General features: G+C 42.2%; 4 protein-coding genes and 1 non-coding gene across 18 annotated transcripts in view; 4 read left to right on the top strand and 1 right to left on the bottom strand.

Annotated features, from left to right (window-relative positions):
- LOC118394083 (splicing regulator ARVCF) overlaps positions 1–58,845 on the bottom strand; it is a 258,146-nt gene extending 199,301 nt beyond the window's left edge. For 5 of the 9 annotated variants that reach the window (XM_052461723.1, XM_052461727.1, XM_052461725.1 and 2 more), the window contains exon 1: positions 58,236–58,844. The gene's annotated coding sequence lies outside the window, so the exon portion shown is untranslated. Of the gene's footprint in view, positions 1–58,235 lie in introns of all 9 variants that reach the window. The other 4 variants (XM_052461724.1, XM_052461722.1, XM_052461728.1 and 1 more) reach the window with 2 other exon arrangements.
- A 4,111-nt stretch (positions 58,846–62,956) lies between these two features.
- On the top strand, positions 62,957–118,803 carry LOC118393377 (transport and Golgi organization 2 homolog). Of its 5 annotated transcripts, XM_052461720.1 has the most exons (10): positions 62,958–63,183; positions 66,624–66,684; positions 66,993–67,123; positions 77,672–77,760; positions 80,806–80,925; positions 82,821–82,938; positions 110,806–110,873; positions 111,084–111,234; positions 117,625–117,729; positions 118,311–118,803. In XM_052461720.1, the coding sequence occupies exons 3-10, from the start codon at positions 67,068–67,070 to the stop codon at positions 118,429–118,431; spliced, it is 828 nt and encodes a 275-aa protein (XP_052317680.1). In that variant the 5' UTR covers positions 62,958–63,183; positions 66,624–66,684; positions 66,993–67,067; the 3' UTR covers positions 118,432–118,803. The 5 variants fall into 5 exon arrangements, with proteins under 5 accessions (XP_035641898.1, XP_052317680.1, XP_035641896.1 ...); XM_035786005.2 differs by lacking the exon at positions 66,624–66,684 and having other exon boundaries at positions 62,957–63,208; XM_035786003.2 differs by lacking the exon at positions 66,624–66,684 and having other exon boundaries at positions 62,960–63,183.
- A 3,072-nt stretch (positions 118,804–121,875) lies between these two features.
- LOC118393376 (microprocessor complex subunit DGCR8-like) lies at positions 121,876–132,687 on the top strand. 2 transcript variants are annotated; one of them, XM_035786001.2, is made up of 14 exons: positions 121,876–122,058; positions 122,523–123,542; positions 125,709–125,877; positions 126,103–126,245; positions 126,475–126,826; positions 127,039–127,236; positions 127,388–127,489; positions 127,659–127,757; positions 127,871–127,974; positions 128,107–128,207; positions 128,302–128,408; positions 128,716–128,843; positions 129,035–129,148; positions 130,576–132,687. In XM_035786001.2, exons 2-14 carry the CDS (start codon positions 122,838–122,840, stop codon positions 130,657–130,659), a joined length of 2,406 nt encoding a protein of 801 aa, XP_035641894.1. In that variant the 5' UTR covers positions 121,876–122,058; positions 122,523–122,837; the 3' UTR covers positions 130,660–132,687. The 2 variants fall into 2 exon arrangements, with proteins under 2 accessions (XP_035641894.1, XP_035641895.1); XM_035786002.2 differs by having other exon boundaries at positions 121,878–122,058; positions 127,871–127,953.
- A 2,448-nt stretch (positions 132,688–135,135) lies between these two features.
- LOC118393375 (ran-specific GTPase-activating protein-like) lies at positions 135,136–141,195 on the top strand. The gene is made up of 6 exons (XM_035786000.2): positions 135,136–135,303; positions 137,905–138,041; positions 138,541–138,698; positions 138,928–139,056; positions 139,170–139,238; positions 139,788–141,195. Exons 1-6 carry the CDS (start codon positions 135,289–135,291, stop codon positions 139,904–139,906), a joined length of 627 nt encoding a protein of 208 aa, XP_035641893.1. The 5' UTR covers positions 135,136–135,288; the 3' UTR covers positions 139,907–141,195.
- LOC118394335 (small nucleolar RNA SNORA77) lies at positions 139,282–139,411 on the top strand. Its single transcript, XR_004827752.1, has one exon. It is a non-coding gene; the product is annotated as a small nucleolar RNA SNORA77 (small nucleolar RNA).
- Positions 141,196–144,179: the final 2,984 nt, after the last annotated feature.

Genomic DNA, 144,179 nt, shown 5'->3' with positions numbered 1-144,179 from the left:
CAAGCGATATTGGCCAAATGATCCAGTCACGTGTCCTTAACTGCCAATGACAAATAAATTATGTGTAGCATATTCAAAACTTTACAGTCTATTCTTTCAATGGTTCAGCTGTCAGAGATTTGAGTGTTAAATGCATCAGTGCATTGCATGCATATACAGCGCATTCGGAAAGTATACCATATTTTGATACGTTACAACCTCAATCTAAAATGTAATCAATAATTTTCTTCCTCAATCAATCAATTCATAATGACAAAGCAATAACATGTTAACATTTTTACAACTTCATTAAAAAAAACTGAAATATCACAGTTACATAAGTATTCAGACCCTCTCCTCAGTATTTAGTTACAGCACCTTTGGCAGCTATTACAGCCTCGAGTCTTCTTGGGTGACGCTACAAGCTTCGCACACTTGTATTTGGGGAGCTTCTCACATTCTTCTCTGCAGATCCTCCCAAGCTCTGTCAAGTTGGATGGGGAGCGTTGCAGCACAGCTATTTTCAGGTCTCTCCAGAGATTTTCAAATTGAGTTCAAGTCCGGGCTCTGGCTGGGCCCTCAAGGACATTGAGACTTGTCCCAAAGCCACTCCTGCGATGTCTTGGCTGTGTGCGTCAGGTCATTGTCTTGTTGGAAGGTGAACCTTCTCCCCAGTCTGATGTCCTGAGCGCTCTGGAGCAGGTTTTCATCAAGGATCTCTGTACTTTGCGCCGTTCATCTTTGTCTCGATCCTGACTAGTCTCCCAGTCCCTGCCGCTGACAAAACAACCCCAAAGCATGATGCTGTCACCACCATGTTTCACAGTAGGGATGGTGCCAGGTTGCCTCCAGACATGACGCTTGGCATTCAGGCCAAAGAGTTCAATCTTGGTTTCATCAGACCAGAGAATCTTGTTTCTCATGGTCTGAGAGAGTCTTTAGGTGCCTTTTGGCAAATTCCAAGTGGGCTGTCATGTGCCTTTTGCTGAGGAGTGGCTTCCGTCTTGCCACTTTATCATAAAGGCCTGATTGGTGGTGTGCTGCAGAGATGGGTGTCCTACTGGAAGGTTCTCCCATCTACACAGGGGAACTGTAGAGCTCTATCAGAGTGACCATCATGTTCTTGGTCACCTCCCTGAGCAAGGCCCTTCTACCCGATTTTTACATTTTGGCCGGGCGGCCAGCTCTAGGAAGAGTCTTCTTCCATTTAAGAATGGAGGCCACTGTTTTCTCGGTGACCTTCAATGCTGCAGACATTTTTTGGTACCGTTCCCCAGATCCGTGCCTTGACCCAATCCTGTCTCGGAGCTGTACCAACAATTCCTTTGACATCATGGCTTGGTTTTTGCTCTGACACGCAATTTCAACTGTGGGACCTTATGTAGACAAGTGTGTGCCTTTCCAAATCATGTCCAATCAACTGAATTTACCACTGATGGAATACAATCAAGTTGTAGAACAAATCAAGGATGATCAATGGAAACAGGATGCACCTGAGCTCAATTTTGAGTCTCATAGCAAAAGGGTCTTATTTACATAAGCATTAAGCTATTTCTGTTTTTGATTTTTAATAATAAATGTGCTTCATCATTATGGCGTAGGTATTGCGTGTAGATTTGAGGTTCATTTTTTAAATCCCTTTTAGAATAAGGCTGTAACGTAACAAAATGTGGAAAAAGTCAAGGGGTCTGAATACTTCCCAAAGTCACTGTAGGCCTGTACGATATTCATATTTAAATATAAAAAGGAAGAGAAGCTAAAGTCCAGCCCTAGAGAAAGAAGATAAGCAGATGCCATGTTCCCAACACGCATTTCGTAATCGTTGTCAGATAAGCTACTACTGCTTCACAGATAAGTGCACAGGAGGAGGCGAATTTGATACATTTTCAAAATGAATATTTTTTAGAACAAGATAATTATATTGTTAGATATGCCTTGACCCAATCCTCTGTTTTGGCATAAAACAAGTTCAACCGTCGGTGTCAGTTGGAGCGCTGGTGTGCACGGCCTTCATAAGCCTGCACTTGCTAAGCCTAATAATAGCCATACCACACCAAACAGTCAAAAGTTTCACTTAATTAATATCAAAAAGTCAGTCATTGTTTTCAGGTAGTCTACGAACAGGTTATTATATTTCGGCATTAAATTAAGTTTTGCATCACGCCTTCTTTGGTTTTTCCTTTTCATGGTTTGAGTGATAGTAGCCCTACCAGTAATTATACTGTGGCAAACAGTTGAAACTTAAATTTGGCCAATGAAAATGGCACAACAGAATGAAACGAAACACTTATTGTATATTTAAAGAACTGGTTTCAATCAAACGTTTTGAACAGGCTGACATTGAAGCAATAACCAACGAAAGCAAGTGCTTACCGTAGGCCTATCCAACAAATGACAGCAACAGGCTAATGCTACCAGGCCTACTTCAACCCCCAAAATGTAGAAAACAATGTCTTAACACAGTTCAAACTTAATTTAGCCAATTAAAATGTCTCAGCAATGGGAGGTGGGGGGGAGTATTTGCATATCTTAAATAGTCCAATAATGCTAAAACAAATACAAAATAAACTCAATTAAAGTTAGAAAATTGCATCAAACCTGAATAGCGAGTTGCACACATGCAGTCCATTTTACCACGGCTACGTTCTCATCTTTGTCCACTCCCATATTAAAACTTGTCCCCGAGGACATTCCCCTTGTTCGGCTTCTTTTCACCATACCCTGTCTCCTAACTTTAATTTAACTTCAGTGAAAAAGGCCTTCGCAATCAACAGTAACCTTCGCCAAGGCTCCTTTCACTCGCTCTCTCGTCAACAGCAGGCGCAAGTGAGGTGAGCAGCCCGAACCAGTTTCAGCTTGAAATAAACTATATGTTTTATTGAGTTGCAATTGGCTGACATAACAATAACAAGTTTGCGCAGTTCTCATCACCTCTCACACACATTAAATTAACAGAGGACTGGTCCAATCAGTTGGTAAATCAATTTTAATTGCACATACTAGAGACAATTATTAGACCCAACCCAGATCCGAGACAAAAGTCCTGCTTTGGTCCCGTGTCTGATCTCAGAATTTTAGGTGTGATGGATCCGTGAAGAACACTAGTAGGGGCTAAATATCCCCCTCATGTCTGAAGGAACACCAGTGTCAGCATGCCTTATGTGGCAAGCACCTCTTCATGTCAGTCTGTCTGGTTTGATAAAGAAACATGCCTGCAATCACATTAACAACCACAACAAGAGTACTCTTGGCCTGGGCACAGGCTACCAGCATTGAATATGGTCAATAATCATTATCAACATGCACAAGGCACCATCTTGACACTATGTGAGCAATGTTAGACCTAAGTGGGTTTATAGTTTAGGTTTCTTTGGCTATATTCATCTATACGGACATTTTACAGCTAAAGCATTTCAGCTAGTGCAAATCAATTAACACCAGTAAAGGAGTTTTAACGTGTAACTAGCTACATTCTTGGCATGTTACTTGCCCTGAGATATGGCTGGGGACCACAGCCGTGGCTCAGGGCCAGCATGTTGCTTATGTTCTCGCTGATGCATAACCAAACACAGCATACTATAACATAGCCTGATAAATAAAATAAAAAAGTAAAAAACAGTAGTGGCTCTTCGTTCTCGAACAACGATAAAACAGCTACAAAAGCAGTGGAAAACAAGAGATCAGTAACAAGCGTCGCGACCATAGCAGAATCAACATGGCTATTCTTACAAAACGGCCCTCAAAAGATCATCAAAACGCAAACATACCTTAGTATTATAGGCCATATCGTAAAAATGATTATAACCACAGAAGCCATGCAGCCACGCTACATTACTTCAGGCCAAATATACATTTGGTGTACTGTGTTTGACTTCTAAATATGTTTTGCTCTTTTCAAAATTCAATAACTAAAAGTAAACAGTGCAGAATAATAGCGAAGAGAAAACGATGAAATAAACATTTTAGATTAGGTTATTCAAAGTAGCCATCCTTTGCTTGGAATTCTCTTAACCAGCTTCACCTGGAATGCTTTTCCAACAGTCTTGAATGAGTTCTCACATAGGCTGAGCACATGTTGGCTGCTTTTCCATCACTCCTCGGTCCAACTCAGCCAAAACCATCTCAATTACGTTGAGGTCAGGGTGATTGTGGAGGCCAAGTCATCCGATGCTGCACTCCATCACTTTCCTTGGTCAAATAGCCCTTACACAGCCTGGAGGTGTGTTGGGTCATTGTCCTGTTGAAAAACAAATTATATTCCTACAAAGCGCAAACCAGATGGGTTGGTGTATCGCTGCAGAATGCTGTGGTAACCATGCTAGTGTAGTGTGCCTTGAATTCTAAATAAATCACTGACAATATCACCAGAAAAGCAACCCCACACCTCCTCCTCCATGCTTCACGGTGGGAACCCCACATGCGGAGATCATCCGTTCACATACAACGCGTTTCACAAAGACAAGGCAGTTGGAACCAAAAATCTCAATTTGGACTCGTCAGACCAAAGGACAGATTTCCACAGGTCTAATGTCCATTGCTCACGTTTCTTGGCCCAAGCAAGTCTCTTTTTATTGGTGTCCTTTAGTAGTGGGTTCTTTGCAGAAATTTGACCATGGCCTGATTCATGCAGTCTCCTCTACACAGTTTATGTTGAGTGTCTGTTACTTTAACTCTGAATCATTTATTTGGGCTGCAATTTCTGAGTCTTGTCACTGTAATGGACTTATCCTCTGCAGCAGAGGTAACTCTGGGTCTTCCTTTAATGTGGCGGTCCTCATGGGAGCCAGTTTCATCATAGCTTGATGGTTTTGAGACTGCACTTGAATAAAAACTTTCAAAAGTCCTTGAAATTTTCCGTATTGACCTACCTTCATGTCTTCAAGTAACGGACTGTCATTTCTCGTTGCTTTTTTAAGCTGTCCTTGCCATAATATGGACTCGGTCTTTTACCAAATATGGCTATCTTCTGTATCCCACCCCTACCTTGTCACAACACATTTGGTTGCCTCAAACACATTAAGGAAAGAAATTCCACAAATTTACTTAAGGCACACCTGTTCATTGAAATGCATTCCAGGTGACTACCTCATGAAGCTGGTTGAGAGAATTCCAAGAGTGTGCAAAGCTGTAATCAAGTCAAAGGGTGGAATCTCAAATATAAAATCTATGTTGATGTGTTTAACACTTTTTTTTGGTAACTACATGATTCCATGTGTGTTATTTCAAAGTTTTGATGTCTTCCCTATTAATATACAATGCAGAAAATAGTACAAATAAAGAAACCCTGAAATGAGTAGGTGTACCCAAACTTTTGACTGGTACTCCACACACACACACACACACACACAAAGACTGGGCGATTCAGATTTACTAGTCTTCCTGGAAAACATTGAGCCATTTCCTGGCCCCCTGGCCGAACTAACGGTCCATTTCAGACCATGAGCGAATGTGCATTCGTTGGACCTGAATTCCTTACAGTCTCCCAGCTAATAAAAATAATGAGTAAAATTATCAACTGAAAAAACATGTACGCAAACCCAGCGAAATAGCCACTGTCAAGTCACATTTCAAAGACAAAGTCATCGTTTCCCAGTGTGCCTCGGTGGAATTTCAAGATCCAAACGTCGGTACAAATGTCACACTTAACAATATGACAGCGTTTCAGTCTTCGTTTTTCTGAATGTCAGAATTGCAGCAGGCATCTTATGTGAAACCAACCCAGGACAGACAAAACCTGAAAGCTCAACCAAGTATAAACTCACAGTGTTATAAAAACCCTGGTTCACTGCATATTTCTGTAAGTAAACCAAGGCATTTGTTTACCCAACATGTGTTCTCCTGTTTTACACCCCCTTAGAAAACCCCATTAATTGCAGTAGTGAGCATGTCTGCCTGTCTGGTCTGCCTGGATGACTAGGAGCAACCCGAGGGCTGTGAGGCCATGGCCATGTAGTGATTGCTTTTTCGAGGTCCCCACTGCCATCTGGATGAGGTGGTGAGGAATTAAATCATTTGTCAGGCCCCAGTAGTGTCCAAAGAGCAGCAAGCAGGAGGAGTGGGATTCCGGCCTCGCTTTATCGGGGTTCTGCATACAGGAACAGGCGCTTGGGACGACCGAGGAGAGGATTGGACTGACAGGCAGGCAAGCTGACGGGATGATGGATGAGTCAGAGGCTGCATCTGAAATGGCACCCTATACAGTGCACTACTTTTGACCAAGTCCCATATCGCTCAGGTTAGAAGTAGTGCACTATATATAGGGACAAAGGTCCCATTTTGGACACAAAAGAGAGGCTACTCTGTTTTCACTTTCAACACAGGTATGCACCCCCATCTCCCACTCTGATCATTATACAAGGAAGAGGAATGGATGGAGAATCTGATGGCAGGGCTGCGTAGCCTATACCCAGCCCCACCCATCAAATAGTATGAATACTCCTTCAAATGCATCATGTTTGCCTCCTGAAAAACTAGCTTGAGATCATAACAGAGAAATCCCATGTATAAAACCCATGCAAAGGAAATAATTCACATCATGACATCCGTAGTACAGCGCGTGGAAAAAGCTACTAAGAGTAAGAGCGTGATCTGTCTGGGTGTTAAAACAGAGGCCAGCCAATACATTCCCCCATTATGCTTCTCCAGGTGCGCTGACAGGGGTGGTGTCAGGACTGCATGTTCTGCCTGTCTGTTGTAGCTAGCAACACAACAACAACGCTCCCCACCCAATCTCATCAATGTCCTGTTACCGTGACGACTGCCTCGGTCATGTCAGAAGAAGAGGGGGTAGTGGACTTTCCACATCAGAGGCAGGGCAGGAGAGGGACCAGGAGTGTACATTTTGAACGATTCACATAGAAGTAGCAAATCCTCCGTGAAGAATTAGGCAGAGAATAAAGCACCAGGAAAACCCCCTACACTTCAGCAGCAAGCAGTTTATCCAAATTAACGCTGGCTCTCCTAACTCCTCTACACCCAGGGCTCTAAATGAACAGCTCATTGGTAACACTAGTGCTCCCAACTTAAAGGTAGGCGCACGAGAAACAGCCTATATTAACTCATATGTAATACTTCCAATACATTTTTTCATCATAAAAATTTAAATGTTGATAGGTATTGCCTTTCAAATGAAATTGCCAAGTCATTTGTGGTATATTAGGTTTCTACATTGTGAAAAAAAAAAATATATATTATTGAAAATTGTACACCGTCTCTTTGAAAGCATAAGGTTTGTGGTGACCACATGCCAAGGGGCCAGGGATCTGGTCTAGAAGCACGGTCGACTACTCCTACAGTTTTGCGTCAGTACTGCAGTGTAACTGGAGAAGGGCCAGAAAGACCATTTCCATAGACAGTCATATTTGAAAATTCCTATTAAGACACTTTAGTCATCAACTGTGCACAAAACATCCATTGAAGGAAAATAACTGTCGCTGAGGTTGATACTTTTCCATCACTCCCAGCCAAAGAAACATTTTAGATTCATCTAATGTCTATGTTTTTGGATGAAGTGATGACCTCGTTGCCGCTCCCTTTACTCACAGTACATGCGACTTTGGTCTGTATAAACTAGATGCAACCCAGCGTATGCGAACAGGAGCAGATTAACTTTTTTTTTTTTAATATATTTTTTAAGTCAGACATTTTGGATGAAGTCTCTATTATTATACCCCAGTGCCACATGCCTTTTCCTTTCTTTCTGTTCCCCCAAATGTTTGGATATACTGGTATAGTTAACAGGTTGTTCGCTAGCTAGCCAGCCAATGAGGTTACATGACTGAACAAAGTGTAAATGAAATGGTTAACGCAAGAGTAGTTTTAGAACAGCCCACGACATGGTTTATGAATAAAAGGTGGTCCAGGCGATTTATTATAGGAAGATGAAAACATTGCGCTAGTAATATGGGTCAAATCTCTTGACCTGGTTAGTGGTGTAACCATGATGCTATCAAATCTGCACTCACTTGTTTCTCAAGGACAGGGTTCCCTAACAGGCAGCCCGCAGGTGATGTTAACTTCTTCGAGATAGGGGGCGCTCTTTTAATTTTTGGATAAAAAACTTTCCCGTTTCAAACAAGATATTTTGTCACGAGAAGATGCTCGACTATGCATGTAATTGACAGCTTTGGAAAGAAAAAAACTGACGTTTCCAAAACTGCAAAGATATTATCTGTGAGTGCCCCAGAACTAATGCTACAGGCGAAAACAAGATGACATTTCATACAGGAAATGCCCCAGATTCTGAAGGCGCTGTGTTCCAATGTCTCCTTATATGGCTGTGAATGCGCCAGGAATGAGCCTGCAGTTTCTGTCGTTTCCCCAAGGGGTCTGCAGCATTGTGACGTATTTGTAGGCATATCATTGGAAGATTGACCATAAGAGACTACATTTACCAGGTGTCCGCCCGGTGTCCTGCGTCGAAATGATTGCGTAATCTCCAGGTCCATGCGCGTTCCATTTCTTCAGAAGAGAAACCAAACTGCCACGAATGATTTATCATCGATAGATATGTGAAAAACACCTTGAGGATTGATTCTAAACAACGTTTGCCATGTTTCTGTCGATATTATGGAGTTAATTTGGAAAAAAAGTTTGCGTTGTAATGACTTAATTTTCAGGTTTTTTCTTACCCAAACGTGATGAACAAAACGGAGCGATTTGTCTATAAAAATAATATTTTTGGAAAAACTGAACATTTGCTATTTAACTGAGAGTCTCCTCATTGAAAACATCTGAAGTTCTTCAAAGATAAAATCATTTATTTGAATGCTTTTCTTGTTTTTGTGAAAATGTTGCATGCTGAATGCCAGGCTTAATGCTATGCTAGGCTATCAATACTCTTACACAAATGCTTGTTTAGCTATGGTTCAAAAGCATATTTTGTTAACAAAAGGCTAAGCTTGAGAGCTAATATATTTATTTCATTTCATTTGCGATTTTCATGAATAGTTCATGTTGCGTTATGGTAATGAGCTTGAGGCTATAAATAGGATCCCGGATACGGGATTGCTCGTCGCAACAGGTTAATAACTACAAACACCAGCAAATCAGCTCCAAGTGATTTTCATTTGGGAAATCTGTTCCAAAGTATTCCCACATACAGATGATACTCAGTGACCAATTTAGTTCAATCTTGTACCGGGTCGGGGCACGGAAACCGGGATTCGTCGGACCATGTGAAGTTTTTCCACTCCTCAATTGTCTAGTGTTGGTAATCACCTGCCCACAGGAGCTGCTTCTTGTTTTTAGGAGTGAAATCCGGTGTGCAATAGCCCATCCGTGACAATGACCGACGAGTTGTGCATTCCCAGATACTGTTCTGCACACCACTGTTGTACAGCGCCGTTACTTGCCTGTTTGTGGTGTCATGACGTTGGCCTGGGGGGGTAGGTTTATGACAGTCATAAAAACCTCTTTCCCCCTTTTTCCTCTCTCTACCCTACTGATGTTACATTTGCAAACCCCTTGGTTAAAATAGAGATTCTGGGATCATCAGAAGGCGGGGAGAAATGAACTATATTCTGGTAATCCGAACAATTGAACATATGCGGTGGTACTTAATGAATATGATGTCAGTTCGGTTGTCATCTGAGACATTCTCATCAATGATAAGATGACATAAACTCTACAGTGTAAAGTCTACACAGAGTTATTGGATTCACATGGAATTGTTGTTCAATTGAAATGTTTGCATATGAAATTATTTGTGATGGGATGAAATGTGATTTTAACTTCTAAAATGTGACATTTGGGTTTTCATAAGACAGGGCTCTGCTCAATCAGTGGCCCGCCCCTGTGAAGGGACATGGGCTACAAAACTTTTCAAACACACCCTCCTCTCCCTTCCTATATAAGCCCTTGACGACAATGTAACCTCCCGTTCTAAGGATGTGAGTACGACGGTCCGATGTCAGAATGGTTCAGATAATAACTACAGAACGAAGCCAACATCAGCGTGAGCTTTGGTTGTGAATGGTATGAACTTTGAACTCTTATTCACTACAGAAGTGATACCTCCTAGCCATTGAGTTAGCAACAGCAGATGCAAACGAGGGTTAGGAAGGAACAGACAGAGTATCCCGTCTACCACCCAACTATGTTCCTACAAAGTATCCAATTGACAACCAGAGACATTCTTCAAAGGACTCGGTTGGGTAACACTGCCTTCCATCTACCACCAACCTACCGAAGCGCAGCTTAGAGTAAATATTTATTCCATTTTCCAATTGGGCGGTAATTTAGAATGCATAAGATACTGTATTTACGATTGCACAGCTTCTTCCCTTTGTTCCTCTGTCTTCCCCCTCTTTCACTTTCACCCAGCCCCGTTTCTTGTGTAACAAGCTGTCATATCTGTTCCGCCCGCTAGGGACGTTTTCCTTTGATGTAATTTGTAATAAAGTTATGATTTAATTATGTGCATGTGTAATTCTGTGTGATTAGTTAGGTATTTAGTAAATAAATAATTAAACCCAATTTTGTATTGCTGATTTAACTTGTTAGCCAGGGTTCGTGCAGATATTCTGAAAGTTGTAAATTCTTGGTTATGTGACTGAAGTAAGATGACGATTAATATTGACTGCTATTGATGTAAAATATTACTAGGTCTTTAAGAGTTTATTCGGAAGATAACAGCTCAAAAATATTATTTCATGGTGTCCAACTCTCTAGTTAATTACATTTACCCGATTATCTCAATCAGGTGATATTATTAACGGAGAAAGTATTTTATAGAATAGCATGTCATATCACTTAATCCGGCATAGCCAAAGACACGACAGTGGCCTGCCTGTTAGCATGAGCGACTCTTGCCATTCCCCTTCAAACTCTAATGAACGAGCTGTTTTTGCCCACGGAAGTTTTTTTTATTTTTATAAAGGCACCATCCTCTGTAAACTCTAGACACTGTCATGCGTAAAAAGCCTAGGAGGCCGGATACTTGAGATAATGGAACTGGCGCGCTTGGCACCGGCGATCATACCACGCTCAAAGCAGCTTAGGTCACTCCTTTTGCCCATTCTAAGGTTCAAATGAAAAGTAACGGAATGCCTCGATGCCCGTCTGCCTGCTTTATATAGCAAGCCACAGCAATGTGACTCACTGTCTGCAGGAGCGAACCATTTTAGTGAACGGGGTAAACAAACTGGCCACAGTGTATATACACAAACGTAAGCAAGGTCTGAAATTGTTTTAGTCAAATATTATTATATATCTTTGTGCTTGGGAGGTTATTTTTGCAGTCCATTAATTATTTGTTTTTTACATTCCGTTCCCATGACCAGCTGCACAAGGTACTCTGAAACAACAGTACAACGAAGCCACAGCACTACAACAATTATCTGGAATATTTTTCTTAGTAGCACAGTGCACCCCCCCCCAACCATAAAATAAAAACTCCTGGTCTCACAAAATATTGTGTCGCACTTTAGAGCTTGCCTACACCTGTCCTCTTTGCCTGGCCTTGGAGAGAGAGGAGGGTGAGGGAAAGAGCGGGAGAAGGCCCTGCTGCCAAATGGATCACGAAGGTTCAGAAGGAAGGCAAATTATGTTCTTCGCTGGCTGTTTCAAAATTGAATGAGGAGGTTGGAGAAGAGTTCAAGCAGATTGAAACGTGCCCCCCGGGTCGGCAGAGTCAGCTCAAATGGCAGGAGTCATCGTACGTCTCAATCCATGGCAATATTTACATTTAAAAAGGATCAGACAAATAGCAAATACCGACCACATGAATAGAGTATCCCTTGCAAAGATATGCTACTAAGCTGTTCAAATAACCCCTTTGGAAAGATTCAAGGGATCCTATCAAGAACAGGACAGAATATTTTAAAAATTGACCTTAAACAACATAGAAAAATTAAACGGTAGCGCTTAAGGGTTGTAACCATTACACAGACCGGTGGAGAAACTTAATTCCATCTCAGCAGGACATTATTGTAAATGTGATCACTGTCTGCAGAAGCTCCTCTTAAGTAGATTACGTGTCTATGGCAACAGTCTAGGCAAAGGACGGAAGAGGGAGGGACAGAGGAAGAGGATAAGCCAGAGCAAGTGAGAGACAAGGTGGGTGCGAAAAGGTGAATTAGAACCAAGGGGGTGGGGGGCGGGTAAAGGGAGAGCGAGAAAATAGATCCACTGTGCTTTTTCCCCAGGTAGGCTAAGTTATGCCGAACTGCAGATATTTTACAGGTTCAGAGAACCCCATCTAGCATAATAAAAGATCAAAACATTTTCCATACGCACAAAAACCTTTTATCAAATTTTGTGAACAAATTTGTTTATATCCCTGTTTGTGAGCATTTCTTCTTTACCAAGGTAACCTGATAGGTGTGGCATATCAAGAAGCAGATTAAAACGCATGATCATTACACAGGTGCACCTTGTCCTGGAGACAATAAAAGGCCACCCTAAAATGTGCAGTTTTATCACACAATACAATGCCACAGATGTGTGAAGTTTTGAGGGAGCGTGTAAATGGCATGCTGACTGCAGAAATGTCCACCAGAGCCGTTTTCAGAAAACGTCATGTTCCTTTCTGTACTATAAGCGGCCTACAACATTGTTTTAGAAAAGTGTGCAGTACGTCCAACCGGCCTCACAGAGGTTTGCTGAATGTTGTGAACAGAGTGCCCCATGGTGGTGGTGGGGTTACGGTAAGGACAGGCATAAACTACAGACAATGAAACAATTGCATTTTATCCATGGCAATTTGAATGCACAGAGATAACAGTACCAGGGTACCAGAGCAGAATCTTTAACGTTTGAGTTGGAACAACAACTCTTATTTGACATTCCAGGGGATTCAACTGCCCTCATGTTTTTTTAACCTGAATGTGGGCCACTGCTGCTTGATGATACCTGTGCTTTTTGATTTAGATCTGTAATATTTTGATAGGTAATATCATTGTCGTGCCATTCATCCGCCGCAATCGCCTCGTGTTTTCGACATGATGACGCATGCACTAATGTCGCAAGGATCTGTACACAATTACTGGAAGCTGAAAATGTCTGTTCTTCCATGGCCTGCATATTCACCAGACATGTCACCCATAGAGCATGTTTGGGATGCTCTGGATTACGTGTATGATAGCGTTTTCCAGTTCCTGCCAATAACCAGCATCTGCGCACAGCCATTCAATAGGAGTGAGACAACATTCCACAAATCAACAGCCTGAACAACAATACGAAAGGAGAAGTGTTACGCTGCACGAGGCAAATGGTGGTCACACCAGATACTGACTGGTTTTCTGAGCCAAGCCCCAACCATTTAATGTATCTGAGCAACAGATGCATATCTGTATTCCCAATCATGGGAAGTCCATAGTTTAGGGCCAAATACATTTATTTCAATTGACTGATTTCCTTATATGAACTATAACACTAAGTCAAATCTGACATTTTTTGCAATTATGTTCAGTGTACATTAAGAGCTCCAGAGGAAGAGAACGATTACAGATCAGAATTTTATATAGAGCTTTCAATGAAAAGCTTAAATTTTCTGCCAGGGCTAGTATTGATTTGTAGCCTTTCGCTGGTAAACCATCCCAGCACAGGCAGAGAAAGGAGGGATGAGGACATTCATGTCCTCTAGGCTATTCTCCCCTCAAAAGCAAGAATGTCACAGATTACATCTATATAGTACAGCCTCGCCACACTAAAAGAGGCATGTAATTCTTTCACTTGTAAAAAAAATAAAAAATAAAAGACAATGTAAGTTGTTAAATAACTACCGGTACATGAAGCCTTATGTCAAATAAAAACTAAAGTCTGACTGAATAGGAAAGCATGATATGAAAAAAGAAGCAGTTTGTGTTATTTAAAAAGCGCAAAGACGGGGAGGCTAGGCTGCCAAGGTGAAAAGTCAGCCTGGAGATAAGGAGCTTAAAAACAGCTGAACAACCTAGGTGGCCAACGCACACATGCATGGACCTAAAAAATTTAAATAAAATAAAAAGAGCTCGACACTCCCTCACAGCCTGCCTGGTTTCATTACAATGCACATGAGGTTGCTGTCAAATAGCATTGTGAAAGGTCTAATCCCTCAGCGCTGCTTAACCACGGCCATAACGGCACATGCAGCTTCCAGAAGGTCCAGTTGACATGCACTGGGAGACGTGCATCAGGCTCTCCATTTGGGAGTAGAGGGTCTCAGTTCAGTATTTTTTTTTGGGGGATTTAGCCTCACTAACACCACCTGACCTCCAGCTGCTATTTGAACTACAGTAGATTTCAACTTTGCCGCAGCACAGCGAGCCTGTGTCGGTCGGTGTGTCGTGCCCTACAAAGCGCTGCAGTGTTGGGGAATGACCTGGATATTTCCAGGGCACACTGATGACCGCAGGGAGAATAGGTCAGTGGACAGACGATGTGGGGGAGAATCCAAATCAGTAGCCAGGAACTAGGGGTGTGCAGGCCTTGGTGACTGGGATGGGCCATTAGCCGTGGTGGGGACTTGTAATGGTGGGGAATGGGACAGTTGTGGGGACTGGTTCATTGGGTTAACTGGATTGGGCTGTTCAATGGCTCCCGGCTTATGGGAAGGTCATGGTACTCTCACACCGCACAGTGAGAAGAGAGCTGGACTTTGTGTAATCTAGTGGTCTAGAAGGGCAGTGGGGGTCACCCCGTTAAGGGAAGGGAAGCAAATGTAGAGGGCCGGTGTCCCTGAAAGAGATTGTGTCCATTGACATTTTTAATGTGAAAAAGACTATCAACAAGAAAATGGAAACAGACAAATACAGAGGAGAAATGTTGAAGTTTTGCTTGGCTTCTTGCATATTTATCAAATGACCTTATTCATACTTTGAGCGGGTTAACGGTTTGCAGACAATCTTTTCAATCAATTCTCTAAAAACGTAATGCCTTGCTGCAAACATATGAATATACTTACAGTAAATAAAGAGGGCCCCTATGGGCCCTGGTCAAAAGAAGTCAAATACAGAATAGTTTGCCATTTGGGACACACATGTTTCACTTCACTGTCACACAGGAGTCAGAGATGCACTGAACACAACTTCTCTACACTACAGGGATTTGGTTTCACGCCAACAGTGGTCGGAGTTACCCACTTGAAACAGAAACGGGCCCACTTGTCCTTTTCTCTCTAGCATAGCCTATATCCCATGTCTGGTTATAAGCATGAGCTCTACACTAGTATTGACAGGAAAAACAACATTGTTCCATGTGTTGGGACAGTTTTGTCCAGTGTTGCTCCTCTTCTCTATAATTAGCACTCTTTTCACTAACCCCATTAATCTCCCTCTTGGACGGGGGCCATGACAGAAAGAGACGCATACACCTTTTGTGGCCCAAAACACAAGTAGGTCAAACATGAAATTGGGAGAAAAGGTGTTCATCGCCATACTATTGTCTGTCTAACGGCTTTTCCCCTCTTACAGTGGGTGAACACACAACCACTCACAGTATCCCCCTGATTTAAGACTGACTCCATGTCACGTGTGGAGAGTGGGACTCAACTGTCCATCTCTCACACCATGGTGGTTCCACTTCCAGCTCTGTGGCCACTGGGGAAAATTAGGACTTCCAAAAGTAATGCAAATCAAATTAAGCCAAAATTTTAATTACACGCTTGCGTTCAGATACTGCGGTATTGTAATTTCTGAGCTCAGTCACTGTAAAATTCCCGTTCTGCACTTCTCTGGAAGATCCCCCTCAAGGACATTTCTCACTTTGCTGGCTGAATTTCCCACTTTCCTTCAGCCGGGTAAAAAAAATGTTTATCCAACTGTAGCAGGTGGCCTATCCACTTCGATCTTTCAATGCATCATAGTGATGTATTATACAGATGTTATACATTACTATGAGCTGTGTTATAATAATGCACTTTACATTCACCATAAGGCATTAAATGCACTTATAAGACTCTGTGTGTGTGGTGTGTGGTGTGTGTGTGTGTGTGTGTGTGTGTGTGTGTGTGTACGAGCCTCATAGAAGGTTACCAAGCCCGTGAATGGTACTCCACACAAATCATCTTCTTCATTGGGACCAAGTGACCTCAATCACAGAGTCCAGTAACATCCTTCTTCAGGAGCAGGATCCCTGGCTGCTCTGGCTCACATAGGTAATGGCCTGTGATAACTAATTGGCTGCCATTTAAATTCCCTTATGTCACGAGCGAGAGCCTTTAAAGGCATCTAAATAAAGAGTGTGTCTCAAATCGCATGCTATTCCCTTTACAGTGCACTACTTTTGACCAGGGCCCAAAGGGAATTTGGTGCCCTTTAGGGCTCACACAAAGTAGAGATGAGGATTGCCCATGAATAGTGAGCACAGACTATCAGGCTGGCTGGTATAAGAGAGGTTTATATAGCAAGATGTATCTACAGACCAGCCAGCCTCTGAAAAACATGGCTGGACTGGATCTATAATAGAATGTTACTACATACAGGGAGTGAGAATTCTCTGGCAGACAAGCGTAAATGATTATATTACTATCAACCTGATATAGAGCAACACACAAAGCAGCTGCCAGGATTATCGAGGAGGAGTCAGCAATGACTCGGATAAATAGACATGATTGTTATTGACCTCCATAAGGCAGCTGCCATAACAGCCAATTACTATTCAAATGGCTCCACATTATGAGTTGCACGCCCTCCACTCCCATAATGGCCTCTTGTCGGCACCACCACCCAGTATAGATTGATTCACCTGCGGTCTGATTTCAATAGTTAAAAGCGCATGTTGCACTTGCTGCCATGAGATCAAGCGCAAATAAACTACAATGCAAAAGTGACCTAGCTACTTAGCATAGACCTTTAAAAACAACTGTGTTACGGTAACCTGCCATTTTCATATGGAAAGAGTGGAAGAAAACTAAGGTAGGTCGATAACCAGGTAGTTTGTATTGTGTGTTGGCCAGGGAGAGCCATTTTAATTAGTCCCTTAGAGAGGAGCAGATGAAAGCAAGCTTACTGCCCCCTAATAAGCACTAATGTATTTTTGCACTTAGTGTAATGAAGGCTGAGAGCTGGGGCTCAGGCAAGGAGATGGAAGGCCACATCCCAAATGGCAGCCGATACCTTAGTGTACTACTTTTGACAAGGGCAGGTCTAAAGTAGTGCACTATATAGAGAATAGGGTGCCATTTGAGATGCATAAAACTCCCACTCACAGGACCAGGAGGATGCAGACGGATAAGAGGAGTCTTCGCTACCTCAGAGTAATTTACTACGGCACAGTCACATCAAACATAGTGTCACATAGGCTACAGGTCAATACACAAGCAAACACATAAACACACACCACCCCAGGTGGTCTACATCTGTCACTGCCCGTCTGAATATTCTCCAGTGAGGTAAGGAAAAAGCCAGCTCTGCCTCGATATCATCAGAGGCGACGTGGAAGGTCTTACATTCCTGACACAACAAAGACACTGGGACAGCATGGAGAACTTAGAAGGGAATAGAATGCGTTTTTGCATTTTCAATTATGCTAGAGAGTTACACTTGCCCAATTCTTTAAAAAGCAGATAGTCGTGGACAACGGACACTCTTTTGATAATGTAATATCCCAGCTGCATTATGTGAACACATGGTAAAGTAACCAATTATGCTGAAACATTAAGCCTCACTGAAACCTGTGATATTGCCCTGGCTGTTGGAGAAAGACCATCCCAAATACTGCAAACAAACCACTTGTGTGTAAGTGATGTTAGTTTCTCCGATGGTCACTGAGAATAATCCATCATCCATCCCAACTCTCCCTCTTCTTGTTGCCAAGGTTACATCAGCTAGCAGACCTGAGTCTTCTCCCTCTCGCACCTCATTTACCAATATAAGGCCCCCCCCCCAACTGGCCGTTACTCCATGCAGTGGCATTTTCAATAGGTTTGACTTAAAACAGCGCCGAGGAACATAAACAGATCAAAGCAAGGGATCAATGGAAAGTCAAATGTTGTACACAATCTACAAACAACGGAAGGAAGAAAATTTATTGCCAGAGGATATCATAAATATGCCTAAATGCATTAGTGTAACATGATATGGCCTTCATGGGTTGTCTCCATATTGCATTGTGTTGTGTACTCATTAGCATGCTTCTATAGTGTCCATTTGCATTAAACATGCATGAGGGTGTGGGCCTGCGGGGCTTGAGGTAAGTGTCGGAGGCAGAACATACTCGAGACAGAGAGAAAAGGGTGAGAAAGAAAAGCATGAAATTCAGAATATGAGGGAGAGACAGAGCGAGAGAGCTATGCCCTTAAAACGGTTCCCTGGGTTTCCCGGCTAAGACAAGGTCAAGCGCGGGATAATACACAGTCATTCCAGTTGGGAGTGCGGCACCTTCGACTCATCCAGGCAATAAATTACACTGGCCTAATGAGAACTGGCAATCTTTCCCAGGAGATGGGACATCAGGTCGGACCCATCTCGCAACCACGACTGCCTCACAGATTTCATTTTGGTTCAAGTTTGACTAAGTCTAGCAGGTACATCCATTCAAAGCTGCACTTTACTTCTACTCGTATGGGTAGGTTAAGATACAGTGCATTCTGCATATCACAAACGTACCATTCAGCCAATGCAGATCTTTAATATACATTTTAAAAACAGCACAGTTAGGGGCCCTAAGCGCTACGCTGTTGCTATACAATGAAAGGAAAAGGAGTCTTTCAAGCTCTTTGAAAAACAGCTTTCTACACGCTGCCTTTTAAAAACAGAACTAGAGGCACAGACTCTCAAATACAAAACCATTAGTGTTAGCAGCTAAGGAAAGCCACAGTATTATCTTCCTGAATGGACAACATTGATAAGCTCCCAGTCACCATGGAGCCCGCAGAGCAGATCACTGGCAACATGCAGTATAGATGTGTTGAGAGTCCTTTAAAAATGGCGCTACTCCTCCCAGTCTTCAGCAGCTGTTGATGGAAGGGTTCAAAATGCCAAGCACTGGGGTTAAAAACTCAGAGAACGGATGAGGATGGCAGGACGGATGGGGGAAGGTGCATAAAATCTTTCACCTCTATATGGAACATGGAATGGCCTGGCTGTAGATCTGAGTCTGTCCATGCAGAAACATGGTCTCCCTTGGTAGAGGCACTGCCTGTCTGACACAATTGGATTCCTTTCTGTCAACCATCCCCCTCCATCTCACAGCCTTTTCTAGCAAACAGCACAATTAAGAGTTAGACTTTTTCGCTCCATAGCTTTGCTCTGTATGCAAGGGAGCCGCTCAGATTCAGTATTTTCACATTTTGCTCTTAACAGCTGAATGCACAATGACTCCGAGCCTAGTGGGAGACATTAATGAAAGAGATACAGGAAGAGGATACGCCATTTGGAATCTCCATCAAATGATGCACTTGGATGTCTTTCAGTTGTGGGCCGCACAGGGGTGTATGATAATGGCATAATCTAATTATCAATCCCCTTCAGCATCCAAACTGTTGGTTTCTCCCAGATTAGCATAGCATGCAGCATAGCATGCAGCATGAGTGTGTAGGGGATACTGGTCAAGTTATTATTATAAATATATCTAAAGTATAATTAATGTTTGTTATCTATCGGGGTACCAGATCATTATTGGACAAAAACAATCTTAAGAAGACATCACTTATGAGTCATCTTAACAATAATAATTGATTCTCTGAAGGTATATATAATGAGCCTAATAACAGATACATGAATTCGTACTATTTTCTACAGTTTGTTTTGTAATCAGAGAAACACAGGTAAAATACAAATACAGCGCGACTCACTACTGTTGCAGTATTTTTTTAAATTGTTAGCCGAGAAAATGCTGTGTTATTACATACAGCCAGGAAGACCTGTTGGATATCAGAGCGTCGGTAACTCAACTGCACTAGGACCAGGAATAGGACTTTCCCGAAGCGGGTACCACCCAGGGAAATTCAACTGATTCCAGAAGCCTAACCAAAACACCAGCAAAGGAGAGGTACTCGGAGCGATCTTTTAGTCCGACTTCGGAGGCGCGCACACTACCCACCGCTTCCGATATACATTAAAAGCGCCACGGTAAATGGAATTCATTGCCCTTGACAATTAACCATTCTCTGTCGTGGGTGATGCTGGCATTTGCGACTTGACGAGCACAGGTACACACTAACGTTACCAAGTGGGCTATTGTTCAGATGTTGCCCTATTACACAGTAATAGAGTCACTGCTATTAGCTTCACGACATACTATGGAACGCTGTTTGGGTCTTTGCGTGTCAAAAAATATGTCAAATAGTTATATTATGGAATGTATGTTCTGAATTTGCACGTGCAAGCCAAGCTGTATAAAAAAGGTCTGCAAACAAGCAAACACCAGCCACGAACGATTGGTAGACAATACCGCGATGGAAACAAAGGATTATTTGTTCGACCGCAACTTCTGGGATAGCTAGCTAGATTTTGCTTAGCACCAATACAACCAGCCTGAAAACAATGAACAGTAGAAAACGCAGTCATTTTCACTATTCTTAAGAATGATTTAGGAATCCTTCTGAGTAAGTATTAGCTAGGAAGCCACTTGTTGTTAGCCTATTGAAAATGAACTTCAGTTCATGAAGATAAATAGCTTGGCAGCTACTTAACCCTGTTACCTAAAGCTAACGTTGTAAGCAGACAGCTAGCGTCATCTGGCTAGTGATGCCCGACCGGGTTGTGAAGCAACCCACAGTACGGAAAACGCACAATAGTGGAATTCGTGGTTTCCCTTCAAAATAAAAAACTACCTATTTGAAAGTGATGCAGAAGGATACAATTGGTGGAATCATGCCATATTTAGATTAGAACGTGAAGCAATGAAATGGGGTATCAGTCTACTCAGTGACACCCACAGCACAGTGAAGAGTTTACGCAAATATTAGCATTGTACCTCTAATCGCGGGACTGAGTGTATGAAATCACCTCCCCAGTCGGCCTATTGTGTGTATTGACATTCATTTGCACTGTACAGCCTTACCAAAGGATTGGGGATCAATGAAATGGAGGAACAGTCTACTCAAAACCCAAAATATGTTTTCCCCAAAGTCCTCAGTCATCAGACTCCAAAACATCCAGGCAGTATTGTTTATCCTCGGGAATCAAATAAAACTATTGGTCACATACTCATGGTCAGCAGATTTTAACGCGAGTGTAGCGAAATTCTTGTGCTTCTAGTTCCCGTCAATGCCGTAATATCTAAAAAATATTCTAATAAATTCACAACTACACAATACACACAAATGTAAAGGGATGACTAAGAATATGTACATATGAATATATGGATGAGCAATGGCCATGCGGCTTAGTCAAGATGCAGTAGATGGTATAGTACATACAGAAATGTAGAATATGTCAACATTAATGTGGCAATATTTAAAGTGACTAGTGATACATTTGATAAATATTGATTTAATAAAAAAGTATTAAAGTGTCCAGAGTTGAGTCTGTATGTTGGCAGCAGCCACTCAATGTTAGTGGTGGCTGTTTAACAGTCTGATGGCCTTGAGATAGAAGCTGTTTTCAGTCTCTCGGTCCCTGCTTTGATGCACTTGTACTGACCTCGCCTTTTGGATGATAGCAGGGTGAACAGGCAGTGGCTCGGGTGGTTGTTGTCCTTTTTTTGGCCATCTTTTAGGCCTTCCTGTGACATTGGGTGCTGTAGGTGTCCTGGAGGGCAGGTAGTTTGCCCCCAGTGATGAGTTGTGCAGACCTCACTGACCTCTAGAGGGCCATACGGTTGTGGGCGGAGCAGTTGCCGTAAAGCCCAACAGGATGCTCTTGATTGTGCATCTGTAAAAGTTGGTGAGTGTTTTTGGTGACAAACCAAATTTATTCAGCCACCTGAGGTTGAAGAGGTGCTGTTGCGCCTTCTTCACCATGCTGTCTGTGTGGGTGGACCAATTCAGTTTGTCCGTGATGTGTACGCCGAGGAACGTAAAACTTATAACCCTCTCCACTACTGTCATGCTGATGTGGATAGGGGGGTGCTCCCTCTGCTGTTTCCTGAAGTCCACGATCATCTCCTTTGTTTTGTTGACATTAAGGAAAAGAACCTCACTCACATCACAATGAGGGCCCTCACCACCTCCCTGTAGGCCATCTCGTTGTTGATTAGGCCTTCCACTGTAGTGTCTTCTGCAAACTTGAGGATTGAGTTGGAAGCCTGGGGGCGGCCCGTCAAAGTTCAGGACCCGGTTGCACAGGACGGGTTCGAGACCCAGGGTCTCGAGCTTAATGACGAGTTCAGAGGGTACTACGGTGTTAAATGTTGAGCTGTAGTCAAATAACATTCTTAATAGGCTAGATGGGATGCTACCGTCCCACCTGACCAACATCCAGTTTATGTGCAGGGCGCCAAATTCAAACCACAGAATTGTAAATATTTAACATACTTGAAAATACACATGCAATATGTCAAATTAAAGCTTGACTTCTTGTTAATCCAGCCAACGTGTCACATTTCAAAAAGGCTTTACGGCGAAAGCAAACCATGCGATTATCCGAGGACAGCACCCCATCAAACAAACAGACAATCATATTTCATCCCGCCAGGCGCGACACAAAACTCAGAAATAACAAAATAATTCATGCCTTACCTTTGAAGAGCTTCTTCTGTTGGCACTCCAATATGTCCCATAAACATCACAAATGGTGCTTTTGTTGGATTAATTCCGTCGTTATATATCCAAAATGTTCATTTATTTGGCACGTTTGATCCAGAAAAAACACTCGCACAACATGACTACAAAATATCTAAGAAGTTACCTTTAATCTTTGTCCAAACATTTCAAAATAACTTTCCTAATACAACTTTTGGTATTTAACGTAAATAAAGCCAGGATTTAAGACAGGATAAACTGCGTTCAATACCGGATGAAAACAAAGTGACCTCAAAAAACAATTCCTGGATGGTTTGTCCTCGGGGTTTCGCCTGCCAAATAAGTTATGTTATACTCAGACATCATTCAACCCGTTTTAGAAACTTCAGAGTTTTATCGATCCAAATCTACTAATAATATGCATATCCTAGCTTCTGGGCCCGAGTAGCAGGCAGTTTACTTTGGCCAAGCATTTCATCCGGACGTGAAAATACCACTCCCTAGCCTAGAGAGTATAAATAGTTATTCCTCTTGTCCAGATGGGATAGGGCAGTGTGATGGCATTGTCAGTGGACCTATTTGAGTGTAAAGCCAATTGGAGTGGGTATCAGGTAGGGTAAAGTTGAAATGATCCTTCACAAGTCTCTCAAAGCACTTCACGATGACAGAAGTGAGAGCTACAGGGCAATAGTCATTTAGTTCAGTTACCTTAGCTTTCTTTGGAACAGGAACAATGGGGCCATATTGAAGCATATGGGGACAGCAGACTGGGATAGGGGATTTTATGAATACCGTTGAAGTCGGAAGTTTACATACACCTTAGCCAAATACATTTAAACTCAGTTCTAAATATTCCTGACATTTAATCCAAGTAAAACTTACCTGTTTTAGGTCAGTTAGGATCAACACTTTATTTCAAGAATGTGAAATGTCAGAATAATAGTAGAGAGAATTATTTATTTCAGCTTTTATTACTTTCATCACATTCCCAATGGGTCAGAAGTTTACATACACTCTCAATTAGTATTTGGTAGCATTGCCTTTTGTTTAACTTGGGTCAAATGTTTTGGGTAGCCTTCCACAAGCTTCCCACAATAAGTTGGGTGAATTTTGGCTCATTCCTCCTGACAGAGCTGGTGTAACTAAGTCAGGTTTGTAGGCCTCATTGCTCGCACACGCTTTTTCAGTTCTGCCCACACATTTTCTATAGGATTGAGGTCAGGGCTTTGTGATGGCCACTCCAATACCTTGACTTTGTTGTCCTTAAGCCATTTTGTCACAACTTTGGAATTATGCTTGGGGTCATAGTCCATTTATTAGACAATTTGCGACCAAGCTTTAACTTCCTGACTGTTGTCTTGAGATGTTGCTTCAATATATCCACATCACTTTCCTACTCATGATGCCATCTATTTTGTGAAGTGCACCAGTCCCTCCTGCAGCAAAGCACCCTTACAACATGACGCTGCCACCCCCGTGCTTCACGGTTGGGATGGTGTTCTTCGGCTTGCAAGCCTCCCCCTTTGTCCTCCACACAACTATGGTCATTATGGCTATATTAGACCAGAGGACATTTCTCCAAAAAGTATGATCTTTGTCCCAATGTGGTGTTGCAAAATGTAGTCTGGCTTTTTTATGGCGGTTTTGGAGCAGTGGCTTCTTCCTTATGAGCGGCCTTTCAGGTTATATCGGACTTGTTTTACTGTGGATATAGATACTTTTGTACCCGTTTCCTCCAGCATCTTCACAAGGTCCTTTGCTGTTGTTCTGGGATTGATTTGCACTTCTCATACCAAAGTACGTTCATCTCTAGGAGAAAGAACACATCTCCTTCCTGAGCAGTATGATGGCTGCGTGGTCCCATGGTGTTTATACTTGCGTACTATTATTTGTACAGATGAACGTGGTACCTTTAGGCATTTGGAAATTGCTCCCAAGGATGAACCAGACTTGTGGAGGTCTACAATTTTTTTTCTGAGGTCCTGGCTGGTCTCTTGATTTTCCCATGATGTCAAGCAAAGAGGCACCGAGTTGGAAGGTAGGCCTTGAAATACATCAACAGGTAGGCTAATTGACATCATTTGAGTCAATTAGCCTTTCAGAAGCTTCTAACGCCATGACATTTTCTGGAATTTTCCAAGCTGTTTAAAGGCACAGTCAACTTAGTAATATAATAATAATAATAAATGCCATTTAGCAGACGCTTTTATCCAAAGCGACTTACAGTGTATGTAAACTTCTGACCCACTGGAATTGTGATAGATTATTTCACTTATAATTCACTGTCTAAACAATTGTTGAAAAAAATTACTTGTGTCATTCACAAAGATGTTCTAACCGACTTGCAAAAGCTATAGTTTGTCAACAAGAAATTAGTGGAGTGGTTGAAAAACTAGTTTTAAATTACTCCAACCTAAGTCTATGTAAACTTAAACTGTATGTCCTTCAACACACCAGCCAGCTGGTCTGCACATGCTCTGAGGACGCGGCTAGGGATGCCGTCTGGGCCGGCAGCCATGCGAGGGTTAACACGTTAAAATTATTTACTCATATCGGCCACGGAGAAAGAGAACCAACAGACTTTGGTAGAGGGCCACAGGCTTTGGTAGTGTCAGTGGCACTCTATTGTCCTCAAAGCAAGCAAAGAACTTGTTTAATTTGTCTGGGAGCAAGACGTCGATGTTCGCGATGGGGCTGGTTTTCTTTTCGTAATTGACTGTAGACCCTGCCACATACGTCTTGTGTTTGAGCTGTTGATTTGCAACTCTGTCGCTTGTTTGATTGCCTTGTGGAGGGAATAGCTACACCTCTGACTATAATCGAAGCAAATTCTCTTGGAAGAGAATGCGGTCGGCATTTGATTGTAAGGAATTCTAAGTCATGTGAACAAAAGGACTTGAATTCCTGTGTTATGATTAATGATTCATGGTGTAATCACAAGGCATTCACCCCCGCCCTTCTTACCAGAAAGTTGTTTGTTTCTGTTGGCGTGATGCATTAAGAAACTGGGTGGCTGTACCGACTCTGATAACGTATCCTGAGTGTCTCCATGAAACAGAGAATGTTCCAATCTCTGTCTCTCTGGAAGGCAACTCGTGCCCTAATTACATCTACCTTGTTATCTAGAGATTGGATATTGGTGAGTAATACGCTCGGAAGTGTATGATGTACTCGCCTTCTAAGTCTGACCAGTACCATGTTGTGTGTTCCTTCTGCCTCTCCTGCGGCGACTGCGTTATTTTGGGTCGGCCTCTGGGATATGATCCCATGTCCAGGGTGGAGGTACGAACAAAGGATCAGCATCGGGAAAGACATAATCCTGGACATAAATTTGTTAATTGACATCACTTTTATTTCCAATAGTTCTTCCCGGCTGTATGCAATAACACTTGAGATTTTCTGGTCTAACAAAGGAAGAAATAATACATTTGAAAAAACTAAATAACTGCATAGTTTTCTAAGGACCTGAAGCGAGGTGACCAATCTCCATCAGCACCATGTTGTGTGTTCACATTGAGTCGCGCAATAAGAGCTACAATGCTAATGCGCTCTGGGTGTCGCTGAGTAGACACACCATGTCATGGATTCACAATTCATAGGTAAGGCTGTACAGTGAAATAAGTATACCCCCAATGCAATTCTAAAGTTTAATACATGCAGTGTGATTTCAGATTTGTCAAATTAAAATCGTCCTTGGTTGATTTTATATGACATTCCAACCTCGTTTAGCATGATCTATTCAATTATGGCATAATTCTACTATTTGTATTAATTTGCATCACTTGTCAATTACAATTCATTTTGAAGGCTGACCGCAAAGTCCACTATTGTGGCTAATCCTTATTGTGGCTAGCTTCGCATAGATGGGTCCGACCACCAATAATCAAATAAGAACTGACTTGTAAATAAAGTTATTTTAGTTATTTTGACACCTAGATATTAGTTAGCTAACAATAGCAACTGAAAAATATGTTGTTTTGCTATGGTTTTTGGGGAAGGACCAACACTGTAGGTGTACGAGACAACTTAACCAGCATCATAAGCATACGCATCGATGAATCGTTGCGACATGAAATACGAATGATTGTATAATAACCACGTAAAGAAAGAATGAATGCGTAAAATTATTATGTGCTATGCAGTCATATTCAGGTCCTGATTGGTCAACAAACTTATTTAACACGTCAAACATGCAAACACCCAAAAATGGTGTTCCATAGAAACCAGGTTGAGAATGAAATGACAACAAATGAAAACAACGAAACAGCACTGCAAGTAAGTGAAAGAAATAGGTGTTGATGATGTTACACTGGTAATGGGGATATACGTAAATGCCAACAAAAATGAGTGTAACATTTATTTAACTTGGCAAGTCAGTTAAGAACAAAGTCTTATTTACAATGACGGCCTACCCCAGCCAAACCCAGACGACGCTGGGCAATTGTGCGCCTCCCTATGGGACTCCCAATCATGGCCGGTTGTGATACAGCCTGAATTCAAACCAGGGACTGTAGTGACACCTCTTGCACCGAGATGCAGTGCCTTATACCGCTGCGTGTGCGTGTGCGTGTGTGTGTGTACTATTTAACTGTACGAGAAAGCTTAAAACGAGCCAGGTAAAACGTTAAATAATCAGATATTGGTCAAAAATGTCATATTGGTGCATCACTAAATCGGAATCCATGCGTCAAGATTGTTTCGATCACGCGGACTGGGATATGTTTCGATCACGCGGACTGGGATATGTTCCCGGGTAGCTTCGGAGAATAATATTGACGTATACATAGACGGTGACCGAGGTCATGAAGTGATGAAACAGAAACCGTGTATAGATGGCCGCATTCGCACAAAACTGAGTGTGAATCACCGCATTTTATCATGGCAAGGTGACTGAGAACATGGCAGAATACAGTACTCCGTGGCCGACGCGAGAAAGACATTAAAGCGTGTTAACCTTCGCAACATCCCCAGCCGCGTCCTCTGCGCACGCTCTGACTAGCTGGCTGGAGTCTTTACGGACATATTCAATTTCTCCCTATCTCAATCTGCTGTCCCCACATGCTTCGAGGTGGCCATCATTTTTCCTGTACCTAAGAATGCAAAGGTAACTGAACAATAGTGCAATAGTCATCTTCTGTCATCCTGAAGTGCTTTTAGACTAGTCAAGGATTATTTCACCTTTCCTTACCGTCTCCCTAGACCCACTCCAATTTGCTTACAGCCCTAATAGGGCCACAAACAATGCAATCGCCATCACACTGCGCACTGCCCTAACCCAAGATATTCCTATGTAAGAATGCTGTTCATTGACTACAGCTCAGCATTCAACACCTTAGTACCCTCCAAGCTCCTCATTAAGCTTGAGGCCCTGGGTCTGAACCCTGCCCTGTGCAATTGGGTCCTGTACTTCGACGGGCCGCCCCCAGGTGGTGAGGGTTGGTAACATCTGCACCCCGCTGATGCTCAATACTGGGGCCCCATAAGGGTGCATTCTGAGCCCTCTCCTGTACTCCCTGTTCACCCACAACTGCGTGGCCACGCACACCTCCAACTCAATCATCAAGTTTGCAGATGGCACTACAGTGGTAGGCTTGATTACCAACAACAACGAGACTGCCAACAGGGAGGTGGTGAGGGCCCTCTGAGTGTGGTGACAGGAAAATAACCTCACAATCAATGTCAACAAAACAAAGGAGATGATCGTGGACTTCAGGAAACAGCCGAGGGAGCACCCCTCTATCCACATCGACGGGACAGTAGTGGAGAGGGTTGTAAGTTAAGTTCCTCAGCGTACACATCACGGAGAAACTGAATTGGTCCACCCACACAGACAGCATCGTGAAGAAGGCGCAGCAGCGCCTCTTCAACCTCAGAAGGCTGAAGAAATTTGTCTCGTCACCAAAAGCACACAAACTTCTACAGATGCACAATCGAGAGCATCCTGTCGGGCTGCATCACCGCCTGGTACGGCAACTGCTCCACCCACAACCGTAAGGCTCTCCAGAGAGTAGTGAGGTCTGCACAACGCATCACCGGGGGCAATCTACCTGACCTCCAGGACACCTACACCACCAAATGTCACAGGAAGGCCATAAAGATCATCAAGGACAACAACCACCCGAGACACTGCCTGTTCACACCGCTATCATCCAGAAGGCGAGGTCAGTACAGGTGCATCAAAGCAGGGACCGAGAGACTGAAAAACAGCTTCTATCTCAAGGCCATCAGACTGTTAAACAGCCCTCACTAATACTGAGTGGCTGCTGCCAACATACTGACTTAACTCCAGCCACTTTAACAAATGCAAAAATGTATAAAATGTATCACTAGCCACTTTAAACAATGCCACTTCATATAATGTTTACATACCCTACATTACTCATCTCATGTATATACTGTACTCTATAACATCTGCTGCATCTTGCCTAGGCCGTTCTGTACCATCACTCATTCATATATTTATATGTACATATTCTTCATTCCTTTACACATGTGTGTATAAGGTAGTTGTTGTGAAATTGTTAAGTTAGACTACTCATTGGTTATTACTGCATAGTCGGAACTCGAAGCACAAGCATTTCGCTACACTCGTATTAACATCTGCTAACCAGTTGTATGTGACAAATAACATTTGATTTGATCAGCTACACATTATGCCAATGCTTGGGAAAAAGGGCAAATAGCTTTGGTCAGATGACAGTGCAACCGCATTGACAGTGAATCGGCTTCACGTGAGAGCCAGAGATACACACTGCTGCCAGGTAGTCATGGGCTATGGAAGGCAGAACAGGGTGAGGAATGCTAGTGTTCGCCATCGACGATTGAGATCTAGACAGGCTCAGTGGGATGAAAGATGGTGATCCGGAATCCTTAGCTCAACTTCAAATGGAAAAAGGACAACTCGCAAGAGCAAGTCCTTGGGTGGTTCGTCCAGAAGTCTTCTGACAGACAAAACATTCACTGGAACTGAGGTGTGAAACCTACCGCAGTTCTTTAATTCCCTCCATCTCAGGGAAGTGTTTGAAATGTCCTGCCAAACCAGTCAACCCTGCTGATTAAATCCGGTAGGAAGGGGGAGAGAGTCATCCAAGCCTCCCCATAACCTCTCCTATGTTTGGCATGTTTGTGCCAATTGGAAAAATGTGAGATTTATTCTTCATGTACCGTACACTCAGAGAAACAGTCCAATAGTGAATGAAATGACGTTTGCAGTCTGTAGGCGTCAAACAGCGCTTGGTTAGGTAACACAAATATAAAATAATCACACCATACTTTACACTAATCCAACATTTTATGAGTCCTTCATGTTTGAGGTGCAATTAGAAAATGGTGCTTTAGAAAATATGAGTGAATGAGTAAGCCTATTTTCTTAGAAAAAGGCGTGCCACTTTATGTGGCCAAAAGGAAGTATCTGGGGCCGAGGTCCCTGCCATCCAGTACCTCTTCACTATGCGTTGTCAGAGTAGGAAAATAGTCTAACTCCAGCCCCTGAAGTCCTTGACTCGCTCTGCGACTGAACAGCACAGATAAACCAAGTCTGGAACCAACAGGAACAGCTTCTACCCTAAGACTACTAAAATAGTTAACCAAATAGCTACCCTGGACTAGCTGCATAGACCCTTTTTGCACCAACTCTGGACTCAACATGCGCTGCTGCTTCTGTTTATCATCTTTCCTGTTGCCATGTCACTTTACCCCTACTTGTACGTACATGTCTTCCCCAATTACCTTGTAGCCCTGCACATCAACTCGGCACTGGTACCCAGTGTATACATTTTGATTGATTTGCTCGGTCACCACTGTTGGAATGAGGTAATAGGGGTCGCATCACTTGTCGAGGAGTTAAATTCTTTTCTGATCCACTGCCTGCATATTAAACAGCATCAACAGGAAAACATCTGGGAGTTTAATAGCTGTGGGGAGAAATGTATGTTAGCGTACAAGGCTGGAAAAATGGCAAATGGGGAAGATTATTACATAACGGATGGGCAGTTTGATTAAATATAGTCCAAGGTCAAACAAGGAGGCATTCGTATGAAAACCCCAATTGTCACTTGATTTCACTCTGACTTTGCAAGGTTTTCAAAAAGGTAAGCAATGGAGATTCCAGTTAAGATTACTATTCCAAGATAGAGTAGATGAATTGAAAGCTAGTGGACAAACGTCAGATATATAATCTTTTCCTTTGAAAGAGTATGTTCTGAAAGATTCTTCTTCTTAAAAAAAAAAAAAAAAGTGGCTTTAAAATAACATTAACATTTTCTGAATCCCACAGCGCTTTTGAAATACTTCAGACAGCTGAAAACAAATATCTTCCATATACACTACATGGCCTAAAGTATGGGGACACCACTTCAAATTAGTGGATTCATCCATTTCCGCCACACCCATTGCTGACCGGAGTGTATATATAAACATTTTAAAAACGAGGACACAGCCATGCAATCTCCATAGAGAAACAATGGCAGTAGAATGGCCTTACTGAAGAGCTCAGTGACTTTCAACGTGGCACCGTCATAGGATGCTACTTTTCCAACAAGTCAGTTTGTCCATTTTCTGCCCTGTTGGAGCTGCCCCGGTCAACTGTAATTGCTGTTATTATGAAGTGGAAAGGTCTAGTACAAACAACGGTTAAGTTGCAAAGTGGTAGACCACACAAGCTCACAGAGCGGGACCACCAAGTGTTGAATGGCGTAGCTCGTAAAAATAGTCTGTCCTGCCACACTCCCTAATGAGTTCCAAACTATCTAAAACAATGTCAGCACAAGAGCTGTTGTTCGTTGCACCAACTTTGAGTCATCACGCTGCCGTTACTCTTGATTATCGTTCAATTTAGACCTAGTTATACAGTTGAAGTTGGAAGTTTACATAGGTCGGCGTCATTAAAACTAATTTTTCAACCACTCACAAATTTCTTGTTAACAAACTGTAGTTTTGACAAGTCGGTGAGGACATCTACTTCGTGCATGACACAAGTAATTTTCCCAACAATTGTTTCCAGGCAGATTATTTCACTGAATCATAATTTGTGGGTCAGAGTTTAAATACACTAAGTTGACTGTGCCTTTAAACAGCTTGGAAAATTCCAGAAAATGTCATGGCTTTAGAAGCTTCTGATAGGCTAATTGACTCAAATGATGTCAATTAGCCTACCTGTGGATGTATTTCAAGGCCTCCCTTCCAACTCAGTGCCTCTTTGCTTGACATCATGGGAAAATCAAGAGACCAGCCAGGACCTCAAAAAAAATTGTAGACCTCCACAAGTCTGGTTCATCCTTGGGAGCAAATTCCTTCGCCTGAAGGTACCACGTTCATCTGTACAAATAATAGTACGCAAGTATAAACACCATGGGACCACGCAGCAGTCATATCGCTCAGGAAGGAAATGCATTCTGTCTCATAGAGATGAACGTATTTTGGTGCGAGAAGTGCAAATCAATCCCAGAACAGCAGCAGCAAAGGCCCTTGTGAAGATGCTGGAGGAAACGGGTACGAAAGTATCTATATCCACAGTAAAACAAGTCCGATATAACCTTAAAGGCCGCTCATAAGGAAGAAGCCACTGCTCCAAAACCGCCATAAAAAAGCCAGACTACAGTTTGCAACTATACATGAGAACAAAGATCTTACTTATTGGAGAAATGTCCTCTGGTCTGATGAATCAAAAATAGAACTCTTTGGCCATAATGACCATCGTTATGTTTGGAGGAAAAAGGGGGAGGCTTGCAAGCCGAAGAACACCATCCCAACCGTGAAGCACGGGGGTGGCAGCATCATGTTGTGGGGGTGCTTTGCTGCAGGAGGGACTAGTGCACTTCACAAAATAGATGGCATCATGAGGTAGGAAAAGTATGTGGATGTTAAAGTTTGGTCGCAAATGAGTCTTCCAAATGGACAATGACCCCAAGCATAATTCAAAAGTTGTGGCAAAATGGCTTAAGGAGAACAAAGTCACGGTATTTGCGTGGCCATCACAAAGCCCTGACCTCAATCCTATAATGAATTTGTGGGCAGAACTGAAAAAGCATGTGCGAGCAAGATGGCCTACAAACCTGACTCAGTTACACCAGCTCTGTCAGGAGGAATGGGCCAAAATTCACCCAACTTATTGTGGGAAGCTTGTGGAAGGCTACCCAAAACGTTTGACCCAAGTTAAACAATTTAAAGGCAATGCTAACAAATACTAATTGAGTGTATGTAAACTTCTGACCCATTGGGAATGTGATGAAAGAAATAATATCTGAAATAAATCACTACTATTATTCAGACATTTTACTTTCTTAAAATAAAGTGGTGATCCTAACTGACCTAAGACAGGGAGGGAATTTTTACTAGGATTAAATACCAGGAATTGTGAAAAACTGAGTTTAAATGTATTTGGCTACGGTGTATGTAAACTTACGACTTCAACTAAAAATATCTACCAGACAATGTATTTAGCAAAGTTAGTTACTTGTGTATTTATTATTACTTTTAATATTTTGTGTTATTACTTCCTCTGCATTGTCGGGAAGGGCCGTAAGTATGCATTTCACTGTTCGTCTACAGTTTATGAAGCATGTGACAAATAAAAATTTGATAACACCAGACAGCCATTGGAAGTGTACCATGAGTTGACCAGTCAAATTGCCAGGGTTAGAGGTTCCAAGCCCATTCTATTCATTCTGATTTCTATGCCCATGACTTCACCTGAATGAATACACCAGAGGTAGAGAATGGTGCTGTTCTAGGTGCTCTACATAGCTGTCACACTACACGCAGCCGCCAACGAATGCATGGCAAGACGTGTCATTTATGTCATTCCACAAAATCACACTGCCATCATTTGGCTACCTAAAGTTCCTCACAAAATTAAGCTGTAAAGTCGTTAGCAAGCTCCTCCTTGCTTGGTTTTTCAACCGGGGTGATGTGGAGAGGAAGGTCTGGTGTGTCAACTTTGAAGTCTGGGGTCTTTGTATATGATCTGTTTATCTTCCCGCTTCTTGACAGCCTGTGGGACCTATCAGGTTCTAAAGGTGAATGTGTTCTGTTCAGACACTCTTCCCTACCCAGTCCGTAGCCTGTTTGGAGTACTCCACACGGCTTCTCTGATCTTCTGAAAGATGTAACAGAATAACAAAATGAAAAAACACAAACGAGTCCTAATTAGTCCTTCCTTGCATCCTACTTGAGAATTATTGGAGGTGATTTGAGTGGAGGTACATCGGGTTCCCTCTTTGGAAAGGGTGTGTAAAGGACACAAAAGAAGAGAAATAGAACAAAGATAAAAATCCAAGACGGTATGGTTCATTGTCTTATGTCTCTTCCACCACCCCTCCCTTTCCTCCATTCCCTCCTAGGCAGGTATAAAACAGAAAGTGATTGTTTTATACCAGCCAACATCACCAGAGTCAGTAATTAAAGGGCATGAGCTGATATTCTAAATGTTTTAATTTAAATAATGTAAAACGGTTGGGCTAGTTTGTTGTCATTACAACTCATGCACCAGCTCGTGACAGAGCCATGTATTTATCTATAGGTCTCTGGCTAGGGCTGTGTCCAACTCATGGACATCAACTAGGGCATGTAATTTTATGCAAATCGACAGCACAACAGAAAACTGATACCTAGAATAAAATATACTATTTGTTACCAGTAATGTTATAATTTTAAAAAGGGAATTGCGTCATGAAGCAGTCAGTAATGTTACCATTACAGTAGTAGCTAAGCTAAAACCACAAATTGGTTCGTTCAGGGAACGGCAAACAAATAACATTAGAAAATTAGTTCAGGGTGACTAGCGACAGGTTTTGGCAACGTCGTGAGCTAGCAACATACCTTGAATGGTTAGAGCTTTTCTGTCCATGGTGTGAAGACTGGGAACTGAACCCAGTTTCAACCATTCCCCCTTTGTAGTCAGTGGCCACAAAGTGATGACTTCAGGCGTCGTATATAGCCACCCTAAGCAGGATGTCAGATGGCCTGCAGCCATGCCTGACACAAAACTCCATCGCAGTCAGGAAAGGGGTGGAAATGTGTAGTGTATTAGTATCTGACCGGAACATATTTGCACCCGGGTATAGTGCACTTCATTTTGTTGAAGGTCACTCATCTACTCCTAACATTATTCGCCAAGACTTACTTTACTTGAGAGATTACTAAGCACTAGACACCAACTTTTGTTTACTTCCTTTAGTTCTGATTTTCAATAGTTAGATGCTCCCCTTTGTCCCGCCTCCAGTAATGATTCATTTTTAGGAACCAAGAAGAATAGTACCTGCCGGATCACAGACTATACGGTAGACCATGGTGCTAGCACAAAGTAGATCTGTTGTTTTTATTTCACATTAAACACATTTGGCAATTCAACGCAGAGACTCCAATCATTATTTATAGAATAATACAGTTTAATGCATTAGGTAATTCCTTATTTTATAATTTCAGCAACAGCTTGTGCCGAGACATCTAAGCTTACTTGCGACACTAGGTCTACCGCCGTTTATATTATCTACCAAGTGATATCTGAAATGGATGTGGCATCCACGGGGGAAGAGAAACATCTTTCAGACAGAAGTGCTGCCAGTAAAAAGGAGTATTTCATCTCAAAACACGAAAGTAAAATATCACAACTCAGCTGGTGCCGACATGAAAAGCAATGAAGTCCCATCATACAAATACGGCACGCTGGAAAACAGAAGTGCCTTCACATCCACTGCCTTTGCTCCTGTTGCACTGGGAGGATGTCACATTACATGGTTCAGAAAGTGATGGGTCGTGTTCAGGGCACACGGTTGTAAAAATAAAATAAAAAAGTCTGAAATTGAAAAGGACAATGAGCATTTCTTATTGGATAAGACCAAGCATTCCCCCTCCCCATTTCAGTCTTTTCTTTGGTCCCTAATTAACACAACCGTGGGGTGACATGAAGCTACACCCTTTATTGCTACACAGGCCCTTTATTGCTATTCGTTTCGAGTCTGTTGTCAAGCTAAACATGGCATGACATTGAGTGACAGCAAGTTTGCATGATAGCACAAACAGACTCACACTCAGGCTAGGTCTGGTGGAGCCAGACCAGCCAGTAAGGCATTATGTGGTTGGCAGAGGGACCAGGACCGTGCTGCTCCTACTCTGTGTGAGAAGCGAACCCTGGGAATGCAGATCCGCCACCAGCACCAAGCTGTGCGCACATATACACCCTTTAATGCACACACACACACACACACACACACCCCTTTTAATACACGCACAGTGAGACACGCGCACAGCCTTTAATAGAGCCCCATTACATTATTTCACAGAATGTCACGGGTCGCAATAATAAAAGCTTCGGGATTGGCTGGCACCCAGAAAAGGGAGGGGGCAGAAAATGGGCTTTGCTGCCACGCACGGCGGGATCAGTCGGTAACTATTCAATCCCTTTCAGCTAAACTCCTTCTTTGAGAACGTTTGGTGCATTTGTGTGAATATGTGTTTGCACATTCCTACACTGAGGCAGCGGCACGGCATTCGGTCTTGATTTATACAGGCTGTTAGTCCATTCATGGTGACACCACCGGCTTGTTGGCGAATCGGTGAGGGGGAAAAGATGGGGCTTGGTGGTGAAAGGAGAGGGACATGTCAGTCTTCAGTATCAGGAGAATTAGCAATCTGATGCTATTAAAACCACACAGTCACAGGGATCTAATGAACAGGCTACATAACAGAATGTTCTACAGACACGCGCTGTTTGGAATCCATACACATGGATATCACATCAATCCAGTGTGGAGTATATGTCCACACCATACCCATCTGTCATGGTCTTGTTACAGTGTGCCGGAGCGGTGAGGCGCCAAGAATGTCTTGCATGTTACCGCCACCCCGCCTCTTCCCTCATCAAGCGGAGCCCCTTTCCCAGAAGAGACGCCCCCCCACCTCTCCTTTCCCCTACTCTCTGAATGATGAAATCCATCCTAGCTCCCATGACACCAGTGCATCCCTGCCTCTCCCAGTCTCCTTTCTCTCCCTCCTGTCATCTCTCCGGGGTCCACAGTAGTGGAGGGCTCCCGCTGGGTTTGTGTGGCTGAGTGTTGGGGTTTTCATGGCTACACCCCCCCCTCCTGACCAAACCCCCTGCACAGGCTTGCACCACAATCAAACAGTTCTGATCAAGCCAGGGAAGGCTGTATTTATCTTCACAGGGGAGAGAGCAGCTTAATCTGCGAGACTGGAATTGCTCATTTACATTGGAGGAGTGGAAGAACAGGCACACTGCTTCAGATCAATGCTCATTATGATCTTATGATGTCACAGTAGCTGGCTGGGGTTCGATGGTTACATGTCTGCTCTATTCTGTGGGCACATTCAATATGCAGCCAACATTAAAAAAGGCAAGACATCACCTTGATTCATAAATAACTCCATATTATTTGTAGTTCAGTCAGTCATTATTTACCAAATGATACTTCATAGTTTTGACGCTCTCGAACACAGCCTGTGGCCCTGCTGCTGCTGCTGCAGGCAGCTCCGCTGATAAGGGGCTGCCTGCCTCTGTGCACTCACTGGAGACCAGAGGCAGGGCTACTGCGAACCCAAACACCATACGCAGCAGAAATGGGAGCATGTACAAGCGAACCTTGCCGAAAGCCTGCTTGAGATTCCCCAATTTGCAGTGTGGATTCTGGAAACAGTGACGCGCAATAAGGTGTATTGTATGTTAAAAATATGAGGCCTGGACACAAATGTGGATGTGGGCATTGAATTGTACTTAGTTAAATACATATTCAAAATGAGCCACAATTTTTTTTACAAATATAACCCTGTCAATTTAGGCAAATTAATACATGTGAATTCCAGTGTTGACTCATCTCCAATTGCCCAATAACCTAATTCAGCACATATACTTTTAAACAGTGTGTGTGTGTAGTCTTCCCATGCCTGGCCTGTGTACGCTGGTGCAGAATATCTGGTTTCGTAGAAACGCACACGCTCCGACACTGCAGCACTGCAGTCTATGCTGCATAGCTCTGCAGCAACCAAATTGATTCCATCACAGACATAACATGGGGTGGCATGGAGAAGCGGATTGCCAGTCGAGTGCCAGATATCCAAACACATAAGGCAACAACTGAACAAATATATACTAGGACGCAAGAGACAACAAAAAAAACTAACAAAACAACTTTGGTTTAGATTATTATGATCGCCATTTAGCAGTCGTTTAACCACCAGCTACCCTTCCTTGGGTCCTCACAAAAACTTAAATATATGGGAGAACAGAACAGTTATAGAAAACATGAGAAAATAGATTAAAAATAAGATAAGAGCATCACATACTGCCAAGACACCAAGAGACAAGACTTCACACATGACCGTTAAATTACAGGGTTAGAACGATGATCGACTGATACAGGTTGCTGTTTTTTGAAAGAGGATGAAAAAAAGGGGGACAAGTCAAATGAAGAGCATATCCATGAGAGGACATCTCCCCATTAACCTAGTCACAGACAATGAGAACCACCTCCATTCCCTTTCCACTGGACAACATAATGTGCCATATTCCGGTAGTTGCTCTCCTTTCTCCTGGAGAAGTATTCTACAGCAAGCAGCTAATGCAGGCAGTCCAGACAGGAAAGGCAGCTTGCACCCTCCATCATTCAATCACAGCTGGTCAAGACCCCACAGTCTAACACCCCATAGAAACCGTCCCCAGTCCCAGCCTCCTTAGTAACCTCCACCAAACCCTCCCTCCCACACACAAAACCCTGCATTGATGAATCTGCTGGCATCCCTTCCTCTGTTCTTCCACATTCATGTTCTGACAGTGTCCCTTTATATTTCCTGCCAGCACTTAAGTAGAGGAAGAAAAAACATTTTCCTGCCTTTATTTGACTGGTCCTTTATGAGGCGATGCCGCCTGACCTCCACATTAAATCAGCTTTCACTTTACTGAAATGACACCAGAGCAAGGAGGTAGTGATGGCACAGGCACCGGCAACGTCGCAAATGGCACCCTCTCCCCTAAATAAAATGCACTATTCCCCCAATGGGACCTGTTCAAACAGGCACTATAAAGAGAATACGGTGCATAACTGGTGCAGAGCTACTGTATATGCTGAAATTAAAATACTTTTTTAAAACAATAAATACAAGCCATTTTCATGGGATCCAAATGGGTAGTTACAGTCTTGTCCCATCGCTGCAACTCCCGTACAGACTCAGGAGAGGCGAAGTTCGACAGCCATACGTCCTCCGAAACACAGCCCAACCAAGCCGCACTGCTTCTTGACACAACGCCCACCAATGGTGTCGGAGGAAACACCAGACACCTGGCGGCTGTGTCGGCATGCACTGCGCCCAGCCCGCCACAGGTGCGCAATGGGACAAGAACATCCTTGCAGGCCAAACCCTCCTCTAACCCGGACGACGCTGGGCCAATTTCGCACCACCCCTTTGGTCTCCCTGTCGCGGCCGGCAGCGAAAAATAGGTTTCTATATGCATTAACGAGAAGACCATTTTCCTGAGAGCAGAAAGGCACTCTGATGAATGAGTTGATAGTTGGCATACAATAGTGAGGAACGATCGCATAGTATCAAGAGCTACAACGCATCACTGCCGCTTTTCTTCACTATCGACCATTATACAGGTATAAGGTGATACACCTGGGGCGAACATCTTCTCTTTGCCCATAATAAAAGGTTCTCTTCCTTCTGCACATGCACAATGGAGGATGGAGTTTAGGAGATTCTTGGTCTCTAAACCTCATTATTCTCAAAGTCATTTTTGGAGTGCTAGGTTCCTGAAATGTATTCAAAACAGTCTTCTAAGCTCCTGCTAATCCCCAGTCATTCTGGCAGCACATTCAGGGGGGAGACTCGCACCACAATAAAGTCCTGAGCTTCCTTCCTGTGTATGCTAATTTTTAAAAAGTACCTTACAAAACCACCTCCCCTCCTGGTAATAGTATCAGTCCACTGTGAGCAAATCATAGAATAATTAGAAAAGAATAAAGGACGTTTGAGAGGGTGGTATATGCAGACGACCAACGATGACACAACAACAAAAATATTTGAGCTAGACCAGCTACACCCAGTTCTCTAAACAACAACAAAAAAAAAAAACTTTGGTAGCACTGGTGCTCCCCAATTTAAAAAGGTTAGGAGCACCACATGAAATTAAGGCGCACCAGAAAATATATTTTTTTAAACTGATTGAGATACAGCCTATATGAACTCAAGCTACTTTTGAAGCACATGTTGTGCCCTAGAAACTTCATCATTAAGCCCTGTGCAACTGGTTCCTGGACTTCCTGATGGGCCGACCCCAAGTGGCAAAGGTAGGCAACAACACCTCTGCCACACTGATCCTCAACACAGCAGCCCCACAGGGGTGGGTGCTCAGCTCCCTCCTGTTCACCCATGACTGAGTGGCCCTGCACATGTGCAACTAAATCAAGTTTGCTGATGACAACAGTGTCAGGCATGATGACCAACAATGACGAGACGGCCTCCAGGGAGGAGGTGAGAGGCCTGGCGGAGTGGTGCCAGGAAAACAACTTTCCACTAAACTCAAAAATGAAGGAGCGGATTACGGACTACAGGCAAAAGCAGAGGGAGCACGCCCCCATCCGCGGGGCCACAGTGGAGAGGATCAAAAGCTTGACAACTTCAAATGGTCCCTTCACACAGGCAGTGTAGTGAAGGCAAAACAGCCTTCACGACACCACAGGAAGCTGAAGAAATTAATCTTGGCACCCAAGACCCTCACAAACTTCGACAGATGCACCATTGAGAGCTTCATGTTGGGCTGCATCACCACCTGGTACAACGTTAGCAACCGCAGGGGGTGGTGAGGTCAGGCCAACACATCATTGGGGGCACACTGCCTATCCTCAAGGACATCTACATCACCCAATGTCCCAGAAAGTCCAAGAAGATCTCAGACCTCAGCCTCCCGAGCCACAGCCTGGTCACCATGCTAACATCTAAAAAGACAAAGAGAGTACAGGAGCATCACAGCTGGGACCAAGAGATTGATAAACAGCTTCCATCTCCATGCTATCAGCCATCACTAGCCGGCCCTCCACCCAGTACCCTGCCCTGAACTAGTCACTGTTACCAGCCGGCTACCACACAGTGCTCTACACTGCACCTTAAAGACTTCTTTGGTCTATGTACAGTGGGGAGAACAAGTATTTGATAACCTGCAAAATCGGCAGTGTTTCCTACTTACAAAGCATGTAGAGGTCTGTAATTTTGATCATAGGTAAACTGTGAGTAACAGAATCTAAAACAAAAATCCAGAAAATCACATTGTATGATTTTTAAGTAATTAATTTGCATTTTATTGCATGAAATAAGTATTTGATACATCAGAAAAGCAGAACTTAATATTTGGTCCAGAAACCTGTTTGCAATTACAGAGATCATACGTTTCCTGTAGTTCTTGACCTTCTCCAGATCCTTCAGGTTTCGGGGCTGTTGCTGGGCAATACGGACTTTCAGCACCCTCCAAATATTTTCTATTGGGTTCAGGTCTGGAGACTGGCTAGGCCACTCCAGGACCTTGAGATGCTTCTTACGAAGCCACTCCTTAGTTGCCTTAGCTGTGAGTTTCGGGTCGTCATGCTGGAAGACCCAGCGACCCTGTCCCCTTTGCAGAAAAGCATCCCCAAAGAATGATGTTTCCACTTCCATGCTACACGGTTGGGATGGTGTTCTTGGGGTTTTACTCATCCTTCTTCCTCCAAACACAGCGAGTGGAGTTTAGACCAAAAAGCTCTATTTTTGTCTCAGACCACATGACCTCCCATTCCTCCTCTGGATCATCCAGATGGTCATTGGCAAACTTCAGACGGGCCTGGACATGTGCTGGCTTGAGCAGGGGGACCTTGCGTGCGCTGCAGGATTTTAATCCATGACGGCGTAGTGTGTTACTAATGGTTTTCTTTGAGACTATGGTCCCAGCTCTCTTCAGGTCATTGACCAGGTCCTGCCATGTAGTTCTGGGCTGATCCCTCACCTGCCTCATGATCATTGATGCCCCACGAGGTGAGATATTGCATGGAGTCCCAGACCGAGGGTGATTGATCGTCATCTTGAACTTCTTCCATTTTCTAATAATTGCGCCAAAAGTTGTTGCCTTCTCACCAAGATGCTTGCCTATTGTCCTGTAGCCTATCCCAGCCTTGTGCAGGTCTACAATTTTATCCCCAATGTCCTTACACAGCTCTCTGGTCTTGGCCATTGAGGAGAGGTTGGAGGTCTGCTTGATTGAGTGTGTGGACAGGTGTCTTTTATACAGGTAACGAGTTCAAACAGGTGCAGTTAATACAGGTAATGAGTGGAGAACAGGATGGCTTCTTAAAGAAAAACTAACAGGTCTGTGAGAGCCGGAATTCTTACTGGTTGGTAGGTTATCAAATACTTGTCATGCAATAAAATGCAAATTAATTACTTAAAAAACATACAATGTGATTTTCTGGATTTTTGTTTAAGATTCCATCTCTCACAGTTGAAGTGTACGTATGATAAAAATTACAGACCTCTACATGCTTTGTAAGTAGGAAAACCTGCAAAACCGGCAGTGTATCAAATACTTGTTCTCCCCACTGTACATACGGTTATTGTACACTGGTAACTTTAATGTGTACGTGATCCCTCAATAATCTTAATGAAGTCTAAAGATGTTCTCATAATAAAGGTCTACACATTCCTCAACTCGGCAGACAACAGAGGTTTGAATATTGTTTTGTGAGTAAGAGTTAGAAAATTGACATTCAAACATAACGAGGATACATTTATTTTATTGTAAGTCAATGATTAACCCTGAGCAGTACTGTTGAAATGATGTAAAATGAAAATAAAACGCACACTTTAGAGATAATATTAGGGGGACCCAGCGAGTTAAAGAGTAGGTCCTTCACTGTCAATCCTCAGCTCAACAGCAAAGAGCAAAGCAGAGTGCAGCGCCGAGAACACATGCAGACACGTCAGGGCAACAAACTCAGCAACTAGTTCGTTGCTATAGCAGCACCATTTGCAGTTTTTGAAGCACAGTAATGTACAATAAGAAAGGATGCGACTGTCTCAGCAGCATGCCTTGAACACCTGAACAGCTCATTTGCATATACAACCACTTTTCTAAAGTGAAACAACTTCCCTTAAAAACACCACACATGAAACCGTTTCATACAAGTGATCAGTGTTGTGGTATGCTATACAATGTTAAGACTTGAGGTATGAAAGGCACGAACGAAATTGGCATTCGCTAACCATACAAGGACGCTGCGGAGCTAGGCATTAACGCTGGTTAGAAAAGGTTGATTGACATGAGAAAATACATAATATATTGTCAATAACCACTAACACCATTACCCATGGAGTTAATATAACCGAATAACTTATAAGGGCAATATAAACAGGTCACAGAAGTAGTATTGCTTACCTACAGTACCAGTCAAAAGTGCACACACCTACTCATTCAAGGGTTTCTTTATTTTTACTATTTTTGACATTGTAGAATAATAGTGAAAACATCAAAACTATGAACATATGGAATCATGCAGTTTCCAAAAAAAAGTGTTAAACAAATCTAAATGTATTTTATATTTGAGATTCAAAGTAGCCGCCTTGATGACAGCTTTGCATGCTTGTGTTATTCTCTTAAAATGCTTCATGAGGTAGTCACCTGGAATGTGTTTCAATTAACAGGTGTACCTTGTTAAAAGTTCATTTGTGAAATTTCAATCAGTTGTGTTGTGACAAGGTAGGGGGGTATACAGAAGATGGTCTTTTACCAAATAGGGCCAAGTCCATATTATAGCAAGAGCAGTTTAATTAAGCAAAGAGTAACGACTTTGAATGTTTCTTCGAGTGCAGTCGCAAAAACCATCAAGCGCTATGAATAAACTGGCTGTCATGAGGACCGCCACAGGAAAGGAAGACCCAGAGTAACTTCTGCAGCAGAGGACAAGTTCATTAGAGTAACCAAATTGCAGCCCAGATAAACACTTCAGAGTACAAGTAAGAGACACATCAACTGTTCAGAGGAAACTGCGTGAATGAGGTATTCATGGTCGAATTGATGCAAAGAATCCACAACTAAAGGACACCAATAAGAAGAAGTGACTTGCTTGGGCCAAAAAACAGACATTAGACCAGTGGAAATCTACCCTCTTGTCTGATGTGTCCAAATTTGAGATTTTTGGTTCCAACTGCCGTGTCTTTGTGAGACGCATAGTAGGTGAACGGATGATCTCCGCATGTGTGGTTCCCACCGTGAAGCATGGAGGTGGTGGTGTGTGTTTTGCTGCTGACACGGATATGTTTAGAATTCAAGGACACTTGACTAGCATGGCTACCACAGCATTCTGCAGCGATACGCCATCCCATCTGTCCAACAAGGCCGAAATCCCTGTCATTGGCAAGAGAAAGAGACAAGATAGAGGACACAGGGCGGGGTGCCTCGTAAGGATCAGCCGACGAAGAGTGGGGAATCTGCCTTTACCATCAATATTCATTGAAAACGTACAATCATTGGAAGAGGTACGATCATGAATATCCAACCAACAGGACATCAAAAACATTAAAATCTTACATTTCACCGAATCGTGGCTGAATGACATGGAAAAACATTAAGCTGGCGGGATATACACTGCACCGGTTAGAAGAGCACACTCCGGTAAGACTAGGTGGAGGCGGTCTGTGTATATTTGTAAACAAAAGCTTGTGCACAAAATCTACGGATGTCAACAGATTTTGGGGCGGCAGGGTAGCCTACTGGTTAGAGCGTTGGACTAGCAACCGAAAGGTTGCAAGTTCATATCCCCGAGCTGACAAGGTAGAAATCTGTCATTCTGCCCCTGAACAGGCAGTTCCTAGGCCGTCATTGAAAATAAGAATTTGTTCTTAACTGACTTGCCTGGTTAAAAAAAAATTCAAATTTTTAAATTTTGCTCGCTTGAAATAAAAGTAAGCTGCAGACCACACTATTTGCCAAGAGAGTTCACCTATTTTTTTCGTGGCTGTTTATTTACCACCACAGACAGATGCTGGCACTAAGACCACACTCAGTCAGCTGGATAAAGAAATAAGCAAACCGCTCACCCAGGAGCAGAGCTCCTAGTGGCCGGGGATTTTAATACAGGGAAACTTAAATCAGTTTTACCTCATTTCTATCAGCATGTTAAATGCGCAACAAGATGGATTTTTTTTTAGATCACCTATACTCCATACACAGAGACGCGAACAAAGCTCTCCCTCCATTTGGCAAATCTGACCATAATTCTATCCCCGATTCCTGCTTACAAGCAAAACGTAAAGCGGGAAGCACTCTTGACTAGATTAATAAAAAAAGTGGTCAGATGAAGCAGATGCTAAACACAACTGTTTTGCTTGCACAGACTGGAATAGGTTCCAGGATTCTTCTAAGGCATTGAGAAGTACACCACATTCACTGGCTTAATCAATAAGTGTCAAGGAAGTCATCCCCACAGTACGTACATACCCCAACCAGAAGTCATGGATTAATACAACACTAAGATCGAATCGTACTACACCGGCTCCGACATACCTCGGATATGGCATGGCTTGCAAATTATTACAGACTACAAAGGAAGGCACAGCCAAAAGCTGCCCAGTGACACGAGCCTATCAGACGAGCTAAATCACTTCTATGCTCGCTTTGAGGCAAGCAACACCAAAGCATGCATGAGAGCATCAGCTGTTCCGGATGACTGTCTGATCACACTCTCCATAGCCAAAGTGAGTAAGACCTTTAAACAGGTCAACATTCACAAGGGTGCAGGGCCAGACGTATTACCAGGATGTGTACGCCGAGCATGAGCTAACAAGTGTATTCACTGACATTTTCAACCTCTCCCTGTCCGAGTCAGTAATACCAACATGCTTTAAGCATGCCACCATAGTCCCTGTTCCCAAGAACACCTGCATAAATGACTACAGACCCGTACCACTCACGTCCGTAGCCATGAAGTGCTTTGAAAGGCTGGTCATAGCTCACATCAACACCATTATCCCAGAAACCCTAGACCCACTCCAAGTTGCATACCGCTCAAACAGATCAAGCAATCTCTATTGCACCCTGCCCTTTCCCACCTGGCCTGATCACCGACAAGATAACCTGGAGGGAGGTGCTCAGAGACTTGGCCAGGTGGTGCCAGAATAACAACCTATCCCTCAATGTGATCAAGACAAAGGAGATGATTGTGGACTTCAGGAAAAGGAGGACCTTACACGCCCCCATTCACATCGACGGGTCTGTCGTGGAGCAGGTTGAGTGCTTCAAGTTCCTTGGTGACCACATCACCAACAACCTAGAATGATCCAAACACACCCAGACAGTCGTGAAGGCATGGCATGACAAAACCGATTCCCCCTTAGAAGACTGAAAATATTTTGCATGGGTCCTCAGATCCTCAAAAGGTTCAACAGCTGCACCATCGAGAGCATCCTGACTGGTTCCATCACTGCCTGGTAAGGAAACTGCTCGGCCTCCGACCGCAAGGCACTACAGAGGGTAGTGTGCACAGCCCAGTACGTCACTGGAGCCAAGCTTCCTGCCATCCAGGACCTCTATACCAGGCGGTGTCAGAGGAAGTCCCTAACAATTGTCAAAGACCCCAGCCATAGACTGTTCTCAATGCTACTACATGGCATGCGGTACCAGAGCACGAAGTCTAGGACCAAAAGGCCTCTCAATAGATTTTACCCCCAAGCCATAAAACTGCTGAACAAGTAATCAGGTGTCCTGCCACCCCCGCTTTTACGCTGCCGCTACTCTCTGTGCATAGAGAAAGTCACTTTAACTATACCTACATGTACATATTACCTCAATTAGCCCGATAAACCGATGCACCCGCACATTGACTTTGTACCGGTACCACCTGTATATAGCCTCGCTACTGTAATTTTACTAGTTCTCTCTCTCTCGCCCCCCTTTCTTTACTTATCTAGTCTTTACCTAATACCTATTTTTTATTTAAAAATTGCACTGTTGGTTAGGGCTTGTAAGTAAGCATTTCTCTGTATTCGGCACACATGACAAATCAACTTTGATTTGAATTAATTTTAATTAATTAATTGACTTACAAAAGTGAAAAGCTGAAATGTCTCGAGTCGGTAAGTTTTCAACCCCTTTGTTATGGTAAGCCTAAATAAGTTGAGGAGTAAAAATGTGCTTAACAAGTCACACAATAAGTTGCATGGACTCTTGTGTGTAATAATAATGTTTAACATATTTGTGCCACACAATTATATTTATGCAAGGTCCCTCAATCGAGCAGTGAATTTCAGACAGATTCAACCATAAAGACCAGGGAGGTTTTCCAATGCCTCGCAAATAAGGGGAATAATAATGGCACCTTGGTAGATAAAAAATACATTTAAAAAAAAACACATTGAATTTCCCTTTGAGCATAGTAAAGTCATTAATTACACTTTGGGTGTATTGATACACCATCCAGTCACAAGAAAGATACAGGAATCCTTCTTCACTCAGTTGCCTGACAGGAAGGAAACCGCTCTGGGATTTCACCATGATCCCAATGGTGACTAAGACAGTTAGAGTTTAATGGCTGTGATAGGCGAAAACTGAGGATGACATTGTATACTAACCTAATTGACAGAGTAAAAAGAAGGAACCCTGTGCAGAATAGAACTATCCCTAAACATGCATCCTGTTTGCAACAAGGCACTAAAGTAATAGAACTATTCCTAAACATGCATCCTGTTTGCAACAAGGCACTAAAGTAATAAAACTATTTCTAAACATGCATCCTGTTTGCAACAAGGCACTAAAGTAATACGGCAAAGAAATTAGCTTTTTGTCCTGAACACTAAGTGTTTTGTTTTGGGGCAAATCCAATACAACACATTACAGAGTACCACTCCCCATATTTTCAAGCATAGTGGTGGCTGCATCATGTTATGGGTATGATTGTAATCATTTAGGACTACAGAATTTTACAGGATAAAAAAAAATACATTAGGCAAAATCCTATAGGAAAACATGGTTCAGTCTGCTTTCCAGCAGTCACTGGGAGATTAATTAACCTTTCAGCAGGACAAGAACCTAAAACCCAAGACCAAATCTACAAATCTGGATTTGCTTACCAAGACAACAGTGAATGTTCCTTAGCTGCCGAGTTACAGTTTTGACTTATGTTTGACAAATCTATGGCAAGACCTGAAAATGGTTGTCTAGCAATAAATCAACAACCAAACTACCCTCAAGTATCTGAAATGACATGATCAACTGATTTGATGAAAAGCATACCGTTACTTGCTGTACAACTGGTGGAGCTAAAAATGTGGAATAAATTGGAAATGTGTAGTTATGACTACGCTCTTCAAGAGGGGACGATAATAAAACCAAATAGTTAACATTTATTTAACAATCCCTTGAAAACGGCACGTAGTTGTCAATGGTTTTAGCGGAGCTAGGGGCCTCCTTGCCTCCCAGCAGCCACATGGAACTTTCTGAACCAGTGACATTTTATTAATAACGACCTATAGGAAGATGAAAACGTTGCGTCGGTAATACAGGTCAATTCTTTTGACCTGAGTTGGAAAGAAACGAGCCATTTTCACTGTAGGAACAGTGCAACCATGACAACATCAAATCTACACTCACATTCTTCTCTAGGGCACTTGTAAACAACGGTACAGCGAAGCCTCATCATGACAACAATTATCAGGGAGATTTATTTTGGGACTAGCAAAATAAACTCATGGTCACACAGAACATTACCGATTTAGAGCCCTGGCTACACCAGCAAGACTAGATGAGTGGTTTCTCTGGATAAGAGCGTCTGCTAAATGACTTAAATGTAAATGTAAATGTAAATGTTTCCCTGTTTTACATTGGAAGCATCTCCTGGGGGGTCTTTACCAGTGGATGGCCTTTAGGGTAGAGCAGGAATCAGAACCAGCGGGTCCACACAGACAGGCCAGATCTTTCCCACAGCCCCTCTGTCTACATGCACAGAGCAGAAAGAGATGGTAGAGCAGAACATTAAAGCATACTTATGTAGCTCTCCTTCGCTCTTTTCTACTTTCTTTTTTTACACCCTCAACCCAAATAAACAAATTAAAAAAATATATATTTTCTCCTCAAACTATTTAATAATTTCCCTATTTAATTTCACTCTTTCAAGCTCTGGTGAAACTGATAAAATAGGAGAGATGAAAGTGTAAAAGCCGCAACCAAATACCATTACAAAATGCAATCTTATGGACTGCTGCTATATTGATTACCTAAAAAGTTCCATTTGGAACTAAAAAGTTCCAACAACAATGCTACATTATGGTTCACTGTAGGGCACCATTGTAGTAGTCTAGAACTTGAACTGCCCATGTCAACCTACCTGCTCTCATGCAGGTGTGGACTTGGGCAGGAGACAGAGACATTGCAAATTCAGCTGCAGTGTGGTGTCTGGGCTGATGGACAGACACACCCGTGCCAGTGTTTACCCTCCCAGAATGGCCCTGCAGTGATTATAATTAAGCAGCTCTTATTCGCAGACATAATCAAAACAGGGCCCAGCAGGGTTAATCTTCCATACAGCAGGGACTAGGAGATGGTTCCCTGCTGATTTGATCTAGTGGTTTGGGCATTGTCTCAGGTGGCAACCAGACATAAAACACCACAGGAAACATTTGCATTTTAATTTTCCGTTGTAAAACATTTTGCTTCAGCGAGCCCTAAATGAATACAACACTAAGCACAGATGTTGACTGTGCTGCATGGTGGGGGACTAAAAGATGTGCTGCTGAGATTTTAATCCACTGACTAGCAGGTCATGGGGGATGGAATTAAGATCAATCCAGGCCACTGCCTGAAGTTGTCAGCTGCAGAGATCATCTTGGGTAAAGTCCTCAGGAAAAGGTGTTCGGGCACAGTGACTGACTGCACTAACACCGCTGATTGTTTCCTGGTTGTAGCCAGTGTCATCCTCAGATTGGGGTGGAGGGGATCAGCCAGGGAATTTAGTGTTTCCCCCCCCAAAAAAATGATTTGTTCCTTCTCTTGATGCAGAGGGATTTCGGTGTAATTGCTCTATGTTTATGCATAGTGTCCCTGAGTTGCACTGTGGGGTGGGTTGGAAGGGGGGCAAGGGAGGCAGATTAATGGTCAACATGTCAGTGGAACAGGCCCACTATTATTCTGTTACACATCACCACCTAAGATCCCTGCACTGAGGGGAATAATGAATAATGCCATGAAATCTTGTTTAAAAACAATTTATGGCACAGACGTCATCTTGTGTCTGACTGCGAAGAGATGACTGAAAGCAAGCCCTGGCATCGCATTTGAGTACATGCCATCACTATATCAGAGGGCTATGGAAATAAGAATAACACTGGACAAAATAAACAAAAAGTACACTTTATATGGTAGGAAAGAGCCAGCAATTCACTTTTAGGCTGAAGTTAATTTTCATTTCTGACATACTGATTTTAATCTGGTGTTTTTTTATTAACTGGAGGGAATTTGTCATATAAAACACCAAATTATTTTGAAAACATAAGACTACAACACAGTACTTCATTATTCCTTAGCTAGTAACCCCCATATTTCCTATCCTTCATAAACTTCTATATTTAACCCAAGACAGCTAACAATCTAAAAAGCCTTAACACAGTCCTGGGGCTATGCTGTGTGTGCTGGGGCTGGCCAGACAAAGACCTAGAGAGTTATTCCCTTTCGCAGGAGGGAGAGGAGACCAGTGCCAAGGGTTTATTGAAGGAGCATACCAAGCCAGTAGGACAGGGGGAAGAAGCACAGCTCTGCCCCCCCAGCCAAGCAGGTGTCAGCCAGGAGCATAAAGAGGCATTCACTCTGGACCTGGCCTCCCTCTCGCACTACACAGGCAGTCACATCACAGCCACCTTTGCCCACAGCACTGACGGAGTGTAATCTCCCCAGTAGGACACTGTACTTTGATCAATCAAACTACAGGGACAGCAGAATGTGGTGTTACTGTACTTTATTTATTCATCCAAAAGTGCATGCAAGTTGAGGCAATTTAATAAAATCGACATGATTTTGCTCCTAGGTCAGACATGTACAATATTATTGGAGTAGTTGACCAGCTAGATAGACACTGGCTCATAGTAATAGGTTGCTTTTCTTTGTATCATTTTCAAGGATGAACCTCTTTACGCGAGGTCCGCCTTATAACCGCCAAGGGATAAAGCACTTGCTTGATGCAGGATTCATTCCAAATCCAATCGTATTTGTAACATGCGCCAAATACAACAAGTGTAGGCCTTACCGTGAAATGCTTACTTACAAGCCCTAAACCAACAATGCAGTTCAAGAAATAGAGTTGAGAAAATGTTTACTAAAATTAAATATCAAGAAAGTAACATAACAAGGAGGCTATATACAGGGGTACCAGTACCGAGTCAATGTGCTGCACAAATCACTTCCATTACACATTCTATGAAGCCTCTCAAAAATAGTTGTTTGGCACTACCATTTTCCCAGGAATGGACTTAAGCAATAGCTACAGAAACATACAAAATGATAGAGTTAGATTCACGTCAGTGTAGGATTCATACAGGCTATTCAGCACAGTATCCACCACCAGACTTAACGCTATAGGAGAAAGTAAGCTAAATAAATGGAGTGATTATACAAAACAAAATGTAGCATAAGATGCAATGCTTGTGATCCTATAAGAACAACAGCTTACATTTGAACCCCACCGCAGAAGCGTCAGGTATCTTCCCAATTAAGTAGCATAGTTGTGTTTGGGGGGGTAACTTGAAAAGAACTAGGGCCCATCACTCACAGCCCACACTCTCCCAATGCATTGTGGAAAAGTGAGAAAAATAATCTGCTATATTTAAAGCCAAAACTAGTGTAAATAACATCCTGGTATTTAAACCATATTCAATTTTCTAAATATTGCATACTATTAAACATTCTATTTTCGCATACTGAGAATGCATCGTTGCGTTGTTTCCCGCTATTCATTACTAATTGATCAGCTGACCACAAGGGTGTGTTCTCAGCCCTCCACTGTACTCCCTGTTCACCCATGACTGCGTGGCCATGCATGCTTCCAACTCAATCATCAAGTTTGCAGACACTACTACAGTGACAGGCCTGATTACCAACAACGACGAGACGGCCTACATGGAGGAGGTGAGGGCCCTCTGAGTGTGGTGTCAGGGAAATAACCATCGCTCAATGTCAACAAAACAAAGGAGATGATCATGGACTACAGGAAACAGAGGGAGCACACTCGCCCATCTACGAGACAGTAGTGGAGAAGGTGTATTGTTCCTTGGCGTACACATTATGGACAAAATGAAATGGTCCACCCACACAGACAGCATGGTGAAGAAGGCGCAACAGCACCTCTTCAACCTCAGAAGGCTGAAGTCATTTGGCTTGTCATCTAAAACACACAAACTTTTACAGATGCACAATCGAGAGCATGCTGTTGGGCTGCATCAATGCCCGGTACGGCAACTGCACCGCAGGGCTCTCCAGAGGGTAGTGCAGTCTGCACAGCACATCACCGGGGGCAAACTACCTGCCCTCCAAGACACCTACAGCACCCAATGTCACAGGAAAGCCCAAAATACAGACACGACAACCACCCGAGCCACTGCCTTTTCACCCCGCTATCATCCAGAAGGCGAGGTCAGTACAGGTGCATTAAAGCTAGGACCGAGAGACTGAAAAACAGCTTCTATCTGAAGGCCATCAGACTGATAAGCAGCCATCACTAACAGAGTGGCTGCCTCCAATATACAGACTCAAATCTCTCGTAACTTTCATAAATGTAATAAATGGATTTAATAAAAAAGGTATCACTAGTCACTTTAAATAAATGCACTTTAATATTTAAATATCCTACATTACTCATCTCATATGGATATACTGCATTTTATACCATCTACTGCATCTTGCCTATGCCGCATGCCATCGCTCATCCATATATTTATATGTACATATTTTATTCATCCATTTATAAGGTGGTTATTGTGAATTTGTTAGATATTACTGCATAGTCGGAACTAGAAGAACAAGCATTTCAATACACTCACATATGCTACCCATGTGCGTGATCAATAAAATTGGATAACTCTGCCACCTTCCCCATTCAACATCCACTGTACTTCAACATAGCTGTCGCCAAGCAGGACACGCGTGGGATGAGATATCGTCGGGTCAGAAATGGCAGCTGAAACCTGACAGATGCCTTGACAGGAGTTTGGCATCGTTTTGTCAAATCTAGCAGACTTAGGATCCATGGTAGCCAAGTGTCCATGATATTGTCACTCACTGCTAGATTATATGGCAAACAACAAAAACAATCATTTTGCTGATGGGTCCTTTTGGATACATTGTTAAATGTAGCACATGCTTCTCTATTAAATAAATAGACGGCACTCGAATTGGAAAGCACTTGAGTAGAACCAATAACATCATCCATTGTTGGCTGCATACGGAGTGCTCTAATCCATGTGTAGCACTTGTGACAGACACATAAAAAAACTATTATTTCCATGCATTTGGAGTAGTGACAATGCACATACAGTGGGTCCGAAATGATTGACAGCCTTGATAAAGATGAGCAATAATGACTGTATAAAATAATTCAAATACTGAGCTACATTCAATGCAAAAACAAAACAAAAAAATTGTTTAATATAGTCAAAAGTTCAGTATTTGGTCCCATTTTCCTAGCACGCAATGACCACATCCAGCTTGTGACTCCAAACATGCTGGATGCATTTGCAGTTCTTCTCGGTTGCGTTTCCGATTAATTGCTTTGTTCCGGCATCCATTTGGTACCTCAAGTCATGAACAATTATTTTAAATATTCACAGAATAGATCAAAGTTCATTAGAGTTGCCGCCACATTCTTTTGTGGGGGTAGGAGAATTAACTAAACGTGAAAAAGTAGATTCTCAGCGCGGGCCTAATATTCTAAAGAGTTGATTTGGGTTGGGCCGGCCTGAGTTTATGCTTTGCGCAACATTGTAACCTGTTGGAGACCAAAGCGTGTGTGTGAGGAACGTGCCCGTATCTCTCACATAACTAGAATGAGATTCACTTTCTATGATCCCTCTCTGCTCTGATAGACATGAGCCTGCAACTCATCTCTCCAGTGTTGCACTTCATTTATTTCCTGATAGAATTATGGCCTCGCGAAGGGTTCTGAAGGAACAGAAGCACCCCTTACGAATTGAAATAAAGCACATTCTGAAAATATTTAGACCCCTTGACTTTTTCCACATTACAGGCTATTCTAAAATATATATATATATATATTTTAAATTACCCACCAATCAATTTACATAATGACAAAGCAAAAACAGGTTTAGACACTTTTGCAAAAGTATTTCAATTAAAAACATTTACATAAGTATTCATACGCTTTACTCAGTACTTTTTTGAAGCACCTTTGGCAGCAATTACACTTGAGTATATCACTACAAGCTTGGCACATCTGTATTTGGGGAGTTTCTCCCACTCTTCTCTGCAGATCCTGTCAAGCAGGATCCTGTCAACTAAGGTTGGATGGGGAGCGTCAATTGCATAGTTATTTTCAGGTCTCTCCAGAGATGTTCGATTGAGTTGAAGTCCAGGCTCTGGCTGGGTCACTCAAGGACATTGAGACTTGTCCCGAAGCCACCCGTGTCATCTTGGCTGTGAACTTCAGGTCGTTGTCCTGTTGGAAGGTAAACCTTTCTCCCAGTCTGAGGTCCTGAGCGCTCTGGATCTCCCTGTACTTTGCTCCGTTCATCTTTCCCTTGATCCTGACTAGTCTCCCAGTCCCTGCAGCTGAAAAACATCCCCACAGCATGATGCTGCCACCACTATGCTTCACCGTAGGGAGGCTTCCTCAATCTTGGTTTCATCAGACCAGAGAATCTTGTTTCTCATGGTCAGAGTCCTTTAGTTACAAGCGGGCTGTCATGTGCCTTTTACTGAGGAGTGGCTTCCGTCTGGCCACTCTACCATAAAGACCTGATTGGTGGAGTGCTGCAGAGATGGGCGTCCTTTTGGAAGGTTCTCCCATCTCCACAGAGGAACTGTAGAGCTCTGTCAGAGTGACCATCAGGTTCTTGGTCACCACCCTGACCAAGGTCCTTCTCCCACCGATTGCGCAGTTTACACAGGCGGCCAGCTCTAGGATGAGTCTCACTGGTTCAAAACTTCATCCATTTAAGAATGATGGACGGCACCATGTTCTTGGGGACCTTCAATGCTGCAGACATTTTTGGGTCCCTTTCCCCAGATCTGTGCCTCGACACAATCCTGTCTCGGAGCTCTACGGACAATTCCGTCGACCTCATGGCTTGGTTTTTGCTCTGACATTCATTGTCAACTGCGGGACCTTACATAGACAGGTGTGTGCCTTTCCAAATAATCTCAAATCAATTGAATTTACCACAGGTGGACTCCAATTAAGTTGTAGAACAATCAAGGATGATCAATGGAAACAAGATGCACATGAGCTCAATTTCAAGTCTCATAGCAAAGGGACTGAATACTAACGGAAATAAAGTATCTTATTTTTAATAAATGTGCTCACATTTCTAAAGGACTGTTTTTAATGGGGTATTGTGTGTAGATTGATGAGGAAATGTGTTATTTAATACATTTTAGAATAAGGGTGTAACATAAAATGTGGGAAAAGGTAAGGAGTCTGAATACTTTCCAAATGCACTATACATTTGCCAAACACCACGAGAAGGCTTATAATTTATCCACAAAGGATCAATAGCTTATTTTTAAAAATAGCCGAGTTGTGGATTGTAGCCCAATAACAAGCAATAGCCTACAGTCGGGAATGGGCAGCCAATCTGTCAATGAAAGAACAGCACTAAGACAAACATGCCTTTCACAATATTTCAAATACAATCGAGGGAAAACAGGTTGTAAAGCAAATGGCTCCTGCTGAAAATAGAACACTATACTGTAGGCTACCAAAATATTTGATAAACCTCAAATATTGTTTTGCAAAAGAGAGAGATAGGCTTTTGGCATGAGCTCATCAGCCATCACCAGCAAGTGAGCATCATTGGGTGAGTCAGTTAAACTGTAAAGCATTTTTTAGGACTATAATTTCATCATAATGTAGCCTTCAATATCTGTTTCCACACATAGGTCATTTTTATTTATCTCAGATTTTCAGTTTCTCAGTGTCAAAGTAGCCTGCCATTTTGATTATTTGTGCGGTATTAAAAAAGATTCAGCCAAAGTCTCAAGTCATGTCAAATTTAGTAAAATTGCATGAAACGCATTTATAAAAAGGCCACATTTTTTCCCGGAACCTAGGCTACAAAAAAAAAAAAAAAAAAAAGTGCCTCTACTTTACTATGACACTAGCAAATGAGATGCCATGTTAAAACACTGTTTGGGGGTATGATCTTAGGCCCTCTAGCATTCTCACTCATTATTCATGATTCAGAATGATCTGTAATCATGGCAGCATCCACGTTAACATAAGTGTTTAGGAAGATTCTATTCTTATTTACAATAAAAAATAAAATGACCACACATTATGTATCATTCATTACTATTGGGCACTAAATCTGAATCAACCAAAACAAACTGCAAATGCATCCACATTTTTTGTAGAGTCACAAGCTTAATGTAGTCATTGTGTGCTAAGAATATATGACAAAATACTAAACTTGCAAATGTTTCATTTATAAAAAATATTTAGGGGTATCAATCATTTGGAAGCCTTTTATCTTGTTAAAAGATAATCTATTTCTCTGAGCAATTGTATTCATATAAAACAATGTCCCCATTTGTTTTAGCATGTAATGTAGCTTAGTATTTTTTTTATTTTATTTTTTATATCATTATTGCTCATCTTTATTAAGGGTGTCAACTTCAGACTCCACTATATATAAAATCTATGAGAATATCCTACATTTTAATACTGAATAAAAAATGCCACTGGAGAGCGACAGCACGACCTTGTGATTGACTGCAAAAGCTATTTATACAACACTGCATGGCCAATAAATGTCTATTCCATCCAACTGAATCGCTTTTCTCTACAGCAGTAACATCAACAGAATTGAACACATCAAATGCCTCTACAGCGATACGCATGCATTTCATTATATTAGGCCTATCAGTGTTCATAAAGAGTGTTCAGGACTCAAGAGGAAAGCCACATAAGAGGGAATCAACCCCCTCACAAATAATTCGGGCAGCAACTCACAAGTGCCCCCTTTTCCATACTGGGTAATTACAAGAGAAGAAATTAGACTCCATGGCCACCCACTCAATAAGAAAAACGAAAGCAGAGGGAAATGATTGACAGTTCCAGCCACAGCAGCAAAAAAAATACATGAAAAAAAAAACACATTAATGTGTTACATCTTGGAAAAACTGAGATCCTAATGCATTTCAAAAATACCATGGCAGGTGTTCTGTGGCAAATATGACGCATCCTGCTGCTCATCTTTCATAAAGTCAATACCAACATCATGCCATAAAATATGTTATTGTTTAAAAAAAAGATTGATTGTGCCTATCAACTTTACATTATTATCCGTCTAATAAAGTCCAAGTTTTCCACCACATGTGTTACTATAAATAAAGTCACTCCACTGTATTTTGCATTGCCAAAGGTTAGCATGAAAACATTATTATTAAGAATTATTGCAAAGATGGTCCAGGTAACTGCCAAACTAAAGTTAACATGAGTAAATACGGGAAACAAAGTATATTGAAAGCAGGTGCTTCCACACAGGTGTGGTTCCTGAATTCATTAACATCCCACGCGTAGGGTCACCTTTAAAAATGCATAGTCGCCCATTATTTTGGCTACCATGGCTAAAGAGAGCTCAGTGATAATTTTTCACAAATTGGCCATTTGAGCTCTGATAAGTGTGTGATTAGTCAAAAGATCAATTAGTGGAAAAAGATCTGAATTCGCAGCGCGTGTAAACGCAGCCAAATGAGCATTGGGGATTTAAAGGTTGTGCGTCTGTCACCAGATCAGCACTTATGGGACATTCTGGAGCAGCGCCCGAGACACCATCAACAAAACAAATAATTACGCAATTTTGTCGTGGTATAATGGTGACCCATCCCGCCAATAGAGTTCCAAACACTAGTAGAATATATGCCAAGGCGCATTGAAGCTGTTCTGGCGACTCGTGGTGGCCCAACGCCCTATTAATTAAGACACTGTTTGCAGTTACCTGTAGGTAGTCTATTGTTGGTGCCACGGGCAGACTGAGGCACTTTTCCACAATAGATGACTTGTGTGTTCTTATATATGCAGAATCAGGAGGCAGTGAACTACATATCCTTTTGTGTAGGTTATATTCATTAAAAACACACGACATGGGTTTGCATGCTTTATGAAACGGAACAGTCATTCAAGGGGCAAAGCTGTGGCTAACGTTACTCTATCGCAATCTATAGATGTCGTTAGGCTACTCAAATCATTTGTTCATCGAATGCATTTGACATTAAATATACATTTTACTAGTCTACAATTGAGTGCCATCAAACAACACCAACTCCGTAAAATCCCCACCACACTGGCACACAAATCCTTCCATGACCATTGCAAAACGTTTGCGTAGTGTGTAGCCTACGACTACGTAGGAATAATAGATTGTTTGTTCGGCTGATAAAATGAAAATACTGCTATCAAATCGACGTTTTCTATTTAACCAAAAATCATTATAGCACATTGATACGCTACATTATAACGGCTCTTACCTTCTCTTCTTCCCTTCCCTTCCACTGGAGTTGAGAGATAACACGCAGGAGCAGGGTAAACTTAGCGATGCAATCACCAGATGGTTCCTCGTGTTGATGAAATCACCTGACACTTCTATTCTTCTTCTTCGTCTTTGAATTGCACCTCAAATAACGTCGACAACACTTAATATACATTTATAACCAATCCGAATAATGATTTCTTCTCTTTTCAATATTATTTGTAGCAAACGTCAGGGCTACAGTTATTCCCGTACGGTGCCCGAGAATAATACTGTGTAGTCAGTGATTTGTTATTTGCTCAATATCTGGAGGGTAAGAGGGAACAAATCAACGTAACCTGTAGTGAAATGTTTCCTTCCTTTAAAAAAAATCTGTCCATTATTTATTTAATAGGAATTAAGGCAAGTTAGTATATTGGTAAATAGCCTTTCCCCCTCTCCGTTTAACAGCCGAAACAAAAAATCAATGTGAAAAGTCGCAAACTTTCAATATCCTAGCGTAGAAAATGAGTTTCGACAACAAATAGTATACCCTACTTAAAAGAGAAAATGATTGCAATAATTGCCTGGCCAAACTGATCTTCCATCAAATAACAAACAGCGTCAGTACAACAAAACTATCAGAACAGACGTCGATTGAATCCCGCCCCTATCTTCGAGGAAATGTTTATTTTGATTGGGTGAACGTACTTAGTATCTCCAACGTGGTTGGTTTAAAATCCGTCTATCTTTGTAATGTCAGCGGTAAATTCAAATATGCGGCCATTTATACTAATCTTCCTACTTTGACCAAATTAACTCACATGAACATGATAAAATGTGTACGTATGAAGGTAGACCTTGGCTACCATAGACATTCGATGTTGTAGGCTATATTAAGTAAACACACCACATGGAACAAAGTAGAGTTCGCCAGAGGCTTGGATGGATGGTTTAGGCCTATGCTCAGCTCCTCATGGGGGATGGTCCTATGACAGCATGACAATAAATTGACCACCATAGTCCCTGTGCCCAAGAACACTAAGGTAACCTGCCTAGATGACTATAGACCAATAGCGCTCACATATGTAGCCATGAAGTGCTTTTAAAGGCTGGTCATGGCTCACATCAACACCGTCATCCCAGAAACCCTAGACCCACAACAATTTGCATATCGCTCTATCACATCCACAGATTATGCAATACCTATTGCACTCCACACTGCCCTTTCCCACCAGGACAAAAGGAACACCTACATGAGACTACTGTTCATTGACTATAGCTCAGCTTTCAACTCTATAGTACCCTTCAAGCTCATCACTAAGCGAAGGATCCTGCGACTGAACACCTCCCTCTGCCAATGGATCCTGGACCCCCAGGTGGTGAGGATAGGCAACAACACATCTGCCACGCCGACCCTCAACATGGGGGCCCATCAGGGGTGCGTTCTCAGTCCACTAATGTACTCGCTGCTCACCCACGACTGCGTGGCCGTGCACGACTCAAACCCCATTATTAAGTTTTGAGATGACACGACGGTGGTAGGCCAGATGACCAACGACGATGAGACAGCCTATAGGGAAGTAGTGAGAGGCCTGGCAGTGTGGTATCAGTACAACAACCTCTCCCGGAAAGCTGGCAAGACAAAGGAGTATATGGTGGACTACAGGAAACGGAGGGCCAAGCACACCCCAATTCACAGAGACTGGGTTGTATTAGAGCACATCAAGCTTCAAGTTCCTTTATGTCCACATCACTAAGGACCTATCACAGTCCAAACACACCAACACAGTCATGAAGAGGGCACAACAACACCTCTTCCCCCTCAGGAGGTTGAAAAGATTTTGGCATTGGCCCTCAGTTCCTTAAGTTCCACAGCTGCACCATTGAGAGCATCTTGACTGGCTGCATCACCGCTTGGTATGGCAACTGCTCGGCATTCAACCGCAAGGCGCTATAGAGGGTAGTGCGTGTGGCCCAGTACATCACTGGGGCCGAGCTTCCTGCCATCCAGGACCTCTATACCAGGCCGTGTCAGAAGAAGGCCCAAATAATTGTCACTTTTATCCCTACCCACATGTACATACTATATTACGTCAACTACCTCGTACCCCTGCACATCGACTCGGTACTGGTACTCCTTGTATATTTTATTTTTTTTGTGCAAATATTTGTCTTACTTTTTAACTTTGCACTGTTGGGAATGGGCTCGTAAGTATGCATTTCACTGTCAAGTCTTCACATGTTGTATTAGGCACATGTAACCAATAACAGTGATCTCAGTAAGTCCTACTCAGTAGATGACTCTGAAACATCCTACAGTAGGCCTAGGCCTAACAGTGTTTTCAATAATTCACAAAACTATGACAAAAACAATGACAATACTTTTAAAGGAGGGGGGTTTCAATGAACTGCTTGGCCCCCAAAGCCTCTCCAAACACATGGAACCTTCTCAGTAGCCTATAATCAGTCAACCATGCACCAAACATTTATTCTCATAAAGACTGCATGGTTTCCAACAGAGCACCTACTGACCATCTTGTGTATAAAGCTCTTATTTGCAAACGGGGCTTTGTTTTTTTTTTTCAATTTCCCAGTGGTTTTGAACGCACTGAAGTCGTAAGTCAGAAATTTCAGAGCTTTCAATGGCTTCTATGGTTGTGGCTAGATGGAGTACAGCTATGGACAGAAGTTACTTTACGTAGCAGGTTAGGAGAATTAGGTTAAGGTTAGGAAAAGGGTTAGAGTTAGCTCAAATTCTACAGTTGTCCCCGACGCAACTAGATCGTGCTGTACCCCATCTAGCTACAACTGTAGAAGCCATCAGTTCCTGGGAAACCATCATTATCACCACAGGTGTGCTTTTATACCAGAGACGAAGAGGAAGCGAGACATCCCACTTCCTCATTTTTTCTGTTTCATTGGACATTTACATCAGAGGAGACTGGTGGGGAGAGCTATTGGAGGACGGGCTCAATGTAATGGCTGGAATGGGATTGATGGAACAGTATCAAACAATTATTATGACATGTAAACAATCTTAATCTGCGTTCTAGTGTTATATTTGATCTGCACGTGTGCCAGCCTCCCTCTTACGCATGAGTTAAGTGAGTTTGGAAAAACTGAAAGCTTGCATCTTAGATATAGTTTTCACGTCCAAATTGTATATGTCCGTACTCAAATAGGCAGAGCAAAAATAACATGTGGTAGAACGTTTATTTTGTCTGGTGATTTTATGCATTTATTTAAGTCCCATCGGGTAGCCTGATTTCAGATGTGTCCATCTAAAACAGGATTTTTAGGGAAATTGATATTCTTGCAAATAATTTAAACGTTTAAATGAACTATTAAATTTGACTATCCACTCAAGTTTTCAAGATATGTAACTTTTGAAATACAGCATCATATGATGCAAAATACATCATATGGGGCTGATTTCTGTACTTTGAAAGTTACATATCTTAATTTGAGTGCTGACAAGCAACACATTTTGGGACTATGTCAACAATGGACTAATGAAACAAATGTCAAAATGCAGTTTTTGGGTGCAGTTTACCTTTACCTTTAAGTAAACAGGAACTGGCCATTGTTTTTCCAAATGTAAACAACTGCGTTAACTCTTCAGTTATCCATGATCTTTGTTTATACCTTTTTTTACATATTTCCCACTAATTGTGTCTCCATAGGAAACACTGACCAAAACGACCAAATTGTTGCTAGCCAGTCACACATGTATTGGCAAAAATGCTAATATCAACTAATTGAAATGGTCTATCAACTAATTGAAATGATACAACTGACATTAACTTTCCAAATAATGATATGAGAAATCTGGAAAATCTCCTGTCTTCTCAGGGTTATGCCACGTTCATATCTTGGCGGAGTGCTGAGGGAATGCAAAAACCATTGACTAATGCCGAAATGAATTGACAGGCAAAACCGCCGCCATGTTTGTTGCCATTTTCAGTGGTGCGTGACTTCAGATCGAGATCCAAGTTCAAAACACCTGGGTGGTCGGAACTCGGATGCTCGGCGCTCGGATTTCCGACTCCAGTGTGTTCAAACAACTAGGAATTTACGAGGTCAAATCATGACGTCAGTGAAATTCAGGTCGGAAAGTCGGGGCTCTCGAGGCCCGAGTTCCCGAATTGGATGACAATTCAAAACGATTATGCCCAATCGGAGCTCGTATTTTTCCGAGTTCCCAGTTGGTTTGAACGTGGCATTAGCGAGCTAACGTAACAATGACATCGCCAACAGGTTTGATCGGGGACTTCGATTTGAGAAGTTGTTTCTGCCTTTCTTCATACTGTACTACCAATTACTAGTTGGATGAGCGTTCAAGTGCATTTTCCAGTGTGTTCAAACAACTAGGAATTTACGAGGTCAAATCATGACGTCAGTGAAATTCAGGTCGGAAAGTCGGGGCTCTCGAGGCCCGAGTACCCGAATTGGATGACAATTCAAAACGATTATGCCCAATCGGAGCTCGTATTTTTCCGAGTTCCCAGTTGGTTTGAACGTGGCATTAGCGAGCTAACGTAACAATGACATCGCCAACAGGTTTGATCGGGGACTTCGATTTGAGAAGTTGTTTCTGCCTTTCTTCATACTTGTACTACCAATTACTAGTTGGATGAGCGTTCAAGTGCATTTACCCCATCGAATTTACACGTTTTTCCCGTCATATTTATAAGTTCCCGACATGACATGAATGCAACATTAGTATCGGCGAATCACAGTGTGTGTTGCTCGATGGTCGCCATTAGAGTGGATGCACCCGATTTACACCCGGGCCATTCTGGAACCATCCACGGTGCGAGCGGAGTTCTCATTCGTCCAGTGACATTGAACTGAAAGTTCCGGTCTAGCCTACTGACAAACTAAATCAACTGCACCCTAAACTGCGAATACGTTTTTTTTTATTAGCCAACCGAATGGATTGATCTTCAGAAGCAAGTGTAACAGTGAGTACGTTTTACTTTACTAAAAGTAGGTAACCAGGCAGATTAATTGTAATATATTCTTATTTTGTATTGTGTTGCATAACAGACCGGTAGCGAAGAGTTGTCACTTTCCTGTTTTGTTCTTGTTGTGACAGCTATCTAGAGCAAGCCTGCTGCTTTTAGCTAGCTGGCTAGTTTGCTAACTCGCTACAATCTGTGTTTGATCAAAGTTGTTGACTAAAGGTAACATTATAAGCAAGAGGCTATAATTGGCATTTTGTTGTCTTGGTTCTCAGATTGGACATTTTTGCTCAGTTATAGCTAGCTAGCGTCATTTCTAACTATTGTAACGTTAGTCAGCTAGCTTAACCAGAGATATTAGAGAAAGGATTGGTTTAACAAGCTAACCTTAATGTTGTTTGCAACTAGAAATAATAGGTTACTAGCTATGTGTTCTGCTTCTCTAGGCCACTTCATAATAAATAACTATTAGTTGACGCAGGTGTGTCGCTGTAGTGCTGAGTAGGCACAAAAGCCTGCACACACTTTAGTGGTCACCAGGTGCTGACCTCGTGTGTCAGTTGAGTTTTTTAAAGGATACGCTGATCAGAGTTTGACATTAACTTTTTGAGCTACTTGTAAAACATTTTTTTTTACTTTTCCAAAAAGCTCAAGTCACTTGTTGTTGTCCCCCCCCACCCAAAATGTTTATATGTGTATATATATGTAACTAAGCAAGCTGTTTCACATCCGTTACATACACATATATAACACACATATATATATATATATATATATGTTATATATATATATAATATGTATGTGTATATATATGTTATATATATATATATAATATGTATGTGTATATATATGTTATATATATATAATATGTATGTCTATATATGTTATATATATATATATATATAATATGTATGTATATGTGTGTATATATATATGTATATGTGTGTATATATATATGTATATGTGTATGTATATGTGTATGTGTATATATATATATATATATACGTATATATATATATATATATATACATATATGTATGTGTGTGTGTTATATATATGTGTATGTAACGGATATATATATATGTGTTGTATATGTTATATATGTGTATGTAACGGATGTGAAACGGCTAGCTTAGTTAGCGGTGGTGCGCGCTAAATAGCGTTTCAATCGGTGACGTCACTTTCTCTGAGACCTCGATGTAGTAGTTCCCCTTGCTCTGCAAAAGCAGCGGCTTTTGGGTAATGGGTAACGATGCTTCGTGGGTCACCCAGTCAACAGTCACCCACGATGCTTGTTGATGTGTGCAGAGGGTCCCTGGTTCACGCCCGGGTATGGGACGTTCTAAAGTTATACTGTTACATTGGTGCTGTTGACCCGGATCACTGGTTGCTGCGGAAAAGGAGGAGGTCAAAAGGGGGGTGAGTGTAACGGATGTGAAACGGCTAGCTTAGTTAGTGGTGGTGCGCGCTCTAGCGACTCCTGTGGCAGGCCGGGCACAGTGCATGCTGACACGGTCGCCAGGTGTATAGTGTTTCATCCTACACATTGGTGCGACTGGCTTCCAGTTTAAGTGTGCATTGTGTCAAGAAGAAGTGCGGCTTGGCTGGGTTGTGTTTCGGAGGACGCACGGCTCTCGACCTTCGCCTCTCCTTAGTCCGTACAAGAGTTGCAGTGATGGGACAAGACTGTAACTACCAATTGGATATCATGAAATAGGGAGAAAAGTAAATAAATAAGCTACGTGGTGAGTTGATTGATCAGACTACTTTGTATGTGTTTGTTGGCTAACTTGTACTTTACAAAGTTGTTGGAACGTTACACAAATTATACCCTTGGTAGCCTATAAAATATTGCAACATTACAATTAGCCTACAACCAAGTACGTTTTAGTGTCTTTAATAAATAATTCCCTCCCAGGGCTCGAAATTAAGGGCGTCCTGTCATCCCCGGGATTATGATAAATAAGTATATGGTTTAAAACGGACTCTAGGACAACAGATCCAAAATTCATACAATCACTGCACATATTAGATTTTTTTTTTTAAATCAATGAGGCTGATTCAATGTTTAGCTTATAATGTTGATCAAGTTTTATTTCTTCATGTTATAAGCTCAACAATGTGCACATGTCTGCAGGCTACCTGCGAATGTTTCCAAAATGCATTTAGTGGAAATCAACACTTCTCAAAAGCGCACTGCACACATAAGCTGTTTCATGTGACAGATTCAAATAGTTTTTAGAAATTTAGAAAGAGGGAGATCTGAGGATGCTGTAACTAACATGGGTTACTAGTATGATTAGGATTATGCCTTTGGCTGCTGGACAATAAAATGTTGTTTTGAAAACCAATAGAATATGAAGAAAATGCTTGTTTCAATGGCATATTAAGTGTTTATAAAACATTTCTATGGCCGTATTTTGGCTAGGCTTCTTCGAATCACAGTAAGACATGCTTCGTAAAACGTCCAGGTTTTAAACAAATACGTTTTACTGTTAAATAAATAGTTAAATGCTGACCATCTCCCCTCAAATTCAAGGTGGGTGATGTGCGGTGTGCAACAGGCACTGTTCTTCACACTCCGGTCTAGTGACCATGAACGAACCGTGCCTTGAGGATGTAGACAGAATCAAGCCTTCAGACTTTAATGTTAATTATCCCATTATATTTGTCGAACATGACTGGTGTTTAGCCTATATTTATGTCATTAAAAGTGTAAATACATTTTTATGGCACCTCCCACATGTCAGCACGGTTTGGACATGAGGCTTGTATGCATATCACCTACGCTTTAACACCTTTTTATTTATGTATGCCTACATGAAACAAATATTTAAATATTATTCCATTTTGGCCTCTGATGCAATTCTGATCGGAGTAATTGTTTGATATTGTGATTCATGTTTACTTTTTCAGGACAAGAGGACAAGTGTTAGGTCAAAGTCCATCGTTTCACATCATTTGATCAATCTAATCACTTCTCTATCAGATTACAATAAAGTGTGTGGACACAAATGAGGGCTAGTCAACAATATTGCTGTCCTGTATTGAATATTTCAGGATCAGCCTACCACTTGGATGAGGTTAGGAGCTTAGCATACAGTAGCTACAGAATTGTTAGCTTGTGTAAAAATACGGCAGCAATTTTTCAACTAACCTTTACGTAGCGAGAACATTACTTCCTCTCAACTTGGAAGTTACCAGTGTCTTCTCATCTCCCATCGCTAGTTGCAAGAGGAATGTAAGAATTTATAAAATGCACCATTAATTAAATGAAATACACATTTTTACTCCATGAGGTAATCCAACAATGTGTACGCCTCCATATTGTCTATTTCAGATCTTCTCGTATTGCTCAGGACAGGTTGGTGTTGGAGCAAAAATGTATTTAATTTATTAACCAAGCATTTTTTTTATTCTTCTGTTCCACCTGCAACTAGGGATGGTAGATGAAGACACCGGTAGCTTGTTGAGAGGAAGTAACTTTCTTGTTATGTGAAGGTTAGTTGAAAAAGTTCTGCCGAGGCTTTACACTAGCTAAGCTGTAACGGATGTGGAACATTCTCATATCACGTGACTTTTCTGTAGCTAGGGCTTGGCACAGCTGTGGCAGGTGAAATTGCTTCCTGCACAATCCTGTATGATATTTAGTTTCTCCTTTGTAAATTGAACCTATGCCATGCCATAGTGTAGAGTAGTCTTGTGAAGACGCTGACTGCTCTCACACTTAAGAAGTCAATTGCAGCAATTCCCCCTCGCCCCTTTTCCCACTTTACTGCTTTTCTCACTATACTATCATTTTCTTCCAGCTCTTGTCAACATGTCCAAGTTTTGAAATTGACCGTGCCCAGTGTAAGAGAGCGTCCCCCACCCCTAAGACCCACATGTGTATCATCTTCTTCAAGTTTGACCCTCGGCCTGCATCCAAAAATGCCTACAGGTAAGGCCTCTTCTCTTTGCCTCTGTACTATATTTAAGTAATAATGCCCGAGAAGCCGGTGTTTGGAGGATATATTGGCACTGGTGTTGTTAGGCCCAAAGCAAAGTTGAGGGTTTCAAACATTTTCAAATAATGATTGACAAATTTTCATAAACTTTATTTTGATGAATTTATTCATACTATTTCATCCTTCCACAAGATATGATCCTGAAACAAATCTAGGGTTGCTACCCAAGCCGGCTCGGCTTTCGTTCTATTGGTTCGGTTGCCAGAGACGCTTGCTAGCTAGCCAACTATGGCCAACTTAGTCACGTCAAACAGTGCAGACTGCAGACGAACAACAAAGTAGCTGCATTTGCATTTGTTTAAGCTGATTTCAAGTGACGTTTATTTGGATACATCCATAACATTAAGCTAATGAGGCACGATTTCGCCTGTCATAGAAAATGTGCACTCTCATTAGGACACTGTTGTTCAGAGAAGCTAGCCATTATTTCTTTACTTATTTTGTACATAATGTTGCCGCTACCGTCTCTTATGACCGAAAATAACGTCTAGACATCAGGACTGCTATTTCTCACCACAGACTAGCAGAATTATATATATTTTTCTTTCATGACTCTGACGAGCCCGAAGCAAAGGATATACTGCTTCCTCGGGAGCAGACCCCGATACCCGTGATCTGCGTGAAGAGGAGGCCATTCTGACTCCTGAGAATTCGCAGGCAATCAAATAATCCCGCACTTCCATCCATTCTGCTCGCAAACGTGCAGTCTTTGGAGAATAAAATTGACGAGTTCCACGGAAGATTAAGCTAACAACCAGACATTAAAAACTGTAACTTTTTATGCTTCACGGAGTCGTGGCTGAACGACAATATCAACATACAGCTGGCTGGTTATACGATGTACCGGCAGGATAGAACAGCGGCGTCAGGTATGACAAAGGGCGGCGGACTATGTATTTTTGTAAATGACAGCTGGTGCACGATATCGAAGGAAGTCTCGAGCTATTGCTCGCCAGAGGTAGAGTATCTCATGATAAGCTGTAGACCACACAACCTACCAAGAGAGTTTTCATCTGTATTCTTTGTAGCGGTTTACATACCACCACAGTCAGAGGCTGGCACTAACACAGCATTTAATGAGCTGTATTCCACCATAAGCAAACAAGAAAAGGCTCAATCAGAGGTGGCGTTCCTAGTAGCTGGGGACTTTAATGCAGGAAAACTTAAATCCGTTTACCAAAATTTTATCAGCATGTTAAATGTCGAACCAGAGGAAAAATAACTCTGGACCACCTATACTCCACACACAGAGACTCATGCAAAGCGCGCTCTCTCTCGCCCTCCATTTGGCAAATCTGACCATAATTCTATCCTGATTCCTGCTTAAAAGGAAAAATTAAAGCAGGAAGCACCAGTGGCTAGATCAATAAAAAAGTGGTCAGAGGAAGCAGATGCTAAGCTACAGGATTGTTTTGCTAGCACAGACTAGAATATGTTCCGGGATTCCTCCGATGGCATTGAGGAGTACACCACATCAGTCACTGGCCTCATCAATAAGTGCATCGATGATGACTTAGTCCCCACAGAGACTGTACGTACATACCACAACCAGAAGCCATGGATTACAAGCAGCACCCACACTGAGCTAAAGGCTAGAGCTGCCACTTTCAAGGAAGCTTATAAGAAATCCCGCTATGTCCTTTGACAAACCATCAAACAGGCAAAGCGTCAATACAGGACTAATATCGAATCGTACTACTACACCTTCTCTGACACTCGTCGGATGTGGCAGGGCTTGCAAACCATTAGACTACAAAAAGAAGCACAGCCCAGAGCTGCCTAGTGACATGAGCTTACCAGACGAGCTAAACTACTTCTATGCTGGCTTCGAGGCAAATGACACTGAGACATGCATGAGAGCACCAGCTGTTCCGGATGACTGTGTGATCACGCTCTCCGTAGCCAATGAGAGTAAGACCTTTAAACAGGTCAACATTCACAAGGCCACAGGGCCAGATTACCAGGACGTGTTCTGCGAGCATGTGCTGACCAACTTGGCAAGTGTCTTCACTGACATTTTCAACTTCTCCCTGTCCGATTCTGTAATACCAACATGCTTTAAGCAGGCCACCATAGTCCCTGTACCCAAGAACACTAAGGTAACCTGCCTAAACGACTACCGACCCATAGCACTCACATCTGTAAACAAGAAGTGCTTTGAAAGGCTGGTCAGGGCTCACATCAACACTATCATCCCAGAAACCCTAGACCCACTCCAATTTGCATACCGTCCCATACAGATCCACAGATTATGCAATCTCTATTGCACTCCACACTGCCCTTTCCCACCAGAACAAAAGGAACACCTACATGAGAATGCTGTTCGTTGACTACAGCTCAGCGTTCAACACCATAGTGCCCTCAAAGCTCACCAATAAGCTAAGATCCCCGGGACTAAACACCTCCCGCAACTGGATCCTGGACTTACTGACAGGCCGCCCCCAGGTGGTAAGGGTAGGTAACGACACATCCGCCACGCTGATCCTCAACACAGGGGACCCTCAGGGATGCGTGCTCAGTCCCCTCTTGAACTCCCTGTTCACTCATGACTACACTCATGACTGCATGGCCAAGCACGACTCAAACACCATAATTACATCTGCCGATGACACAACAGTGGTAGGCTGATCACCGACAACAACGAGACAGCCTATAGGGAGGAGGTCAGAGACCTGGCTATGTGGTGCCAAGACAACAACTTCTCTCTCAACGTGATGAAGACAAAAGAGATGATTGTGGACTACAGGACATAGAGAACCGAGCATGTGCCCATTCTCATCAACGGGGCTGTAGTGGAGCAAGTTGAGAGCAACAAACTATCATGGTCCAAGCACACCAAGGCAGTCATGAAGAGGGCACGACAAAACCTATTTCCCCCTCAGGAGACTGAAAATGTTCTTCAGCTGCATAATCAAGAGCATCCTGATGGGTTGCATCACTGCCTGGTATGGCAACTGCTCGGCCTCCGACCGCAAGGCACTACAGAGGTTAGTGCGTATGGCGCAGTACGTCACTGGGGCCAAGCTTCCTGCCATCCAGGACCTCTATACCAGGCGGTGTCAGAGGAAGGCACTAAAAATTGTCAAAGACTCCAGCCACCCGAGTCAGACTGTTCTCTCTAATACCGCACAGCAAGCGGTACCTGAGTGCCAAGTCTAGGTCCAAGAGGCTTGTAAAACAGTTTCTACCCCCAAGCCATAAGACTCCTGAACATCTAGTCAAATGGCTACCCAGACTATTTGCAGTGCCCCCCCCCACTCACTCCCTCTTTACACCACTGCTACCCTCTTTTGTCTTCTATGCATAGTCACTTTAATAACTACCTACATGTACATACTACCTCAACTAACCGGTTCCCCCGCACACTGACTCTGTATCGGTACCGCCCTGTAAAAAGTATCAATATTATTATTTTACTGCTGCTCTTTAATTACTTGTTACTTTTATCTCTTATTCTTGTCCATATATATTTTTTAAATGCATTGTTGGTTAGGGGCAAGAAAGTAAGCATTTCACTGTAAGGTGTTGTATTTGGCGAATGTGACTAATAAAATTGTATTTGTTTTTTGATTTGATTCCTTTCTCTCGTCCCCTACACATTCATTACTATGGGACAGTTTTGAATAATGAATTTGAATATTGAAACAATGTTGCAAATGTCAGAGACAGACCGTAAGGTTTATACAAATCTCCGCTGTTGAAAACTACTATGTTACTCTAAATTAAATGGGTGATAGTGTCTCTGCTTTTTATAGTGGAGATCAATTTTATAAATTGCCTGGATGGTCTGATGAGACAGTGGATTGCTCAGTCAGATGGAACAGAGATTTAGCTGGTGGTAACTTGTGGAATAGTTACCGGCTGAAATGCTCTTTTAACCAATCAGGATTAGGCCCACCCGTTTTATAAATGACCACACTTTTTCCATATTGCCTAGTATGTATCTGCTCTCATTTGACCTCATAACCTTAGGCCTATATTCAGACGGTGGTTTAAAAAGATTAACACCTCCAGATGTTGAGCTCAAATTGAATTTAAAAAAGGAATCGTAGTGTTGAGTTAGATGCAGGGGACATTCTTCCCATCTCTTGATACATTTTTTTTCTCCAATTATTATACCATGCTCCCTCGAAGATGCGTTAGGCTAGTGCTGAAGTGTAGCATCTCCAATCTGATGTAGCACCCAAAGCAGAGTAGCAATGATAAGAACCCTAGAGAATATGTGGTGCTGTCTCACTGGAGGTTTTCAAAGCTAGCCTGAATCCAAATTGAATTGCTCCGTTTCACTTCACAATTTCAATGAAACGGAACAATTCAGTTTGGATGCAGGCAAATTCAAAGCCTTCCATGTTGGTCTAAAGCTCTGCGGAACACCATCTAGGGCTACCATCGGCTAACCTTTACTACAGTCACTGCTGATTTATCTCAGTGAATGTCCTTGAAGGCCAATGGTAGAGGAGCAGTCAATGTAATTTAAAGCCCTGTTTATAATAATCCCTTGGGATCCGTGGAGCTCTCTACCTGGCCAGGGTCTATCTCTGCCTTTGCCTCTGGGAGATTGCCCTAGCCTAAGGAAATCACAGTGGCGGTGTGTTAACAATGACTCACTCGGGACCCACAGGATACGTGTAACTTATAGGCCTAGCATCCTTGTGGTTGAATTAGTGCATGTAGGTTATGTCAGTGAGGGGAATGGCAAAATAATGCAAGAATGCTAAATTCCTCTTGAGTGACTGGTTTTCTTCCATGCACCCAATGCCCCCAACATACCTGCCTGACAACTATGTTCGGTTTTGAATTCCTATTAGGTCTATGCATTGTGTCACCATCATGATTAGCACTTTCCCTTGCAATATGAGACTCGTCGATGGGAGGTATCTTGCTAATCTCAAACGTATACCCTTTTTTTTGTAAGTAAGGAATAATTTACATGAATAAATTGTGTAATCATTCTCTACAATCGCACTCTCTGTATGGCTGTACCCTGTTGGTTTTCTTGTTGTTTCTCTCCTAGTGATTCCCATAGGCTCAGATGGATAAACAGATGGATGCTCTGCTCTTTCCTGTGTAAAATCATTAGTGCTTGCTTTGTTTCGGGGACAGCGTCATAGACTCTTGGGGCACACGTATCACCGCAACCGGCTTTGCGTCATTAGCCTTTGATGCACAGAGGTTGACCCCGATCAGGTCAATTTGTTCTTAAAGAATCCACCTCCCTCTGAACAAGATTCATGGGAGACGCTGTCTGCCGTGAAGGCCGAGAAGAAAGAATACAATTATTACGTATGTCATTATAGTTCAGTGACTCATTTCTGTTCCGTACTCCGCAAATAAATGCCTCTCTCAGTGGAACTATTTAATCGCTTTGACCGGTGACCCTGTCATGGCAACTAATACGTCTCAGGTAGTTGGCTCTGACGAGGGACGTCATGGAATACAAACATGCGCAGTGCATGTTCTGTGTGTCTAATGAATGCATATCATTATCTGAGAACAGTGTATACCTGACTGGATATTGCTGTTATCTCAGGTTAGATACTGTTCCAACCAGGGCTCTAAAGTGTGGTCAATTGGGTCACATATGCGACAAAAATATTTTTCTGTGTGACTTGCAGTTATAATTTGTGAGCACCAGTGACAATATTTGTATTTATTTTTTAGAATAATTGTTGTAATGATAAGGCTGTGCTGTTGTTTCCTGAGCGCAGATTGATTAGTGTCATGCTTGCACCATTGCTACTGTTTATTTCTAGCACAAACCGTTCAAAAGATCTGACCAATATTAACCAGCGCATTGTTTTTGTCTTCCTGTTGAGGATTGGGTTGCCGCATTTTACATTCCTAAACCATGTCGTGGGCCGTTCTGAATCTTTTCGCGGGCCTTTAACCATTTTGTTTTACACTTTGTTCAGCCATGTATTTTTTTTACCTCATTAGCTAGTTGTCTTACACAAACGTTACGCTCTTGAAGAGACAGTGTACATTTTTCAATGTAATGCATGTTAGTAGGAAAATAGTGCTTTAACATAATGTCAAAACCTAATTAATATTCCACAAATGACTTTTTATTTTATTTCAATGACTGTTTTGTATCAACATTTTTGCTTTTTATAATTAACAAATGTATTTACAGGGTTCTATATTCATTTCTAGGGGACAATATGTGCTTCAGAAGTAGCGAGAATTCATATAGGCTACAGTGCCTTCAAGAAGTATTCATACCCCTTATTTTTTCATGTTACAGCCTAAATTCTAAATGGATTAAATTGTTGCTGGTTTCTCACCCATCTACACACAATACCACATACCGAAAAAGTGAAAACATTTTCCAGTCCCTGCCGCTGAATGTATCCCCATAGCATGGTGTTGCCACCACCATGCTTCACGGTCGGGATGGTGTTAGACAGGTGATGAGTTGTGCTTAATTTTCTTTAGACATAGCGCTTTGCATTCAGACCAAATAATCTGAAAATAATAACCTTATATTTTGTCTTTCACATACCTTTTGGCAAATTCCAAGCATGCTGTTGTGCATTTTTCTCAGGATTGGCTTCTGTCAGGCCACTATCCCAAAAGCCCAGATTGGTGTAGTGCTGTAGAGAGGAACTCTGTAGTTCTGTCAGATTGGTCATTGGGTTCTTGGTCACCTCCCTGACCAAAGTCCTTGCCTGGTTGATGAGTTTGTTCTGACAGCCAGCTCTAGGCAAAGTCTGGGTGGTTCCATATTTTTCCTAATGATGGAATAGTCCGTGTGCGCATTTAGATTTTCTGACATGATCAGGACACGCAGGCTGAAATATGAACCAACTATATTGGGGTACTGCAGTGCCAAGTCTAGGACCATAAGGTTTCTTAACAGCTTATACCCCAAGCCATAAAACTGCTGAACAGCTAACGAAATGGCTACCCGGACTATTTGCATTGTACCCCCACACACACACACACACTTTTGTTTTACGCTGCTGCTACTTGCTGTTTATTATCTATTATCACTTTACTCCTACCCACATGTACATATTTCCTCGACTAGTCTGTACCCCCGCATATTGACTTGGTACCGGTACCCCCTGTATATAGCCTAGTTATTTTATTGTTGCTTTTTTATTTAATGATTTAAAAAAATAAAATTAAAAAATTAAAAAAATTACTTTAGTTTATTTATTGAATCTTTTTTCTTTAAATCTTAATTTTCTTAACTGCATTGTTGGTTAAGGGCTTGTAAGTAAGCATTTCATGGTATTCGGAATTTGTTAATTTTGGAGTATTGGCTAGACCAGGGCACTGCCAGGGCTCAGTACCAAAGACAATCTTATATTTTTAGTTTTTCTGCCATGCATAATATGCAGTGGGCTATGTATTGAATAACGACACAATCCAACAAAAATGTATTCTGTTTGTTGGCGATGGGAGGGCTTAGGCTCAAATATAGGCCTATGCATGAGCGCTAATATGTTTCACGTGCAACATTTGAAATGCTTTGACTTAATCATCACCTTAGAAAGCGCTGTCCATTTCATTGTTTGGCTTTGAAACAACATCCAGTTTCAACCCATTGTTGAACTTCTTTCTTTAAATTGATCGTCACAGTGAGGTCAAAAAGTGTAGCCTAACTGTGAGTTTTAAAAGCATGATACTGTTTTCCTGATGTGATTTTCAATTGTATTTGTATTGATGTCAGTGGTTAGAGAGGAATTAATCGAGCCCTGAGTACCAGGCCATTAACAACCTGGTGGTGGTTAGGGTACTCCTAATACATGTCCTGAGGGTGTAAGAGATTATCGTGACTCAATGGTCATGTGGAATTTGACTGCATGCATGACTGCCCGAGGTATGAATACTTTCTGAGGGCTCTAATCGATAAAAGAAATCGACAAAGTTAAACACCAGTGCAATGCAATTTTAATTTAGAGCCCTGGTTACAACTGTAGGTTATATTATAGGCCAACACATGTTGTATAAATACATTGACCCTACATTGCCTCGTAGAGCCAGAACAAAACAAGTCAAGATCGACTAAGTTTCACAGGGAACTTAATGGTGTTCCCTGTGACATTCAATATAGGCTACTACTGCAAATCTCATCACTTAGGTCCCACTGCGAGCCCACCTCTCTCCCAACGCCACAGATCTACGACAGCTTCAGTTGCCTATTCGTATAGGGCAGCCAAACTGGGAGGAAAAACTCCACAATCGTGTGTGTGTGTGTGTGTGTGTGTGTGTGTGTGTGTGTGTGTGTGTGTGTGTGTGTGTGTGTGTGTGTGTGTGTGTGTGTGTGTGTGTGTGTGTGTGTGTGTGTGTGTGTGTGTGTGTGTGTGTGTGTGTTGGGCTGGCTGATGATTCATTGGACAGTAGCTGAACATTAATGTGATGTCACTAAGTCATGCACTGTTGCCTTGCTAAATAAGTGACAGTTGTGCAGTGCTAGTAAAAAGTCGCCAGAGATTAATGTCAAATGCAGCATTAGCTACAGCAGTGATAGTCTGTCAGTGTGATGAGTGGCACATTAAGGCCCATTTGTTATGGGATAACTACTGAAAATTGCAGTAGGTGGGGGTGGTGCTGGCAATGTGTAAGGCCTAGGTTTCACTTTCAGTTAAATGCTCATGTTTAACTTGTGAGCATCTTACCAATCTTTTTCATAGAGACTAGTCTAGCCTAGGGAACAGTTCCTGTTCACTGAGCTCCTTCCTCCAATGTGTGCTGTCTGACAGGTCTTCTTTTTTAAGACGACTATTTTCTTCTGATCCTATGGATCCTCATCAAAGGATGTCCTTCCCTTCCCCATATTCAATATCATGTTCTCTCTGTTGGAGACACTGTGGGGCGAGCAGCATAGCAGTGGGGATTAAAACGCCCGTTCTAACTGCTCAAATCACTGGCGTCGGCAAACAATTCAAGACTAATTCATTCTCATAATGAGCTAATGTCTATCCAGTCTGTGGAATGGAGAGATGGTCAACTGAGCTGAGTGTGTAAGAGAGCTGAGTTGGGGGAGAGGAGGGGTGGAGTATCATGTCATTCTTGCTCCTCTTTGTGTGAGAAATGTACATGGATAGTCTACAATCCTGGCTGATTGTGAGGAGGGGTTTCTTTACCCGAAGACTTGGCCTTATAACGTTAACGTCATTGTCCAAACGTTGGTCTGATTGAGCATTGAATTCTGTGGCCAGACTTGTCGTAATATTTAACGTTGTTGAAATGTTAGTCTGATTTAAGAGAACTACCATTGGAGCTGATTTGGCTTTAGAGGGCTGTCAGGAGAAAGCTGCAAATGTATTCTGTCTCCATCCGCTGCACTGGATCAATCTGATACTTGCACCTCCCCTGGCCTTTAGAAGCCTCAGCCTCTCTCTGACATGGCCCTTTTGGAACTCTGAAGGATGAGAAAATGTGTTTGTTTTTTTTGCCTGCTGTTGTATTATGGATTTGATGTGATGTTTGCAGTGGGGCGGGGTCTGGAAAAGCCCATCTCTTGTGATCTGTCTATGCACACTGTGCAGCAGTCCAAGCTGGGTGGAGAAAGTCTGCAGGGGTTGTAATGTTATTGCGTTAAGGTAATCAAGTTACATGGAGAGGCAGAGGTATGGATGTGAATACCAAATTAAACCCTATTTCCTATATAGTGCACTACTTTTGACCAGTAGCCATGGGCTCTGGTCGAAAGTAGTGCACTACATAGGGAATAGGGTGCCATTTGGGACACACACATGGTGTTGAATCGTGACAGCACATCAGCTTTCTCCTGCTGCTGCAGCTGATGGGGAACGGGGTACAGTGCCAAACCTTGCCGTGTCCTGAGGGGAGGAGTAGTGCACACACAGACAATTAGGGAACATGCAACCTCAGTCAGGAGCCCAGCTCAGTCAGGTCTGCAACAAGGCACTGCACAGCTCTTTATTTTCTGTCACACCTCAGGCGTCCGCATGCTTCCCAGCTGAAACAGTTCAGTATATATAGAGTTCCTGCCTATATTATGACACTGTCATTTTTTTTGGGGGGGGGGGGGTTTTCAGCTGTTCGGGGCCCCCCCTTTTAATTTTTTTCCCCCAAGCGACGGTCTTTTAAGGGAGTATGCGAGCACAGCCAAGTTCGGCTAGACGCCAGCCTAACTGAAGCATACTGACGCCTTGATTCACTCATTGGTGCAGAATGCAGCCTGGCAAATGAGCACAGGTTACTTCATCTTATTCCGTTTATAATGCACAACTTTGGACCAGAACGCTATGGGCCCTGGTAAAAAGTAGTGAGGTGTGTGTGTGTGTGTGTGTGTGTGTGTGTGTGTGTGTGTGTGTGTAGGGTGCGATTTGGGCCGCTGAAGACACTGCCAGGGCTCAGTCTCTTCGATTTAAAGAGATGCGACCCAAAACATAATAATATGTCAAGATGGATACCACCACTAGGTTATGGCGCTAAAGTACATTACCTTAAGCGGTTTACCATGGTCTCCCTCATAACTCCAGTCCTTTCTCTTTTTCCCTCAGGCTAATTTTGGCCGCGAACAGAGATGAGTTCTACAACAGGCCAACCAAAGCTGCAGACTTTTGGGCGAGCAACAGCGAAATCCTCAGTGGTAAGTATCTGCACTTGACGTTGAAGTGGCAGAACCACACTGTGGGGCGACAGAGAGAATTTAGTCTTTCTCTGAGAGCCTTTTATTTCACCACAACCCATTTCATTTCAACTCGGTTAGAATGCATTCATGAGCCAGATATTGGTTTCCATGTCAAGAGACAAATAAAATGTGATTTGATCTCCTAGGTCTAAACATTCTCTCCCAGACTCATGGATAGAAAGTTTGGAGTGTAGCATAAGGTAACCAGTCCATCCAGTATGCAAAATAATACAGTCTACACTTAACGGTGATTCATATAATTTGTTTAATTTTGGAGTATTGGCTAGACCAATTATGTACCAAAGACAATCTTATATTTTTGGTTTTTCTGCCATGCATAATATGCAGTGGGCTATGTATTGTATAACGGCACAATGTAAAAAAAAAAAAAAAAGTATTCTGTTTTTTGGGGGTGGGAGGACTTAGGCTCATATATAGGCCTATGTATGAGTGCTAATATGCTTATGGGTGTTTCACGTGCAGCATTTTAAATGCTTTGACTTAATCATCACCTTAGAAAGCGCTGTCCATTTCATTGTTTGGCTTTGAAACAACATCCAGTTTCAACCCATTGTTGAACTTCTTTCTTTAAATTGATCGTCACAGTGAGGTCAAAAAGTGTAGCCTAACTGTGAGTTTTAAAAGCATGATACTGTTTTGCTGATGTGATTTTCAATTGTATTTGTATTGATGTCAGAGTGGTTAGAGGAACAATAGAGCCCTGAGTACCAGGCCATTAACAACCTGGTGGTGGTTAGGGTACTACCAATACATGTCCAGAGGGCGTAAGAGATTACCGTGACTCAATGGTCATGTGGAATTTGACTGCGGTCATGACTGCCAATGTGACGGGAATACTTTTTGAGAGGAATTTAATGCACTGATTGTCCCAGTCATTCAATTTTTTTCATTATTAAAAGCATAGAGCATTGACTGAGAAAAACAAAATGCATCTCTGAGTATTCAGGCTGTTTAAAAAGTGAACCGGGTGTAAGGCTAAGAAGTGGGATTACAATAAGCGTCCTGTCATAGAGCATTTCTTCTCCTCTGTTTCTGAGTGATTCCTTTCATTTCCTCTCCCTCCCCCAGCAGACTAGGAAGTTGTTTTGTTCAACACAACAGCCTTTTTATAGTATTTCTGAGTCAACTATTTATACAATTGTTTTCCTGTTACACAGGCTTGAGTAGCAGCCATTCAACTGACGGCTGATTCTATGTGGTGTGGCAGAAATGAATGAGTGTGGCCAGTGAGGCTCTTATCTGGTGTGTGGGTGGAGGGATGGTGGTTGGCCTCTGGTTGAAGGTGATGGATCATGTTGATGTGTGGACTCACTCAAACAAACATCAACAAGTCAATCTCGGCCTGATCTTACAGCTAAACAATGTGTTGATGTTTTATTGCCCATTTATTCATCTATGCCTCACGGGGAGAGCAGAGCTGAGGACTTTTGAAACCTTTTTCAAGGACAGCACACGCATAGTAGCACTGACTGTCTTCATGTTTGTCGGCTCTACCATCATCCTGGGAGAGTAAGCTCTGGGATTCCAGCAGCTCCATCTCTACCGGTCCCTATTGGGTTCAGGCCTTGGCTGGGTTTCTCTGCAGCAAAGTACCTCTCCTCTGTTCCCTGGCTGTCTCAGTGTGCCTGTATTAATGAGGTGGAAGTGTAGACTTACCATCTTGCCTCTGCACATGCTTCCCGTAGTTACCCCCCTCATAGAAACACACACAGCCTATCTCGGTGTTTAAGTCACAGTTTAGGTCTAGATGAACCGCCTGTATCGCATGGCCCTTTGCCTCCAGAAGTTTATTCAAGTTTTCGTACAGTATAAGTATTAATAACTTGGTATTCATTCTTCAGTGGGTTCATTTCTTCCAAGTGCAAAATGGTAAGCGACTAGCAAGTCACACTGGTTGTAATAAAATGATCTATATATCTCTTAACGCTCCACTGCTAGTCGTATTCCCTATGAGTCGTGTAAGGGCATCGCTTCACTCCGCGTCCAGACAAACAGAATGTATGAGTAGAATTAATCTATTCAGCGTTTTCAGAGTTCCGTGCTCTACATGGTAATGAGGCTCCCATGATGATGAATGCAAGGCAGAGAGGCCTGTCTGTTTCTCAGAAAACCACTGCTCAGCCTTAACTGCATAAAGTACAGAATTGCCTCTTCCTTGAATGTTTTGGTTTTTATGCACTTCTTCAGGATTTTTTTCCTGTAACTCACAAAGGAGTAAAACTAGGCAGTCAGCGATGGCTTGGAGCAGGATGAAACATTTGTACTTTGTGCTTCTTCTAGAATTAATAGATTTATTATAAGCAAACTCTTGTTTTGAGTGACTGGCAGCATTATTTTCAGCAATACATGATTGCCATTGTTGATTCACAGTGGAGAAAAGAAAAAAAAAAAATATATATATATACACACACTAAACAAAAATATAAAGGCAACATGTAAAGTATTGGTCCCATATTTCATGCGCTGAAATAAAAGATCCCAGAAATGTTCCATTCGCACAAATCTTATTTCTCTCTATTTTTTTGCACACATTTGTTTACATCCCTGTTAGTGAGCATTTCTCCTTTGCCAAGGTAATCCATCCACCTGACAGGTGTGGCATATCAAGAAGCTGATTAAACCGCATGATTATTACACAGGTGCACCTTCTGTCTGTAATAAAAGCTCTTTTGAGAAACATTATTTTGATTGGCTGGCTTACCAGTGGGTGGGCCTATGCCCTGCCCAGTCATATGAAATCCATAGATTAGGGCCTAATAAATGTTTCAATTGACTGATTTCCTTATATGAATCGTAACTCAGTAAAACAGTTGAAATTATTGCATGTTGCGTTTTATTTTTGTTCAGTATAGCATCAATCTCACTGGTCCGTTAGGCCTATAACTGTTGTTCTATTTTCAGACAGAGGTGTTACAATGGGAATAAAATTCATGTATGTGTTTTGTGACGGACATGGAGTGTGATGTGATTGTGTGTTGTCAGGGCTGGACCTGGAGGAGGGGAAGGAAGGAGGATCATGGCTGGGGATTAACAAGAGGGGCAAGCTGGCCGCACTGACCAATTACCTGGAGGGAAGGCCCAATCCAGACGCACAAGGAAGAGGTGAGGACCAACTTGGAAGAGAATATACCCACTGAGCAGCCCGATATGTACATTTTTAAGAGGCAGTGTATTCAGAAAGTGTTAAGACCACTTCCCTTCTTCCCTATTTTGTTACCTTACTGCATTATTCTAAAATTAATACAATTTATTATTTTCCTCACCGATCTACACACAATACCTCATAACGACAAAGTATAAACATGTTTTTTGAAATTTTTGCAAATGTATTAAATAAACAGATACCTTATTTATATAAGTATTCAGACTCTTTGCTATGAGACTTTTAAATTGAGCTCCGCTGCATCCGGTTTCCATCGATCATCCTTGAGATGTTTTGCAACTTGATTGGAGTTCAGCTGTGGTAAATTAAATTGATTGGACATGATTTGGAAAGGCACACACCTGTCTATATAAGGTCCTGCAGTTGACAATGAATTTCAGAGCAAAAACCAAGCCATGTGGCCTAAGGAATTGTCTGTAGATTGTGTTGAGGGAAGGGTACCAAAAAATGTCCGCAGTATTGAAGGTCTCCAAGAACAGTGGCCTCCATCATTCTTAAATGGAAGAAGTTTGGAACCACCAAGACTCTTCCTAGAGCTGGCCGCCCGGGCAAACTGAGCAATCTGGGGAGGAGGGCCTTGGTCAGGGAGGTGATCCCGATGGTCACTCTGACAGAGCTCCAGAGTTCCTCTGTGGAGATGGGAGAACCTTCCAGAAGGGCAACCAGTTTCTGAATGTCCTTGAGTGGCCCAGCCAGAGCCTGGACTTGAACCCAATCAAACATATCTCTGGAGAGACCTGAAAATAGCTGTGCGGTGATGCTCCCCATCCAACCTGACAGAGCTCAAGAGGATCTACAGAGAAGAGTGGGAGAAACTCCCCAAATACAGGTGTGCTAAGCTTGTAGTGTCATACCCAAGAAGACTTGAGGCTGTAATCGCTGCCAAAGGTGCTTCAACAAAGTACTGAGTAAAGGGTCTGAATACTTATGTAAATGTGATATTTCATTTTTAAAATTTGTAATACATTTGAGAAAATATCTAAACCTGTTTTTGCTTAGTCATTATGGGGTATTGTGTGTAGATTGAAAGAAAAAAAGCAATTTAATTCGTTTTAGAATAAGACTAACGTGGAAAACTTCAAGGGGTCTGAATACTCTCTGAATGCACTGTAGTGTTAATATTTAATTCCTCAAAGCTTTGTTCCTAGGAAGCTGCAGCTAACATGGAGCTGGAATGGTCAAATGGATGGAAATGAACTGCTTTTTGAAGGATTCATTCACTAGCAATAGCACCACAATAATTGAATAGTAGTGTCAGCCAGCCTCCCTCGCCTCCTCTGTTTGCACGCTACAGTAGCTCTCCACTGTCGCTCTGTGTCAGAGCTGTCTACTGCCGATGCTCAGCCCCACAAGGGAAACACCTCCTTGTGTAATAGCAGTTTTCAAATTGTTTTATTTTCTTCAAGGCCACATTTGTCTTTTTCCTGACACACTTCATTGTTGTAGTGCAGATACCCCATCTTGGGTAGTAGTAGCCTGTCCTCCTAACAGCTAACTCACAGTGCTACGTAACATGGAAACGAAGGTCTTGGACTGAGTGACATATGTTACATATTTTATCTCAAATGTCCTCCACGTAACTGCATCACAATTTGCTCAATTTATTTTTATTTAACCAGGTTAGTCTTGTTTTCAAAAGAGACCTGGACAAATAAGCGGTGTTGTGTCGATCATATTGGATAGTATAACTAAATGTGTCTGTGGTTCCAAAACCAAATAGCCAGCTAACTGATGAATCTACTTCTGCTATGTCCAGGGGCCTGCCTAACTGCTCTGTAACCTCTCTGTGCATTTAGTGTGAATGTAAGAATAATGTTGGTTCCGTGTGTTGTAGGGTTCCTGGTGTCCAATTTCCTGGCAGATCAGAGCCAGGACAGCTACTCCTACCTGAAGAGGGTGTCATCTGAGGGACATCTCTACAATGGCTTCAACCTCCTCACCGCTGAGTTCAAGTGAGTCAAGGGATGTGGGCAGACGGATCAGGAGAGGTGGCCAGGGTTTGATGGAGCTCTGAGCAAAACAAAAGACCATGGGATGGGTTGATTTAATATTTTTGGTGAGGTTTGGACTTGCTACTCAATACACACCTTCTGCATTGTTTTTATCTTGTAAAGTGTGCTTGCTGAAAAAAAAGCACGACTTTATAAACTGTTCAGTTATTATTATTCCGCTGGTACCCTTAGCGCCAAAACCGTTAAACCATTGGTCAGTATGCTTGAAAAAAAAAACACTTTCTGATACTACTGATACTTTTCACACTACAACCATATTTGCATCAATCCCAATTAATTTCATTGGCCGTAGACTTGAATGGGAAAACTATGCAGTGAACTAGTCTTCAACTGTTTAAGCGAGAAACGCTATGCAAACTGTGGAACTCGAAGGCCAGTCTGGAATAGGTTGCTTGTATACAGCTTTTTGATACCATGTATACTTGTTGAACTATAACTGTCTTAAATGTGCATAAAAGCACCATAGGCTTGAATGGATTGGCAACTTCTCTTGAACCATGAAAGCTACAAACACCAAACCAACTTTGACATGAACAGACTGACACAACATAGATTGCTTGTCAAAAGATTGTTGATGGTATTTCCGGCAACGGCGACGCTCTAACATGACTCGTCTGCTTAGTGTCATCGAACTTTATACATTTGACACTTTTTAGGTATCTTGACGGTTTACCCGTTTGTTGAAAATGTAATACGTCTCTTTTATCGCCAAAACAAAAGATGCCCAAGCTTGAGCAGATGAGGCGTGGAAATGTGCCCCCCACCCCTTCGGCCTCGGAGGATGCTAGCTCGGGCGAAACACCATGATGATTCAGAATGGTGATGGACAAGGGTATAACAAAAATTGTAGAGACACTTTCTGAACGCATAATCAAAATGTATTTGCTGTTTAATCAACTCCATGAAGACCAGAAAGTCACAAAGAGACGACTGACAAAGCTGACAAAAAAGACCACGCTTCAATTCTGGACGTCCGCGAGTACGTGGATCAAAAGCACAAGAAGGTGGAAGACGGCATTTCGAAACTTGAGGAGAAATTAGATTCTCAAAAATGTCCAAAGGTGCTCAAATTTTAGGTTGCAAGGTTTCCCGAAGGCTGTGGAGGGAAGAAATGCCATCTCTTTTCTACAGGAATGGATTCCCAAAATCCTGGATCTACCCCCTTCTCTGCTGCCTGAGCAAAGGGAGAGCTCAAGAATGGAGGTGCTGTCATCAGGATGATGGTGATTTTTATTTTTATTTTTACTAATTGCCCCTTTTCCTATTTCATATTTGAGGGATGAGGGTCATCGTCTGGTAAAGGTTATTATTTATTCATCATAGCTTGATGTCGTTTTTCCTGGGGTGCTTGGGTGCGCTTTTGCTGCTACGCGACACAGGTTTCGGGGCACCTTGGAGAATGGCGATTGGTTGACATTTGAGTGTACTGGTAGGCGCGGCTGAGGGTGAACATGAACGCATCCTCCGTTTTTTTATTTTCAGAGACCTGCTCAAATGGGGCTAAATAGTCCTGTCTTTTTTTATTGCCGATGTTTGTCGCTTTGATTGACATTTTATTTTGTCTCAACTGACAATTTTCATGTTACGGGGATCCATGCGCTATACGTATCATTTAGATTGAACCTAATTTGGGTGATGCTATGCACAGCAGGTTTTAAAGACTAGCGTCGAATGGGTATGGGGTTTTTAACTTTCAGTTCGGGAGGAGGTTGCGTTGGTGGTTTAGAGTTTGCCAAAAGGCACCTAAAGGACTCTGACGTTGAGAAACAAGATTCTCTGGTCTGATGAAATCAATAATTAACTCTTTGGCCTGAATGCCAAGCGCCATGTCTTAAGGAAACCTGGCACCATCCCTATGGTGAGTCATGGTGGTGGCAGCAGCATCATGCTGTGGGGATTTTCTTTCAGCAGCAGGGACTGGGAGACTAGTCAGGATCGAGGGAAAGATGAATGGCGCAAAGTACAGAGATCCTTGAAGAAGACATGCTCCACAGCGCTCAGGACCTCAGCCTAAGGTGAAGGTTCACCTTCCAACAGGACAACGACCCTAAGCACACAGCCAAGACAACACAGGAGTGGTTTCGGGTAAGTCTCTGAATGTCCTTGAGTGGCCCAGCCTGAGTCCGAACTTGAACCTTATCGAACATCTCTGGAGAGAACTGAAAATAGCTGTGCGGAGATGCTCCCCCATCCAACATGACAGAGCTTAAGAGGATCTGCAGAGAAAAATGGGACAAACTCCCCAAATATAGGGGTGCCAAGCTTGTAGCGTCATACCCAAGAAGACTTGAGGCTGTAATCACTGCGAAAGGTGCTTCAATACAGTACTGAGTAAAGGGTCTGAATTCTTATGTAAATGTGTATTTCAGGTTTTTATTTTTAATACATTTGCAAAAATTACCAGTCTTTGCTTTTTCATTATGGAGTTGTGTGTGAGGGGGGGGGGGAAACAACAATCAATGTTAGAATAAGGCTGTCATGTAACAAAATGTGGAAAAAGTCAAGGGGTCTGAATACTTTCCTGAATGCACTGTATCAGGCTCAAGTAGATTCGTTGGAGAACAAATGTGAGATCTGGAAAATGAACAAAGTAACAGCTGACGACTCAACTCTACAAAAACTAGACTCAAAGCGATTGGAATATAACAACCTGGCAACCTATAAAGCAGAAAACACATTTAGGAGAACAAAACAAACCTACTATATGAACATAGTGATAAATAAGGAAAGTTGCTTGCTTGGCAGATAAGGCGAGAGGAAGCTAGTAGAGTTATTAGCTCTATTAAGATGTCCAATAACAGTTGTTCAGGGTCCTGAGGCAATTCATCTACTCTTTAGAGAGTTTAATGAAACGCTGTCCAAGTCTGAAAGGGATACCCTTGCCACAAAACAGAGTTTTTGAACAAACTCAATTGACAAGCTTTAACTGATGAGGATCGAAAGGGTTTTGGAGAAAGAGATTACAGCTGAAGAAATTAGCGAATCCATTTTCAACACCGCTGGGAGAAAATCACCAGGGTTAGACGGATTCCCTGTTGAAATCTATAGAACATTTTTATCCAAACAAATTCATGCTCTTTGCAATATATTTATTCATGCCATAGAGACAGATAAGCTCCCAGATACACTTGAACAAGCACTGACCGATATCTTTATTGAACACTGCATATAAAATTGTTGCTAAACTCATAGCTCTTAGACTAGATAAAGTTCTTCCTGACTTGGTTGAGAAGGACCAAACCGGCTTAGTAAGAAACCGCTCTTCTCCTGATTTTAATATCAGAAGATGATTTAACATGATGCATTATGTATAGAATGGCCAGGTATCTGTAGTGGTGGTTTAATAAGTTGTGGAAAAAGCTTTAGACCCCATAGAATGGAACTACTTGTTTAAAGTTTTAGAGGATGAATATTGGATCTAAATATCTCGGCCTGATTTGGATTACTGTACAAATGTACGGTATCTCAGATCCTGACTAATGGAAATGTATATGGGACCTTTTCAGGATATAAAATAAACCTATCAAATAGTATAATCATGCCTTTTAACCGAACTGCTATGCAGAACCTGATTTTTAGACCAGACGTTTTCTTGGAGATGCCAGAAAATGACACATCTGGGATTGCAAATTCCTTCTCAAATGAATAAGACCTATCAACTGAACTATATTCCACTTCTCAAAAAGGTTGGGAAAGAGTTGGATAGATGGCTGGATTTACCAATTGCTCTTATTGTGTAATTATTCTACATTTTTATAACCTTGGCCTTTCCTATTACCAATTTTCTTTTTTCTTCAAACAATTTAATAGTTGACCAACTGGCTCCAGGTCATCTACAAGTCCATGCTAGGTAAAGCTCCGCCTTATCTCAGTTCACTGGTCACGATGGCAACACCCACCCGTAGCACGCATTCCAGAAGGTGTATCTCACTGATCATCCCTAAAGCCAACACCTCATTTGGCCGCCCTTCCTTCCAGTTCTCTGCTGCCTTTGACTGGAACGAGTTGCAAAAATAGCTGAAGTTGGAGACTTATCCCTCACCAACTTCAAACATCTGCTATCTGAGCAGCTAACCGATCGCTGCAGCTGTACACAGTCTATCGGTAAATAGCCCACCCAATTTACCTACCTCATCCCCATACTGTTTATATTTATTTACTTTTCTGCTCTTTTGCACACCAGTATCTCTACCTGTACATAACCATCTGATCATTTATCACTCCAGTGTTAATCTGCAAAATTTTAATTATTCGCCTACCTCCTCATGCCGTTTGCACACAATGTATATAGACTTTCTTTTTTTTCTACTGTGTTATTGACTTGTTAATTGTTTACTCCATGTGTAACTCTGTTGTCTGTTCACACTGCTATGCTCTATCTTGGCCAGGTTGCAGTTGTAAATTAGAACCTGTTCTCAACTAGCCTACCTGGTTAAATAAAGCTGAAATAAAAATAAAAAATAAAAATAGGAATGTCTCTTCATTTCAGTCGAAAGGAAGACCTCCCAGAGTGAAACTCAAAACTTTTTATTTAATCTATAATCCGGAGGAGTGCTTACTCTGACTTCCAGTTGTTTCTGTTCAAGTCTGTGTGGGTATGGCAAGATACAACAAGTTCACCCTCTTGGAGACAGATAGAGGAAGTGGTGTCTTTCCCCTGTCTCATTGGCATCTATAACTTATATGAGCCCACCTAAAGCTTTGATGGGTCTCACAAATGACTTTAATTAAAAACACTAAATATATTGAAGTCTGTAAACAGAAGGGCGTATGTATATCTATATATACACTGCTCAAAAAAATAAAGGAACGCTTAAACAACACAATGTAACTCCAAGTCAATCGCACTTCTGTGAAATCAAACTGTCCACTTAGGACGTAACACTGATTGACAATAAATTTCACATGCTGTTGTGCAAATGGAATAGACAACAGTTGGAAATTATAGGCAATTAGCAAGACACCCCCAATAAAGGAGTGGTTCTGCAGGTGTTAACCACAGACCACTTCTCAGTTCCTATTCTTCCTGGCTGATGTTTTGGTCACTTTTGAATGCTGGCGGTGCTTTCACTCTAGTGGTAGCATGAGACGGAGTCCACAACCCACACAAGTGGCTCAGGTAGTGCAGCTCATCCAGGATGGAGCATCAATGCGAGCTGTGGCAAGAAGGTTTGCTGTGTCTGTCAGCGTAGTGTCCAGAGCATGGAGGTGCCACCAGGAGACAGGCCAGTACATCAGAAGACGTGGAGGAGGCCGTAGGAGGGCAACAACCCAGCAGCAGGACTGCTACCTCTGCCTTAGTGCAAGGAGGTGCAGGAGGAGCACTGCCAGAGCCCTGCAAAATGACCTCCAGCAGGCCACAAATGTGAATGTGTCTGCTCAAACGGTCAGAAATAAACTCCATGAGGGTGGTATGAGGGCCCGACGTCCACAGGTGGGGGATGTGCTTACAGCCCAGCACCGTGCAGGACGTTTGGCATTTGCCAGAGAACACCAAGATTGGCTAATTCGCCACTGGCGCCCTGTGCTCTTCACAGATGAAAGCATGTTCACACTGAGCACATGTGACAGAGTCTGGAGACGCCGTGGAGAAAGTTCTGCTGCCTGCAACATCCTCCAGCATGACCGGTTTGGCGGTGGGTCAGTCATGGTGTGGGGTGGCATTTCTTTGGGGGGCCGCACAGCCCTCCATGTGCTCGCCAGAGGTAGCCTGACTGCTATTAGGTACCGGGATGAGATCCTCAGACCCCTTGTGAGACCATATGCTGGTGCGGTTGGCCCTGTGTTCCTCCTAATGCAAGACAATGCTAGACCTCACGTGGCTGGAGTGTGTCAGCAGTTCCTGCAAGAGGAAGGCATTGATGCTATGGACTGGCCCGCCCGTTCCCCAGACCTGAATCCAATTGAGCACATCTGGGACATCATGTCTCGCTCCATCCACCAACGCCACGTTGCACCACAGACTGTCCATGAGTTGGCAGATGCTTTAGTCCAGGTCTGGAAGGAGATCCCTCAGGAGACCATCCGCCACCTCATCAGGAGCATGCCCAGGTGTTGTAGGGAGGTCATACAGGCACGTGGAGACCACGCACACTACTGAGCCTCATTTTGACTTGTTTTAAGGACATTACATCAAAGCGGGATCAGTATGTAGTGTGGTTTTCCACTTTAATTTTGAGTGTCACTCCAAATCCAGACCTCCATGGGTTGATAAATTTGATTTCATTGATAATTTTTGCGTGATTTTTGTTGTCCGCACATTCAACTATGTAAAGAAAAAAGTATTTAATAATATTTCATTCATTCAGATCTAGGATGTTATTTTAGTGTTCCCTTTGTTTTTGAGCAGTGTATATATAACAAACACCTTTCTATAATAATTATCCCCATCTTACACAAAGCCCTCATAGTATTACAATTTCTTGGTTAAACAAAGGAATAAAAACATTTGGTCATCTGTATAGAGAAGGTGAACTATTATCCTTCCAACAACTGGCATCTCACTTGTAGTTAGTGCATTCGCAAAGTATTGAGAACCCTTGACTTTTTTCAAGTTTTGTTACATTACAGCCTTACACTAAAATGGTTTAAATCGTTTTTTTTGCTAATTTACACAATACGCAATAATGATCGAGTAAAAGACAGGTTTGGACATTTTTTCACATTTTAAATAAACTGAAATCAATTTTACATAAGTCCTTCAGGCCCTTTTACGCAGTACTTTGTAGAAGCACCTTTGGCATGAAGCCTCATGTCTTCTTGGGTATGACACTACAGTCTTGGCACACCTGTGTTTGGGGAGTTTCTCCCATTCCTCTGCAGATCCTGTCTGTCAGGTTGGATGGGGAATTTCACTGCACAGCTATTTTCAGGTCTCTCCAGAGATGTTTGATCGGGTTCAAGTCCGGGCTCTGGCTTGTTCCCTCAACGACACTCAGACTTGTCCCGAAGCCACTCCTGCACTGTCTTGGCTGTGTGCTTCGGGTCATTGTCCTGTTGGAAGGTGAACCTTCGCTCCAGTCTGAGGTCCTGAGAGCTCTGGAGCAGGTTTTCATCAAGGATCTCTCTGTACTTTGCTCCTTTCAACTTTCCCTCGATCCTGACTAGTCTCCTAGTCCATGCCGCTGAAAAACATCCCCACAGCATGATGCTGCCACCACCATGCTTCACCATAGGGATGGTGCCATGTTTCCTCAATCTTGGTTTCATCAGACCAGAGAATCTTGTTTCTCATGGTCAGAGTCCTTTAGTTACAAGCGGGCTGTCATGTGCCTTTTACTGAGGAGTGGCTTCCGTCTGGCCTGATTGGTGGAGTGCTGCAGAGATGGTTGTCCTTCTGCAAGGTTCTCCCATCTCCACAGAGGAACTGTAGAGCTCTGTCAGAGTGACCATCGGGTTCAGGTTCACCTTCCTGACCAAGGCCCTTCTCCCCCAATTGCTCAGTTTGGTTGGGAGGCCAGCTCTAAGAAGAGCCTTGGTGGTTCCAAACTTCTTCCATTTAAGGATGATGGAGGCCACTGAGTTCTTGGACCTTCAATACTGCAGTAATTTGTTGGTATCCTTCCCCATAATCTGTGCCTCGACACAATCCGGCCTTACAGCTCTACGGATAATTCCTTCGACCTCATGGCTTGGTTTTTGCTCTGACATGCACTGTCAACTGTGGTACTAATATAGACAGATGTGTGCCTTTCCAAATCATGTCCAATCAATTGAATTTACCATAGCTGGACTTCAATCAAGTTGCAAAACAAACAAAAAAATATGAGTAAGAGTAAGAAATAAAAGTAACAAGTAGTTAAAGAGCAGCAGTAAAATAACAATCACGAGCCTATATACAGGGGGCACCGGTAAGTCAAGGTAATTGAGGAAATATGTGCATATGGGTAGAGTTATTAAAGTGACTATGCATAGATAATAACAGAGTAACAGCAGCGTAAAAGGGGGCGGGCACTGCAAATAGTCTGGGTAGACATATGATTAGATGTTCAGGAGTCTTTTGGCTTGGGGGAAGAAGCTGTTTAGCAGCGACCGCTTGCCGTGCGGTAGCAGAGAGAACAGTGACTCGGGTGGCTGGAGTCTTTGACAATTTTTAGGGCCTTCCTCTGACACCACCTGGTATTGAGGTCCTGGATGGCCGGAAGCTTGGCCCCAGTGAGGTACTGGGCCATACACACTACCCTCTGTAGTGCCTTGCGGTCAGAGGCTGAGCAATTGCCATACCAGGCAGTAATGCAACCAGTCAGGATGCTCTTGATGGTGCAGCTGTTGAACCTTTCTGAGGATCTGGGGACCCATGCCAAATCTTCTCAGTCTCCCCCATTCCCTTTTACAACTTCTATCATTACTTCTGCTGTTACTACCACTTCAACTTCTTTAATTACCATCTTCTAGTTTTTATAGAGTTCTGGCAGACAATGCTGTCTCAACTCTTTCATTTCCTAAGGTACATTCAAGACATGCCCACCAGGTTGCAAATCAACCCCTAGTCCAAGGCACATGTAGTTCTCAGAGGATTATCTACCAAGCCTTTAAGGTTTAGCTATTTCTATATTGCATATTCCTTTTCAGACCCCAGGGCTATGGGTCGATTTGACCTTGGGCATAAGTGTCTGTTACCATGTGTTCTCTCTGTTCCCATCTCTTGTTGGACTGGCTGATGATGAATCAGGGATGATGGTGCCTTCTCTCCAGGGTCCATCAGAGGCATGAGCTACAGCCACCTGTTCTCTCTCTTTCTCTCTGTCCCTGTCTCTCTCCAAACACAAAAGAAACCTTGAATTGAAGAAACCGTCATAAGAATTCTGAGAACACCTGTAAATTTTTTTTCTCCCTTTACCAGTCAGGCTTGTGAGGGCATGTCAAAAGCTCTACGAATGATTTGACAAAGGGAACCCAGACAATATATAATGTAGGGAACTTTTTTCCCCTCTTTCTGTTTTCTCTTACACTCTGCAGCAGACAGTGTCATTTAATTTGATGGCCTTGCGATGTGGACTGGAGAGCAAAAATTAAAGTGCATCCCTCTGAAACTAAGACCGCTGTCATGAAGGGGGCTCGATAGACATGCCATCGGCATGGCAACAGGGTTTCAGGTCTCATTTAGGAAGTCAGGCGGTTCATGAACAACTTTTCCCACTTCCTGCCAGGGGAAACAGGGTTTTCCCTGTGGATCGAGGGGTCCTGATCAATATATCCTGCTGATGTGGCCTAGAGCAGGAACGGCACAGTGTGTGAGCAGATCTCTTGTTTTAATCCTCCTCCTCTTCCGTTGTTTCCAGGTACTGTTCTTTCTCCCCACCTACAAGCTTCTCTCCCCTCTCTCTACATTGTGTGTATTATAGCAGGTAGAGATCTCCGTGGGTTGTGTTCTGTTGTGTGTTAACAGCAGAGCCTTTCAGGAATGCGAATGGCCTCATTAAGACCTGGAATTATGTACGTGTTGTATGGCTCCTGCTGCTGCCACCCCTGCGGCAAGAGACTTAACGAAAGGAGACCTCACTGCCACCAGAAATGTGTGTACACGTACACATACACACACATACATACACACACACACACCGTGAGATGTCAGCTGAGAGAGAGCAACAAGTAATATGTGTTTCTTTGATGTATGCTCTGGCCTGGCCAATCATCTGGTTCTGAAATCACTCCATCCCTCTCTGTCTGCCTGGACCCATGGGGCTCCATGTCGACTCACTACAAGATGTATGGATGCTGACAGATAGGACCCTGCGGTACGCAACGGCATAATAAAAACAGACATTGGATGGCAGCTGCTGTGACTGTAATGTATTTGGTTGTAGACCTTATTTTTTTATAAACAGGCTCATTATAGAGCTATTAGTTTTCCCTCTCTGCACAGTGAAACAACAGTCTTGCGTGTTCGTTAGAGATAACCCAGAGGAAATGCTGTCTGCGGCTGCTCTGTTTCCGAATCGATAATTACATCTTGTCTCGTGGATACAGAGGAGGCCCTATATTACAATTAGTGGATTTGTCATTCCATCCTTAACCAACGTGATGATTTATGATATGATGGTGATGTGGGACAAGATGTGCGGAGGCCATTTTAAACCTCTGTATTCCTTCCTGTTGTATAATGTACAGGCAACTGCCAAAATAAAACAAACACTTGAGCAAATGAGGGATACAAATAGTGACGTGGTAAAACAAATCAGTGAGGAAATTCTGACCATGTATAAAAATGCCCAGTGGCCCATTACTTCAGCCGCCATGGCAAGAAGAAGAGATCTGTGACTTTGAAAGAGGGGTCTCAAAGGAGCACAGGGGGTTTAAGTATTAATATCAAACAAATGAGGTAAATATGTCATTTTTATATCACACGCCCTATTAAGACACTTTATGTTGGTGTTTACTTTATTTTGTCCGTTACTGGATATTAGGGCTGTGATGGTCACAGACTTTTGGATTTTTGGATGACTGTAATTGGCCTGCCAAATGACCGTAGTCTCTGTAATAACTGTTTTAATGAATGTTTTTGAACATTTTCACCTTTTCTCCGCTCCTGACTGCATGTAGAACTTGCGTTCCCAGTCGAGTCAATGATGTCATAATGGCTGAACTGGTGGCCATTGTGAGCAAACCAGGAAATTTACCCATCAATATGGGTTGTGACTGCAGGGAGAAATGTTACGACTGGAAGCAGAGCTGCAAACTCTCACGCATTGGTCTTCAGAACACACGTCTTTGACAGTCTTCTCACGGCACGCCACTTTTAGCTCACGCATTGGTCTTCAGAACACACACATTTGACAGTCTTCTCACGGCACGCCTCTTTTAGCTCACGCATTGGTCTTTAGAACACACACATTTGACAGTCTTCTCACGGCACGCCTCTTTTAGCTCACGCATTGGTCTTTAGAACACACACATTTGACAGTCTTCTCACGGCACGCCACTTTTAGCTCACGCATTGGTCTTCAGAACACACACATTTAACAGTCTTCTCACGGCACGCCTCTTTTAGCTCACGCATTGGTCTTTAGAACACACACATTTGACAGTCTTCTCACGGCACGCCACTTTTAGCTCACGCATTGGTCTTTAGAACACACACATTTGACAGTCTTCTCACGGCACGCCTCTTTTAGCTCACGCATTGGTCTTCAGAACACACGCATTTGACAGTCTTCTCACGGCACGCCTCTTTTAGCTCACGCATTGGTCTTCAGAACACACACATTTGACACTCTTCTCATGGCACGCCTCTTTTAGCTCACGCATTGGTCTTTAGAACACACACATTTGACAGTCTTCTCACGGCACGCCACTTTTAGCTCACGCATTGGTCTTCAGAACACACACATTTAACAGTCTTCTCACGGCACGCCACTTTTAGCTCACGCATTGGTCTTTAGAACACACACATTTGACAGTCTTCTCACGGCACGCCTCTTTTAGCTCACGCATTGGTCTTCAGAACACACACATTTAACAGTCTTCTCACGGCACGCCTCTTTTAGCTCACGCATTGGTCTTCAGAACACACACATTTAAGTCTTCTCACGGCACGCCTCTTTTAGCTTTGGAAAGTAATACTTTTATTTGTCTAATTAGTCCACAATACCAGGCAGCCATTGTGAGTGTACCCATGAGTTTACCAGTCAAATTGCCAGGGTTAGGGGTTCCAAGCCCATTTTATTCATTGTTTGCTACTACACCTTGTAAGTTTCATCACGTTGTAAGACTCCATGGTATCGCAAAGGACTCAACCACGGAAATGCCACGGCCATCCCGTTTTCAGTCAGATGTTTGTCGTCGCCCCCTCCCCCCCCCCCAAAAAACTCATGATCTTCACCCATAACTGTCGGTTATACGGTAATTGTGTCGTTCCTACTGTGTACATCATTGAGGATGCAGTAATAGAAAAAGTGTATAATTTGTATGTTACTCATCCAACTAAATAGAACTCTAAATTTCTCGACTTCAAGTTTGGCATGATTTATCTTATGCCTTCCCTTAATTATGTTGCTTGTTAAACCAGTATTGCTTTTATTAATAATCCATAGCTCTTTTGATGGGTTTGAATACTTTCAATCCAGTTGACGAATTTGCATGCATACGTTTCCCCTCTGACTGAGCCTTGCCTTGGTCGGAGCTAATGATGTGCACTGAGTGTACAAAACAATAGGAACACCTGCTCTTTCCATGACATCGACTCACCGGGTGAAGCTGTGATCCCTTATTGATGTCACTTGTTAAATCCACTTCAATCCGTGTAGATTAAGTGGAAGACGGGTTCATTAATGTTTTTGAAGACTTGAGACATTTTTGACAATTGAGACATGGATTGTGTGTTTGTGCTATTCAGTGGGTGAATGGGCAAGACAAAATATTTTTGTGACTTTTGAATGGGGTATGGTAGTAGATGCCAGGCACACCGGTTTGACCATGTCAAGAGCTGCAAAGCTGCTGGGTATTTCATGCTCAACAGTTTCCAGTGTGTATCAAGAATGGTTCGCCACCCAAAGGACATCAGCCAACTGGACACAACTGTGGGAATTATTGAAGTCAACTTTGGCCAGCATTCCATGCAACGACAAATTGAGTCTGTTCTGAGGGCATAAGGGATGTAACTCAAATATTAGGAAGGTGTTCAAATCAATCATCTTTCAATTTTAATGCCCTTCAATTTTAATGCCCTCAATTTTATCAATGGCAGCCAAGCAGCACTCGGTGTTGTCATACACCAAGCTATCTTACTTTTCTTGTGCTTCTTTCGACTTTTGATCCAATCTTGTGTCCATATTTATTCATTCAAGTCTGTGTGGTGGTAGAAGATTCTGTTTAATCTGTCAACTGTCATCTCAAAAACATCCAGCCTCACTGAGCCTTCCTGATACCCAGCAGAACTTATATGTTTAAAGTATACATTCTCACCCACTTTTTAGAAAGTGGGCTGTTTGCGTGGTCTGCAAATGTGGTGTAGCTTTTGGCAGGCCCCCCCCTTTTTTTTTTTAAAGGGAAGCAGCAGTAGATCGGAGCAGCATTCCTCAACTGGTTTCCGTGGTGTATGGTTTATTTCATTTTGATAAGTAACAGTAATGCATATTCTCTTTGTCTCCCCCCAAAACCTGTATGCTTAACCCAGCTGCTACAACAACAACAACAATCACAACCAGAGACAGGCAGTTGTAGCAGTAGGCCTTTAGTCCCTGGGCTGACCTCTCTGTCTAGCTCAGTGGTTCCCAAACGTTTTATTGTCCCGTACCCCTTCAAACATTCAACCTCCAGCTGCGTACCCCCTCTAGCACCAGGGTTAGTGCACTCTCAAATGTTGTTTTTTTGCCATCATTGTAAGCCTGCCACACACACCCACTATACAATACATTTATTAAACATAAGAATGAGTGTTTTTGTCACAACCTGGCTCGTAGGAAGTGACAAAGAGCTCTTTATAGGACCAGAGCACAAATAATATCATATTTTTGCTCTTTATTTTACCATCTTACATATAAAACCTTATTTGTTTGTCAAAAATTGTGAATAACTCACCACAGGTTAATGAGAAGGGTGTGCTTGAAAGGATGCACATAACTCTGCAATGTTGGGTTATATTGGAGAGAGTCTCAGTCTTGAATAATTTTCCACACAGTCATTGCCTGTATTTAGTTTTCATACTAGAGAGGGCCAAGAATCCACTCTCACATAGGTACATGGTTGCAAAGGGCATCAGTGTCTTAACAGTGCAATTTGTCATGGAAGGATACTCTGAGCGCAGCCCAATCCAGAAATCTGGCAGTGGCTTCTGATTTAAATTAAATTTTCACAGAACCGCTTGTTACAATTTTGATGAGGCTCTCTTGTTCAGATATCAGTAAGTGGACTGGAGGCAGGGCATGAAAGGGATAACGAATCCAGTTGTTTGTGTCATCTGTTTCGGGAAAGTAATTGCGCACCCAGCTCACTCAGGTGCTTCGCTATATCACATTTGACATTGTCCGTAAGCTTGAGTTCATTGGCACACAAATCATACAATGATGGAAAGAGCTGTGGGTTGTCCTTGTTCATGCAGACAGAGAAGAGCTCCAACTACTTAATCATAGCCTCAATTTTGTCCCGTACATTGAATATAGTTGTGGAGATTCCCTGTAAACCTAGATTCAGATCATTCATGCGAGGAAAAAACAGCACAGTTGTGTGAGAAACTCGTCATCATGCAAGCGGTCAGACAAGTGAAAATTATGGGCAGTAAAGCTCGTCTCTCAATTAAAAATAACTTGTCAACCAGCGCACTCATGTATGTTGCAAACGCGTTACATGGTCGCTGCCTATATCATTGCATAGTGCAGAAAATACATGAGAGTTCAGGGGCCTTGTTTTAACAAGGTGAACCATTTTCACTGTAGTGTCCAAAACGTATTTCAAGCTGTCAGGCATTCCCTTGGCAGCAAGAGCCTCTCGGTGGATGCTGCAGTGTACCCAAGTGGCATCAAGAGCAACTGCCTACACGCGCGTTACAACTCCATTATGTCTCCCTGTCATGACTTTTGCGCCATCAGTACCGATACCAACACATCTTGACCACCAAAGTCCATTTGATGTCACAAAGCTGTCCAGTACTTTAAAAATATCCTCTCATGTTGTCCTAGTTTCCAGTGGTTTTCAGAAAAGGATATCTTCCTTAATAAACATAACGGACATATACCAGGAGCTGTGGCAGGCCTGCCACGTCTGTTGACTCATCCAGCTGTAACGCATAGAATTCACCGGCTTGTATGTGAAGCAGTAATTGTTTCAAAACATCTCCTGCCATGTCACTGATGCGTTGTGAAACAGTGTTGTTTGATGGAGGCATTGTCTGGTATAGTTTTCTTTTGGCCTTTTCCCCCAGCATTGTCCCAGCCAAATCCGCGGCAGCAGGAATAATTTTGTCCTCCACAATAGTATGGGGCTTGCCTGTCCTAGCCACTCGGTAGCTCACCATAAAATATGTTTCCAGCCCCTTCTTATTAATGGTGTCACGCCCTGGTCGAAGTATTTTTGTGTTTATCTTCATTTATTTGGTCAGGCCAGGGTGTGACATGTGGTTTTTGTATTGTGGTGTGTTTTGTCTTCGGGTTTTGGTATATTGTGGGATTGTAGCTTAGTGGGGTGTTCTAGGTTAGTCTATGGCTGTCTGAAGTGGTTCTCAATCAGAGGCAGGTGTTTATCGTTGTCTCTGATTGGGAACCATATTTAGGCAGCCATATTCTTTGTGTTGTGGGTGATTGTCCTGAGTGTCTTGATGTCCTTGTGCTGTGTTAGTTGACACAAGTATAGGCTGTTTTCGGTTTTCGATTCGTTTATTGTTTTGTAGTGTTTTTTTGTATTGATTCGTGTTACGTTTATTTGATTAAACATGGATCGCAATATACACGCTGCAGTTTGGTCCGACTCTCCTTCACCACACCTAGAAAACCGTTACAAATGGTATCTGTAGCTTTTATACGGGTCTTACTACTCAAAAGTAGTCTTTATTCTCGCTCAAAGTCCTGTGGCTTATTATTCAAATTATCATGTTTAGTTTCAAAATGTCTGCGCAAGAGTGAAGGTTTCCCTCGAGAGAGTAACGGTTAATGTGATTGGATGTTAATTATTTGACATTGTGGTGTTATTTCGCTTAACACTAGATGGATTAATTTTATTTTTGGCAGTGAAGCGATGCTACTCCAGGCGAGGGAAAAAAACTAACCCAAATGTATAGCCCCGTTGGAACATATAAATGTACTGTTTGAAAATGTGTCCGTGTACCCTAGTTTGGGAATACCTGGTCTAGAGCATTGAATGGCACTTCAGTGCCCATGAGTAAAGTCAGTAAAGTAGTAATAGTTAATTTTGCCTCTGAAAATGTTTGTTTGGGGTTATATTTGGAAATTGGCAGTATTCAAAGAAATCTGCTCTGCATCCGTTCACTGTTCACCTACTGCTGTCTAATTTACCAAGATGTAATTAAATTGAGAATGTTGACTTTTATACTTGCTATTTGAGTTGACCTGAGACATTTCCATTGTTTTAAAGACCCTGGCCCTTTCTGCTCAGCTGAAGTTGACAGGCTTTTCTTTGTTCACAGAGGAACTTTATGACGTGATGGTCAGATGTTGTTATGGGTGGTCTTTCTGTTGGGATTAGAGCTGCTGTCTAATAAGTCGTTTTAACTTTGTTGCTCAACTTGGGCATCTAGCTGATAGTGAAATGCAAAACTACATCAGAGAAATTGTTGTTTACCCTCAGACTTGAAACGATACCTCCCAATCCCACTGATGTTTCTCAATGTTCATCAGCCCAATATCAACAAACCTGAGGCCGCTCAGCACAGCAGCAAGGAGCAAAATAAGGCACTGCTTAAAAGCTTCAGGATAATAGACTGCATTTAATTTATAAACATCTACTATCCTGCTGCATATAGTGATTATCATTCTGGCAGCTAGATCTTCAAAGTGCTGTTTCTAAAGCTTCACAGAACTTTCTCTTCCTGTTGGTAGTTAACGCTGTCCATTGCTAGCAGCCAACTCCCCTGGCTCCTCATCTCAGCCCAAATCTTTGTCTGGGTTGGCACTGAGAGTAATCTACATAGCTCCATCTCTTCCCATCCCAATGAGCCCACAGCACCATCTGGCCACCTTTCTGCAGGGTTGCAGTTTTACATACAATTTAGGAGCGGGACATCAAACCAGAGTCAACTTAAGGCAGTGAAGCTGAAAATATTATACCCATGGAAGGAAGCTACAAGGCATTGACATGAACAAAAGCAAAAAAGATGGTGGTTTATGTCATTACTATAGTTACCAACAGTTACGTTGCAGGAAGTTTAATATATTGTTTGGCTTTAATCATCGAGACATTGATATTATATTTTTTTTATTGTATGTTTAAAGCATGCAATATACTTGCAGTGAAGCCACTCAACAACTACATCACATTAGTCATCTAACAGACTCCCATCCAGAGCGACACACAGAAGCAACCAGGGTCAACGCCTTGCTCAAGGGCACGTTGACAGATCTCCCACAAGGTCAAAAACAGGTACCCGAACCAGCGATCCATCAGCCTCCGGCCCAAGCTCTCAACCGCTAGCCCTGCAAGATACCGACCCCCCACAGTTCCCAAAGAGCTCCCCTCAACTTCAACTGTGAGAGATGGAATCTAAAACGAAAATCACATTGTATGATTTTTAAGTAATTAATTAGCATTTTATTGCATGACATAAGTATTTGATCACCTACCAACCAGTAAGAATTCCAGCTATCACAGACCTGTTAGTTTTTCTTTAAGAAGCCCTCCTGTTCTCCACTCATTATCTGTATTAACTGCACCTGTTTGAACTCGTTACCTGTATAAAAGACACCATCCAAACACTCAATCAAACAGACTCCAACCTCTCCACAATGGCCAAGACCAGAGAGCTGTGTAAGGACATCAGGGATAACATTTCTCAAAGTATGATCTTTGTCCCCATGTGCAAACCATAGTCTGGCTTTTTTATGCCGGTTTTGGTGCAGTGGTTTCTTCCTTGCTGAGCGGCCTTTCAGGTTGTGTCGATATAGGACTTGTTTTACTGTGGATATAGATACTTTAGTACCTGTTTCCTTCAGCATCTTCACAAGGTCCTTTGCTGGTGTTCTGGGATTGATTTTCACTTTTCGCACCAAAGTACGTTCATCTCTAGGAGACAGAATGCATCTCCTTCCTGAGCTGTATGATGGCTGCGTGGTCCCATGGTGTTTATACTTGCGGCCTATTGTTTGTACAGATAAACATGGTACTTTCAGGCATTTGGAAATTGCTCCCAAGGATGAACCAGACTAGTGGAGGTCAACATTTAATTTTTTCTGTCTTGGCTGATTTCTTTTGATTTTCCCATGATGTCAAGCAAAGAGGCACTGAGTTTGAAGGTAGGCCTTGAAATACATCCACAGGTACACCTCCAATAGACTCAAATGATGTCAATTAGCATATCAGAAGCTTCTAAAGCCATTACATAATTTTGGGGAATTTTCCAAGCTGTTAAAAGGCACAGTCAACTTAGTGTATGTAAACTTCTGACCCACTGTTATTGTGATACAGTGAAATAATCTGTCTGTAAACAATTTTGGGAAAAATTACTTGTCATGCACAAAGTAGATGTCCTACCTGACTTGCCAAAACTATAGTTGGTTAACAAGAAATTTGTGGAGTGGTTTAAAAACAAATTTTAATGACTCCAATATAAGTGTATGTTTAACTTCAACTGTATCAACTCATACAGTACATCAAAAATCTCTTTCCAACTATTTTGCAATCTGTATGGCACAGCTGTCAATATCCTCCTGGTCCTCAAATGAACCTGGTATACTTTCCTATTTATGCTATTTTAATTCCACCTCCAACTTTATATTGGACAGACAGACCAGTTCCCTGCCTCCTCCCGCTGCCACCTCCTCCATTTTTGGGGTAATGCTGTAATCAATTGTTTGGATTGAGCGGACCTTCCCGTACAATTCTGATAACTCAATGAAAGACAACTCTACCATTCCAATATACAATATGATTTACAAACAAAATACCCATAAATACAGGTATTTTATCAACCAGCACATTTGAGTTCAGCATTAATATTTGTTGTAATATTTGTTCTATCTTTTCAGGGGGATGGAATTGAAATTGTAGCCAGCTCTGCAATGCATTTTTCAAATAAGTATCATTTTCAATTAATCGAAAATGAGACATGGCAATCTGCACAAAAGGCAAAAAGGCCATTTTTAAACAATGGATGAGATTTTCTTAGTAATCTACTTGAGAACCATTTAAGGTTCAAGTAAAAACTTTTTAATGAGTGAAGCTTTTAGAGGTTTGTGCTTTTATATTTAATCATCTCAACCCACCCAATTGATTATATAGATAGGCACTCAATTTTTTTCTGGTTTAGCGTCCCACATAAAGCTTAAAACATTTTTTTAGGAGAGCTGATTTATATATTTTGTGATATGAATACCAAGTATGTCAACTTCACCGTCAGACCATTTTATAGGTAGACTAGAGGGTAATGTAAAAGTTGTATTTTTTAAAGATCAGTACGTAATATTCTACACTCATCATAATTAGGTTTTTGTCCAGAAAAATTACCTAGATCTTCAATTAAACATGGCAGTGGTCTAGTTTGCAGACTTACTATAAAACTTGAGTCATGGGCATACATGGACACCTTTTGTTTTTAAGCCTTGGATTTCTAATCCTCATGTTGTTATTTGTTCTGATTTTAATAGCTAGCATTTCGATGGCAAAACGAATAGGTATGGTGACAGCGGACACCCTTGAACTCCTCTTGACAATCCAAAACTCTCTGAGAAGTAGCCACTATTTACTATTTTACACCTGGGGTTGTTATGTTAGCTTTACCCATTTTATTAGTATCACCGAAATTGAAAATAATCATGGTATTTATAAATAAAATCCAGTCTTACTTTATCAAAGGCCTTTTCAAAATCCGCTATAAATAAAAGACTTTGCTTCTTAGATGTTTCATGGCGTACTATTATTTCTATTAGTTGTTGTCGTAAATTATGTCCAATGTATCGTTCATGTAAAAACCTGTCTGATCAGGATGAACAATAGCTGGTAAAACCTTTTTTAATTCTATGCATTTTGCATCGCAACATTTAAGTGTAATAGGCCTTCAGTTTTTTAGACTGGATCTTTATATTTGCCATCTGGGTCTTGTTTTAATAATAGTGATATCAGACCTTCCTGCTGAGTACCTGACAGACTACCATTTCTATAGGAGTAGGTAAAACAAGGTAGCAATGGAGCTTCGGGTATATATATATAAAAAAAAGGCTTGATATACCTCTACTGGTATGCCATCAAGCCATGGGGTTTTGATTTTCTTTGGTTTGTTTTGAAGATGGTGTAATGTTAATGAAATTGCATTCATATTGTCATTTTCCCACAGTGTTTTTACTAACACACTGGCCTACTTAAATTCCTCTGCCCAAGGACATTTACACGTATGAGAAACGGTAACACCAACAGAACCTTTGCCTACTCTTTTCCCAGCTTAATTGCTTACTGTGGCATAAACAAATGTACTATCTCGGACAGCAGACAGGCAAATTGGCTTGTAATTAATTGTAAGGGATAAACATTTAGCGGACAGCGGAACCCCTTATGTCACACAAAATTGATTCTGTCAGTCCCTCTGTCCGCGGCCATTTGCAGATGTTATTATCAAACAAGTCTCAATCTCACGACAGGAAAGTAATCTTCTCTCCTCTTATACACTACATGACCAAAAGTATAAGGACACTTGTATTAATATGGAGTTGCCCCCCTTTGCTGCTATAACAGCATCCACGCTTCTGGTAAGGCTTTCCACTAGATGTTGGAACATTGCTGCGGAGACTTGCATCCATTCAGCCACGAGCATTAGTGTGACCGGGCACTGATTTTGGGCGATTAGGCCTGGCTCACAGTCAGCATTCCAATTCCCTAAGGTGTTCGATGGGGGTTGAGGTCAGGGCTCTGTACAGGCCAGTCAAGTTCTTCCACACCGATCTCGACAAACCATTTCTGTATGGACCCCGTGTTGTGTACTGGGGCATTGTCATGCTGAAACAGGAAAGGGCCTTCCCCAAACTGTTGCCACGAAGTTCGAAGCACAGAATCGTCTAGAATGTCATTGTATGCTGTAGCATTAACGTTTCCTGTCACTGGAAGTAAGGGGCCTACCACGGACCATAAACAGCCCCAGACCATTATTTATTATTTACAGTTGGTACGATGCATTGGGGGCAGGTAGTGTTCTCGTGGCATCCAGCAAACCCAGATTCGTCCATTCAACTGCCAGATGGTGAAACGTGATTCATCATTCCAGAGAATGCGTTTCCACAGCTCCAGAGTCCAATGGCAGCGAGCTTTATACCACTCCAGCCGACGCTAGGCATTGCGCATGATGATCTTAGGCTTGTGTGCGGCTGCTCAGCCATGGAAACCCATTTCATGAAGCTCCCGACCAACCTTTCTTGTGCTAACGTTGCTTCCAGAGGCAGTTTTGAACTCCGTAGTGAGTGTTGCAACCGAGGACAGACGATTTGTACATGCTTCAGAACTCTGGGGTCCTGTTCTGTGAGCTTGTGTGGCTTACCACTTCGCGTCTGAGCCGTTGTTGCTCCTAGACGTTTCCACTTCACAATAACAGCACTTAGATGACCGGGGCAGCTCTTGTCAGGCAGAAATTTGACGAACTGACTTGTTGTCCACATACTTTAGTATCTATAGTGTAGCCAGTGTTGTACCCAATGTCGTCACTTGAGTAAAAGTAAGAATGACTTAAAAGAAAATGACAAAAGTGACAGTCACCCAGTAAAATACTATTTAAGTAAAAGTGCAAAAGTATTTTGCTCTAAATATACCAATAGTATAAATCACTTCAAATTCCTTATTATTAAGCAGCCCAGATGGCAAGAATTTATTGTTTTTTTAAAAGTTTACGGATAGCCAATGTTTTTGGCCGATGGGTATCGACACGTTTGATCTATGTCTCTTCATTATTTCTCTTCATATGACAAGGATTGAAAAGGATTTGCCAGTAGATTGTCGGCTTGATTCATGACTGATAGCTAAGATTTGGAAAGTATGATGTTGACATGATCAGTCCAATCAAAGCGACTGTACATATAGTGTGATTTGACATTTTATCTGTGGCCAATGACCTTGAGCCTTCTTGGATGGGCACGGATCATTTAGAGCTTGCATCAGCAGGACAGAGAACCTACTTCTGGTAAGACGAGTGGCGGGAGAGTGTGTCTCTTTGTCAATAACAGCTGGTGCGCAATGTCTAATGTTAAAGAAGTCTCGAGGTATTGCTCGCCTTAGGTAGAGTACCTTAGGATAAGCTGTAGAACATACCATCTACCAAGGGTTCTTATCTTTATTATTCGTAGTCATACGTTTACCACCACAAACCCATGCTGGCACTAAGACAGCACTCAACTAGAAGCGGCGCTCCTAGTGGCCGGGAACTTTAATGCAGGCAAACTGAAATCTGTTTTACCTAATTTCTTCCAGCATGTCACATGTGCACCCAGAGGGAAAAAAACTCTAGAACACCTTTTCGCCACACAGAGATGCATACAAAGTTCTCAATCGCCCTCCATTTGGCAAATCTGACCATAATTCTATACTCCTGATTCCTGCTTTACAAGCAAAAACTAAAGCAGGAAGTACCAGTGACTCGCTCACTACGGAAGTGGTCAGATGATGCGGATGCTACGCTAAAGGACTGTTTTTCTAGCACAAACTGGAATATTTTCTCTGATTCTTCCAATGGCATTGAGGAATAAACCACCTCAGTCATCTTCTTCAATAGGTGCATCGACGACATACGTATCCCAACCAGAAGCCATGGATTACAGGCAACATCTGCATCGAGCTAAAGGCTAGAGCTGCTGCTTTCAAGTCGAGGGATACTAATCCGGACTCTTATTAGAAATCCTGCTATGCCCACAGATGAACCAGGATTAAGATTGAATCCTACTACACCGGCTCTGACGCTTGTCGGATGTGGCAGAGCTTGAAAACTATTACGGACTACAAAGGGAGACCCAGCTGCGAGCTGCCCAGTGACGCAAGCCTACCAGACAAGCTAAATGCCTTGTATGCTCGCTTCGTGGAAAGCAACACTGAAGCGAGCTTGAGAGCACCAGCTGTTCCAGACAACTGTGTGATCACGCTCTCCATAGCCGATGTGAGCAAGACCTTTCAAACAGGTCCACATACACAAAGCCGAGGGGCCAGACAGATTACCAGGATGTGTACTCGAAGCATGCGTGGACCAACTGGCAAGTGTCTTCACTGACATTTTCAACCTCTCCCTTACCGAGTCTGTAAAACCTACATCTGTTTCAAGCAGGTCACCATAGTCTCGGTCCCCAAGGAAGCGAAGGTAACCTGTGTAAATGATTACCACCTCGTAGCACTCAATTCGGTAGCCATGAATTGCTTTGAAAGGCTGGTCATGGCTCACAGCATCATCCTGGATACCCGAGACCCACTCCAATTTGCATACTGCCCCAACAGATCCACAGATGATGCAATCTCAATCGCCCTTCTCCACCTGGACAAAAGGAACACCTATGTGAGAATGCTGTTAATTGACTACAGCTCAGTGTTCAACACCATAGTGCCCATGAAGCTCATCACTAAGCTAAGGACCCAGGGACTAAACATCTCCCTCTACAACTGGATCACCTCCTTCTGCAACTGGATCCTGGATTTCCTGATGGGCCGCCCCCAGGTGGTAAGGGTAGGCAATAATACATTTACCATGCTGATCCTCAACACTTGTGCCCCTCTGGGTGCGTGCTTAGTCCCCTCCTGTATTCCCTGCTCAACCATGACTGCTGGGCCAAACACAACTAAAACACTATCATTAAGTTTGCTGACACAACAGTGGTAGGCCTGGTTACCGACAACGATGAGACAGCTTATAGGAAGGAGATCAGAGACCTGACAGTGTGGTGCCAGAACAACAACCTCTCCCTCAACGTGATCAAGACAAAGGAGATGATCGTTGACTACAGGAAAAGGCGGGCCAAACAGGCCCCCATTAACATCGACGGGGCTGTAGTGGAGCTGGTTGAGAGTTTCAAGTTCCTTGGCGTCCACATCACAAACCAACTATCATGGTCCAAACCCACCAAGACAGTCGTGAAGAGGGCACGACAACACATTTTCCCCCTAAGGAGACTGAAAAGATTTGGCATGGGTCCCTAGATCCTTAAGTTCTACCGCTGCACCATCGAGAGCATCCTGACCGGTTGTATCACCGCCTGGTATGGCAACTGCTCGGCATCTGACCGTAAGAAGCTACAGAGGGTAGTGCATACGGCCCAGTACATCACTGGGGCCAAGCTTCCTGCCATCCAGGACCTATATACTAGGCGGTGTCAGAGGAAGGCCCTAACAATCGTCAGAGTCCAGCCACCCAAGCCAATGACTGTTCTCCCTGCTACCGCACGACAAGTGATACAGAAGCGACCAAGTCTAGGACCAAAAGGCTCCTTAACAGGTTCTATCCCCAAGCCATAAGACTGCAAAACAATTAATCAAATGGGTACCCAGACTATTTACATTGACCCCCCCCCCCCTTTTTTTATTTTTTTTATTTGGTAAATATTTTCTTAAGTCTATTTCTTGAACTGCATTGTTGGTTAAGGGCTTGTAGTAAGTAAGCATTTCATGGTAAGGCCTACACCTGTTGTATTTGGTGCATGTGACACAGTTTGATTTGAAATAGTAAAGTACAGGTACCCCAGAAAATAATTAAGTAATATTTTAAAGTATTTTAATTTATGTACTTTACACCACTGAGTGTAGCTCTATAGATTGAGCCTGCCTCAGGGATAGAGACCCCCATATATCAAAGTCTTGATGGTTTTCAGACTTTTGACCCTTGCCACTGACTCTACAGATCACAGCCATAGGTGTCTGGATAAATTATAGCCAGACGTTCTCCACCAGGGGACGAGGAGATATTGTTGCACCTGTCTCCACATTGACTGATGATGCTACTGGTGGCTGTCAGAAACTGACAATGCAATTAATTCACTTTCAACACTTTTTTTGTTTGTTTTTGGTAGTGATGCATTCAGTTTCCTGTACTGCACATATGTCAGAGTCAAGGCCCGCGGGCCACATCCGGCCCGCGAGAAGGTTTTTTACGGCCCCTGGGATGATCTTGATTTATTATTAGAACCGGACCGCAGCAAGCCGGCAGCCCGCAGATCTTTTACACGCACCAATACTACATTTCCCACAATGCAACGGTGACGCACCGAGCAGTAGGCTGCTTCATTTCAATATTTATTGGCACAGCAGTTGTCAGCATCACAGTAAAATTAACTTTCAGATACCCATCAAAAATGGCAAAACGGAAAGTGGACACTGAGAACCGGGGTTTCAAACAAGGTGGGAGTCGGAGTATTTGTTCACGGAGGTAGCTGGAAAACCTGTGTGTCTTCTGTGTGGAGAAAGTGTGGCGGTACTGAAAGAGTATAATCTGAGACGACATTATGAAACGAAACACGCGGACAAAAACAAGAATATGGACATGGAACAAAGGCTACAAAAGGCAGAGGAATTAAAACGAGGCCTCAAATCTCGACAGGCTCTGTTCAAAAAAGCCAAATCACAAGGCCAGGCTGCTGTCAAGGCCAGTTTTATTTTGGCAGAAGAGATCGCTAAATCAGCCCGGCCATTTACGGAGGGGGATTTCATCAAAAACTGCATGATTAAAGTTTGTGACGAAGTTTGCCCAGAAAAAAGGCAACTCTTTTTAAATGTGAGTCTGAGCAGAAACACCATTGCCGAGAGAGTAGACCAGTTGTCCATCAATCTAAAAGAGCAGCTTGTGAAAAAGGGAAAAGATTTCATTGCATATTCCTTGGCTGTGGATGAGAGCACCGACATTTCTGACATTGCCCAGTTGTCAATTTTCATCCGCGGAGTGGACTCCAGCCTAAGCGTGACAGAGGAGTTTTTGGCTTTACGTCCTATGCATGGCACAACTACGGGGCATGATTTGTATGAAGAGGTGTCAAGATGTGTAAATGAGATGGAGCTGCCTTGGGAAAAACTCGTGGGTTTGACAACCGACGGAGCACCTGCGATGTGTGGACACAGGAGCGGACTGGTGGCGAAGATACGGGAAAAGATGCAAGAGGAAAACGCGACAGGTGAGCTGACAGCTTATCATTGTATCATACACCAGGAAGCGTTGTGCGGTAAAGCCTTGAAAATGGAGCATGTAATGAGCATCATCACGCGCACAGTTAACTTTATCAGAGCCAAAGGTTTGAATCACCGCCAGTTCAAGGCATTTCTGACGGAGTTAGAAACGGAGCATGGTGATTTGCCTTATCACACAGAGGTGCGATGGCTAAGCCAGGGAAAGGTGCTTCAAAGATGTTTCGAGCTTCGTGAGGAGATTTGTCTGTTCTTGGACAGCAAAGGGAAAGACACAACACAACTCCGAGACGAAATGTTTCTGTGTGAAATGGCTTTTCTGTGTGACATTACGAGTCATCTGAATGCAATGAACTTGCAGCTGCAGGGTCGGGATCGTGTCATCTCTGATATGTACAGTACAGTGAAGGCATTTAAAACCAAACTGACTCTGTGGGAGACGCAGATGCGGAAAGAAAATTTGAGCCACTTTCCCAGCTGCCAGACCATGAAAGAGAAGCTCTCTACCAGTGCGTTCCCGAGCGCACAGTTGGCTGATAAAATAGGTATGCTTGCCGCTGACTTTCGACGACGATTTGCTGACTTTGAAGCACAAAAAGCAGGTTGGAACTGCTCGGTAACCCATTTGCTGTTGACGTGGAAAGCTCACCACCAAACCTCCAAATGGAGTTGATTGACCTCCAATGCAATGATGCACTGAGGGCAAAATATGCGGCAGTGGGTGCTGCGGAGTTCGCCCGTTTCCTCCCGACACAATGCCCCAGCTGCGCATCCAGGCTGCTCAAACGTTGTCTATGTTTGGCAGCACATACCTGTGTGAACAACTGTTTTCTTTGATGAACTTGAACAAAACATCACACAGAAGTCGACTTACTGCTGAACACCTCCACTCAATTCTGAGGATTTCCTCAGCTCAGAGCCTTACCCCGAACATTGATGAACTTGTGGAAAAGATGGGACACCACCAAGTATCACCCTCAACCTCAAACAAGTGAACATTACTGTGCAATCACATATTTAGAGTTTTTACTCAGTTCAAGTTTAAAAGTTAAAGTTTAATATTTGTTTTCACTGCATGTTACTTCTCCTTAAACAAAGTGTTGTTTTTGATTAATAGATTTTTGCACTTTATTTTATTGTATTTCAATCCAATTATATTTTTAAAATATTTCAGTTGAGTGGATGATAGAAAATTGCTATTATTGTTTTTTTCTTTGAAGTAAATTTAGCCCACTTTTGCTAAAATAGAAAATATAGGCTACTGATGGTGCCTTGAATACCGGTTTCTTTCATTTAATGTTCATGTTATGGGGATTTTTATATAAAGGAAATTTGTCTTTTGTGTCTGTTGAAAATTAAAGATTACTGACAGAGCCATAAGAAAATATTGCTTTATTTATCTGATCATATTGGAATATATTTGTTAGGTTTTCAGTAGGTTCAATTAGGTTCACTAGACTATATGCGTCATTTAAAATTTTTTCAATGAACATTCGAACAGTCCGGCCCTCGGCTTGTAGCTACATTTTTTATTTGGCCCTCCGTCCATTTGACTTTGACACCCCTGCTGTACTGCATTTGAAAAGACCATAATGTCAGAGAGATGCCAAATGGAAGTAGGGTCTCCTTTTAAGTCCATACTGGGGACCAGAGAGCTAAACAGTGTAAAGGCCTAGTAAAACTGGAAGATTTGCATCAGAGTCTCTGTGGTCGTGGTGGCTCAGTTGGTAGAGCATGGCGCTTGTAACGCCAGGGTAGTGGGTTCGATTCCCGGGACCACCCATACGTAGAATGTATGCACACATGACTGTAAGTCGCTTTGGATAAAAGCGTCAGCTAAATGGCATATATTATTATTATATATTATAGAGTACTATTTTTTTTCTTACTTTAAATCTATTTACCATTGTTTTATTTAGCATTTCAATATGCCTTTACAAATGCAGCGGCTCCATTAATGAGGAAATAGCAAACTACAACACATTGTTCAGGCATGAAACCGCTGATTTAAGATGACCCTAACAATTAAACAACTTTCATCGGTCAACAACTTGATTCCCTCTCTCATTGTGTCCAACGCAGGGCCAAAGAAGACACTGTGTGTTACTATGGAAACAGGGGCAGTGCCGAACCCATCCGCCTAAATCCAGGTCTGTTTTTCTTAATGTGGAATTGCTTGTACTATTGTTCTATATCATTGCACCATACAAGCCATGCTGTTGAATGATAAACCTTTATGTATGCAGGATGGGTTTTGACTAGGAGACTATACCTCTGTATGTGAGTGCATGTTTTGAGGGATAACATGAACGTTTGGAGCAACCTCTATTCTCTAGCAATGCTGTATGTGTATGCTCCAGCAGGAATCTATGGTTTGAGTAACTCCCTGTTGGAGACCCCATGGAGGAAGCTGCAGCATGGGAAGAGACTGTTTACCAGCGTAGTGAACCAGACACTGCCTTGCGACAGCCTGGTCCATGATCTGCTCAACGTCCTCAACAACGAGGAGCTGTGAGTTCACCACGCACTTGGTATCAATAATAAAATCAATGTGACACTGTAAACGCTTCATCAATAAATGTACCTGCGCACTGTAACAAAACACTTCACATGAAGACACATTCTTGTACACTGTGTGATGCAGGTTGGCTTTTATTGGGATGGCTCATGTACTGGAGGAAGCTCTACAGGGTAGTCCCTTGCGGGCACAGCCACAAACGATGTAAAGCCAATTTTGACTTTGCAGCTGGTGGAAATCACTCAGCTCTGCCTTCAGGACAAGATTCATGTCAATAAACAACCTGCCAGTGCGGACCCCACACTCTAGTTTTCGTTTACATTTTAATGCTATCGATGTGACACACAGTACCAGTCAAAAGTTAGAACACTTAAAAATATAAATAAATTGTATTACTATTTTCTACATTATAGAATAATAATCAAGACGTCAACTATGAAATTACACATATGGAATCATGTAGTAACCCAAAAAAGGTGTTTAATTTTGTAGGTTCTTAGTTTCCACCCTTTGCCTTGATGACAGCTTTGCACACTCTTGGCATTCTCTCAACCATCTTCATGAAGTAGTCACCTGGAATGCATTTCAATTAACAGGTGTGCCTTGTTAAAAGTTAATTTGTGGAATGTCTTTCCTTAATGCATTTGAGCCAATCAGTTGTGTTGTGACAAGGTAGGGGTGGGATACAGGAGATAGCCCTATTTGGTAAAATACCAAGTCCATATTATGACCAGAACAGCTCAAATTTCAAAGAGAAACGACAGTCCATTACTTTTAAGACCATGAAGGTCAGTCAATACGGAACATTTCAAGAACTTTGAAAGTTTCTTCAGTCGCAAAAACCAGACCGCTACAGGAAAGGAAGACCCAGAGTTACCTCTGCTGCAGAGGACAAGTTCATTAGTTACCAGCCTCATAAATTGCAGCCCAAATAAATGCTTCACAGAGTGCAAGTAAGAGACACATCAACTGTTCAGAGGAGACTGCGTGAATCAGGCCTTCATGGTAGAATTGCTGCAAAGAAACCACTACTAAAGGACACCAATAAGAAAAGACTTGCTTGGGGCAAGAAACACGAGCAATGGACATTAGACCAGTGGAAATCGGTCCTTTGTACTGAAGAGTCCATATGAGAGTTTTGGTTCCAACCGCCGTGTCTTTGTGAGATGCAGAGTAGTTGAACGGATGATCTCCGCATGTGTGGTTCCCACCGTGAAGCATGGAGGTGGTGGTGTGATGGTGTGGGGGTGCTTTGCTGGTGACGCTGTCTGTGATTTACAATTCAAGGCACACTTAACCAGCATGGCAACCACAGCATTCTGCAGCAACACGCCATCCCATCTGGTTTGCGCTTAGTAGGACTATCACTTATTTTTCAACAAGTGCTTCAAGACTGTTGGAAAAGCATTCCAGGTGAAGCTGGTTGAGAGATTGCCAAGAGTGTGCAGAGCTGTCAAGGTAAAGGGTGGCTACTTTGAAGAAACTAAAATATACAACATATATTTTGATGTGTTTAACACTTTTTTTTGGTTGCTACATTATTTCATAACTATTATTCTACAATGTAGAAAATAGTACAAATAAAGAGAAACCCTTATGTGTTTAACTTTTGACTGGTACTGTATATTAAAACATAAACCGGCACAGGGCTCGACATTAACGCTTGTCCTCTTGTCCGGGTCAAGTTTTTTATTTTTATGACAGACAAGAAGAATATAGATTCGAGTTGTCTAGTGGACAAGTTAAGGAAATCACACAATCAAAATATCAAACAATTATTCCAATCAGAATTGGATCAGAAGCCGACATTGGAATTTATCCACATAATTAAAAAGGCCTACGTGTGTGTGCTCACACGAGGGAGGTGCCAGAAAATGTAGCCCAACTTTAATAACTTTTAATTACGTAAATATAGGCTAAACGCCCATCATGTTTGACATACAGTGGGGCAAAAAAGTATTTAGTCAGCCACCAATTGTGCAAGTTCTCCAACTTAAAAAGATGAGAGGCCTGTAATTTTCATCATAGGTACACTTCAACTATGACAGACAAAATGAGGAGGAAAAAATCCAGAAAATCACATTGTAGGATTTTTAATGAATTTATTTGCATATTATGGTGGAAAATAAGTATTTGGTCAATAACAAAAGTTTATCTCAATACCTTGTTATATAACCTTTGTTGGCAATGACAGAGGTCAAACGTTTTCTGTAAGTCTTCACAAGGTTTTCACACACTGTTGCTGGTATTTTGGCCCATTCCTCCATGCAGATCTCCTCTAGAGCAGTGATGTTTTGGGACTGTTGCTGGGCAACACGGACTTTCAACTCCCTCCAAAGATTTTCTATGGGGTTGAGATCTGGAGACTGGCTAGGCCACTCCAGGACCTTGAAATGCTTCTTACGAAGCCACTCCTTCATTGCCCAGGCGGTGTGTTTGGGATCATTGTCATGCTGAAAGACCCAGCCACGTTTCATCTTAAATGCACTTGCTGATGGAAGGAGGTTTTCACTCAAAATCTCACAATACATGGCCCCATTCATTCTTTCATTTACACGGATCAGTCTTCCTGGTCCCTTTGCAGAAAAACAGCCCCAAATCAGGACGTTTCCACCCCCATGCTTCACAGTAGGTATGGTGTTCTTTGGATGCAACTCAGCATTCTTTGTCCTCCAAACACGACGAGTTGAGTTTTTACCAAAAAGTTATATTTTGGTTTCATCTGATGATATGACATTCTCCCAATCTTCTTCTGGATCATCCAAATGCATTCTAGCAAACTTCAGACGGGCCTGGACATGTACAGGCTTAAGCAGGGGGACACGTCTGGCACTGCAGGATTTGAGTCCCTGGCGGCGTAGTGTGTTACTGATGATAGGCTTTGTTACTTTGGTCCCAGCTCTCTGCAGGTCATTCACTAGGTCCCCCCGTGTGGTTCTGGGATTTTTGCTCACCGTTCTTGTGATCATTTTGACCCCACGGGATGAGATCTTGCGTGGAGCCCCAGATCGAGGGAGATTATCAGTGGTCTTGTATGTCTTCCATTTCCTAATAATTGCTCCCACAGTTGATTTCTTCAAACCAAGCTGCTTACCTATTGCAGATTCAGTCTTCCCAGCCTGGTGCAGGTCTACAATTTTGTTTCTGGTGTCCTTTGACAGCTCTTTGGTCTTGGCCATAGTGGAGTTTGGAGTGTGACTGTTTGAGGTTGTGGACAGGTGTCCTTTACACTGATAACAAGTTCAAACAGGTGCCATTAATACAGGTAACGAGTGGAGGACAGAGGAGCCTCTTAAAGAAGTTTTTACAGGTCTGTGAGAGCCAGAAATCTTGCTTGTTTGTAGGTGACCAAATACTTATTTTCCCCCATAATTTGCAAATAAATTCATTAAAAATCCTACAATGTGATTTTCTGGATTTCTTTTCTCATTTTGTCTGTCATAGTTGAAGTGTACCTAATGACGAAAATTACAGGCCTCTCATCTTTTTAAGTGGGAGAACTTGCACAATTGGTGGCTGACTAAATACTTTTTTGCCCCACTGTATATAATCAAGTATAATTAACGTGTTAAGGCTTGATTCTTGAGGCACGGTTCGTTCCGCTCAAATGGTCACAAGACCAGAGAATAAAGGATCGTGCTTGTTACACATCACCCACCTTGAATCTGAGTCGAGGCGGTCTGCATATTGAAACTACTAAATCATGAACTTAATCGTTTAAAACCTGGACGTTTTATGTCATTTTATGAAGCATATTTTGTTTCTATGTTGCCTAGACAAAATAAGACCATAGACATGACTTGCTCGTAACATATTTGAGAGTAACAAACAAGGACCTCTAAATGTCTAAATATGCTCACTCATTATGGGTTTGCGAGTACCACACGTGGACATTCCACATGGCTACGTGAGGTACAAATGTGAACACTCAATATGACTTGGAGAAAGTATAGTCCTGCACACATTACGTGAATGTGAAATTGAAAAAAATAAGTACACTGCTTTAGCTGGAATCCTGCTCTTTTATCTCAACTTAATTGCAAACCTTTTAGTCAGTGAACTTTTGCTCTCCAGACAGCGCATACCTTTCTCTCTAACAGGTTTGCCAGCTTCAGAATGTACATCATGTTCTTCTGAAACTTACTTTGTCGTATTATATAACTCCAATTTTTGTTACTTTCAGTTCAGTAATGACTTTCTATTCAGTGTACAGTTCCCCCATTCACCTAGTAACATTAAAGTTGTGCTAAAGAGTTATACTTTTACAGTTGGTTCCCATCCAAAAGGAGGTTTGAATAAGAATTTGAGAACAGTGTATTTTCTATCAGTACAGTACATTTGGAAAGTATTCAGACCCCTTCCCTTTTTCCACATTTTGTAACGTTACAGCCTTATTAATTTTTTTTTCTCATCAATCTACACACTACCCCATAATAATAATAAAGGGAAAACTGGTTTTTAGTGTTATTATATTTATTAAAAAATGAAAACATACCTTATTTACATAAGAATTCAGACCATTTGCTATGATATTTCCATTGATTGTCCTTGAGATGTTTCTACAATTTGATTGGAGTCCACCTGTGGTAAATTAAATTGATTGGACATGATTTGGAAAGGCAAACACCTGTCTATATAAGGTCCCACAGTTGACAGTGCATGTCATAGTCATAGGCACCTTAAGACTCTCAGACCATGAGAAAATATTTTCTGGTCTAATGAAACCAAGATTGAACTATTTGGCCTGAATGCCAAGCGTCACGTCTGGAGGAAACCTGGCAACATCCCTATGGTGAAGCATGGTGGTGGCATCATGCTGTGGGTATGTTTTTCAATGGCAGGGACTGAGAGACTAGTTAGGATGAGGAAAGGATTAATGGAGATCCTTGATGAAAACCTGCTCCAGAGTGAAGGTTCACCTTACAACAAGACAATGACCCTAAGCACACAACCAAGACAACGCAGGAATGGCTTCGGGACAAGCCTCTGAATGTTCTTGAGTGGCCCAGCCAGTGACCGGACTTGAAACCGATCTAACATCTCTGGGGAGACCTGAAAATAGCTTTGCAGCGACACTCACCATCCAACCTGACAGAGCTTGAGAGAATTTGCAGAGAATGGGAGAAACTCCTCAAATACAGGTGTGCCAACCTAGTAGCATCATACCCAAGAAGACTGAAGTAAATGGTCTGAATACTTATGTGAATGTGATATTTCAGTTTTGCATTTTTTATAAATGAGCAAACATGCCTAGACACCTGTTTTTGTTTGCTCATTATGAATCATTGTATTGATTGATGTGGGGAGAATAAAAAATAATATATATATATATATATATATACACACACCTTAGCCAAATACATTTAAATTCAGTTTTTCACAATTCCTGACATTGAATCAGAGTAAATATTCCCTGTCTTAGGTCAGTTAGGATCACCACTTTATTTTAAGAATGTGAAATGTCAGAATAATAATAGAGTGATTTGGAGCCACTGCTCCAAAACCGTCAAAAGCCAGACTACGGGTTGCAACTGCACATGGTGACAAAGATCGTATTTTTAGGAGAAATGTCCTCTGGTCTGAAGAAAATAAAAAAAATAGAACTGTTTGGCCATAATGACCATCGTTATGTTTGGAGGAAAAAGGGGGAGGCTTGCAAGCCAAAGAACACCATCCCAACCGTGAAGCACAGGGGTGGCAGCATCATGTTGTGGGGGTGCTTTGCTGCAGGAGGGACTGGTGCACTTCACAAAATCGAAAATAAGAATTTGTTCTTAACTGACTTGCCTAGTTAAATAAATGTAAAATAAAAATAAATTGTGGGCAGAACTGAAAAAGCATGTGCAAGCAAGGAGGCCTACAAACCTGACTCAGTTACACCAGCTCTGTCAGGAGGAATGGGCCAAAATTCACCCAACTTATTGTGGGAAGCTTGTGGAAGGCTACCCTGAAATGTTTGACCCAAGTTAAACAATTTAAAGGCAATGCTACCAAATAGGGTGTAATTGAGTGTATGTAAACTTCTGACCCACTGGGAATGTGATGAAAGAAATCATATTTTAAATAAATCATTCTCTACTATTATTCAGACATTTCACGTTCTTAAAATAAAGTGTTGATCCTAACTGACCTAAGACACTTAATTTTTACTCTGATTAAATGTCAGGAATTGTGAAAAACTGAGTTTAAATGTATTTGGTTAAGGTGCATGAAAACTTCTGACTTCAACTGTATATACGTATGTGTGTATGTATATGTAATCCATTTTAGAATCATCTGAATACTTTCCGAATGCACTGTACATCCCTGACTCTTTCTGTTACAAAACTCTTAAAAGTAAAGAGAAGGTTTGAGTGAGAACGGATTCTTTCTCTATTCTTCAGGAACACCCCTGACCCAGCCCAGGAGAGCCAGGGTGAAGGGTACAGCAGCCCCATGCTCCGGGCCCTGTCCTCTGTGTGTGTTCGCTCCCCGCATTACGGCACAAGGTCAGATTCCTCCCTGTCCCTGACAGCAATTAGCTTGGCCAGAGTCACAATATAATAGAGTGGCCTATAAACCTTGCCAATGTCCCACATAGTGTTGTTATTTAATTCTGTGGTCATGGTCTCACCAATTAGCTCTCCCATTTGTCATGCGGGGCCTGCCCTCAGGGGCAGGGGCTGGAGGGTGTGAGAGCAGGGTCATATTCATAAGGTACATGGGAAAACAAAAACAATTGTTTCTTATTTGACAAATCTATTGTCATATTCATTGGTGCACACCGTAGCAAACGGGAAACGTTTTGTGAACGAAAACTATTTTCTTATTGGACAAATCCAGGTAGTACCTTTTTGTTTCAGTCCATGTTGCTCTGTTTGGTGCATAATGAATACACCCCATACATCATACAGCCCCTGGTGCATATAATCTCATCTATAACCAGCCTGCCCTCTGGCCTCGAAGTCGTGTGATTATGAAAGGTGATTGGGGAACTCCAGAATCACAATGTTTTCCCCATATTTGAAATGCACAAGCCACTCTTGTTTCACCCCTCTATTATTTCTGATGTTTTGTCTTCCTGTTTCAGGACCAATACCATTATCCTAATAGACGCATCAGGGAATGTGACCTTCACAGAGCGCACCATGCTCAACTGTGACGTCAGCCAATGGAGCACAAGCTCTTTCCAGTTCAAAATCCAGAACTGAAGACCGCTATATGGGAATCACACTCTGTGCCTTTCTGCACCCAACCTCCTCCCTATCCCTCCTTCTTCCACAGCAAGCTCTGGCTTCACAATAGTGAAATGAAAATGAAGATTGATTTGCTATTTAAAATGGTGGTGGGAGAGAGTCAAATTATGGCACTTTTTTTCAGAGAGATTGATGCACTGTTCATGTAATTGTCTTTGGGGAATACGTTTTAGCTTGACTTAGACGTGTGAATGAATTAAATCATACATAATGGGTGCTATTCTTATTTTGTTAATTGGATTCAAATATTATTTTGAGGTGTGTGCTTAAGTGTATTGCCAAAGAACAAATGTAATTTAATAACCAAAGTAAATTATTTACATTTAACATTGCATCTATTTTCTCAACACTGGCTTTGTGGCTCAGTCTGCCTTCTACTAGCCATGTTTGTTTGTGTCTTCAGTTGAAGTGTAAAATGCTAACACTCTTAGAAGCAGCAGCAGCCATCAATATCCTTCTAAAATTCTGTAATAACAATGACTGGTTTGGGTTCCTCAAGTCAGGTGTTTAACTTTTCTGTGACAGAATTATGAAGGCATATTGCAACAGCCTGCCTTATAGAATAATAGTTCATTGCCACAGATTTTGACTTTGCGACCGAGGTTTGCTTGTTAAGTAAAACAGAGGAAAGCACTTCAAATGTTTTTGTAAGTGGTAATCAAAGTGTTTTTCTTTGTTTTCCTGCCTTGTTCCACATACTGCACAGGAGAGACATTTCACAGCAAGGAAAACAAACTAAAAGGATTATTTTTGTCACTCACATCTGCAGTTTTCGGGTTTATGGTTCAAACACATATTCACATTTGTGAGAGTTACAATGGAGAGTGGCTGTTACAAATTGTGTTGATGTTCTGCCAATGATGAGGATCCTTCAGTGGTTTTCTAATGTTACTGACCTCCGGTATCCATAGAAGTTCAGAAACCTCTGTTTACCACATCACTGGTGTCTTGATATAAATTGTGAATATAGTACTTTTAATCTGTATTTATATAAACATGTTCTGTGTTTGCAGAACACGGGAGTTGTTATAACTCCAGCAAAAAATAGCTAGCTGCATGTTGCTTATGAGTGCATTTCACACAACTTTTAGATTTTAAGGCTTTTATGAATGTTCTGCTTCATACAATGCTCAAAAAAATAAAGGGAACACTAAAATAACACATCCTAGAGCTGAATGAATGAAATATTCTTTACATAGTTGAATATGCTGACAACAAAATCGCACAAAATGTATCAATGGAAATCCAATTGATCTACCCATGGAGGTCAGGATTTGGAGTCACACTCAAAATTAAAGTGGAAAACCACACTACAGGCTGATCCAACTTTGATGTAATGTCCTTAATAAAACAAGTCAAAATGAGGCTCAGTAGTGTGCGTGGCCTCCACGTGCCTGTATGACCTCCCTACAACGCCTGGGCATGCTCCTGATGAGGTGGCGGATGGTCTTCTGAGGGATCTCCTCCCAGACCTGGACTAAAGCATCTGCCAACTCATGGACAGTCTGTGGTGCAACGTGGCGTTGGTGGATGGAGCGAGACATGATGTCCCAGATGTGCTCAATTGGATTCAGGTCTGTGGAACGGGCGGACCAGTCCATAGCATCAATGCCTTCCTCTTGCAGGAACTGCTGACACACTCCAGCCACATGAGGTCTAGCATTGTCTTGCATTAGGAGGAACACAGGGCCAACCGCACCAGCATATGGTCTCACAAGGGGTCTGAGGATCTCATCTCGGTACCTAATGGCAGTCAGGCCATTTGCACAACAGCATGTGAAATGTATTGTCAATCAGTGTTGCTTCCTAAGTGGACAGTTTGATTTCACAGAAGTGTGATTGACTTGGAGTTACATTGTGTTGTTTAAGTGTTCCCTTTATTTTTTTGAGCAGTGTATAATGTTGGTGTCATCGTTGCAAATCAACTGCATTATACTTCAACCAGTAAAATGGCTCTTAGTGTTAGGGTTGCGTCAATTCGAATCTGTTATCAGGATAAATGACATTGAGTCACCGATTGTATACTATGTATTTTTTATTAGCTAAGCAATAAGTGGTAAATGCAGTTTTCGTATATACGGCCTCTCTGTCCCACCTCGCAAACAGAGAACTGACTCGTTCCTGACAAAGATATTATAATATACTCTGAACAGAGGTAGTTCCTGCTTCTGAGCCGGCCTGTCAGAGTAGAGACTGGGCGTGGTTTAAACTCACCCAGCCTATCGTTGATTGTTGGCGCAGAGGCTGGTCCCAGCCCCCTAAGCGCTTCAGTTGTCAGTCGTTGTAGCTGTGTAGAATATACAGTTATCAGGCACCTGGCTCCTGTTATCTAACAAAAGACCGGCTCGCAACACTACGTTCTGAATGTGCCCCCCAACAAGTCAACAGTCCCTGTCTTCTTGTTATTCTGTATTATTCCATCATGAGAAAGGCCCATGGCCCTGAAACTGTTAACAATGTTTCAAGTCAGCTGTGTTGCATAACACATACATACATCCACACAAGCCAGCAGCAGATAATATTCAATCACATATATGGTAACGGGCTATAGTGCATAACACAGAATCCACATATTAGGCTGTAGGAAAAAGCTAGCCAATGTCAATGAGCGTTAGCATTCTAGCTATCAATTGCTGCATCCAAAATACTTATTTGCAAAGATCACAACCAAATATAATTTTAGCGATTGTTAAAGCAAGAATCAAAGCATCATTGTAAGCGTACGAGAACCCCAAAAGTTATTTTGTTTAGAAGTAATAAAACTACATCTAGGCTATGTTGAATTTGAGCATATGGCCGCCAAGAGTAGCGCGCATCTATGCGTTACGTCAGTGTCGTATACTGGAAAAGGGTCTATTGCAAATGTTATGTATTCTTTCAAGAATTGGTCTGATCAGGCAATTTTTTTAGACAATCGCAAGTTTATTAACGCAATGTCGGGTATGGTTTGTCGCTGAATAAACTGCCATTGCAACGGTTGTCACAGTTTCTATGTTTAAATATTGATTCTTATGTAATTTGCAGAAACTTTTGAATCTTCAGTAAACACCATGGGTGTGTCTGAGTGTTGTTCAGAGGCTCTATGCAGGTTAGAAACAGCAGGGTTCTCATTTTAGGAGACTATGCAGATACAATTGCATATTATGTTTAATGTATTATGATTTATCTTGTTTCACTGATCGCTACTTTGCATACAATTTTACTGGTGAAGACAGTGGGTGAAGATGATTGCCACCCAGCGTCAGTATGTGGCCACTGCAATTCGCAACCCAATTGTGCCTACCGTTGTCATTGGTCAACGGTGATCTATTCTAATGTTTGATTGGTCGATTTATTCCCGCAGTGAGGCAAAGGCCTGCCTTTGTCGGTTGTTGATTAGTGTGCCCACGTAGAACTAAATGGTGATTGGACTCTTCACCGCTCAATCGTCAAAATGCCGGTATTGGGGGTGGTGTTTCAGAAGAATCCTGCAGCTGTCTGCAAGATGGCGGAACGGGGAAGGGATCTGTCTGGCCTCGTTAAGAGAATAAAATAATTTAGGTTAGCTAGATAAGGGAAGCACATTTTGTAAATGAAATATAGGTGAGTGATCAAATGTGCTCATTGTTTCTGTGTTTAATATTTAGCCCAGTCATATTGACACCTAATTGTGTAGCTTAACCGCTTAGCTTCAAGTTTGAGCTAAGCTAGCCAGGTAGCTAAAGTTTGCTAGGCTAGTGCGTAGAAGGACAGTACAAATGGCTCGTCTTTTGAAATCGTTCAGTTTCGAAGGTGCCCCATATTGCTAACCATTAGCCAAGGGGTTAGCATTAGATTACTTTGTAGGGTGAATCCAGATTTCTAAATATATTGCACAGACAGCTAACTAACGTTAGCATTCTGCAATCAAGGAAGGATTTTTTTTTTGCTTGGCCTGTGGTGCTGGCATTAGTAAGCCATCATAAAAATGCTGCATAATGTGCATAGCTACCGTGGCTACATGTTTTTGCACCGCAATGTTGCTCTCTTGGCATCAATTATTGACTGACATGTCTCTGTTTTTCTAGCTCTGACGGAGGATTTGCCAGTGGAGGAGTCGCAGTGCCTAGAACCCGAGTAATATAAGCTGAATGCATTGTGATTTCCAGTAATTGAGACAGTGATTCTAAAAAGCTGTCTACATTAATGAAAAGAACAATGTAGTCAGCTTAGCATATTCAACACTGGTACATGATCAACACAGGGAAGTTGTTTTGTTCGAAATCTTGTGCAATGTGCTTCTGCATGCATTTGAGCTAAATACTTATAAGAACAGGTTGCAAAAACAGTCAGGGTGACCCATAGAGAATTTGTTGTATTTAGTGATTCATAAGACAGTCAACATGGAGATAGATGACATATTACCCCCCTTGCCTTTGGAGCCACCTGATGATTTAAACTCAGAGGGCCTTAATGGTAAAGCGCAGCCTCCACCACCTCCCCTGCAAACGTCCAGTGACGCAGAGGAAATGGACGTTAGCTCTGGTGGTGATGGACAGACACACACCCCAGCAGGGGACCAGGGCCTGGGGATCCTCGCCAAGGGCTCCATAACCTTCAGTAATAACCTGTCAGATGAGGTCGAACCCAGCTCACTGTGCCCTAGAACAGCCCGCCATGCGCCCCCTGTCAGCAAGTTCCTACCAGAGCTTAAGTTACTACAAGACATTAAGATCAGTGTCAGCGTTGTAGATAGCAGCAGGAGCAAAGATAGGAAGGTGCTGTACACAGGGATCGGTCAGGAGGGTGGTGGTGTAGGGGAGACTAGCTCAGAGGGCCTTAATGGTGAGTTGCATGATGCCAATACAGAGCTAGGAGCTGTTGAGGGTAGCTTAGGACTGGGGAATGGGATGGTCTGTGGCAGTGCAGAGAGGAGGGGGGAAGAGGCAGACCTGGAGAACAAAGTGGAATTTGCGGTCTTGGACGAGCTGGAGGACTTCAGTCAGGACTTCCTGGATACAGAGAATGTGGAGCAGGGGGGTTTCAGGTCTGAGGAAATGGTTCAACCGGAGAATGCTGACGAGGAGAACCTGAATTACTCATATGAGGTACGTAACCAAGGGGCCCTGTCTTTGCCTCTGCAGAGCCTTGTCATTGTCCACTCACTGATCTTTTGTGCCTTGTTTACACTGTAGTGCTGACCCGAAACCGTAATGGCTTGGATATTCTTTTCACATCATCCTTTCCAGCACAGTTCCAGCAACTATGGAAGATGCGTAACAACGATACAGATAACGATTCTTGTGTGGAGAACTTACCGATACTGAAATATCTGCTGTAATTAAAACATAACTATTTTTCATTTCCCCAGTGTAAAAAAGTATTTTCCACACCGCATTTTTATAAATTGCCAGCAGTTGTCCAAGAAATATGCTTCAAATGTTGTTTTCTTACTTTGTGAAATGAATGATGCATCATGAGAATGGCTGCCAGTGTTCAGATAATCATAAGTTAACATTTTTGTTATCATATTTATCGGTGGAATCATTGTCTGATAATAGGGACTAAAAAGCCAATATCAGACATGGGTGGACCGACATAATATCGGTCAGGCTCTAGCGACGATGTTATTACCCCAGTATGGTTTGGTTCTGCAATGTGAAAAGGGTAATCGTGTATAGCCATTTTTCTGGTGACATTGGAATAAAATGTCAGCTTGTTCATCGTAGTTCTGATTCTTGATGGAAGCAGCGGAAATTCCTTATCTTTTCTACTTGAGGTTGACACACTACCGGTCAAAAGTTTTAGAACACTTACTCATTCAAAGGTTTTTCTTTATTTTTACTATTTTCTACATTGTAGAATAATAGTGAAAACATCAACTATTAACAGAAAAGTATATAACAAATCAAAATATTTGAGATTCTTCAAATAGCCACCCTTTGCCTTGACATCTTTGCCGATTCTTTGCATTCTCAACCAGATTCATGAGGTAGTCACCTGGAATGCATTTCAATAAAAAGGTGTGCCTTGTTAAAAGTTAATTTGTGGAATTTCTTTCCTTAATGTGTTTGAGGCAACCAAGTGTGTTGTGACAAGGTAGGGGTGGTATAATACCAAGTCCATATTAGGGCAAGAACTGCTTAAATAAGCAAAGAGAAAGAACAGTCCATTACTTTAAGACACGAAGGTCAGTCAATCCGGAACATTTGCAGCCCAAATAAATGCGTCAGAGTTCACGTAACAGACATTCAACATCAACTGTTCTTTGGAGACTGTGTGAATCAGGCGCTCATGGTCGAATTGCTGCAAAGAAACCACTACTAAAGGACACCAATAAGAAGTGACTTGCTTGGGCCAAGAAACACGAGCAGTGGACATTAGACTGGAGGATATCTGTCCTTTTTGATCTGATGAGTCCAAATTGGAGATGTTTGGCTCCAACTGCCTTGTCTTTGTGAGACGTGTGGGTGAACGGATGATCTCTGCATGTGTATTTCCCACCGCAACGCATGAAGGTGGTGGTGTTATGGTGTGGGGGTGCTTTGCTAATGACACTGATTTATTTAGAATTCAGGACTTAACCAGCATTCCATCTGGTTTGCGCTTAGTCCCACTATCATTTGTTTTTAAACAGGACAGTGACCCAACACACCTCCAGGCTGTGTAAGGGCTAGTTTACCAAGAAGTCATCTGGTAAACCTGGCCTCCACAATCATCTGACCTCAACCCCAATTGAGATGGTTTGGGATGAGTTGGTCTGCACAGTGAAGGAAAAGCAGCAAACAAGTGTTCAGCATATGTGGGAACTCCTTCAAGACTGTTGGATAAGCATTCCTCATGAAGCTCGTTGAGAAAGAGGTGGCTACTTTTTGAAGAATCTAAAAATTACATTTAGTTCAACTGGGGGGGTTTACTACATGATTCCATCTATTATTTAATAGTTTTCATGTCTTCACTATTCAACAATATAGAAAATAGTACAAATCAAACCCTTGAATGAGTGTGTTCTAAAATTTTGACTGGTAGTGTAGTTGGTATGCTTGGTGTCTTCAAAAGTTCAACCTGATTTGAATCTCCTCTCATCCACTTTGTTTGTCCAAAACTTTTGTTTGTTATGCATGCCAGATATTGGTTGCAAACATGACTTGAAATTCCTTCTTGTGAACGTGCTGACAAGATGGCGTAGCCCTAACTGAATGGACGACATGGTAGGTTCGGGCTGCCGCCACCCCTCGATTCTCCCCCACACGCTCAACCACAGTCTTTTCCAGGAGGACTTCGACAATGATGTAGACGCTCTGCTGGAGGAGGGCATGCCCGTGCCCAAAAAGATGCGCCTGGCGGAGGGGGCTGCTGAGTATGCAGGGGACAGTGACCACGCGTCGGACGGGGAGGGAGGCGTTCAGCCCATGATGACCAAAATTAAAACAGTCCTGAAGAGTGAGTGGTGGATGTCTGGCGCTGATCTGCCTTTGGTAACGGTGTATCTGAGCCTGACACACATTGATGTTATGTGTTCATATCTTATGAATGCATAACATCACGTTTGTGAGAGGACGCTGATGGTGTGCGATGTGTAGTCGTGTCTGTCTGCAGACGTTGTCGTATTGTGTGTGTGTGTGTGTGTTTGACGCTGATGTGTAGTGATGAGTGTGTGTTTCCCAGGTCGTGGGCGTCCACCCACTGAGCCACTACCTGATGGATGGATAATGACATTCCATAACTCTGGCATTCCAGTCTACCTGCACAGAGAGACCAGAGTAGTGACCTGGTCCAGACCTTACTTCCTGGGGACCGGGAGCATCAGGGTAAGACGTGGAAGTGATAAGACCGATGGAAACTGCTGTACATATGAGTCTTTTAGAGGGTTAGGAACATGTTAGGAACCCCATTGTTATACACTGAATACTGGTGTAATATTTACATTTCTGGTAGGATTGGTCAAACTAAAGGAATAAGGATGAATGTGCATTTATTTCTCCTCAAACAACAGTAACAACCTACTTCTAACCAAACCCCTTGTGCCACTGCGTACAGAAACACGACCCTCCCACCAGTAGCATCCCCTGCTTGCACTATAGGAAGATGAAGGATCACGAGGAAAGGCAACAGAACGGAGAGGTGACACCCAACGCTGCGGTGTCTCCGGTGAAGCCTGGGGAAGAGGCAGACTCCCTGGAGAGACCAGACGAGCCTGACTCCACAGCCCAGGAGGACCCTACCACTGTGGCCCTTGGTCTGAGCCTGGGGGATGGAGAGGTGGAGTTGGAGACAGGCCTGGTCACAGAAGGAACCAGAGAAAGGTGTCCTGTCCCGCACGGCAAGATGGCCCAGGGGGCTCTGGGACAGGTCAGGGCCACGGTGGAGGTGTGTAGAGATGAATCCATAGGTAAGGGTCAACACACTCCATAACGAGCAATTGTCTTGCCAGCAGGTAGTAGTTTTGAAAGCCATGGCTGATTGATATAGTATGTTTATCTTGTCAACTTAGGGGATAATAGTGTGTTGGTGGGTATTTCTAAAGAACAGCTATACACGTTAAGTTTGGTTTCTAAAGCAACAATATAACTGATACCCCTCCCTTATTGAAACCCCAACCAGAAATTGAGGAGTTCCGCAGCTACCTGGAGAAGTGCTTTGACTTTGAACAAGTGACTGTGAAGAAGTTCCGTACCTGGGCAGAGCGCAGGCAGTTCAACAGGGACATGAAGAGGAAGCAGGCTGAGTCCGAGAGACCCATTCTGCCTGCCAACCAGAAGCTCATCACTCTGTCTGTATCAGATACCCCCACCAAGAAAGGTACTGGATGCAGAAGAAGAACCATAGGCGTCATCTGAATTGGCACCCTATTCCCAAAAGTAGGACACTATTTCGGGGATAGGGTGTCAACTATTTCAGTGTGGAGTATTGAGCTAATCGCATCAACTCTTTCCCTCTTTATTTTTCTCAGAGTTTGTCATTAATCCAAATGGGAAGTCTGAAGTTTGCATCCTACATGAATATATGCAACGTGTCCTAAAGGTCCGACCTGTTTACAACTTTTTTGAATGTGGTAAGACCCTCTTTTTGTCTCTGCTCCCCGTCCATGATGTTGACTTTAAACTAGCTTGTCCAAGTGACAGTTTTTTCTTAGAACAAAACACATCACCAAAGCACTAACCTGAGAAAGGGCCTTTATGCCGTTGGCACCAAATGAAATCCTATTTTTCCATCTCCCCCAGAGAACCCAAGTGAACCCTTTGGCGCCTCCGTCATTATAGACGGAGTGACATATGGCACAGGAACTGCAAGCAGTAAAAAACTTGCCAAGAATAAAGCTGGTACAGTACTTTCATATCATTCTTTGAATTTCTATCCTCTTAAGCAGCTGCAAAGGCTGTCTGTGAACTATAAATAATCAGAAACGGCTTATTTACTGATGTCTCCCCTGTAGCTCGAGCCACACTGGAGATCCTCATCCCTGACTTTGTAAAGCAGACATCTGAGGAGAAGCTTGTAGAAGGGGATGAACTGGAGGTATCAGCCTGCCAATCATTGGAAAGGCCCTTAATTAATCTTCTTTTCGTGTTTGGTCGGATAACATGTCTCTTTTATAACATTGTACTTTACTAGCTAGTTGATAATTTGGCTGAATACTAATGTCCATTCATGTGTCTTTGTTTCCTGCAGTATTTTAATCATATCAGTATTGAAGATTCTAGGGTGTACGAACTGACCAATAAAGCAGGCTTACTCTCGCCATATCAGATTCTACACGAGTGCCTTAAGAGGTGAGACTCCAGACATGAGGTGTAAGCATAATCAAAAGTTCTGTTCTGATTAATCTGTTAACCTTGAATTTCAACTGTCTCTTGTGCCCGGTAGAAACCATGGAATGGGTGACACCAGCATTAAGTTTGAGGTGATCCCAGGGAAGAACCAGAAGAGTGAATATGTGATGACGTGTGGAAAGCACACTGTGCGTGGATGGTGTAAGTTACCCCCACACTGACCCTCCAGTCACCACAGCAAGTCCCAGACCTGACATGCTCCATGCCGCTCTGTGTTAATGTAGTGTAAAAGCAGCATTACGAATTGCAAATGCTTTGTTTTTTGTCAGCGCCATATATAGAGAATTCAGACAACTTTTACTCTGAACACCATGTTTGCGCCTTTGGGTATCTACACTATATATGGGTAAGAATTTCCCTGCTCAAAGCCGAGCTGTATTAATGCAGTGTAAATCTAGTTAGCATTACTAATGGCTGCTGCTCTGTATGTATATGTCCTGTTTTCCAGGCAAGAATAAGCGTGTGGGGAAGCAGCTGGCGTCGCAGAAGATCCTACAGATGCTGCACCCCCACGTAAAGAACTGGGGATCACTGCTCCGCATGTACGGCAGAGAGAGCAGTAAGATGGTGAAGAAGGTAGGTACTACCTGTACACCTCATACTGTACCTCGGCACAGATGCTCCTCTGCTGTTGGAGGTCCATAGGTCAGTCAGGGTCGTATAGACTTCAGCTCATCTGAAGCTAAACTGATTTGATGGCATATGCTGCTTCGCTTTCAACCAGATGTGAGTCTCTCATTTCTATAAACTGATGGCTTTTTTTACAGGAAAATTCAGACAAGAGTGTGATTGAACTTCAACAGTATGCCAAAAAGAACAGGCCAAATCTTCACATCCTGAACAAACTGCAAGAGGAGATGAAGAAACTTGCTAAAGAGAGGGTGAGTGTTACCTGTAGAGTGTAGAAGCTCCAATTTAGATTCTGGGTCTCTGATGTAACCTCTGCATTTGGCGTCATCAGGGAGTTTTACGTCTGTCTGATAACCCTGTCAGGTTCCAAAGCTGCACTGAATCCAGTGTTGGACATAGAGGTACCTAGACAGGGAGATCTCTCCGCTTTCTGACACTCCTGCAATTATTCTGGTCTTTGCTCTATTTGCAATGTCTCTGCACTGTGGTGTTACTCATATTTCATATGGTTGCTCCAGCCGTACCTTATTTCAGACGCTGTCATAAATCATGTTTGTACGCAAGTGTGGCCTGGATTATGATCTTGAATTATGTTTTATCGAGGTAAATTCCTCAGTTCGGTGCAGCAGTTCAAACTGTTAGGACAATTTCTGCCTTGTATTCATGAGGCACCAAGTGGTAGAGAATTGACAAAAAGGACTACCTGGATTTGTCCAATTCGAAATACACTGAACCAAAATATATATGTAAAGTGTTGGTTTCATGAGCTAAGATAAGATCCCTGAAATGTTCCATACGCACAAAAAGCTTCTAATTTTGTAATTTGTTTACATCTCTTTTAGTGAGCATTTCCACTTTGCCGTGATTATCCATCCACCTGGCAGGTTTAGCGCATATCAAGAAGCTTAAACTACATGATTATTACACAGGTGCACCTTGTGCTGGGCACAATAAGGCACTCTTAACGTTGGTTTGCTGATGTCAAACGTTGTGAAGTGTCCCTTAGTGGATTTGGGGTTATTGTATGTGCAGGCATAAGCTACGGACAACTAATACAATTGCATTTTATCAATTGGAATTTGAATGCACAGAGATACTGTGAAGAGATCGAGGCCCATTGTCGTGCCATTCTTCCTTCACCTACTATTTCAGCATGATAATGCACTTCGCTAGGATCTGTACACAATTCCTGGAAGCTGAAAATGTCCCAGTTCTTCCATGGACTGCAAACTCACCAGGCATGTCACCCATTTAACATGTTTGGAATGCTCTGGATTGACGTGTATGACAGCGTGTTCCAGCTCCCGCCAATATCCAGCAATTTCGCACAGCCATTGAAGAGGAGTGTGACAACATTCCACAATCAACAGCCTGATCAACTCTATGCGAAGGAGATGTGTTAGTCTGCATGAGGCAAATGGTGGTCACACCAGATACTGATTGGCTTTCTGATCCACGCCCATATCTATATTCCCAGTCATGTGAAATCCATAGATTAGGGACTAATGATTTTATTTCAATTGACTGATTTCCTTACAGTATATAAACTGTAATTCAGTAAAACCTTTGAAATGTTTGCATATATTTGTTCAGTGTAAATGTATTTTTATCTGGTGCAAAACATTTTGCTACGGTGTGCCCTAATAAATACAACCCTGCTGTCTTTGTTGTGCTTCAGGCGGAAACCAGGAAGAAGCCCAAGATGACCATAATGGAGTCAGCCCAGCCTGGCAGTCAGCCGCTCTGTACTGTTGACGTCTAGGAACTATCACTGCAACAAACCTAACATGGCACTGACCAATGGTAGCCATAGTCACTGTCAGATAAAAAGTCACGCCACCAATCTATCATCCAATTATGCATCATTGTGTAAGGGCAATACAACACATTTATACTATAAAGGTGGTCATCTTAGCACTGTTTCTCCAAGCTGTTTGTTATTTGACCCCCAAGGTGTTTATGGTTCATTGTTAGTGGCTCGGGTAAGAATAGTACAACTGCACTAACAGACAGACTGACTGAGTGAGCACCATCTACCTCTTGATGCAATCTCTACGCAGCAGCGCTTCTATAAATTGAACCACAGGGGTGCAGACAGACCGGTTGAGATGACTTGACATGTCTATGAACCACAGCAATTTCTGTCAGCCTGTTTACTCTGTAGTAATGACTGCTGAAAATCACTAGCCCCCCGTGTTTTATAGTTGCGATTTAATTTCTAATACACTCCATACTTTTCGGACACTGAACATTTCGAGCAGGTTTCCTTGTATGCTTAAAGATGCCTATTCAAAGGGATTTGTTTGCAGTCTCTGCTTTTGCTATTCTGGTACGTTGTGGAAAACCAATTTATAGGCTGTTGTAATTTGGATATTGTTGATGTGTATAATTTGGATGGTGATTAGGGTCTCTGAGTATGCTTCGTCTAAAGAATGACAAGCTTACGTTTTCATTTGCACGTGAAACATTTACCTGATAAGACACAAAAATGAAGTTTTCTGCACAACTCCAGTCATACTTCTTGTTACATGCTCATGTTCTTAGTATGAGAAATGCATTTTGAATTTATTATGGAATGGACATTAAGAGGGACTAATAATTTGAGTTGCCTTTGTTCTGGATATACAGGATGAAACATATCAATGGACAGCTGATAAAGCTGGTCTGTCTAGCTAAGATCTTGTTTCCACGTTAGCACTGCAGACAACAAGCACAAGGGCTTGAAGTACTGTAGTCATTGAGGAGATGTTAAAGTTGTTACATATTTAAGGCGGCCTATACTTTTGGACCTCTTTCTGTAATTAGATGTTAGCCACCATTTAAAAAAAATACTAATTAAAGCAAAACAACATGCAGACTCTTACTATTTAGCCATTCATTTAAGGACCCATATACAGATAAGAGAACAATTGGCTACATGTTGCCTTAGTTGACCCATTCCATGAAGGGCTCCCATCCCAGAGAACTCCCAGGGCCCAAGTCCCCCTTCAAGGGAAATGGATTGACCAAGCCCCTCCTGATACAGCATTTGTTTAGCCAGTTAAGATGTTGTCATAATGCGACTAGACATTAATATTGATGTTCTGGAAGAATTGCTTTTAGCATGTACAGATTTGAATTAAGAATTGTTTTAATGGTTTGGTCTTCTATAACAAGGTTTATTTGCCATTTATTGTGTGTGTGTGTGTGTGTTCTGATCAATCATGTTTTCAAACATTGTGTAGGATAACTAAGATCCTCTGCATAAGGCAATCTTCGGAGATTAAGTTGGCACACTTTACCTCGAACAAAATACGATCATGTCATTATAATTAAATCCGATAGCTTAAGAAGCAGTGTGAACCAAAGCTTGAATACAGTCTTATGCATTTTTATAGAATACTGTAGGTTGCTGCATACAATACGTAAATATATATATATTACACACAGGAAAGGATACCGATGCAATACCTGCTGGAACAAAATATAAACTGATGTGCATTCATTGTGACATTCGGTTTGTGCGCTTTTCCTGAATGTTTAATGCAGCTGATCAGAATTCACCATTGTACACGGGCACAATGCTGTTGTATTGAATGACCCCCCCACACACACACACCTCATATTTGCGTGTTCTGTCTTGCCAGGTGTTAGTGTGTAAAGAAAATATGCCTTTTACACTTTTTAGAGTTGTAACAAGTTGTTTGCTAGAGATATTGCTGCCTAGAAAATGAAGTATGTAACAGTGACTTGGGATCGCTGACTTTTTTTTTTTTAAATTGGTTTATGCAAATAAAATCGTCATGACATAGGCTGGCTCCTGCTTTAAATGACCCCTGTCTGTATTACTGTCCCCAAATTAACCAGAGCTTATTTGGGGGGGGTCTTTAATTCATACATGCATCAAGACGTCAACCAAGGAGCTATTAAACTGAAATTCACTTTTATCCTGCCCCAAATTGTACTTTAAGATATCTACAGAGAACCCACATTAAATGAACAGCCTTGAGTCAAGTATTCACTCTTATGGCAAGCATAACTCACATCGTAAGTTGCATGGACTCACTGTGTGCAATAAGTGTTTCATGTGATTTTGAATGACAACCTCTACCCCACACAATTATCTTTAAGGTCTCAGTGGAGCAGTGAATTTCAAAAATATTCTGCAAAGGGGACCTATTGGTAGATGTGTACGTTTTTAAAAAGCATACATTAAATATCCCTTTGGATGGTGTACTGATACAGGCGTTATTTGTAACTCAGTTGCTGGAGAGGAAAGAAACTGTTCAGGGATTTCACCATAGGAGACAAATTCACCTTTCAGCGGAACAATTACCTAAAACAAGGGCTAATCTACATTGGTGTTGCTTTCCAAGATGACATTGAATGTTCCTGGGTGGTCTAGTTAGTTTTAACTTAAATCACTGTCAAGCAATGATCAACAACCAACTTGACAGAGCTTGAAGAATTTTCTAAAGAATGTCGTGCAAAGCCTGTAAGACTTACCCAGAAAGAAGCACAGCTGTAATCGTTGGCAAAGGTGATTCTAACGTGTTCAATACTTATCTAATCAAAACTTGTCCCCCCCAGAGTATTTTGTGCAGATTGTTGACAGAAAATGACAAATCCATTTTAATCCCACTTGTTATCAAAATGTGGAAAAAGTCCAGGGGTGTGAATAGTTATCTACCACATAGTGCCTTCAGAACGTATCTACTTCCCCATGGACTTTGCTGACAATGCTGCTGTTTAGAACATGTACAGTAAGTACAAAACATACCTGAAATAATGACAACCGGGTATGGTCAAATGTTGTGGTCTCTTCCGGTTTGTTGCTGGTTCCCTCAGCCTCGTCTTCCAGGTTGTTGCTGGTGCTCTGGAAACTAGTTCACCATTTAAAAGAGCGGCAGCATCTCAGTGTGTAGTCTGGGGGAAGAGGTCCACAGCCATGGCCCGAACCGGATGGAAAGGAGCTCCACGTACACTGTTAGAGGGAGCCCTGCAAAGACTACACAGATGAGATTGGATTTAGAATCAGTTTCACATCCCCATGGAGACACCATACTGGATGAATGGCCTGCTCGTGCAGGATGTTATACCTCACTCAATAAAGTTGTTCATGGCAGCCTTAGCATCGCATGCCACATAAACCAGCCTCTTCACATGCTCGGATTGCCAGAATCACATGCTCTGATTGCCAGGACCAAGTTTGGGAAACCTTGCTCTATAGTACCTTATCCAGGGAGATGCCAATGGTTCCTGCTCTGCAGCATACATCCAGCACAGTGCTGTCCTTGTCCAGCTGGGCCTATTCTCCTACAGCTGAGGACAGCAACTCTGCTGCCCCTGTGTTCACCTGCTCAGTGACATATTATACAGCTATAAATCATTGTAATGCCATACTTCAGAGACACTAACTTGGATGAGATGCTCTTAAAATGGCTGAGGAAATACAACTTCCTGGAGCTCAATTTAATAATGCCAAATGGACCGAAGATGGTGGGTAAAAAGGATGAAGAGTCTACAGCTATGATACATGACATGGGATACTCACCTGGAAAAAGTAATAAGGGGATATCTTGAACTACAGGCCAAGAAGCTCCTCATGAATACACTCCTCTCCAGCAACCAGCTCACACGTCAATTCCTCTGGGTTAGGGGATTAACCAAGTTACCTTCACTTTTTCTCTGATGAAGAACATTTGTTTTATGGGGAATTCAATGATAACTAGAATAAACAACGGTCTGCCATATTGTGGGACACGTGCTAATATGAACTTCGACACGAAGCTAGAAACAATTTCATCACTGGATTCTTCAACTGAAAATATAGAAGATGCATATTCTCCATGATTCCTGTTACTTGTGTAATAGTGGGATAACTCTATAAAAATATATTATTTTTTTCTGACACAGGAAGTGAGGAAGCTGCTAGATCTACAAAAAATGTGAATGGGTTGTTGTTGGCGTTAGCCACCGTCAGGTTGTTACTTTTGTTGACACTGAAATTGTTTCTAGCTACTTACAACCACACATGCCAATTTTGAGATATGTAGCAACATTTCACAGTTACCATTTTACAACACAGAATGAAATGTCTGCAGTACTCGAGTGCATTGCAATGCAAGTATATTACCATTTTTAATAAAGAAAACAATAATACACCGAGTGTATTCATGTTTCGTAAAATAATATCACACATACCATTATGACATTTGTAGAGCATTTTATACGCTTTAGAGCCCTTTAAAATAGTGTGGAAAGGGGGGGATGCTGGGATGGAGGAAACGCGAATGGGACATTTCGACGCGCGAAATCTATAGCACGAAGAGGGAGGAACTCAAGGCGAACGGAGAGTTTGGTTTTGAATCAATCAAACTAAATTCCGTAATCTACAAACATCTACATTAACATGGCAGATCCGAAGGTACGTTTGTGAGTTTTAAACCTATTTGTGTGCCGTTAATTTAATTAAATGTACATTTAATTTCAATTGTGATGTTTTGATTGGCATTCTCAAAGTTTATCTTGCTAGGGTTGTGCCGGCTAGGGATGCTGATTTTTAACAACCTCGTTAAGCATCAGTATTGAAGGTCTAAAGTGTAAATTGGTCTCAAAACAATGACTTACTGGCAATGGCCAATCAGTTATACCTTTGTTGTATATGTCAGAAAAGTGGGTAACTCGATACTTTTGCCGCCCTTTATATCTGCTCCAAAGCTAAATGGCTGGCTAACTAGCCATGTAGTTAGCTAGCAGAACAATGATCTAAATATTTGATTATGTCTGTGGTATAATCGTGCAACCACTAGTTTCAAAATGATCATTTAAACCTAATATTGTACATGGATGTATACCCAAATACATATTTGGCTTTGAACCTAGTTGTATGTTATCCTGACAGTAATTGTTAGCCAGCTAGCTAACACGTTAGCTAACAAAAGCCAGTTAACTAGCTAGTTAACGTTAGCATCTTTTTAAATGGCAATATTGTGGAAGTGTCCTGCGTTTACAATGTTTGTTTGCATTTGTATTTAAGAGTGGATAATTGCATTTAACTAGCTATATGTCATTGACACGATGGTTAAATCTATTTTCCATCTCTAGTTAACTAACTTGCCAGCTTGGTACTTTTCCGAATGGCCTAGCTAACGTTAGCTGGCTGGCTTGCTAACACCAGGCCGAAAGGAATGTCAACTTTCTCAGTGCGTGTTTACCATACATCTAGCTAGAAAATAAGTGAACATTGGCATACTGTTTCAGTTATGGCACTGTTAGCTATATAATCAAGCCGATAACTTCATTAGCTAACGTAACAAGATAACGATTGAAATTACTTGCTAGTCTTGTACGGAGACATGTTGCTAGCCATACAGTTACGTTACTCGGAACGCATGGAGCCTCGCGCCCCTTTCATACATTTTGTTCAGGCAGTTAATCACGTTAATCAATTAATCTTAAAGTAGTATCTAGCAAGATGGCTTGCTATTTGTGTCACTAGTTTTTTTGGTAGCTGACTGCAAATTTGGCTAACTCATGTACAAACAGAACTAACGTCAGTTATTTGTTTAAATTGGGCCTAGTTGTCCAGCTAACCTAAAAGTTATTGTTTTGTAATTGTCCACTTGCTTAACTTTTCTCTTCCTCGCCTCTTGAGCGTTTTTATGTAATGTTAGGCCATATTATCATGTTCTGTAGTAAGTGTGAGATCATATGGATTTGCAAGGCCTTTTAGAAAGCCATCCAGCAGCAAAGATGCTTGGCTCAGCACCACTAAGTTCAGTTGCCACAGCAAATTGCACACAAAAGATAACCTCGAAGCCTGATCTCTCAAATCCCTTTATTCACCTCCCTCTGCAGTTAGTTGGTGGGGCCTACTGTTTTTACAGTCTAATACATTGACTAGTAAAGTACATTTCACTAACTTGAAAGGAGAGGACAATCCAGGTGAAACTTAAGAGTCTAAGCTGGAGGGGGGTTGTACTAAGTTATATGGAATTTATTTTTAGAAGGTCATACCAAGGATAATTTTGCTATTTGATTTTTGATTATCATGTTTTTTTGAAGTATCAAACAATACCTGATGATTATTATTATTTTGGGGGGGGGACTGCTATTATCCCATAGAAACGATTCGAATAACAGATACTCCCAAACAGATACAGTACAAGAATATAATTTTTTACATGTGTTTAATTTGTCAATTAAATAGGATTCCCAAGTGGCGCAGCGTTCTATCTCAGTGCTGAAGGTGTCACTACAGACCCTGGTTCAATTCCAGGCTGTATCACAACCAGTCCTGATTGGGAGTCCCATAGGGCGGCGCACAATTGGCCCAGCGTCATCTGGGTTAGGGTTTGGCCGGAGTAGGCCGTCATTGTAAATAAGAATTTGTTCTTAACTGACTTTGTAAATAAGGCCGTCATTGTAAATAAGAATTTGTTCTTAACTGACTTGCCTAGTAAAATAAAGGTTCAGTAAAAAATGTACTTAAATACATTTTTTTCAACTGGTACCTGGGGACCTTCAAAAGTGTCTTGTCAGGCCTGTGGGCATCCTAGAGCTTAACAACAGACCTATTCGTGAGAGTCTCACCTTTACACAGAGGGGTCATGTTAGTGTGTAGCCCAAACTGTTTTCGGGCGCCACAGACAGAAGTTTGTGAGATCGGCTGTACCGACTTCAGTCCCAGGGTCGTAGAGCAAAACTGAGAACGTCATCGAGAGAGTCGTCTTTCCGTAGAGGTGTCATAACAGTTTGTAGGCTAAATTGGTCAGACGCTACAGACAATTTTGTGAGTAGACTGATTTTTCGGGATGTCTCATGGTCTGAGAACACCGCTCTGTCACCTTTCACCACTGATATGGAAGGGTTACATAGGCGGTTGCGGTGGATTGAGATGCATCCAATGCAAAAATATATCTTATATCTCTAGCCTTTAAAAAATATATATATGCTAATTAGATTTCAGCGCGGCCTCAGACATCTACCTTCGTGGGTTAACGTGTGTGTAAATCTTGTTTCATAGGAAACACCAGAAGAGCAGGAGACTTCAACAGACAATGCAGAAGAATCAAACCACGATCCCCATTATGAGCCCATTGTGTCTCTTCCAGAGCAGGATGTGAAAACGCTAGAGGAGGACGAGGAGGAACTGTTCAAAATGTAAGCTGATGATGATAACCTTGAATAGCCTAAATCATTGCAATACTTAATTTGTAATTCATTTAGGGTTGAATCCTTATATCAAACTTACCTTCTAAATTTGTTGAATTTGCACTTAGGCATGCACTGTCAATGGGAGACTTAAGTCATTTGTTTTACTAAATTGGAAGTGAGGATTCACCTGAAGTGTTATGAAACCATCCAGCCCTCTCAGGGCTCTACAGTGTGGAACATTTTACTCTCCTAAGCTCCTAAATAGTTTGCTGTGTGACCTGGAATTTTAATTTAGTGCACCTAGGAAAAAGTATTACCTCAAATGTTTTTCGTGTTGCTCCTAAATTTCTTTGTGTGCCTATATTTTTCAACTTAAGCACACATGCTCCTTGTTAATTTTTTTTTATTAAAAAGGTTGGCATAGAGCCCTGCTGCTGTCACCCAGGTATTGTCAGTGATTCCATGCACAGCTTCATAATTCTACCCATATTGTCTCTCCCCTCAGGCGTGCAAAGCTCTACCGTTTTGCGTCTGAGAACGACCCACCAGAGTGGAAGGAGCGCGGCACAGGCGATGTCAAGCTCCTGAAACACAAAGAGAAGGGCACCATCCGCCTATTGATGAGGAGAGACCGGACCTTGAAGATCTGCGCCAATCACAACAGTGAGTCACGAAGACTCCCTGTCTCAACCAGTAGTGTTTATCACTGCTGTCTAGCGTGTGTGTGTTGGACTGAAACCTTTTCGTTAACCCATGCATGTTGCCTGTCCACCCACCGAATTACCATTCTAAGTATGAGATGATGGTGAGGTATAAGAAAAACAAGTCATTGTCTCTGAGTCATTGACTCTGAGTCAGAGGCCTAATTCCTTTTCATCTTCTGCTCTTTCAGTTTTTCCTGTGATGGAGCTGAAGCCCAATGCTGGCAGCGACAGGGCCTGGGTATGGAACACACTCGCCGACTTCGCTGATGAGCATCCCAAACCTGAACTCCTGGCAATACGTTTCCTCAATGCAGAAAGTGAGCGTGACAACACGTCTATTTTAGTCACTGCGTTTAGCTTTTAACAATTCAGTCAGCTTTCTCATGCAAAAAGTGTGGCTGGGGTTTCAAATAACTTCTGTCCTTTTCAGATGCTCAGAAATTTAAGGTGAAGTTCGATGAATGCAAGGAGGAAGTCAGAAAATCTCAAGATGGATCAGGTTGGTGTACATTTTTTTTCTCCCACATTCTTTCAGTCAGTATGCAGACAATACTCTGTTCTCTGCTGCTCACTCCAGCCCAGAACTTTTTATGTCTGCTAAATTAACATACAGAATGTAACAACTCGCTGGCCTACTGTTAGGCTAATGTTGGTATGTTCTGGCACACTGGAATTGTTTTCTCTGTAATATTAATTACAAAGAACAACCATTGTTGAGCAGGTCACATGTTAATCACTACTCAGTAGATTAACCTTGCGTAATGTATCGGTAGAACGAGAAGTCTTGGGAAAAACTCAAACTGGAATATTCTTAGTCATTGAAATGGCAGATGTCCCCAATGCCCTAAAACATGCTCTTAAATTAATAGGACTGTTAACGTGCACTGTTGATGTGTAGCCACCCTGCTTCTACATCTGCATTGCTTGCTCTTTGGTGTTTTAGGCTGGGTTTCTGTATAAGCACTTTGTGACATCTGCTGATGTAAAAAGGGCTTTATAAATAAGTTTGGTGTGGAGCCATGTCTCATCTTTCTGTACTTCTCTGCAGGAGGAAATGTTGACCGTGCAAACAAAGTGGCAGAGAAACTGGAGGCACTATCTGTAAAGGACGACAAGACCAAGACACCCGAGGAAAAGAAAGAGGAAAAGGCAGAAGAGAAGAAATGAATCCAAGAACTTGCTTTACTGATCTTCAACTTGTCATTTCCCTCTTTTTCTACAATAGACTCTAAAGAAACTGAATTTGGACTCTTGCATATTGATTTAGTTTTTTTAAACGATTTGTTTGCCTCGAGAGATCGCAAGACCTTGGTGCCACACAAAAAGTATCCATTCATTCAATTGTGCCCCTCCCCACCCGCCCTCTTGTTTCCATCATGGAAAACAAGTTGTCTGTACTGCTCATCTGTGTCAACTTGACATACTGTGAAATGAGGCTTGTGACATTGGTAATTCCCACATTGGGTAAGTCTTTTTTTTTTCTGAATGAAGCAAAGTTAGTTTTATAGGGAATAGGACTGCTTGTAAGTGCCACACCTAAAATGGAAATGGGCAGAGAGGAGCTGTAATGTCTTGGTATGCATCTCAATATGGAGGCTTCCTCTCCTTTGTCTATACTGATCTGAATAGAGACGAGGTGAAACCCCTAATATTTGTCACATTTAATACAACCGGTGTACACTTTACAGTGGAATGCTTACTGCCCTTTGCAATGATGCAGAGAGAAAAATAGCAACCTGAGAGGAATAACATACACAAGAATGAAGCTCTATACAGGGAGTCCCAGATCAATGTGCAAGGGCATGATATATTTGAGGTAGTTATGTACATAAAGGCAGAGAAATGTGGTGGATGCTTACCAGGCAGGAGTTCGCTTTCACCTATCTGCTGTGAGGTTCAGATGAAGGAGAGGAAATTAATGGCGAAAGACACTGGACCATTGAGACATAGCCATAACGTGTTTAACATCGGGTGCATTTTGGGTACTGTAGTCCTTGGACCAGTTATCAGTGACTCATATCTAAGATGTTCTGCTGCAGATGATTTGATGCACATAATTCATCAAATCACAAAGGTGTTTTTTGTTTCATTTTTTTTGTTGAAGACCGATCACACCAAATCAAAATGTAAGACGATGGTTCATCAGACTTTGGTATAGGCTACAGTACTTCCTGGCTTGGGTACTCTTCCTGGTGGCTCAAGTCTGTTTTAGGGCATAATACATTCCTTCAAACTGAAACTAAAGCATGTAGAAAATGTATAGTGCAAGAGTGTAATGATGCGGTATCAGGTGTGCTCACCATCCTAACTTGTACCCACTGAGTTGACCCTGCCCCTTAGGTGCATCGACGCGCCAGTGCATCTGTAAATACATGTACAGGATGGAATGTTGCTTTCATTTGCACTCAAATGGTTTGAGATGTTTCCTCCACCTTCCAATAAAAGCTCTCAACGACCCTTTTGTCTGTCTATGTTGCATAGGGTGAGGAATTGCTAAGTGGGAAGAGCAGTAGAGCTGGTATGGAAAGTCAAGGCTATCTCAGGCTGCCTTGCAAGATGGTGAGGGTTGACATTTTGATACATCTAATGGTACACATTGAGTAAACTATATTAAAATGTTCAACAGTTGGTTAAGTTTGTTTGATAATCAATGCTTGTTCACCAACCTTTAAAGTTCTGTACTGTATCAGTACTGTTGTGACTAGTGAAATGCATTCTAATATATTCCAACTGATGGTGCTGTTGTAGAGAAGGCACATTATTGATGATACAAAGAACTGAAATGTCATTGAACAAATATGTCCATTTTGATCAACATGTGTCCCTGAAACGAATCAACACCAATATACTGAACAAATATATAAATGCAACATGTTAAATAATTTTGCAGAGTTACTGTTCATATATGCAAATCTGTCAATTGATATAAATTAGCCCCTAATCTGGATTTCACATGGCTGGGGCGTGGGTCTGGGCCCACCCATCCAATCAGAATTAATTTTTTTCCCCCTCAATAGGGCTTTATTTCAGGCAGAAATAATCCAGTTTCATCAGCTGTGTTGATGGCTGGTCTCAGACCATCCCGCAGGCGAAGAAGCTGGATGTGGAGGACCTGGGCTGGCGTGGTTACACGTGGTCTGCGGTTGTGAGGCCGGTTGGACGTACTGCCAAATTCTCTGAAACGACAGAGGTGGCTTATGGTAGAGAAATGAACATTAAATTCTCTGGCAACAGCTTTGATGGACATTCCTGCAATCAGCATGCCAATTGCATGCTCCCTCAACTTGAGACATCTGTGGCATTGTGTTGTGATAAAACTGCACATTTTAGAGTGGCCTTTTATTATCCCCATCACAAGGTGTACCTGTGTAATGATCATGCTGTTTAATCAGCTTCTTGATATGCCACACCTGTCAGGTGGATGGATTATCTTCGCAAAGGAGAAACTCACTAACAAGGATGTAAACACATTTGAGAGAAATAAGCTTTTTGTGCATATGGAACATTTCTGGGCTAATTTATTTCGGCTCATGAAACATGGGACCAACACTTTACATATAATTTTTCAGTATAGTTCAACCTTAGGCTTGACAACATTTTCTTTATTCTAATTCTGTCAAGTGGCAAATATTTCCTTTTAACAAAAACAACGAAGTATTTACAGGTAACTGCTAAAATAATGGAAACGAGTAAATTAGGGATACAAAGTAAGAAAGCAGGTGCTTCCACACAGGTGTGGTTTTGAGTTAATTAAGCAATTAACATCCCATCATGCCTAGGGTACGGGAAAAAATGCTAGGCGGGCCATTACTTTGGCTACCATGGCTATGCCCCGATAGGATGACAATGCTCCCCCATCCACAGGACATGAGTGGTCACATAATGGTTTGATTAGCATGAAAAGAATGTAAACTATATGTCATTGCCGTCTCAGTCACGAGATCTCAACCCAATTGAACCCTTCTGGGAGATTCTGGAGCGACTGTTGAGACAGCATTTTCCACCACCATCAACAATAGTTCCATTCACTTGTAGAATCTATGCCAAGGTTCATTGAAGCTGTTCTAGTTCGTGGTGGCTCTACGCCCTATTAAGACACTTTATGTTGGTGTTTCCTTCATTTTAGCAGCTACCTGTACATATACAGTGCATTTTGAAAGTATTCTGACCCCTTTACCTTTTCCACATTTTGCTACGTTATCCTAAAACTTATCCTAAAATTAATTCAATAAAAATCCTCATCAATCTACACATAATACCCGACAATGACGACGCAAAAGCAGGTTTTCAGAAATGTTTGCAAATGTATTAAAAATAAAAAACAGAAATACCTTATTTATTATTCAGACCCTTTCCTATGAGACTCAAAATTGAGCTTGGGTGCATCCTGCTTACATGAATCATCCTTGAGATGTTTCTGCAACTTGATTGGGGTCAACCTGTGGTAAATTCAATTGATTGAGTGGCCCAGCCAGAGCCCAGACTCGAACCGGATCGAACGTCTCTGGAGAGACCTGAAAATAGCTGTGCAGATACGCTCCCCATCCAACCTGACAGAGCTTGAGAGGATCTGCAGGGAAGAATGGGAGAAACTCCCCAAATACAGGTGTTGCAAGCTGGTAGCGTCATCCCCAAGAAAACTTGAGGCTGTTATCACTGCCAAAGGTGCTTCAACAAAGTACTGAGTAAAGGGTCTGAATAATTATGTAAATGTGATATTTAAGTTGTTTATTTTTTATACATTTGCAAACATTTCTAAAAATCTGTCTTTGCTTCGTAATTATGGGTTATTGTGTGTAGATTGATGAGGGAAACGGTTTCATCCATTTCAGAATAAGGCTGTAACGTAACAAAATGTGGAAAAGTCAAGGTCTCTGACTACTTTCCGAACGCACCGTACATCTTTCATTTTTCTATTCATATGACAAATGTTAAAAATAAAAATAATACTACATCTGATTATGATAAGCAAGACAAACAGCAACAGGTATTCTGCACTAGTCCATATTATTCAGGTGAGGTGACTTGGTGTAATGTTTGTCAGACAAAACAGAGCAAAAAATAAATAAATGTCAGTCATCTAAAGGAAGAATAATAATCACTTTCGTCATAAGTGTGTGCTTGACGGGGATGATTCAATTATGTATAAACAATGTTGGGTCACCTGCCAGAACCACAGGTGAATTTGAGTTCAATATTTGCATTCCCATAAAACAAGTGATCATCTCAAGATTAAATTGAAACTAATATGAGACAAGTGACCCAATATGTACATTAAACTTAAAATATGTATGGCATAGTAACCTAACTAGCTGCCTTTGCCACGTTTAATATATTACAATCAGGGTATGCTATGGGGTCAGACCAGTTGTTATTAATGTGGAACCTCATATTTTAAGCTTATAGCCTGCAATTGCTCTGATAATATGATTAGATGGAG

The sequence above is a fragment of the Oncorhynchus keta genome, chromosome 14 (genome assembly GCF_023373465.1).
Source record: "Oncorhynchus keta strain PuntledgeMale-10-30-2019 chromosome 14, Oket_V2, whole genome shotgun sequence".
Classification (NCBI taxonomy): domain Eukaryota; kingdom Metazoa; phylum Chordata; class Actinopteri; order Salmoniformes; family Salmonidae; genus Oncorhynchus; species Oncorhynchus keta.
This window is presented reverse-complemented; position numbering and strand designations above follow the sequence as displayed.

What these genes read in the sequence shown, in the direction of transcription:
- LOC118393377 (XM_035786005.2), top strand. Translation starts at nt 67,068, where the DNA reads ATGTGTATCATCTTCTTCAAGTTTGACCCTCGGCCTGCATCCAAAAAT. An exon ending in GCATCCAAAAATGCCTACAG is followed by an intron (nt 67,124 to 77,671) that starts GTAAGGCCTCTT and finishes TTTTTCCCTCAG; the next exon opens with GCTAATTTTGGCCGCGAACA. An exon ending in TCCCCGCATTACGGCACAAG is followed by an intron (nt 117,730 to 118,310) that starts GTCAGATTCCTC and finishes TTCCTGTTTCAG; the next exon opens with GACCAATACCATTATCCTAA.
- LOC118393376 (XM_035786001.2), top strand. Translation starts at nt 122,838, where the DNA reads ATGGAGATAGATGACATATTACCCCCCTTGCCTTTGGAGCCACCTGAT. An exon ending in TATCAGCCTGCCAATCATTG is followed by an intron (nt 127,975 to 128,106) that starts GAAAGGCCCTTA and finishes TGTTTCCTGCAG; the next exon opens with TATTTTAATCATATCAGTAT. An exon ending in GCAGTAAGATGGTGAAGAAG is followed by an intron (nt 128,844 to 129,034) that starts GTAGGTACTACC and finishes CTTTTTTTACAG; the next exon opens with GAAAATTCAGACAAGAGTGT.
- LOC118393375 (XM_035786000.2), top strand. An exon ending in ACGTTTCCTCAATGCAGAAA is followed by an intron (nt 139,057 to 139,169) that starts GTGAGCGTGACA and finishes TGTCCTTTTCAG; the next exon opens with ATGCTCAGAAATTTAAGGTG. An exon ending in AAAATCTCAAGATGGATCAG is followed by an intron (nt 139,239 to 139,787) that starts GTTGGTGTACAT and finishes ACTTCTCTGCAG; the next exon opens with GAGGAAATGTTGACCGTGCA.